The sequence below is a fragment of the Pan paniscus genome, chromosome 17 (genome assembly GCF_029289425.2).
Source record: "Pan paniscus chromosome 17, NHGRI_mPanPan1-v2.0_pri, whole genome shotgun sequence".
In the NCBI taxonomy this organism is placed as follows: domain Eukaryota; kingdom Metazoa; phylum Chordata; class Mammalia; order Primates; family Hominidae; genus Pan; species Pan paniscus.
In genome coordinates, this window is record NC_073266.2 from 68,534,291 (window position 1) to 68,678,469 (window position 144,179).

Sequence of the window (144,179 nt, forward strand, 5' to 3'; positions counted from 1 at the left end):
TGTAATCCCAGCACTGTGGGAGGCTGAGGCAGATGGATCACTTGAGGTCAGGAGTTTGAGACCAGCCTGGACAACATGGCAAAACCTCATCTCTACTAAAAATACAAAAAATTAGCTGGATGTGCTCACTTGAACCCAGGAGGCAGAGGCTGCAATAAGCCAAGATCGTGCCACTGTACTCCAGCCTGGGTGATAGAGCGAGACTCTGTCTCACAAAAAAAAAAAAAAAAAGAATATTTATGGAGCCTCTTCCACATGTATTTTCTCTCCCATCTCACCTCCTACTTCACTCCTCTCTTATCCTGCCCTAACTGTGTTGACCTTACTTCTGTCATGTGAATACACTGAGCTTACTTCTGCTTCAGGATCTTAACATCAGCTCTCTCCAGATTTTTGCATAGCTCTCTCCATCATTCAGGTCCCTACTCAAATGTCACCCTCTCAGAGAACCTCTCCTGATTGCCCTAAAATAGTACTCCACCTCCTCCCCCAATCTAATCATTCTCTATGGTCTTTTTTAAAATAAAATTGCAATTATCACTTTAATATTATATTGTTTGGCCACATGTTCATCATATGTATCACCCACTAGAATGTAAGTTTGTTTTTTTTTTCATTTCTAACTTTTAAGTTCCTGGGTACACGCGCAGCATGTGGAGGTTTGTTACATAGGTAAACATGTGCCATGGTGATTTGCTGCACAGATCATCCCGTTGCCCAGGTATTAAGCCCAGCATCCATTAGCTATTCTTCCTGATCCTCTCCCTCCTCTCATCCCATCTCATCTGACAGGCCCCAGTGCGTGTGGTTCCATGTATCCATGTGTTCTCATCATTTATCTCCCACTTATAAGTGAGAACATGCAGTATTTAATTTTCTGTTCCTGCATCTGTTTGCTAAGGATAATGGCCTCCAGTTCCATCCACGTCCCTGCAAAGGACATTATCTTGTTCATTCTTACGACAGCATAGAATTCCATGGTGTATATATACCACATTTGCTTTATCCAGTCTATTACTGATGGGCATTTAGGTTGATTCCATGTCTTTGCTATTGTGAATAATGCAGCAACAAACATATGCATGTATGTGTCTTTATAAAGAATGTATTTAATAAGTTCGGGCACAGTGGCTCACGCCTGTAATCCCAGCACTTTGGGAGGCCAAGGTGGGTGGATCATGAGGTCAGGAGATTGAGACCATCCTGGCCAACATGGTGAAACCCCGTCTCTACTAAAAATACAAAAATTAGCTGGGCGTTGTGGCACGTGCCTGTAATCCCAGCTACTTGGGAGGCTGAAGCAGGAGAATCGCTTGAACTAGGGAGTCAGAGGTTGCAGTGAGCTGAGATCGCGCCACTGCAGTCCACCCTTGTGACAGAGCAAGACTTTGTCTCAAAAAAAAAAAAAAAAAAAAAAGAATGTATTTAATAAGTTCTTTAAGGACCAGGAAATTTGTCTCACACTGTATCTCCATCTAGAGCAGTGCCTGGCAAAGAGTAGAAATTCAATAAATTTTTGTTGGATGAGAATTTTCATTTAAATCTTAGGAAAAGAAAAATTTGAACAAGTGTTATACCTACTTTTATAGCCGAAGCAACTAAAGGTGAGACAGGTTCAGTAACCTGCCAGGAGGGCACAGAGATAGAGCCAGGATTTGAATGCTTGTCCATTTGACTTCAAACCTCATCCATTGTCTTAGCCTCTATCTACCGTCTCATAATGAAGTGGAATGTATACACACAAGACTACAAAATCAAGTGCCAGTGGAGTGGCTTGAGGTTGTTTGGATGAGATCAACGGAGGAGATGGAGTCATCAGTAGGAGGGGAGTTGGCCTCATGCATGAGATTTGTAAAGATGGAGGCAGGAGACAGGGCAAACCTTGGGCCTGGGTCTGCGATTGTCCACCGTGGCTTTGTCCTTGGCTGAAGAAGCCAGTTCCCATCTTCTCCTGGGAGAGCAGTGAGGATGGAGGGCCAGCTGTAGGGTCAGGACTGTGTAAGCCGCATTCCTGGGCCTTTGTTTCAAACCTACCAACAAAGAACACTCTCTGGGGAGCTTTTGTGGACTGTGGTTAGGCCTGCAGTCAGGACCCGCATTCTAACTAACCAGTGTAGCCTCTGGCAAAGTGCAGAGCCACTTTGCAACTCCCTGGCAATGGAGATGATCTGTGTACTGGGGAAGGCAGCTGGGCCCAGAGGGGCTTTTGAACCACAGCATTTTTCTTAAAGATGGGGGATGTTATTGTTGAACCAGGTAGCAGGTGACCTGGGAACCAGCCTCCCTGAAAAGGAGGAGGGAGGGAAACACCTATGCCCAGGGTTATGTGGTGCTATTTCCTTCCTGATTAAAGATGTAGATGCCTTGGTACCCGAGTCCTGGAGGAGGCTCCCTCAACCTGAGAAAGCACTGTGCTGCAGCTCATCCTGGGAGCCGGCTCCCCTGGGTGGTACAGCACAGAGGGAAGGAAGGGGGCCGCAGTTCAAGGGCAGCAGCTGGGAGAAGCATGTCAGAAGTGCCAGGGAAGCAAAAGTCGGCTAGGGAAAGGAAAGGGGAGGAAGGAAAAGCAGAGAGGCAGCAGCAGCTCTGGGAGAAAGGGACAGCAGACATTAGAGGGGCGAGTGTTCTGGGAGCCTCAGAGCAGTGATGGATTTTCCATCTTTCCTTGGAGGAGGGGCTGGGTCTTGGAATCCCCTCCCTTCTCTGCCCCTTACACACAGTTTGTCCTGAGGAGCAGACATGAGGTCTGTGCTCACCCAAGCGCTCACAGTCTCCTTCTCTCTTCAATACCCATCTGATGGGCCTAATTCTTACCTCAAAAAGGTAACTCTTGATTATTCTTAAAAGTTTAAAAAAAATAGTAACTGTGATTCTGGTCTAAGCTAAAATTATTTTTCCTCAAGGTTGTCTCCCAAGAAAAATGCTTAAAGAGGCCGGGCACGGTGGCTCATGCCTGTAATCCCAGCACTTTGGGAGGCTGAGGTGGGCGGATCACCTGAGGTCAGGAGTTCAAGACCAGCCTGGCCAACACCACCGTGTTTCACCAACCCCATCTCTGCTAAAAAATACAAAAATTAGCCAGGTGTGGTGGTGAGCACCTGTAATCCCAAGTACCCAAGAGGCTGAGGGAGGAGAATTGCTTGAACTTGGGAGGCGGAGGTTGCAATGAGCCGAGACCATGTCATTGCACTCCAGCCTGAGTGACAGAGTGAGACTCCCTCTCAAAAAATAAATAAATAAATAAATAAATAAGAAAAATGCTTAAAGAATATGGAAATAATTTGGTGGTGTTTAGGTAGATTGTTTTCCTCCTCAGAGTTGAAAGTAACACAGATATTCATTAACTTTTGTCACTGAAATGACACCATAGCACTGTAGCCCAGGCTGGAGTGCAATGGTGCAATCTCAGCTCAGTGCAACCTCCACCTCCCTGGGTCGAGCGCTTCTCCTGCCTCCGCCTTCTGAGTAGCTGAGATTACAGGCACATACCACCATGCCTGGCTAATTTTTGTATTTTAGCAGAGACGAGGTTTTGCCATGTTGGCCAGGCCAGTCTCAAACTCTTGACCTCAAATGGTTTGCCTCGGCCTCCCAAAGTACTGGGATTACAGGCGTGAGCCACCGTGCGTGGCAGGTTTGTTTTGGATGAACTTGTCATTTCCAGCACTCCCTGCTTGTGATGTTCTCTCTTGTACCTGTGACACTGAGGAAAACCGTTAGATGCCAAGTTCACCTGAGGGACTAAAATCTGTCTAGATGTAAGTCTGATCTGGCGTCTACTGGGGGAAGGGAAAGACTGGATAAACCGTGTTTCAGTTCATATCCATTGCCATTCAATTCTGCATTCTAAGATATGGCAACCAGTAGGCTCACTCTACATGTTTATTCAACGGAAATGATGTCCGAAAATTTAACTTTCATCACAAAGCATTTTAGGTGGGTAGAATCATGACTGTGAACTGTCTCCTAAATAATTTAGTGTTCCATCATTCCCCTCCCCAGTACATTTTAGATTTAGGTCCTACACAGTTCTAGACCCTGGATTCTAGGGCTTTGCCTCTGGAACCAGCGGTATTGGCCTCACTTGAGAGCTTATTAGAAATGAAGAGTCTCCAGCCCACCCTCAAATCCAAGGAATCAGGATTTACTTTTTAACATGCTCCCCAAGTGATCTGTGTGCATGTTAAAGTAGGAGAAATGCTGCTCTGAAGCATCTGATCAGCAGGCCCTCCCAGGCCCTGGCTTCAGGGTAGAGCTATTTGGGTTGCAGATAGCACCATGCCACACTCTGTGGGCAGAGAGTTCAAATTCCAGCTCTGCTGTGAACCTCATCACAGGGACAAGTGACCTAAAATTAAAAAAAAAAAAAAAAATCAAACTCACAGAAAAGTCGCAAGAATAGTACAAAGGGCCGGGCATGGTGGCTCATGCCTGTAATCCCAACACTTTGGGAGGCCGAGATGGGTGGATCACGAGGTCAGGAGTTCAAGACCAGCCTGGCCAACATGATGAAACCCTGTCTCTACTCAAAATAAAAAAATTAGCTGGGCGTGGTGGCACACACCTGTAATCCCAGCTACTTGGGAGACTGAGGCAGGACAATGGCTTGAACCCGGGAGGCGGAGGTTGTGGTGAGCCGAGATCGTGCCACTGCACTCCAGCCTGGGTGATAGACCGAGACTCCATCTCAAAAAAAAAAAAAAAAAAAAAAAAGAATAGTACAAAGAACTTCTGTAAATACTTTACCTAGACTCACCAACTATTAACATTTTGCAGTGTATACTTTATCATTTTTTTCTCTCTACCTGTGTATGATGATTATTCCTGAATTCTTGGAGAGTTAATTGCATATACTGGCATGTCTTTACCCTCAATACTTCAGTGTGTAGCTCTGAAAACAAGGACATTTTCCTACATAACGACAACACCAGGGCTAGAACTAGATGGAGGCTAACAAGGCCTGAGCGTGAGTGGCCCTTCAAGAGGGCTTCCTTCAACTTTGTACCCTAGGAGCCTCTGTTGTCTCGCCCTAGTTCTGGCCTGCATGCTACAGTTATCAAAATCAGGAAACCTTACTATTATCTAATCTATAGTCTATTATATCTAATCTATAATCTATTATATACCTATAGTCTAATCTATAAGCTATTTTCCAATCATGTCTATTGTCCCAATAAGGTCCTTCGTAGCAAAAATTTTCCCCAGATTCAATTCAGGATCATGTATGACATTTACTTGTCCTGTGTATTTAGTCTCCTTTAATCTGGAACAGTTTTTCAGGCTTTGTCTTTTATGATATTGACATTTTTGAAAATTATAGACTAGTTATGTTACAGAATGTCCCTCAATATGGGGACAAGTAACTTTTTAATCTCTTAACGGTTCAGTTTCATCACTTGTAAATTGGGAATAGTCCCTCCTTCATGTTGAATCAAATAGATGAAGACACGTAATGGGCTTGACACATGGCAGGCGCAGGTGGATTAAACAAGAAGCTGCCACTGATCGGGCACTTGTCAGCGCCATGCCAAGTGCTTCAAGTGCATTGTCTCATTTCGTTTTTACTGCAGCTCTGTGAGATGGGCTGTATTTTTACCCCTACTTCACAGAAGAAGAATCTGAGACTTAGAATCATTTGTCCAAGGTCTCATAGCTAGTAAGGAGTGACATGGGGACTTGAATCAAGTCAGTGAGACTGCAAAGATTATTCGCTTAGTAACATGCTTGTGGTGCTTGCTAAAATCTAGCTTTTTAAACATAAAATTTTCCTACAGTTCACCATTTTAACCATTTCAAAGTGTACATTCAGTGTCTCTTAGTATATTTACAATGTTGTACAACTCTCAGCACTATCCGATTCCACAACATTTCCATCAACTCATGAAGAAACCCTATACCTCCCAATTCCCCTGACAACCACCGATCTGTTAATCTACCTCTGTTTCTGTGGCTTTGCATATACATAAAATGAAATACTACTAAGCAATAAAAAGGAACTAACTACTGATACACAGTAACATTCTGGATCTCAAAAACAACATACTGAGTGAAAGAACCCAAATACAAAAGACTGCACATGGAAATATTCCATTTATGTGAAATTCTAGAAAAAACGCCTTAGGAACAGACAGCATGGCAGTGGTTGCCTGGGGACAGGAACATATGGTTGGGAGGTGGCACTGACTGCAAAGGGGCATAAGGGAACTTTTTGGAGGGATAGAGGTGTTCTAATACTTGATTGGTAGTGGTGGTTACACATTGCATATATTTGCCCAAATGCATCAAATTGTCCACTGCGTCGAGTTTATAATATGTAAATTATACCTCAATAAGATTTTAAAAAAAGAAGAAAAAAACCCAAACATATCTGGTCCTGAATGGAGTTCAATTCATCAGCACAGCTACCTTCGTTGTCTGGCCCCAGATCCATCTTCCCAGCCTCATCTCTCGCTTTTCTGACACTTGCCATGGGCAAGCCCAGTGTTGGGCACTCAGAGAATGTGGGGGAAGGAGAACCTCTATCTTCAGGGAACTCACAGCCTAGTCTGGGAGCAGAAAGAAACGGCAGCCAACTCTGACACAGCAGGGCACCATTCCTAGAGGACCACTGAGTCCTAAAGGACAGGAACAAGAATATTCCAGACACAGCCTGGATTCCAGTCATTTTGAATCTCAAGTTTGAATCCAGTTTCAATCTAATATTTTGAATAGGTAATACATTTCTATGGCTGTATACTTTAAGCCAAAGAGATGACAGAGTTTATTTTATTGCTTTTAGGAATGTGGGAATCACTTGTAATATTTAGGTTAATTGATGTCAAGTAATTTTCAGGAGCAACTGGAATTATTTTAAAAATCACTGGATTAAACTGGGTGCAGTGGTGCATGTCTGTAGTCCCCAGCTACTCAGAAGGCTGAGGCAGGAGGATCACTTGAACGCAGGAGTCTGAGTCCAGCCAAGGCAACACAGAAAGACCCCATCTCTAAAAAACCAAACCAAACCAAACCCAAAACATTGGGTTGACACTAAAATATCATGATGCTAACTTGTGCCAGGAGGTCCTTTGCTTGAGGGAAGAGCACTCTGTCTCCATCCCTAGGATGAAAAGATTAAACTTCTATATTCTCCTCACCCTTAGAAAGCTCCTATTCATAGGAGGTAAAACCATTAAATAAAACAAAAGGAAAATAAACCTTTCAAGTCTTTGCCTGCGCCTATCAGAGATCTATGTGGAACTGGCAGTAGCTTGGCTCCCTTTGAGTGCTTTGGAACTATGGTCTTCAAGATTTCTTGCTTGCTTTTCTCCTAAAAGAAATGTGAAAAACTGTGTTTTTTTCTTCCTTCCTTCCTTCCTTTCCTTTTTCTTTCTTTCTCTCTCCTTCCTTCCGTCCTTTTTTTTAAAATAAGAGATAGGGTCTCATTCTGTCACTTAGGCTAGAGTGCAGTGGCATGATCACGGCCCACTGCAGCCTCAAACTCCTGGGCTCAAGCAATCCTCTCACCTCAGCCTCCTGAGTGGCTGGGATTACAGGCATGAGCCATCACGCCTGGCTAAAACTGTTTCTTCTTATACTTTTAAAGGTCATATCTAAAATGTTTCATCACAAGTTTAAATAATAGTAAGGTTTGTTATTTCTGGCGTAAGTATTGGCATTTTAAAATAAGATTGTTACATCATTCTTTAAACGTATCCAAGGAAATTTAAAGATCATAATGCATCTATCAACCATTTAAAAAATACATGAACAAGCTTTTCTTTAAAATAAATTTTACATCACTCTTTTTTTTTCTTATCTTGTATTTCCATTCCACTTACCCCTCAATATTTTAATATAATATTTTAAGCTGGAGAGTCTTTTATTGATCAACCTATCATATTTCCCTACAAAAAAAATTTTTTAAAAAAATTCTTGACTGAGTCTGATAAGCTTAAAAAGCTCATTTTGATTGTATAATTTTAATATCTAATTGATCTAAACAACATAAAATATTACATATTTTGGTATCTATTAAAATTAAAGGATATTTTTGCTGAATGAAATAGAATTGGGTCAAACCTAATCCTAGTTTTCACTTCTATGGATAGAAGCACAAACACCTTGTTCATTCATTCAACAAATATTTATTGAGCACCTCCTACGTGTCAATAGCTACTCTAGGCACTTGGGATACACTGGTAAACACTACAGATAAATCCTTGCCCTCATGGAGCTTACATTCTAGCGGGGGGTAATAGGCAATAAACAATAAACACAACACATAAGTAAATCATATAGTATGTCAGAAGTGCTATAGTAAAACAGAAAGCAGGGTAAAGGGGCGTTGGGTGTACTGTGAGAGTTAAGAATGGGCTGTGATTTTTAAAAGGTCAAGATAGGCTTCAATGAGGTAACTTTTGACCAAAGGAGGTGAGAGAGTTGGCAATGCAGATATCTGGGGGAAACATGTACAAGGCAGAGGGCACAGCCAGTGCAGAGGCCCTAACTTGGGAGCATGGCTGGCATCTTCTAGGGACAAGAAAAGAGGTCGGGAACGTTAGGACATATTGGAGAATGACTGATAGGAGATGAGATTAGAGAAGTAATGCTCAGGGTGGAGTGGTGATGCTGATCTTATAGAACCCTTTAGACTATTGTAAGGATGTAGATTTTTACTCTAAATGAAATGAGGATCATTTAATGCAGGGATTTAAGCAGAGTGAAGATGTCTGAATTTTTTTTTTTTTTTTTTTTTTGAGACGGAGTCTTGCTCTGTCACCCAGGCTGGAGTGCAGTGGCGCGATCTCCACTCACTGTAAGCTCCGCCTCCTGGGTTCACGCCATTTTCCTGCCTCAGCCTCCCGAGTAGCTGGGACTACAGGCGCCCGCCACCATGCCCGGCTAATTTTTTTTGTAATTTTTAGTAGAGACGGGGTTTCACCGGGTTAGCCAGGATGGTCTCAATCTCCTGACCTCGTGATCTGCCCGCCTTGGCCTCCCAAAGTGCTGGGATTATAGGCGTGAGCCACTGTGCCTGGCCCTGACTTCTATTTTAAAAGGATCTCTCTAGCTATTATGTTGGGAAGAGGCAAGCATGAGAACAGGGAGAGCTTTTAGAAGATGAATCCAAAGATGAGATGATGGTGGCTCAGACCAGGGAGCAGCAGTGGAGGTGGTTAGGGATGCTCTGTGGATTAGACATGGGTGTGAGAAAACGAGGGGAATCCAGAATTGCTGGACAGCACTAAGGATTTACTTGAGGTTCATGGTGATGAAATTAAAGTGAAACTGCTCAGGGTTTTTGGTCTGAACAACTTGAACAATAGAGTTATCAAATGAGATTGGAAAGCTAGTGGGTTCAACAGGTTTGAGGGAGAATATTGCTCAGTTTGTGACATGTTTGAGGATATCAGAATCTGGAGTTCAGGTAAGAGATCTGAGCTGGAGATATAAATTTAAGAGTTGTCATCATATATGATGATATTATATATCTTAGATGGTACTGAAAGTCAGGAGACTGGATGAGATCGCGGAAATGAGTATAGATTAAAAAGAGTTCAAGGGACCAGGTGCAGTGGCTCATGCCTGTAATCCCAGCCCTTTGGGAGGTTGACGCAGGCAGATCACTTGAGGTCAGGAGTTCAAGACCAGCCTGGCCAGCAAGGCGAAACCCTGTGTACGGAAAAATACAAAAACTAGCCGGGTGTGGTGGCGGGCGCCTGTAATCCCAGCTACCTGGGAGGCTGAGGCAGGGAGAATTGCTTGAATCTGGGAGGCAGAGGTTGCAGTGAGCCGAGATCATGCCACTGCACTCCAGCCTGGGTGACAGAGAGAGACTCTGTCTCAAAAAAATAAAGAGTTCAGGGAATAAGCCCCAGTTAAGGGGTCTGAGAGAAGAGATGGAACCCAGCAAAGAAGACAGGGAAGGAGGAACCACGAATGAAGGAGGAAAACCAAGAGGATGTGGTTAAAAAAAGAGAATCAAGTGATGAGCTGTGTCAGCTGTTACAGATAAGATGAGAACCGAGACTAGATCATTGGGTTTAGCCAATGTGAAGTTCCTTGTTGGCCTTCACAAGAGTGGTTTTGATACGGTAGTAAGGATGAAAGCATGAATGGAGTTTAAGAGAGGATGGGAAACCTAACACTCAGCTGATGACCTAAAATACGCCACACGTGTACCTCGCATGTAATGATTCTACTACATATGTATGGAGTCTTCACATACGTATCATGCTTGACATGTTTTTGAACTTTGTATAAATGGTATTGTATGGGATGTATTCTGCTGTTGCAGAATGGGAGAAGAACTGCAGACAAAGTATAGAAAACTCTTTTAGAAGTTTTGTTGTAAAGGGAGTAGAGAAATAGGTGATAGCTGACAGTAGAAATAGGTCAAAGAGAAGAATCTGTAGGATTGGAAAAATCATAGCTGCTTGTAAGCTTATCAGAATGACCCAGTAGAGAAATACTGATAATACAGAATAGGCAGATAATTGCTGGAGTGACAGTGAGGATCTTGATTAGGCAAGATAGGACTGGAATCTATGTCTTGGTGACAATGCTCCTTTAGCTAGGAGCACGGCAATTCAACCATGTGAGGGTGGGGAAGGCAAAGTAGAGGCTGGTATGTGGGTGTGGGTGATGCTGAGATTCTGTGGAATTTTTTCTCTCATTGCTTCAATTTTCTCAAACAAGGCTATTAATTGAGAATGATCGAGGGGAGGACGTGCAACTTAGAGGACAGAGAAGGTACAAAATCCAGAAGAATGGAGGCGGGAAGTAGAATTGCTGGACAGCATTAAGGGTCTGAGGTTCATGGTGATGAAATTAAAGTGAAAGTAGTCAGTGTGATTGTGTTCTTCTCTCGCCACATTCAGATGCATGGGTGCCAGCTTGAATCAGGGTTGTGGCTTTGCCAAGCAAGCACAACAAAGGGAAAAAAAGGCAAGGGGGCTGAGGGCATGTGTAAGAGTGATTGTGATTGGCTGGGGGTTGAGGCTGGGTGACAGCAGATATGAGGGTTCAAGAACTGTTGCAGTTAGAGTACTATAGGGAGTGATCTGGAAAACTGAGGTGGTGATCAGGGTGTGAGATGTTTGAAACTGAGATAATGAAGAAGTTGCAGAGTTTGATAAGGCTACGGTGATTATGACCATGGGAGGAAGTGGCTGAGTTAGGATATGTGCAACTTTGAAGTTAGAGAAGGTACAAAATCTAGAATGATCAAGGGGAGGATGTGTAAGTTAGAGGACAGAGAAGGTATAAAATCCAGAAGAGTGGATCAGGGAAGTATAAGAGAATTGCTGAACAGCACTAAGGGTCTACCTGAGGTTAATGGTGAACAGTGGGAGTCTCCAGCCAACAGCCAGGAAGGACTGAGGCTATCAGTCCTGAGGCCTGCAAGGAACTGAATGCTGCCAACAACCACATGAGCTTGGAAGCAGATCCGCTATCCCAGCCTCACTTTGTAGAGGACCCAGCTAAGCAACGCCTGGACTCCTGACCCAGAGAAACTGTAAGATCATAAAATTGAAGCAATGAAAGAAGATCCTTGAGAAGAAGAAAAGGAACTGAGAGGCCAGGGTACTGGGAAGATCTTATAACCACCTAGCACTAGGACAGAAGTGGCATTGGAGTGACTGTCAGGAGCAAATTGTGCAGAGATGAAGCGGGGTGAGGTCAGCGATAGAGGTATCGGACAGCAAGATTTAAAGCTGCCGGTTTAGAGGAGGAGGGGGATGACCTGGAAGCAATGTTGAGAAGCAAGAAGGAAACCTATCTCACCTCCAGGCACTAAGAAGCTGAAGGTTGAAAACACAGTTGCCGGAAGTAATTCTGTCCTGTGGGGTTCGGCATCATGCAAGTTCCCCCTGGGCTGTTCTCTGATGCAGGGCACTTGTTCCACACTCTGGGAACCCAGATTAACCAGTCTGCCCTGTCACATAGTTGAAGAAGTTGCATTTATCTTTCTGGCTCCCAATTCCTTTAAAATTACATTTGTTGCAGAACCTCCACAAGGCTAAATAAAATAAAATTACATTTGTGACCATCAGAGAACTGAAGAACTATTAACTGGCTGTCCTGGTTTTGCTGAGATCGGGCTGTTGACAGTTCCTGGTTGTCCCACAGCTACCCATGTCAGTTATCTCCACTAACATTTCCAAGAATCTTTGTAGGACAATTTCTCTCCCTGCAAGGTCTTTCAAGTAAGAACTCTTCTTTCCTTTAAGGCAATTAGCCCATTGCCAAAAGGTTTTACTGTCTTACAGGTGGAACTATCTGAGATCTAATTCCAAGGACTTTTCTACAGCTAAGTGAGATGCCTCACACCAGTATTAGGTGATTCTTCGTGAGGACAGAACAGAGCATTTTCATCTTGTGTTTAAAGCAATTTGTTGGCTTCGGCTCCTCACCACTTTCTACACCAGTCTCTCATTCACGTCCTTAGTAATGCCTATGCCAAAAAAAAAAGAAAAAAAAGAAAAAGCTGACGGTGAAACCTACAGGTTTAAGGGCTTAAATCTCAACCTTTGTGTTAGGAGTAACAGGAGTGTGCTGAGAGGGCAAGCAATAAAACAAGTCATACCAAAAGGCCACATTGGTCTCTCCTAAGCCCCAATCCCACTCCACTCCTGTGGCCAGTAGTCCAAACAGAAAATAACTGGAGAAGATGAGGAGGTCAAGGATCAGGGAACTAAACGTTATGTGAATTCACCAGCAAGATGTACAGAACGCTTGCGTTTACATTGTTTTTATGGAACTAGCAGAATAAAACTGATCTATTTTAAAAATGAAAAAAAAAAAAAAAAAGAAAGAAAACACAGTTGCCACTACTTGAGAGGTGGAAGGAGGAGCAGTGTCCCATGGCAAAGTTGGGTTTCCTTAAGTAAAAAGGTGAAGGGAACCTGAAGGGAAATTCTGAGAAGAGGTTGAGCTTACAGGGAATATCATTTGCATAAATAAATAGATGGTGTGGTAGACTCTAAAGAGGCCCCATATGATTCCCACCTCCTGGTGTTCAAGCTTTTGTGTGTTTCCTTCCCCTTCAGTGTAGGTGGCGCCTGTGATTTGCTTCTGGCCAGCAATGTATGGCAAAGGTGACAGAGTATGAGTGATACTGTGTATGTGATGATGTTACATAAGATTGAAACCAGTGTCTTGCTGAGACTCTTCCCGTTGCTGGCTTCGAAGAGGCAAGCTGCCATATTGTTAGCTTCCCTATGGAGAGCACCACATGGCAAGGAACAGAGGGGGTCTCCAGCCAACAGCCTGCAAGGGACTAAGGCCCTCAGTCCTGTAGCCTGCAAGGAACTGAATGGTGCCAACAACCACATGAACTTGGAAGCAGATCCTTTGTTCCAGCCTCACTTTGTAGAGGACCCAGCTAAGCCATGCCTGGAATCCTGACTCAGAGAATCTGTAAGATCATAAATGTTTGTTGTTTTAAGCTTCTATATTTGTGGTGAGATTGTTATACAGCAATAGGTAACTAATACAGACGGAACAGAAGAAGTTTAGTTATAACAATGTCTCAATTTCTTAAAAACTTCTTCTGAGGTATATTACCTAAGATTCACATATTGATCTGTTACCAAATCATGTTTTGTAATCTATCAGCTGACAGATCTTCCTTCAGTTTTGTTGACAGAAAAGATTTGAAAACTATCTGACTTGAAAAATAATTTAATATCCATTCACTAAGGTCATTTACTTTCTCAGCATAGATACCGATTTTTGAATTGTCCCTTTTGGATTGCTGGGGAGGTTCTGCATTGATCCCATGCACCTTAGTAGTGGGTGAGAATTTTGACTTTCTTTTGTAAGGTGGGAGGACAGTTTTGAAAGGGGATGCTGTGTCCTCAGCTCCTTTCTCAAGCTGGGCAATTTTAGAAAATAGAATATATAGCAATGGAAGATGTGGAAATGAATTCCCTTAAAACTGGTCTCCATAAACCCCAGGGGTAAGAGAACACCAGTTTGGAGCTTTAGGGGCTTTCTGGTAAAAGAGGGAACGGCCCAGGCGGTGATGTGGAGGATAGAATGAAGCACTGAGTATGAGTGGTGAAGGCGTACGGTGGGTGTAGAGATTTTCTGGGCGACGTGACCTAAGAAATGACTTTAGAACTGGCTAATCATTGGTTTTGGAGGGACTAAAAGTAGTTCCAAAGTAGTTCCTGGTTGGTGAAAATAAATCATTAATGCGTTTTAAATGAAAAAGAAATGCATGCGTCTTGTAAAAAATGTGAAATAAAAGAGGCATAAAGTCAAAAGCAGAGCCTATGCCTTCCCCCACTAAACAAACAGGTAACCTAGTTAACAGGTGTGTCGTAGGATTCGAAGTTCCCCTCCAGCTCCGAGAGTGCGCCTACATCTCTTCCAACAAAATCCACTCACACTTGCAACGCCTGGCAAGGCTCTTCAATATGTGATTCCTTGACTGTCCTGTGCGTCTCTCGAGTGTAAACACCTCTGGGGCTCGTGATTCGGGGCTGCCAGAAAGAGAAGGAAGGTGCCGCCAGCGTCTGTTTCTTCCCGAAGTGAACTCCTACAACCTAGCCACCTTCTCCCCAGAGCTGTCGACTGGCTGTTGAAGGCCAATTTTTGTGCCTACGCAGGTCCTCAACACAGAACAAAACAAAAAAACAACAAAGGCCGGGCTAATAGCTATTTATAAACACTTACTGGACGCCCACTCTACGCCGAGCTCTCCCGCGCTCCTTGGGTACTTTTTGGCAACCAGATGCCAATTTCCCCGGCGACCACTCCCTCAAACAGGCCTTCGCCTCCGCCCGCGCTGAGGCCCAGGCCCAGGCCCAGGCCCAGGTCCAGATTCAGAGCCGCCCGCCGGCTGGCGCTGCCCTGTAGGCGCCTGCGCAGAGCGACCCTCCCCGTCACTCGGGGCGGGAGGCGGGGGCAGCCGGGAGAAAGGAAAGCTGCGGGGGAAAAGGGCCAAACCCTGAAATTACCCGGATGTGGTCCCCGCGCGCGCATGCTCAGTGGCCTCTCGACAAGTTGGCAGCAACAACACGGCCCTGGTCGTCGTCGCCGCTGCGGTAACGGAGCGGTTTGGGTGGCGGAGCCTGCGTTCGCGCCCTGCCGCTCTCCTCGGGAGGCCCTTCCTGCTCTCCCCTAGGCTCCGCGGCCGCCCAGGGGGTGGGAGCGGGTGAGGGGAGCCAGGCGCCCAGCGAGAGAGGCCCCCCGCCGCAGGGCGGCCCGGGAGCTCGAGGCGGTCCGGCCCGCGCGGGCAGCGGCGCGGCGCTGAGGAGGGGCGGCCTGGCCGAGACGCCTCGGGGCGGGGGCCGAGGAGCTCTCCGGGCCGCCGGGGAAAGCTACGGGCCCGGTGCGTCCGCGGACCAGCAGCGGCGGGAGAGCGGACTCCCCTCGCCACCGCCAGAACCCAGGTAACAGCGCCATGTCCCCTCCCCTTCCCCCGGCCGGGCCCGCGCACCCCGCCCGCGGCTTCCCCGCCCCGGGGCGGGCTCCCGACGACGGCGGCGGCGGCGGCGGCGGCGGCGGCGGGGAGCGCGCGGAATCCTCTGGGAGGGCGACCGCGGCCGCCTTACGAGCCGGGCCGGGCGGGCCGGTTGAATGCCAGGCGGCGGTGCCTCGCGTCCCTCCGGCCCCCAGCTCCGCTTGCAGCTCGTGGGAGAATCAAGTTAAACTCGGACGGGACTCCTGCCGCGGCCGCCGCTCCTCTTTGTTGTTCTCAGTAGTTTCACGGTCGCCCCGGCTGAGCGCGTTGGGTCGGCTGGAATGTGTTGCCTTAGGGTCTAAGTGAAAGTTGTAAATTGTTTGTCTAAATTTATTTTCTCCAGCCAATTTCTGTTTTGTCTTTGTCCCCTACTTTCTCTTCCTAGTCTTGTCATGCCAGTTTACGCTTCTGGCTTTGATATGTTTACTTTTTGAGTACTGAGAGTGACAGTGGTATGCAGGACACATGCTTAGCACCTAACTGAACCCCTCCTTGCCCCCAATAAAACTTGCTTCCTAATAAAAGACACAGCTGATCTTACTGTTAGCACTGCATGTACTGACAGTGAAATTGGTGTAGGGTGGAGGGCGGTGGCTCCATCACTTGTCCCAAACTGCTGTTAGGATTTCTCAAACTAGATTTTCAAAGACACAAGTGTGTTTAGTTAACCTGAAAGGTTTATTTGCTGGTGCAGAGGCTTTAAAAAGCCCTGTTGAAGATTGATAGCTGTTTCCCTTCAAAAACCTAAGTACGTTTGTTTTTATTTAAAAAAACACATTTATTTCCAAATTAGTTTCTTAATGCATTTAGTTTTTGCACCGTAGTTTAAGGTGGAATTGCCAGTTATTTAGGAATAATAAACACAACAGGATAATAGCGGAATTACCCTGAATTGACTTTCTGCAAACATATAATCTTAGCTAATTTTTGTTAGTAACCTTTGACTTTTGCCAGAATTAGCATCCTTCTAGTCTTAATAGCAGCTTGGTTACTCGGGTGTTTTAAGAAGTGGGTTCACTCCTTTTTGCTGGCAAAAACCATTTAGTATAAAAAAAAAAAAGATGCGTAATTTCGTAATTAGATTTAGAACATGGCATTTGAATAATTTTTATGGTGGATTTCATAAATTACTTTTGCCATACCCTGCAGAGACTAGATAATATATATTTCAGTTGAAATCTAGGAAGTTCTAAAATGTAACTTTTTTCTAATGCTAAGGACTTTCTCTATATTGGAAAGTTCTGATATGATTAGTACATAATATTCCAAACTGTAAAATGATTAACATTTAAAAATACGGTTTTTAAAATTAGTGTTTCTTCTATAATGCTGTCATGATTTTGTTTACTTAAATGGGTTTGTTACAGAACAAATGTAATAGAGATGGACCAAGCATTTGTAATTTGGAGTAGCTTTAGGTCTAAAGACGATGGTGAATTATGTAGGTTTAAGTTGTTGGAATTAAAACTAAAAGCTTCTTTTGATAAAAGTCGTTATAACATTTTGTGACTCTATTAATAGAAGTGGCTTTTTCTTTGCTTTCCAGGTTTTTGGGCGAGTTTTAAAGAAGTATTGCATCTTCGTTTTTTTTTATTTTTGAAGTGGGAGTGTATGTTTCTGTTTAGGTCACTGCCTTCATTGTAAATCTTGAGTTTAGAAAAAACCACACTGCAAATCTGTTTTTCAGACTTAATGAAAATTTGTGCCGAGAAAGTCACTTTGAAATATTTTGGAATAAGTTTTACATGAATGATTGATCTTTTATGATAGCTTTGCTGTTTGAAGCAATTCTCCCTCTACTAGGAAGCAGCAAATCTTACTTTTAAAAACCTGTGCTTCACTTTCTTAAGCTACATTTTAGTCGAGCGATTGTGTGTGGATTCTTTTTCTGTATTCCCCTTCAGTTTTTCTTTCTCCCCGCAAATTAAGGAGCGAGAATTAACCTAATTTATGCTGCCCAGTCACACTCCAGCTCTCCCACTTGGAAGCAGTTTTTTTCTGATTGAGCCAGTGTTATAGTAACATCATTAGACACTATTCTAATTGAGGTGTGAGTTACTGAGGCCTCTGCTAGGGAGGTTAACCCTACAGAATCTGTAGGGTTCATTATATTTAAACTGCATATTTCGGCTTGTCTAAATTTTTGCCTATTTTGGTGAAAACATGTTGTTTTGTCGATGTTTAAACTTACTTCATTTTGTACCTCTCTAGTTCATGACTAACCATTTTTTTCATTTTTAATCCAGCGATTTTTTTTAGAGTGGTTCTTTAAGCATCTTGTATTAGCCATTTCAATGCTCATTATATATGTTTGGATTTCTCTTATTTTGTTGAACTAGAAGACTGTGTGGTTACGCCCCCAAATTTTTTTTGTCTTAAAGCCATGATGAATGGGGTGACTCTGAGGTGACCATTAATCGCGTATAAAAGTAACCTGACCAAAATGTTTTCATTGTTTTCTACAGTTAAAGGACTTACACCAGCATAACACAGCATTTTTTTTTTTTTTTTGAGATGGAGGCTCGCTCTGTTGTCCAGGCTGGAGTGCAGAGGCGCGATCTCCACTCACTGCAAACCCCGCCTTCCGGGTTCAAGCGATTCTCCTGCGTCAGCCTCCCGAGTAGCTGGGATTACAGGCATGTGCCACCACGCTTGGCTAATTTTTGTGTTTTTAGTAGAGACGAGGTTTCGCCATGTTGGCCAGACTGGTCTTGAACAACTGACCTCAGGTGATCCGCCCGCCTTGGCCTCCCAAAGTGCTGGGATTACAGGCGTGAGCCACTGCGCCTGTCCTATAACAGCATTTAATACAGTTTTGTAAAATTATCACATTTTGGGCTTTTTGTTCAACAGTTGATGAAGTCTCAATTGTTTTAAAATGAGAAATTCAAACAGTTCACAAATATATCTAGATATATTCATTTGAGCTACTTGTAGAATAATGCTGTTTGCATATGTCAAGCATATGCTTGATCATAAGTCAGATTTAGAATTTTTGGATTTTGTTTTCTCTTTCTAAAATGTGTAATTTTGGTAATGGGAAATTTGACTGAATTCCAGTTTCTCAGGAACAAGGTATTTTAGGTTGTGTCACCTTAACACTATTACCTGGTGTAATTGGCATCCGGGAACATTTGTTTTTAACTATGAGAGTGAATGAAAACTAGGGTAGTGCTTACATATGTAAAACTAAGATGGTAGGTAGTCGGATTCTTACAATTTATAAGGTTCTCATAATCTAAGCCTTGATGAGTTGCTACTGCAAATTATATTATAGATCAGATAAGTACCAAAGACCAGTTGTAAAGAGGGCTGTTAACATTTTAATCAGTTTAAAATTGGCGGTAACAGTAAAGACCGTTCAGCCCAAAGACTGTATTTCATTATTTGTATTTCAAATGAGAATTTTTTGCAGTTTGGAAAACTTGTAAATGTGTTGAATTCATCTTTTTATTGCTTTTTTACTCCCAATGTTTAGGGCAACGGTCTTTTCTTCTCTCCTGTCTCCCTCCCTCCCTCCCTTTCTCCCTTTTTCTTCTTTTTCTTTTTTTTTTTCTGTGACGGAGTTTCGTTCTTGTCACCCAGGCTAGAGTGCAATGGTACGATTTTGGCTCACTGCAACCTCCACTTGCTGCGTTCAAGCGATTCCCCTGCCTCAGCCTCCCGAGTAGCTGAGATTACAGGCGTGCGCTACCATGCCAAGCTAATTTTTTTGTATTATTAGTAGAGGATGGGGTTTCACCGTTTTGGGCAAGGCTAGTCTTGAACTCCTGACCTCAGGTGATCCACCCACCTCAGCCTCCCAAGGTGCTGGGATTATAGGCATGAGCCACCGCGCCTAGCCTTTTTTTCCTTTTTCTTTCCATCTTGCTCAGTGCCCCAGCCTGGAGTACAGTGCTGCAGTCATAGCTCACTGCAGCCTCTACCACCCAGGCTCAAGCAATCCCACCTCAGCTGCTGCGGTAGCTGGGATTACAGGCACACACCATCACACCTGTCTAATTTTTTGAAAAATTTTTGTAGAGACGGGGTCTCTCTCTGTTGCCCAGGCTGGTCTTGAACTCTTGGGTTCAAGTGATCGTCCCACCTCGACCTCCCAAAGTGCTGGGATTAAAGGCATGAGCCACCACGCCTGGCAAGTAGTTTTCAATCTTGGCTGTACTTTTAGATCCCTTGAGGAGCTTTACAAAATACTGATGCCTGAATTCTAGCCCCAGAAATTATGATTTGGTTGGTCTAGGGTGCAGCCAGGTTAGCCCTCTGCAGTGATTGAGCCGTTAGGGTCCTCTGACTTTTTCTTTTGAACTGTTTCACTTGTGTTAGCTTTACATTCTTTAACACAGTGTTACACACATGTACAGTGTAGCCATCTCACACATCTAACTTAACGGGTCTTTTGAAAGTATTGCCACTTTTGCTTTGCTTCTGTGTCTGTCTCTTTCTTTTCTCTCCCCCTTCCTGTCACCTATTCCTTTCTCCTCTGTTTCTTTCTTCACTTTCAGTTTATTTGAACTGTCTGGTAGTAAGTTTTAGGAAGCTGTATTTCTCATGATGAGAAGTTAGTATATCATCACTATTTTAAATAGGAAGTTGATTTTCTTTTAAAGTATATTCTCAAATGCTTACTTGTACTCCTTTTGGAGACTAATTACTTTAAGTCCCCAAGTTAGCATCTGAACTCCCTGTGGGCTTGGTCTGGTGGCTCACATCTATAATCTCAGCACTTCAGGAGGCTAAGGCAGGAGGATCACTTGAGCCCAGGATTTCAAGGCCAGCCTGGGCAACAAAGTGAGACCTCATCTCTAAAATAAATAAATAAATAAATATAACTCCCAATGCAAATTGTCTTCTTAGGGCGTTAATCTACTTGGTAAACCTTACATTTTCAAGCCCCCAGTTAACTAGTCACTTAACTGGTTTCTGAGAGGCAGGTTGCATTGGGCTTTTTCTGTCAGGGCTTAATTAATACACTGTGAGACATTTGCTTAGCTAGCCCAGCTAACTAGTACTTCTGTAGAGATCATCTAGGGCATGGCATGTTCAGCTCTCCATTTACATCACCTGAAGTAGTTCCCAAGTGCTGGGCTATGGAGTAGTTTCATCTCTGTCTCTGGAAGAGCTATTTAAAAAAATAAAAATATTTTTTCCCATCTGATTGCAACACACATGCTGCTTCAGAATGGGAATGGAGTGGAGGAGGCATGGGAATCTGTGTTATTTTTAAAAAGTGCCTCTTGATTCTAAAGGTTTTGTTTATTTTGGTATGCTTATCCTTACTGCTTTATTTATCTATTTTTTAGAGACAGGTTGCCCAGGATGGAGTGCAGTAACATCATCATAGCCCTCTGTAACCTTCAACTTCTGGGTTCAAGAGATCTTGCCTCAGCCTCCAGAGTAGCTAGGACTACAGGCATGCACCACCACGCCTGGCTGATTTTTTAAAACTGTTTTGTAGAGATGAGGGGGCGGGGGTCTTGCTTTGTTGCCCAGGCTAGCCAAATCTTATTTATGATTTAAAACTAGGAATGCTACCGAATATATATTTTTATAGTAAGGTATTATTTCTGTATGTTAATATGGATGAATGTATGCTATTCAGGTCTTTTCAAGTCAAAATGTATTTCTAAATATAAGATGAATTAAGGATATTTGTCAGTGATATTCACTAGTGAATTCTAGAGCATATGTTATCAGTAGATGGGCAGTCCTTGTAAAAATTGAATAATCTAGTGAAAGGATGACCGGAAATAATATTTAATGGGGTAAGCTAAGCCAGGAATCATTGTACATAAACACATTAGGTGTGTCTTACATCATAAATATGCCTACTAAAACTAGTTGATGGAAGAACGTGTATAGATGCTGAAATAATGAAGGGGCTGGCTAATTGTAAGGAAAAATGATACAACTTCTATATAATTAGTCTTTTTAATCAGTTGCATATACTCATGATACTTAATTTGTAAAGTAAAGATTGTAGACTAGATCAATGCTTTGTAAAACTAACAGTACCTCAGACTTCCAGAGTGCTTTTTAAAGGTACAGCCCCACCCTTGATTCTAGTTAGTGGAGCTGGCCTAACCTGCGGGGGATTTTGATACATCCCCCTTTGAAGGAATAAGCTAGATGACTTGAAACTCTGCTTCAGTTAAAAGTTTTATGAAATGAGGCCGGGTGCGGTGACTCACGCTTGTAATCTCAGCACTTTGGGAGTCCGAGGGGGTTGCGGATTACCTGAGGTCAGGAGTTTGAGACCAGCCTGACCAACATGGTGAAACCCCGTCTCTACTAAAAATACAAAAATTCATTGGGCATGGTGGCACATGCCTGTAATCCCAGCTACTCACACGCCTGTAATCCCAGCTTCTTGGGAGGCTGAGGCAAGAGAATTGCTTGAGCCTGGGAGACAGAGGTTGCAGTGAGCTGAGATTGTGCCACTGCACTCCAGCCTAGCTGACAGAGCAAGACTATCTCAAAAAAAAAGCAAAAATACATTTTATGAAATGTATTTTTCAGTTATCAGTTATTAAAATTCAGTTTGGTTTCCACCATCTTTTAAAACAGTGGTTCCCAAAGTATCGTCCACAGACTCCTGGAGATCCCTAGGATCCTTATATTTAAGGGGTTCACAAAATCAAAATTATTTTCATAATGAAACTGAGACGTTATTTGCCCTTTCACTGTGAGGACATTTGTATGGGTGGTGAAGGAGCAGTGGTGGGTAAACTGCTGGCACTTTAAAATGACTCTAGGCAGTTATACCAAACATATGAGTCCTCATTGTGTTCTTTATAGTCAAACACACATAAGCATTTGAAAAAATGCCGGTTTCACTTAATAATCCCCTTGCTGCAGCGGTAAAAAGGTTTAATTTTAAAAATCTCTACCCTGGAGTATGTCTTTTTAATATTCAGTGTGATTAAATGGGAAGTATGCATAAAGCATTTCTGCACATTGAAGTACAGTGTTCTTTTCTAGGAAAAGCACTTGTGTGATTGAGCTGCAAGCTGGACTAGCTGCTTTTTAGTGGGACACCATTTTTATTTTTATTTAACAGGATGACAGATAAGCTCAGATAGCTATTTAGATTTGAGTATTTGGCAGGTAATTCCTTGGAAATGAATAAAGTGAGCTGGCCACTTCGAGGAGAACATTTATAGCCAGTGCTAAAATCTGATGTTTCAAGTGAAAATCAGATTTTTGGGAAACTCCTGTCACTATGACTTGCCAGTTTCTTAATACTTAAAGACTTTGCTGATGAGATGGGTGGTGATATTAAGGAATGTGATTAAAAAAATATGTTGGGCTGGGCACGATGATGCACACCCATATTTCTAGCACTGTGGGAGGCGGAGGTGGGAGAATTGCTTTTGGCCAAGAGTTCGAGACCCTGTTTCTACAATAACATATAAAAATTAGGTGTAGTGGCATGTAGTTCTAGCTGCTCAGGAGGGTGAGGTGAGAAGATTGCTTCAGCCAGGGAGTTCAAGGCTGAATTAAGCTAGGATCGCACCACTGCACTCGGGCCTAGGCTACAGAGCAAGACTGGGGGTGGGGTGGTGGGGGGGCAGTATGAGGAAGTGTGTCAACACTGGGAAGATCTGTGTAACTCATTGAACCAATATTTTCCCAAATGACCAATTCATGTTACAAAATCGTGCATGGGTAGGCGATCCATTCAAAGTACAACATAGACAAATGGATTTCTATATACACCAGAGCCAAAAAGTTCACTGATACAGTGAATTCCACATTGCAACTAACCTTTCAGAATTGCCACTTGAGTTTTGGTGTTGAATAAAAGATGAATATCCATTGTTTTCTGAGAAGGCTGTTAAAATACTCCTCTATTCCAATTAGCTGTCCATGTGAGACACGTTTTCTTCATGTACTGTACAAAACAACATATTATAGCAGATTGAATGCAGAAGCAGATATGGGAATCCAGCTGTCTCCTATTAAGCTAGGCATTAAGAGAAATTTGTGAAGATGTAAAACAGTGTTACTCTGATTCCTGACTTTGTTTTAGAAAATTCTGTTTTTCATAAGATGTTTATATTAACGTAATGGGTTTATTATTTTAAATGAATTAATAAAGCAACTACCAAAAATTTTAGTAGTTTTATTTATTTATAATATGATAAATATCAATGTATATAGCCCGCATAAAAGCTATTTGGTGTCTTTAATAATGAAGAGTATAAATAAAGGTCCAACTTGGCCAACATGACGAAACCCTGTCTCTACTAAACATACAAAAATTAGCTGGGCATGGTGGTACATGTCTGTAATCCCAGCTACTTGGGAGGCTGAGGCACGAGAATCACTTGAACCTGGGAGGCGGAGGTTGCAGAGAGCTGAGAACATGCCTCTGCAGTCCAGCCTGGGCAACAGACTGAGACTCTGTCTCAGAAAAAGAATATGAATAAAGGGATCCTGAGATCAGAGAGTTTGACAGCTGCTGTTTTAAAGTAACTATTTCTATGTATTATCGACTAAATTACTGATTGATTGAATTGTTTTTATGGTTTGTACTATATTGCTGTTATTTCTAAGGATGTTAGTCATTCAGTTTCTGTTCAGTTATCAGGGAACATGTAAGAGTCAGACTTAAGTAAAAAGGGGAATTCATTGGCTTGGTCTGGAGATAGAGCTGACCTCAGATTGCTATATCCAGGGTTTCAAGCAGCATCACCAGGACTCTTGACTTTGCTTTCTTTCTGTTTCTCAGGTAGTTTACAGGCTAACTATCCCCAGCTTCGAGGAAGCATGAAGAGGGCCTTTCCCCCAACCTGTAGTTCCATTGGAAGTGCTAGAGCTATGTCACTCGCCTGCCTTGGGTTCTTTTTCATCAGAAACAACACTGTGGCCAGGGGGTGGCTCTGGTTAGTCTGGGAATTGTCCCACCTGGCCAGATGGGGAGATTCTCCTTGGAAAATCAGACTGCTGTTTTACAAATGGGGAAATACATGCTGGTACACAAAAACTGATGTCCACCTATAGTACTTTGTTATTTCTTCTTTTAACAGCCTTTAATTTATTAATCCAAAAAGGGTAATTTTTAAATAAGATCATTTAAACTGAAGGTGGCATACCAAAATGACATTTAAATTTAAGACACATAGGTAAACAAGAAGCATACATCTCGATTTGTCCTTTGTCATTCATCTTTAAAGTTAAAAAAAAACTTTTTGTTGCTTTTATTGCTGTATAAACGTGCTCTTGGAAGTTTGCCAACTGCCCTCAGTTTGAAGAACCTCAACTTGCCGTCTAGGATTTAGTCTTTAGCTTGTGCTGCAGACAGTTGCACTAACCATGAACACCTTTTTTTCCTGTTGGCCTAAGTTTAGAGTTTCTTCCTAGTAATACATTGATATATTACCAGGCCCAGCTTTTTTCTCCTCCCCTAGTTAAATTTAAGCACTTTTGCGCCGAGCATGGTGGCTCATACCTGTAATCCAGCACTTTGGGAGGCCAAGGCGGGCAGATCATGAGGTCAGGAGATCGAGACCATCCTGGCCAACGTGGTGAAACTTGTCTCTGCTAATAATACAAAAATTAGCTGGGCGTGGTGATGCGCCCCTGTAGTCCCAGCTACTGGGGAGGCTGAGGCAGGAGAATCGCTTGAACCCAGGAGGCAAAAGTGGCAGTGAGCCAAGATGGCACCACTGCACTCCAGCCTGGGCCACAGTGAAACTCTGTCTCAAAAAAAAAAATTTTTAAGCACTTTTCTCAAATATTCCCATAGTAAGTAGTTTATTGATCACTGATCAAAACACTTACAACTTCTAGAAAATACATGTTTGACACATATAATACAGTTAATTCAAAAGTAAACTAACATCTGAGAAAACATGTCAACACTCCTTACCTAAAATACATGAATTTACATGAGAACCTCTCTCTGGCCAGTATTCAGCCTGTTTAATTTTAGAGAGTATCTTAATTAGTTTGGTTATTTGGCTTTCTAGTCTATTTATTAGTATACCTATGGTCAACGTCAGATGACAGCTTAGAATTAATAGCAAGGCTAGAGGAAAAACACAACAGGCAGATAACAAGAATCAGCTGTCTCTTCTTGCTAACTCTTTACCTCTCATAACTCCTGACTGCATCTAATACCTGTATATGTTAGTGCCTTTCAGATAGGCCTAACTTCTCATCTCTTCAAACTCAAGATATGTAAAGCTGAATTTGTTACATATCTGCTTTTAAATTTTTTAATCATTGAGTTATCTAGAAATGGGTCGTCTTTTATTTGTCCCCCCTTTTTCACCCTTCATATTTCAGTTGGTTAAAGACTCCAGTCTTTTCTACCTAGAAATAGCTCACTGATTTCCCCCTCCCCTCCTTGGCCCATTGCCCATGCCCCAGTCTAGGATCTTACCGCTTTTCTGGTAATTGTTTCCTAACTGGTTTTCTATTTCCTTTTCCAAAGCTGTTCTCCAGGCTCTCACTGAAGTTTTCTAATACAAATCTAATGCTGTTTTTTCTCCTGTTTCTACCATGAACCTACTCTAGACAAAGCTCTTATCCGTCTCTGCTTTTCCCCATCATTTTCCTTCAGCCTGGCAAATTCTTATTCATATGTGGTAATCCATTAATACTATTCTACCAATATTCTGATGGCTGTCCCCTGGCACATGGTAGTATTGTGCTTCTTTGTCTCCCTCATCCCTACCTTGAAATTAGGCATGGCCCAGAGTTTCTTGCATTGGCACTGTTGACATTTTAGGCTGGATAATTTATTTTGCGTGTTGTCCTGTGCATTGCAGGGTATTTAGCAGCAACCATGGCCTTTAGCCACCAGATGCCCAGTAGTATCCAGTTGTGACCATATATTGCCTCCAGATGTTGCCAAGTGTCCCCTGAGGGACAAAGTTGCCTCTGGTTGAGAACTCCTGGCATGGCCTTATGACTTTGGCCAGTCAAACATGAGCAGAAGTGGTAGCCTTTAAAAGAAGATATATGAGCTGTCCTATCCCTTCTCCTGCCATTTAAGGACATATGTAGAAATGGAGCCTTTGTCAGTCTAATTTCTGAGCGATGACAGCAGTGCCCCCAGTTGATCTGTGATGAATGTGTATTATATCCTAAGCAGAAAATAAGCTTTTGTTTTAAGCTACTGATCTTTTGGGGGTTGGTTGTCACTGCAGCATAGACTAGCCAATCCTGACTGATACGTTGTGCCAAGACCTAGGTTACCTATGAACTTTCCATGCTCCCTCATTTATAGTCCCAAATCACTTTATACCTACTTCTTTTAGCATTTATTACTTATGTAATAATATATTTGGGTCTTCCAGATTAGTAGTTCTCAGTGGAGTAAGTACTGCTCTTTAAGGGATGTTGTAGAAATTTGTGGATGGGTTTGGTGGATTGGTGGCCAGGGATGCCATCCTGCAATGTGAGAGACAGCGAATAATTATCTTGCATCCCACAGGACTTTCAGATGCCCCAGAAATTCATGTAGGAGGAAAATATAATTAGCCCAGAACCTAACTCTATATTCACTTTGCCAGGAGTTAAATTTCTTTTAATTCATTTTTTTCTTCCCTCCCTCCCTCCCTGCCTCCCTCCCTCTCTCTTTCTCTCTGTTTTCTTTCTTTTTCCTTCCTCCCTCCCTGCCTCCCTCCCTTACTTCAGGCTCTGTCACCCAGGCTGGAGTGCAGTGGCGTGATCTTGGCTCACTGCAACCTCTGCCTCCCAGGCTCAAGCCGTCCTCCCACCTCAGCCTTCTGAGTAGCTGGGACTATAGGCATGTGCCACCATGCCCCACTATTTTTTTGTATTTTTTCTAGAGAGGAGGTCTCACTTTGTTGCCAGGTTGGTCCTGGCAACCGTCCTTTGTTGCCAGGCTGGTCCTGAGCTTAAATGATCCAACGATGTCGGCCTCTTAAAGTGCTGGGATTACAGGCATGAGCCACTGTACCCGGCCTTTGTTGTTCTGTTTTTTATTTTTGAGACCAAATCTTACTCTGTCACTTGGGCTGGAGTGCAGTGGCTCAGTCATAGCTCACCGTAGCCTTGGTCTCCTGGGCTCAAGCAGTCCTCCTTCCCCAGCCTCTTGTTAATTCATTTTCTTAGTTCAAGTTGTTTAAGAGTTCACCATTTGGGAAAATCCATGTTACTGACTGCAGTGCCATTGTGCTATTTGAGTTGCCAGTATAACACGTTTGTCTTGGAAGGTCTGAATTTGTAGCTGTCATATTTGTAATGATTCTGTATATAAGTGCTAGCATCTAACTTCTTTATTATACATTCTAACTTAGTTGGCATGCCTGAGTATTTATAGGTGGAAGTACACATTATATATTAAGCTTTTCCTCCTTTTTGTTATAGTTAGGGCATTGTTAAATTTTCAAAATATGTTTAAGTAGTTTAGAATTTTGTTTCAGTAAAGCTAAGGTAGTGATATAAATTATTTGTTGGAAAAAAAAAATGGGATGTTGGTCTGAGAGAGTCCAGACCCAATTTCTTACTATGGGCTTCCTGTTTTTGTATCTGTAGTGCTTTGTATATACAGTGTTTGTTGAATTGGTCAATTTATGTTTCCCAAATTTCTTTTATGTACATTGTTGCATCTAATTACCACAATAAATTTGTGAAGTTGTCAGGGCAGGTGTTTCCATTTTATAGATGAGAGAATTGAGAGAGATGTTAACGTTCAGTCATGCTGCTAGACCTTTAATTAGAATATATAATTTTATTTATATCGATATTATGCTCTTGCCTACCATACTTCCATAATCTAGAACCATTTAATGTAGGAATACATCTCATTATTCCTGCTAGTATTATTTTCTATATGCATAACTTTTAATTATGTTTCAGGCACTTGTGGTCATAGGAATACAATAAAGAGAGAGATGAGAAAGCTGTTTGTTTAAGAAAGCAAGGTCATTATCATTTGTATTCAAAGCAACTTGGTATTAAAACAAACTTTGAGATGCCGTTAAGGCCCCAGAATAGCATAAATTTTAGAAATGATGACATTTGATGGTGAGATTGTGGTGAAATAGTTACACTTAAACATTTTAATTGCATTGTAGATTCATACACATCTTTTGGAATATAATATCAGAAAATGACTTCAAAAGTGTCTGCACTCTTCTAATTTGTTGTAAGACAATTCCACAGAATAAAAAGCTATGGTCAGTCCAGAAACACTTGCCTGGTATATGTCAGGAACTGCGCATGGTGCTGGGAATTTCTAAAATGAGAGTGTTGTTGCTGTTTTCTTGAATTTCTAATTTGTGGCAACAATGTGAGACAGATATGTAATCAAATAACTAATGTGTTAAATTGTAATTTACACATGTAATTTACAATTAAATTGTAATCGTAATTGTTAAATTGTAATTTAACGTATCTTTCCTTTTCCCTCTTTCCCGATTCCTTTCCTTTCTACTGAGTCTCACTCTGTTGCCCAGGCTGGGGTGCAGTGGCACAATCATAACTCACAGCAGCCTTCAACTCCTGAGCTCAAGCAGTCCTCCTGCCTCAGCCTCCTGAGGAGCTGGGACTACAAGCCCACACTACCATGCCTGGCGAACCTCCTACATTTTTTTAGACAGATTTTAATAGAAAATGCAGAAAAATGCGTAATGCATTTTAGGAAAAATCTTCTTGTAAAACTATTATTATTTTTTTGAGATAGGGTCTCACTGTGTCACCCAGGCTGTAGTGCAGTGGCACAATCACAGCTCACCAAGGCCTTGACCTCCCAAGGCTCAGGTGATCTTCCAGTCTCAGCTCCCCGCATAGCTAGGACAACAGGCGTGTGCCACCACACCCGGTTAATTTTTTTATTTTGAGTAAAGGTCAGGTTTTGCCATGTTGCCCAGGCTGGTCTCAAACTCCTGGGCTCAAGCGATCCACCTGCGTCGGCCTCCCAAAGTGCTGGGATTACAGGTGTGAGCCACCGTGCCTGGCCACAATTAAGCATGTTAATATTTCAATAGTAGCTTTTTTACTGAACACTATGTATCAGACACGTTATGCAGAATTTTTCCTTTGAGCTTCTGTATACCCTCCTTTTAATCCAGATTCAGAGTAACTTCATTTTCAGACTACTATGAAAACTGGAATTCTAATTCAAATCTCTTGACTCCAAAATCTCCCATGCAGGTTATCTTTGGTTATTTGGAAAGTGTACCTTCAGCATGTGTATTAATGTGGGCAAGTGCTCTAAGACATATGAAAAACTGCTTCTCTGCATGGGGTTTATGAGTTGAGACAGACATTTATGTAAAAGAGATAACAACAGAGGGAGGAGCAAGTCTTCAATATCAGGTGATTGATGTACATTCTGAAGAGGCTCAAAACTACAACAGTGGCAGGGAGAATGGGAGGAGAGATAGAAAAGACTGAGGTAAAGAATCTTGTAACTGTAACGGAATGTAGGGATAGTGAAGGAAAGAGGCACGTCAGAGATCTTTTGCAAAGCTTCCCAAGGCTAGGTAATTGAGTGGAATTGATACTTTAACAAAGGTCTTCAGAAGAGGAAGAGATTTTGGTAGAATGATGAGTTTTATTAATCTTGTGGGAGGATACTTTAAGGATTCAAGTATGCAGTACAAGAAAATGAAAGCAAAATAAGTCTGGAATGCAACTTCAGTGAACAAATAAAATACAACCATGCACACAAAGTACAGGCTCCAGTCCTGCTTTATCTTCTTTATTCTTAAGCTAATGGCCTTTTCCTATTCTCTGTGGGGTCTTGGGATCAGATAAGTTAGTTTTCTACCTGTTGAATGGATTCTTTATTAATCTTAAGTTTTTGTTATTTTAATTTTTTTGAAAATAATTTACCCTGCTGCTTTTACAGGTAGAATCTTTTGAGGAATTTAGTGATCTCTTTAAAGAACAGCTGTATTGAGATATAATTTCCATACCATAAAATTCACTATTTGAAAGTGTACAATTCAGTGGTTTTTACTATAGTCAGAGTTGTGCAACCATCACCATTATCAATTTTTAGGACTTTTTCATTACAACAAAGAAACACCATACCCATTAGCAGTCATTCCTTATTCCCCTTCCTCCCAGGCCCTGGCAACCACTGATTTACCTTCTGTCTCTGTGGATTTGCCTATTCTGTATATTTCATATAAATGGGATTATATAATGTGTGACCTTTTGTCACTGACTTCTTTCACTTAGCATGTGTTTTCGAGGCTTATCCATGTTATAATTTGTTAGTACTTTATTCTTTTTTATGGTTGAATAATATTTCGTTGTATGGAATTTTATCTATGCATTCATCAGTTGATGGACATTTGAGTTGTATCCATTATGAACAACGCTGCTATGAACATTCATGTACAGGTTTGTGTGGACATGGGTTTTCATTTCCCTCAAGTAGAAGTGTGAAGAGTAGAATTGCTGGGTCATATTTACTCTGTTTAACATTTTGTATTAATACCAGACTGTTTTCCAAAGTACCTGTGCCATTTTGTAATCCCAGCAGCAAGGAGTGAGAGTCCAATTTCTCTGCTTCTTCAATACTTATTATTGTCTTTTTGATATATCCATCTCAGTAGGTATGAAGTAGCAGCTCATTGTGGTTTTGATTTTCATTTCCATAATGTCTAATGTCGAGCATCTTTCATGTGCTTATTGGCCATCGTCTTTGGAGAAGTGTCCTTTAGAATCCTTTTGTTCATTTCTAAATTGGGTTTTTTTTTTTTTTTTAATTGGTCTCTTAACAAAGGTGAGTGTTAACTGCTAGGTAGAATTTTATACCAGGCGATGGTAAATTTTTCATAAATATTAGTAATAGACTTTTAGGTTTAACTAGTGCTGATCCTCATAAGTAATCCTTTAAAAAAGTGCTGGTAAGATTTTCCTTTAGGGTGACTAGTAAAGTCAGTAAGACTTGATTGAGCATGCCACTATCATAATGAGAAGACCTAACTTTAATATTTTTGGAATGTCAAAAACAGTGACATTTTAATTAAGTAATTTTATTTTTAAAAATTATTTTTAATGGCTAATATTTTGTAAGAATTTTAAGTAATTTTCAACTGAGCATCAAATTTTAATTATGTGCATTGAATCTCTGACTTAACCAGAGCAATTTCATCTTTTCCCAAGTAGTCAGATCTACTTCGTAAAATGTGTTCTGATGTGTGTCTTTTTTTTTTTTCTTTTTTAGGTTATCCTGAATACATGTCTAACATTTTTCCTTGCAACGTTAGCTGTTGTTTTTCACTGTTTCCAAAGGATCAAAATTGCTTCAGAAATTGGAGACATATTTGATTTAAAAGGAAAAACTTGAACAAATGGACAATATGTCTATTACGAATACACCAACAAGTAATGATGCCTGTCTGAGCATTGTGCATAGTTTGATGTGCCATAGACAAGGTGGAGAGAGTGAAACATTTGCAAAAAGAGCAATTGAAAGTTTGGTAAAGAAGCTGAAGGAGAAAAAAGATGAATTGGATTCTTTAATAACAGCTATAACTACAAATGGAGCTCATCCTAGTAAATGTGTTACCATACAGAGAACATTGGATGGGAGGCTTCAGGTTAGTCCTATAAGAGTTTTTCTATACCCTCTATGGTGGCAGATTTAAAAACTTGCTACGTTTCCTTTCAAGCTACTACAGGGTAATTTAATTTGTGCTCCATCTCTTCAGATACTGTGCATCCTGTACAAATATGCATTATGGGAATTTGTGGAAGAATATGCAAAAGATAAAATTTTAAAGTTTTTTAATGTTCTACTCAGAAAAATGTTCAATGGAGAAAATTTGGAAAATAAAAATAAAAAGCAGAAAACCCACACTCGCAAGAACTACCTTTAGCACTTTGGTATTCATTTTTGTAGCCTGTTGTTTTCTTTTTTTTTTTTTTCCTAGACGGAGTCTTGCTCTGTCACCCAGGCTGGAGTACAGTGGCGCGATCTTGGCCCACTGCAACCTCCACCTCTTGGGTTCAAGCAATCCTCCTGCCTCAGCCTCCTAAGTAACTGGGACTACAGGCAAGTGCAACCATGCCTGGCTAATTTTTGTATTTTTAGTAGAGATGGGGTTTCACCATGTTGGTCAGGCTGGTCTTGAACCGCTGACCTCAGGTGATCCACCCGCCTCAGCCTTCCAAAATTCTGGGATTACAGGCGTGAGCCACTGTGCCCAGTCGTGTTGTTTTCTTTTTTGATATTGTATGTACATTTAAACAACCGGATTACACTTAGTCCTTTTATAATTTAGAAATCTGATATGTTTCACTGTTAGCAAATGTTTCATTGGTCACATTTTTCAGGTAGAACTTCATAATACAGCTCCCTTGCTTAAATAAGTCTTACAGAAATTTTGTCGTAGATTTTAAAGTTTTATTTCAAGACTTTACACATAGTTTCTGCAACACAGTCTTTTTGCGTATTTATTTTATTTTATTTTATTTTTTTGAGACATGGTCTTACTTTTGCCCAAGCTGGAGTGCAGTGGTGCAAAACATGGCTCACTGCAGCCTTGACCTACTGGGCTTATGCAGTTCTCCTGCCTTAGCCTCCTGAGTAGCTAGGACTACAGGCACATACCACCATGCCTGGGTAATTTTTTATTATTTGTGGAGACAAGGGTCTTGCCATGTTGTCCAGGCTGGTCTTGAACTCCTGGGCTCAAGCGATCCTCCTGCCTTGGCCTCCCAAAGTGATAGGATTACAGGTGTGAGCCACCATGCCCAGTCACTTTTTGCATTTTTAAAACCTGAGCACAGGCCTTGAAATTATACCAAGGTTTAAATTCTAGGTCTGATGTATGACATGGCCAAGTTAGTTATTGTGAATTTTAGTTTTCTTATTTATGAAATGGGGATTGTAATACTGAGTTGGTAGGATTGTGAGGATTAAATCAGAATATATAAAAGTGTCTTGCATAATGTGACACATGAATAAATGGTCGTTTATTTTTCTAGGTGGCTGGCCGGAAAGGATTTCCTCATGTGATCTATGCCCGTCTCTGGAGGTGGCCTGATCTTCACAAAAATGAACTAAAACATGTTAAATATTGTCAGTATGCGTTTGACTTAAAATGTGATAGTGTCTGTGTGAATCCATATCACTACGAACGAGTTGTATCACCTGGAATTGGTAAGTAGACTTTGCTTTCATCCTAAGAAACATAAAGGGAAAAGGATCTCGATAGTGTTTCAATTTTTGTAAGTTAAATTATAAATTTGGAAGATAGCCCACGACTTTAAATAAGGTTAAAGAATCAGACATTTTTAATATACGTATTTAAATTTGAACTTAGGAACAAACTTATATTTTGACTGCTAAAACTGAGGATTGTAGTTGATACTTTGCCCATTTAGAACATTGTTTTTGAGAAATAAGATGGAAAGCATTATAAATTTGAATACTTAGTTATGTATTGTTAGATAGCGTTTATGCTACTTCTGAATTGAAATGGTTCATGAACTTTTGTAATCTTTGGTTTAAATTTACATTCTCTGTTTTTAAATGGAAAATACTTTCATTGTAATGATTAATGTTTCATTTGTTTTCCCCTTTAAACAATTAAGATCTCTCAGGATTAACACTGCAGAGTAATGGTAGGTAATCTGTTTCTTATTACTTTCTCTTTGTTTTGTCTTATCCTCTCTGTTTTTTTGTTGACCTAGAATTAGTTTGTGTGAGCGGCAGTAACATTAACAAGAAAATAACTTACTGCTTTGGAAATGTAGATTTTGAGGTTAGGGGCATTTAAAACTGGATTTAAATTGGCTATTGCTCTTTGTATTTGAACTGCAATTTATGAACTAAAGTACTGTAAAAAATATGATAGAGGAATGCACCAAAAACAAATATAAAGAATATTTTTTGAGTTAAGACCTATTTTTGAAGAAAATCTCACAGAGCCAGTTTAAATGGATGTTAAATACCCAGAATATTTGGTAATTTGGAATCACATATAACATATCCTTTAAAAATACCAGTATTCTAATTTTCCTTCATTTCAGCCTAACATTTTTATGAATGATAATGTTGAGAATGGTTTAAAATTGCACTCTTTTGTATTTTTTCAGTCTTGTTACATTTTGAGTAAATAAATCAAGGCTACTTTAAAGCATATGCCCATCACAGCTTACCTAATTGTATTTTTAAAAAGAAAAAGTGTTTTAAGGTGAGAAAATGAAATGTGAATGGGGGTGTGTGTTTTTGTTTTTTATTGTAATATTTGAGAATGGAGTTTTATTAAATCTTTAGCTCTGTTACTTAGAACTTAATAAACTAAAATTTCTGTAAGAACTAATTAATTTGCAGAGAAACTCTTATAAAGAACCACTGTCAGCCAGGCACGGTGGTTCACACCTGTAATCCCAGTACTTTGGGAGGCTTAAGCGGGTGGATCACCTGAGGTCAGGAGTTTGACACCAGCCTGGCCAACATGGTGAAACCCTGTCTTTACTAAAAATATAAAAAATTAGCCAGGCATGGTGGCGGGTGCCTGTAATCCCAGCTACTCAGGAGGCTGAGGCAGGAGAATCGCTTGAACCCGGGAGGTGGAGGTTGCAGTGAGCTGAGATCACGCCATTGCACTCCAGCCTGGGCAACGAGCGAAACTGTCTCAAAAAAAAAAAAGTGGGGGGAGGCTGGGCACGGTGGCTCACTCCTGTAATCTCAGCACTTTGGGAGGCCGAGGAGGGCGGATCACGAGGTCAGGAGATCGAGACCATCCTGGCTAACACAATGAAACCCCGTCTCTACTAAAAATATACAAAATTAGCCGTACGTGGTGGTGGGTGCCTGTAGTCTCAGCTACTTGGGAAGCTGAGGCAGGAGAATGGTGTGAACCCGGGAGGCAGAGGTTGCAGTGAGCTGAGATAGTGGCACTGCACTCCAGCCTGGTTGACAAAGCGAGACTCTGTCTCAAAAAAAAAAAAAGGAACCACTGTCATCTTAGAAAGGTGTGCTCTTGTTCTGGAGGGCAATTAGTAGTAGTTTAGCACCTTTTTTGTTTGTAGAATTTTAGAGGTGGGTCAGAAATACTAGGTGACCTTAACCAAAATTTAGGAAGAGTATGCAATTCTACTTGTTTTTTTTTTTTCCACCTTTCTCCCATATCACTGGTAATGGAGGAAGACTCACTGCCTTGTGGTGCTTGTTAGTGATTAGTAGGTTTCTGACAAGTGTGGGTTTATTATTAGGAGCTGTTGTGGTGGTCTGGGAAGGGTTGCTTTAAGATTGGTGAAAACTCTGCTTCTTTGCTACGCAGACATTGATATTGTATCACTTCTTTTTTTTTTTGAAAGTAAACACGTTTCATGTCTTCACCATTTTCCATCCATGTTTTTGGAGAAAACGTTTGTCTCAGTGGGTATTAAAGGTTGGGAGACTGCAATGATAAGTGTGTCTGAATCTCTCTATGGGGCTGTTTGTGAGGGAGTTCAAATTCTGAGTGCTCATCACACACCTCCCCTATTCTAAAATTATTGATGCACTGTTATTGATGGGATTGTACGGGTTGATAGCCTTTCTATAGTGACTGTAGGGCTGTATTCAGCCTTGTAGATCCCCCTAGTGGTGGTTTTGTAAAGGCTGTCTTCAGTGCCTTATTTCCTCAGAAAACAACTGGTATTTCTCACAGCTCCTTCTAGATTTGGACAAAGGAATGATACAAGACCAGGTAACTAAAAGTTAAGAAAATGGGACAGTTCCTTCATTTTTGAGTTAAAGTCTTGTGGTAATCATTTCCAGCCTATCTTTTACCTTTCATGAAACTTTCTATGACCACGTTGACCTGTGTATTCATTTTAACAAATATTTAATAAGCATGTATTGCCTGGTACTGTGTTAGGTTCCAGGGATGCTTAGATAATAAGGTATGTTTTGTCTACTCAAGTGAGCTTATACTCTAGTGGAGGAGAGAAAAAGTAAATAAGAGAGTGATAATACCATGAGATAGGTGCTGTGTCCTGGTTGCTGGTGATGATAAAGAATACAGACCTAAGGTGGGCCCAGTGGTTTCAGCTTTTTTGTCACCTATAGAGAATATATTCTTTGGCCCTCTTAGAACATTTTTTTTTCCTTTTTTGAGACGGAGTTTCGCTCTTGTTGCCCAGGCTGGAGTACAATGATGCGATTTCGGCTCACTGCAACCTCCGCCTCCCGAGTTCAAGCGATTCTCCTGCCTCAGCCTCCTGAGTAGCTGGGATTACAGGTGCCCGCCACCATGCCCAGCATTTTTTTTTGTTTGTATTTTTAGTAGAGATGGGGTTTCACCATGTTGGCCAGCTGGTCTCGAACTCCTGACCTCAGGCGATCCACCCGTCTCAGCCTCCCAAAGTGCTGGGATTACAGGCATGAGCCACTGCACCCAGCCCTCTTAGAACATTTTATAATCACTATATATATGTATAACTACTCTAAAAATACGGTTAAATAATAATAGCTAACACTGGGTACTCATGTGTCAGGTCAGACTGAGCTAAATGATTTCTGAGTATTGTGTCATCATTCTCCTGATACTTCTACATGGGAGGTGGGATTATTTATACTTTAACAGATGAAGGGACTGCTACTTGGAGAGGTGAAGGAACTTGCCCAAGGATAGGCAACTAGGAGGAGCCGGAGTAATGTGTGCTTGCTATTAGATATTTAAACAATGGAAAAATATTACAAAAGACTGCAAACTCCATGACAGCAGGGATATTTGTTTTGTTTATGGATATATCCCAAGTACTAGAACAGTACCTGGAACAGAAGTGCTTAAGAAATATTTTTTCAGTGAATGAATTTGTTGAATGCTAGCCCATAAAGAGAAATATTTAACAGTTTGGTATCTGTTTTTCTGGACTTTAAAAAATATATACTATATGTTTTTTTAATTTTATTTTTTTGAATAGGCAATACATGGTCCATAAATCAAAATACTATAAAAAGGTATACAGTGAAAAGAAGTGCTCCCACCCCTGCCCCCATTCCCCCCTACCTCAGGTAATCACTTTTTTTAGTTTCTGGTGTTTCCTTCCAGGGTTTCTATATGCAAAAAATACATACCTCCTTTCTTACACAAAACGTATACTATGCATACTGTTCTGGACCTTGGTTTTTTACTTACAGTATATGATTTTTTAAACATGCATATGATCATAGTGTACAATAGTGCTTTGTAACTTGCTTTGATTCTCTTGGCAAAAATATATTGCAGACTTCTATCCTTGTTGATACCTTTAGTTTTACCTGAGAAACATTTATTATGGATTATCTGGGGTTGAAGAGATCTGTAGACCAGTAGAAGTTTCAAACTTACATTTGGGAAGTGTAGCCAGCATATTTAGGGCAAGAAAGATTTATGGGTCATAACTGTTTAAAAGCAGAATACAGTTGGTACATAAAGATGTTACGATTGCTGATTAAACTGAAGAGTCATCTGAAAAGCAAAAGCAGTGAGTACCAAGTTGACCAGTTGTATCCTCAAATCAGCTAGCAAAACCAGTAAGTCGGTAAAAAGATCCCAGTCATTATAACAACAAAAAAACCTAAAATGTCCAGGAATTAATTAGAGATGTCAGGATTTATATGAAGAAAATCATTGAACTTTGTTGAAGGGTGTAATATAAGGCTGAATAAGTGTAGACATACCAATTTTATGCCCCAATTTTTTTCTTTTTATTATTTTTATAATTTGGCCAATGTTAATGAGTGGTTGTGTTCAGCTTTTTTTATTGATACATAATTTGTTAAGCATCCTTTTGATTATCTTTTTGTTTCCATAAAATTTCTAAAGAGGAACTTTGGAATGGGATTTATAGGTCTTCAGAATATCATCTTCATGACTTTTGATGCATGAACATACTTCTTAAGAGGTTTTTAAGAGGTTGTACATAGAAACTTGCACAATGGATGATTATTACTGCCTTGAACTAGTCTCAATTTAATAAAAAGTACCCATGTAACTTAACTGATATTTACATGTAGTAGATTTTTTTCAAAGGTTGACATAGGGAAAGATAAGGGAAATGATATGCTGGTTCTTAATGAAAAAGGGAATGTCTTTTTGTGGTCTACTAATTGACTGCTTTAAGAAGAGAACCTACTGTTAGTTCAGTGGATTGTTAAGTTCTGGAGTAGTGTTAGTTTAGAAGCAATAAAGAATTGGTTGCTAAAGGTAAAAAGCAAACCTTAAAACAATAACCTGAAAACAAATGGGAAGGTTCTGGGCAGAGAATTAACATTGTTAATGCAGTTCAGTTTCAGTTTTCTTTTTTTCATACAGCAGAGCTAACTATTTCCTGGTTGGTTAATGGAAAGATGTTATGCTGTATCAGCTGGAATCTAGCTTTGCTTATGAAGGTGTAATCACATAGGTGAAAGATGTTGATTACTGAGTTTTCTCACACCATATATTAATCAAATACTCTTATTTGGGTTGGGTTTCTAGAGGGAAATTTCAGTTTGACTTTTCATTTAGAATTTTTCCGTTTGGTTCTAAATCTGTAGGGGACATTACATTCAGTACACTTCATTTTTAAAGAATATGTTGCTTAACCATAATTCTAGATCCTGGGATTGGATATCTGTCAGATCCCACTCATATCTCCACAGTGTGAAATTAACAAAAAGATATAGTTAAATACTCAGTCTCTATTTAGACCAAATAATTGTTTTTCTCAGCTGGACACATTTTCCAGCCATTCGGTTTTTGCCTGCCTTATGTATTTAGGTGATTATTCTTCTAGGTTTATCAAGAAACTGAGGAGTACCTTTTTAGGATTGTTGCTGGAGGCTGTTGAAACATAGACTAGCTTCAAATTTGAGAGTCAGATTGATTGATAAAATATATATCATGCTGTTACCGCTGAATAAATGACTTTTGCTGGTAAAGTAGTATGCTTTTAAAATAATATGAAAAAATTCTGAATTAAGGTTAGTAATTTACACTGTAATTGATTTTAGATGTTATTATATTACTTGCTAATAAGATTTTTTTTTCTGGGAATAGAAGCTTATAAAAATTTAAAATATGTTTAATTTTCTATATAGCTCCATCAAGTATGATGGTGAAGGATGAATATGTGCATGACTTTGAGGGACAGCCATCGTTGTCCACTGAAGGACATTCAATTCAAACCATCCAGCATCCACCAAGTAATCGTGCGTCGACAGAGACATACAGCACCCCAGCTCTGTTAGCCCCATCTGAGTCTAATGCTACCAGCACTGCCAACTTTCCCAACATTCCTGTGGCTTCCACAAGTGAGTTCTAGAATCAGATGTAGTCAGCAAGTTGAGTTTTCCTAATCATTGCTTATTTATGTGTAGTCACTTGGGGGGAAACTCCAAGTAAGTAAACATTAAAAGTAACTGTAGTATCTTTCATAGGTAAAGAGGTATTAAACAGGTATGCACAATCACTTGGAATTTAAGTAATGGCTTTGATTATAATATTGATTTAAATTAATGATCTGATTTATACTTTACTATTACATGTAGAAGTAAGTAGCCTCTTAAGCTCTCAGATATATTTTGGAGAAATATTTAAATAATTAACAAGTAGTTTTGATCCAAGATGTTTATGAAGGTCTGTGTTAATGGAATTGCAACCTTTCTTTTAATGCAGTGTTCTTATTTTGGTTTTTCTGGGACAATATTACCTTATAGTAGTTGTCTGATTTTCTCACTGTGCAAAGGGATCTTGACAAATTTGTTATATATTGCTCAAAATAGACATTAAGTAATTAAGTCAATTTTGATATAAGCTAACTTCTATATCTCTTTTTAAAATATATGTGTAATTAAAAAAAAAAATGTCTGTTTCAGAAAGATCCTTCTTTTCTGCCATGTCATAGGAGGCAGAAGGGGCTGCTAGGTTCAGGTTTTTGGGGGCATGATCATATGACCTGGTTCTGTTACTTATTTTCACAGTAACCAAAGGTTTGATAGTTTGCTGCTTGGCAAATGAAGTAGCTTTTTTTTCATTTTTTTTTTTCAATTAATCATTGAGCATTATCTTGGCATGTGTATGGTGTTAGTTGCATGCAGTTGCTAAAGGAATTTATGTAAACCCACATCAGAATAGATTTTTGACAGCTCTGGGTTAATACTGTGTTAGTTGCTACCGAAAGTACCATTATTCTATTTGCTTTACTATCAGATTAGATTCAACATAGAAATTTTGATCTTTGGAATAAATGGGGGACTGATTTCTGTAATTGTGAGTTTTCAAGTGAAGTATACCAGAATTTCCCCTTTAATTCATTACACCACTTCAAAGCAACATGTTTTTGGTTTGCTATCTAAGAGATGAAAGTCTCACTATAGGCAGCATATTCTAAATGGGTCATATAGGTTAAGCACTTGAGAACCCAGATCCTTAATCACTTGGTGCTTCTATTATCTGTCTACTTTTTATTTACCAAATTAGGAATATGGTTGACAAACAGTGGGTAGTGATAGAAAATAAAAGAAGGTACATTATAGCCACTTGAACGTAGATTAGTGCTAGAGCACAGCTACCTACTTCTGTTTATATTATCTGGAGATTGAATTTCTGTGCCTTTGTCAATGCTTACTAAAGTGACTTCATTTTGACTGTGTTGTTTCCTGAGGTTGAATCCTATTCAAAGATTAGAAAAAGTGATAGAAATGAAATGCAGCTAATTTTATCCTGGTATTTATTGGGTAGATTTTAATAATCGAATACTGTAAATACTGTAAGTTTTAGAACTTGTGTCAAAATGTTCCCTTATGTGGTGGCATGTGCCTGTAGTCCCAGCTGCTCCGGGGGCTGAGGCAGGAGAAATGGCGTGAACCCGGGAGGCGGAGCTTGCAGTGAGCAGAGAGCGAGTCACTGCACTCCAGCCTGGGCGACACAGCGAGACTCCATCTCCAAAAAAAAAAAAAAAAAAAAAGAGGGTTCCCTTAGGTCTCAAAAAGTATATTGATAAAAAAGAAAAGAAGTTGAACTAAAATAGAAGATTTGAAAGGCTATTTTACGTGAGCTGATTTAGTCGTATTGTTTAACTTTATTTTACATACTTAGAATTGTATAAGGGAAGTATTCAGTATGGATAACTACAGTGAGTCACTTTACAATTTATGTTCTTTTGACACCTGAATATTTTAAGAATTTCCTTTTAAATACCTGTAAATTAAAATAATTTATCCTGTGTAGTTAATGACAATTTTTGTAAGTTAGCTAAGAGTATTGCCTATAGAATTGTTAAAAATATGAACAAAACCATAATTAACCTTTAAAGATAACTTGCAGAATCTGGGGGATGAGTAGGAAGGGAGGTTGCTAAAATGTCATTTTTACAGATAAATAATTTGGGGAGTATTGAAATATTCTCTTTAGCTTTTGGTTTTGTAATTCTTAGCTTTAAGGAAATGTGATATGTAAAGAAAAGAAAAATATTCCTTTTCTTTGATACTTTGAGCAATGGTGACATGTTACTCTCTTCCATCTGATTATACTCCCATTTAGAAAAGAATGAGGTGATGCCAGTTATAAATAATTATAACTTTAGTGCTTTCCAAATAGGATTAACAGTCGAGTTAATTAATGCTCTTTAAGAAACCAAATTTCCACTTTAAAAAAAAAGCCTTAAAAATGTAGGACAGTAAGCAATATCATAGGATGGTTTTTGAATAGAATACAAGCCAAGAGAAGCTTGATTCTCTTGGTATATTACATATAGAGAGGGCAATTAATTTCTTGTACATCTGGGAATATGATGGTGTTCTTGAAAAGAAATGATTCTTGGTTTATAAAAGCTCTTGAAAAAATTTGAAAGTAGACTGGTAGTTTTTTTGTTTGTTTTTAACCAGTAAATGGTATATTGATTGGACAGCAGAGCTAGATCTTTTTAACTTCCTCATCTTCACTATCACATCCTATTTAAAATAATTTTCTGCTCTGCTTTTCTCTGTCAAACCCTAGCATTCTGCCATTACTAGTACCAGTGCTGATAGTGATTAATTTTCAGTTTTCAACATTTTCTTGAGCCTGGATTTTTGGGGTCCTAATCAGAAAGGTCCAGAGAGAGAGGTGGATGGAGTGGCCAGGATGAACTGACATACCTCTGAAGAAGTTAATATGATAGGCCAGACATACAGTGGTGTTTTGCTGGCATTTGAAATATGTTTGTGAAGAAATAAGCCACTACAATTAGTTAGACATTACCTAAAATGGAATAATTTTGAGCTTCCTCAAGTTAAAAGTTTGCCTTTATAGATGACTGTAGGTTTTTTACCTGATAGGCCATGGGTGAGTTACACTTTTTGCCCATCTTTATAGTTGTGCATTATCAGATAAAATTGGTCCTTCATTTAGTATATGAAATCATAAGATGACATCTATGAATACCATGTTAATGTCTTCTTGTTCCTCTAGGTCAGCCTGCCAGTATACTGGGGGGCAGCCATAGTGAAGGACTGTTGCAGATAGCATCAGGGCCTCAGCCAGGACAGCAGCAGAATGGATTTACTGGTCAGCCAGCTACTTACCATCATAGTATGTACATACTTTAAAAAATCTTTTAAATAGTTGAGAAAAAAGTAGGCAGCCTTTATAAAAGCAAATTAACCCATGTGGGCCTTAATTTTTAGACAGCACTACCACCTGGACTGGAAGTAGGACTGCACCATACACACCTAATTTGCCTCACCACCAAAACGGCCATCTTCAGCACCACCCGCCTATGCCGCCCCATCCCGGACATTACTGTAAGCTCTTGTTTTTGTTGTAAGGGCTATTTTTTTTTTTTTTGGTAGGGCTTTGTTTTCTATTTTTTAAAAATGTTTTTACATCTTTTATTCATCCTGTGATTTTGTTTCATTAAATAGTGCTTTTCAGTATTTTTTGTAAACAGTATTATTTTTCATAGTTATCCTACCTTTTTATTTTAGAGGAGTGATGTTTGCTAAATACATTTATTTCTCTGTTGCTAATGTTTCATTAACATCACATTGATTTCCATTCATTTGTTTATTTGCTTTGTATATGTTCTTAGATCTCATCTGTGTCTTGTATATCCACGCATAATGGATTGAAACCCTTTGAGTGCTAAGTTCTCAAGGTTTCCCTCAGCGTAGTATTCAGTGTACTTTGGATAATGTTGAATCTATAGATAACTCTGTGCTGGCATGATTGGGAGGAATACCCTACAGATAACATGTAGTTTCAGGTAGAATAGGAGCATTGTTCATATGGCTTAGTAAAATCGAGAGTATAACTCTTATATACATTAAATCCCTTTCTTCTCATTATAATATTAATAGTACCAAAGAAAACTTAGAAAATATAGAAAAGTATAAATAAGAAAAGCAAAATTACCCTGAATCCTGCTACTCAAAAACAGCCACTTCTAATATTTTGTTATTTTCCTTCCAGTCATATAAACAGGTATATGTAAATTGACAGGGGCTCCTACTCTATGTGTATTGCATATATCTTGCTTCTTTTCAGTTATGTTACTATTTTTTCCATTTCTTAAGAGAATGTAATTTTTAATGGCTGCCTAGGCCGTTATAGTGTTGAAGGGTGCTGGGTTTGGACCTTTAACAGGCTGTGTGACCATTGACAAGTTATTTCACCTCATTAAGCCTCAAGAGTAATAATAGTAGTATCTACCTCAAGGGGTGTTTGTAAGAAGTAAACGTAATAATTTATGTGAGGTGTTTAGCACAATGTTTTAACACATTACCAGTTTTCAATTATGTTAGCTATGATTCCATTAAATAAACATCCTTAATTAACATAAGCACTTGTTTTTAGAATAGACCTAACAGTTTATTATTATACATTGCATTATAAATTGTACTGTATTGGACGTTACATGAATAATTCATTTATGATCTGTATTAAATGTTGGATATAAAATTATGTGTAAATTGTGTAATAATAGCACTTGGCAGATAGCACTAAAATGTTATTAAATATCCACAAAAGTATTAATAGTTTAAGACTATTTGCTTATTGTAAACTTTTAAGTTCTTAGACATTGCATAAGCTTGTTTTAAACAGTTCCTAACCTATAATAGTTATATTTAAGTAAGATTTACTGAAAGTTTTAGCATTAGACAACTTTTAATAAATAAAAATGGAATTTTTGTTGTCTTTTCTTTAGGGCCTGTTCACAATGAGCTTGCATTCCAGCCTCCCATTTCCAATCATCCTGGTAAGTGTATTTCAAAATTGATTTCCTGTATTTAGATTGATTTAGTGGTGATTGAAACACACAAACACAGGCTTTAATGGAATTATGGGGTCACTTAACTTCTCAGATGAGTACAATACTCATCATGACATGAGTTAATCAACAGTTTGAGTAGTCAATATAGTCACACATAGACTGTCTATATTTTATTCAGTTTAACTGTCCCCAAAAGGAAAGAACTATCTTTTCAGCTAAAATGAGAATTACAGAAATGCTGGCTTCAGCATTGAATACATAAATATGCAGCAGAATAAAACTAGGTTTCAAAATAGAGCATCTGTAAAACTATAGCTTAAAAAGCCAGGAAAGAATCTTAAGTACATGCCGAAAAGAAAAATAATTCACTCTATTCAGGATCTCTGGTTAACTGGAATTTAGAAACTATTTGATTAAATTGTATGCAAAAGAGTAAATAGCTAAGTAGCTTTCTTCAGTTCAAAGTTTGTGTATAATTTTTGAAACTATAGAGGTAATAAAACAGAAAACACTTGAAAATAAAATACTGAAAGTCCCTTGTGACACAAACATAGATTTTGAATTTTTTTCTCATCCCTTCGTATCTGTTTTTCTTAGCATAAAAAGATGCAAATATATTACTTCAACTAATCACCTTAATTTTTTGGAAACTATAAACTCAATTTTCCTCCTAATTAAAAGAAAATTATGAAGAATTATATTTTTATTTTTACTTGTTTATTTTTGAGAGAGGGCCTGGCTCTGTTGCCCAAACTGGAGTGCAGTGGCATGATCTCAGCTTACTACAGCCTTAACCTCCTGGTCTCAAGCGATCCTCTCATCTCAGCTTCTAGAGTAGCTGGGACTATAGGCAGGGGCCACCATGCCTGGCTAATGTTTGTATTTTAGTAGATACAGGGTCTCACCATGTTGCCCAGGCTGGTCTTGAACTCCTGGGCTAAAGCAATCCTCCTGCTAATAATTTTATTTATTTATTTATTTTTTAATTTTTTTCCGAGATGGGATCTCGCTATGTTGTCCAGGCTGGTTTCGAACTCCTAGCCTCAAGTGATCCTCCTGCCTTAGCCTCCCAAAGTGCTGGGATTATAGACGTGAGCCACCACACCAAGCTTGAAAAATTAAAAAAAAATATTTTTAAATGATTTTATTTTTGATCTTTGTGGGTACATAGGAGATGTATATATTTATGGGGCACATGAGATGTTTTGATACAGGCATATAATGCATGATAATCACATCATGGAAGATGGGGTATACATCCCCTCAAGCATTTATCTTTTGTGTTACAGTCTATACTCTGTTAGTTATTTTAAAGTGTACAATTAAATTATTGGCTACAGTCACCCTGTTGTGCTGTAAAATATTAGACCTTATTCATTCTAACTACTTTTTGTACTATTAACCATCCTCACCTTCCCCCAATCCCCCACTACCTTTCCCAGCCTCTGGTAACCATCCTTCTACTCTCTGTCTCTATGGGTTCAATTGTTTTGATTTTTAGATCCCACAAATAAGAACATGTGATGTTTGTCTTTCTTTGCCTGGGTTCTTTCACTTAACATAATACCTCCAGTTCTATCCATGTTGTCTCAAGTGACTGAATCGCATTTTTTTTATGGCTGAATAGTACTCCACTGTGTATAAGTCAAGCATAAAGAATTTTAAGCATACCGGAATAATACAGGAAGTTCCCCCATTGTACTCATTCCTCAGTTTCAGCCATTATCAAGTAATGACCAATCTTGTTTCATTCATACTCACTCTCTTTCTTCATTCTATATTATTTTGAAGCAAATCCTATATTTTATATGTAAATATCTTAGTATATATTTCCAGTAATGGTTTTTAAAACATAAACACAGCGCCCATAATGATTAATTCAAAGGGTAACATACAATTCTTAAATAGGTCTACATAATTTTCTTTGTGTAAATGTTCTGTTATTGATTATGTTGGTTTAATTTTTTTTCTAGCTGTTTAAAAAAATAGAAGGGAACATCTTTGTGTTTATAACTTTTCTCATATTTTAGTTTAAGAAATTTGTAGAATTTCTAGATCAAAAGGCCATATTACAGTGACACCAGAGTGTGAGAACCAGGGTTACTGTGCTGGCTAGCAGTAGATGTCATAGTTAAATAAACTTTTTGCTGATTTAAGAGGCAAATACTTGTTCTGGTTAGGAAAAAGGTGATGTTAGTGGGGCAGAAGCATTCTTTTAACGATATATATTTATTATCTTCTGTAACGGATTTTCTGTGTTATATTGTGTGTTGTGATTTTAAACATTTTTGTAGGTCAAGGGGTCTAGCCTTTTCATAAACTTTCTTTTTTTGAGAAATGTAATATACAGAAAAGTATGTAACACAAGTAAGTATATAGTCTAACATCACTAAAACCAATACTCATGTAACCACTACACAGATTGAGAACTAAAACATTATGGCATCCCAGAAACCCTCCTACCCCATGAATTTTGTCTCTGTCAAAACCTTCTCTTTCCTTCTCCCCAGAGGTAGCTACTGTCCTGCTTTTTATGGATATCACTTTTTTTTTGCTCTTTTATTTATTTTTTAAATTTTTTTTAATTCATTTTGAGATGAACTCTTGTTCTGTCACCCAGGCTAGAGTGCAGTCACGCAACTCGGCTCACTGCAACCTCCACCTCCAGGTTCAAGCCATTCTCCTGCCTCCGCCTCCCGAGTAGCTGGGATTATAGGCACCCGCCACCATGCCTGGCTAATTTTTGTATTGTTAGTAGAGATAGGGTTTCACCATGTTATCCAGGCTGGTCTTGAACTCTTGGCCTCAAGTGATCTCTGCCCCATCGGCTCCCAAAATGCTGGGATTACAGGCATGAGCCACCATGCCTGCCCCTTTTAAAGTGATGAATACATCCCTAAACAGTCTAGTAATCTGGCTTTACTTGTTTTTTTTTTTTTTTTTTTTTTTTTTTTTTTTTGAGACGGAGTCTCGCTCTGTCACCCAGGCTGGACTGCAGTGGCGCAACTTGGCTCACTGCAACCTCTGCCTCCCGGGTTCACACCATTCTGCCTCAGCCTCCCAAGTAGCTGGGACTATAGGCGCCCGCCACCACGCCCGGCTAATTTTTGTATTTTTAGTAGAGACGGGGTTTCACTATGTTGGTCAGGCTGGTCTCGAACTCCTGACCTCTTGATCTGCCCGCCTCGGCCTCCGAAAGTGCTGGGATTACAGGCGTGATCTACCATGCGTGGCCCTCATTTTCTTTTTACCTAGCTTTATAAATACTTGTTTAAAACAATTTAACATTTGGACTGATTGTGTAAAGACCACTTTTAAGTGTTGTTACTGTTTTTTGTTGTGTTTTTTTTGGCCACCGAAACATTGGGTAATTGTTGTCTTAGACAATCTCTGTAGTTTTGGTTTAACCAGTGTACCTATCAGTTGTTTGCTGAAGCTTCTTGTCCGTAGCATAATGTGATACCTTCACATTACATTTTCTGTAGACAATATTTTTTTTTTTGTTTTTTAATTTTTGAGACGGGGTCTCACTCTGTGGCCTGGGCTGGAGTGCAGTGGCACTCTCATGGCTCACTGCAGCCCTGACCTCCCAGACTTAGGTGATTCTCCCATCTCAGCCTCCCGCGTAGCTGGGACTACAGATGGACACAACCACGCCCAGCCAATTTTTCTATTTTTCGTAGAGACGCGGTTTCACCATGTTGCCCAGGCTGGCCTTGACCTCCTGGGCTCAAGTGATCTGCCCATCTTGGCCTACCAAAGTGCTGGGATTATAGGCATGAGCCACCATGCCCAGCTGAAAATAATTTCATAAATACTTCAAAACTGGCTTTTTAAGAAGACACTCAGTGAAGACACTTAGTGTATCACTGGTTTTTATGTTCTAAGCATAATGAAATATATTTAAACAAATATTTATCTTTGTGACAAGTTCATTAGAGTGACATGGCAAAACATTTGAGTTTTTAAGTTTTTGAATTAATCCAATCTTCATGTGATCTGTTTTGATAACTCCTCATTGCATTGGAAAGTATTTTATTGCTTGGCAGCATTTTGAAAAGTAATTAGGGTACATAGCTTTTACAAGTTGTTTTCTTTTAAAAAAATTTTAAGCATCAATCATACTTCATTTTAGGTTATTTTTTTTTTTCCGTAAGATCTGGGTTTCTTTTTTGTCATTCTAAGTAACTTTGTTGAAAGTAAGATTGTTGAAAGTTTTATTGCTTCAAATTCTAGTTTAAAGTTCATAAACAGCTTATTGAGATACAGATAAATCTTTCTTTTAAATATGTCGAACCTATTTCCACCCTAGGGTCTTTGCTTTTGCTTCCTCTTTGAAATCTGTTCAGTCTTCACATAGATAAAAGGTTATTCAGGTCCCATCTTTTCAGATGGGATGTCCCCTACCATCCAGTCTGAAGTGTTCTTCCCAATCATCTGCTGTTCCATGCCCTGTTTTATTTTCTTCACAGTGTTCATTGTTATCTGAGTTATTTCATTTGTTTGCTTATTTGTCTGCCCCTGCACTTCTGTGAGAACAGGGACTGTAGCTGTTTTGTTTTCTACTGTGTATGCAGTGCCCAGAAAGATCCCTAGATACTCTGTAGATATCTGTTAAATGAGTTAAAACAGGAAAGCCAAATAATTTTTATGTATTTGGGCTTGATGTAATAATTGTTGTTTACAAATAAAAATTAGAAATACTTGATCAGTTGTCTTTGTAAACCAGAGTAGCACCTCTTTTTTTCCCAGTGATTTAAAATTATATATTATTGTTCAAATGAGTACACTAAATACATCTCCAAAGTTAAAATTGTGGTAGTTAACATGACCTGACTTCACTAAAAATACCTTTTGCTATGGCATAGGTGGGACAAATGACCTTCTACCCAAGAGACAGTTGAGAATCTGTGTGTACAACAACTGTGTGATTAAAGTATAATTAACCTTAACTCAAGGGTGGGATAGCTGACTTGCTTATGCACTTTCTCTCAGTTAGGGAATCTATAAAAATATGTCATGAGTCGATGTTATTCAAGGACAGTTCCCTGGAATACATCTTAGGGTCAGTGTGTTTTTAAAAAATAAAAGTTGAGACTACATAGAGAATATGTGTAGTCAAATGAAATATCATGGTAAAATAATTTATTTTAGATTCTGATTATTTCTGTTCTTTAAATTCTCAGTTGACCTGGTCCTTTGAGGTAAGAACCAAATTCCAGATTTTAAAAAATGACTTTTAGAACTTGAGGATAAGTGGTAATTGGAAATTAAAAAAAAAAAAAACAAATTAGTGTTTTAAGAACAGTGCTAAGTACTGAGCTAGAAAATAGAAGACATGGAAATTCCTACCTTTTAATGCATTATGTTATTTTAATCCAGTTGTTTTGGGTGCATTACATTTCCATCTCCCCTCCCTTCACCCTTTCTTTTAGGAAAAACTGTGTTGTGGAGTGCAAGTGAAAGCCTTATATCTTTCTCTCATGGGAGGATGTTCTTTCCCATTTATTTCCTATAGCTCCTGAGTATTGGTGTTCCATTGCTTACTTTGAAATGGATGTTCAGGTAGGAGAGACATTTAAGGTTCCTTCAAGCTGCCCTATTGTTACTGTTGATGGATACGTGGACCCTTCTGGAGGAGATCGCTTTTGTTTGGGTCAACTCTCCAATGTCCACAGGACAGAAGCCATTGAGAGAGCAAGGTATTGATTGAATAGTCAGATAGTTACTTTAAAAAATTGAGCATAGTACATTGTCTTTTATTCAAGGTTATGTTTTCCCATGTACATTATATGTGTTCTTAAATATAAATAAAGGAATAAAGGTCATGTTGAAAACTCAGAATTTGTAAGCACTCCATCTTAATTGTCGATGTTTTTGTTGTTTAACATATAATGATAAAAGATAGCCTTTTTTATGTTAGTAGGTTTCTATGTTTCGAATAGTAAGTATACCTTTTGGAATTCAGTTTGAAAATTTTATTTTCTGTGATCATACATTTCTACAAATTACTGAAAGGAAGTAATATTAAATGAGAACATGTTTCTGAAAGTTTTACTTATAATGTTAAAAAAATTGGTAATAAAAGGGAAATGGTTAAGTAAATTATGATAAATTTTTCCTTTTTTATACAGTCATTAAAATGTTTAAAAGTTTATATAATGAGGCTGGGTGCGGTGGCTCACACCTATAATCCCAGCACTTTGGGAGGCGGAGTCAGGCAGATCACTTGAGGTCAGGAGTTCGAGACCAGCCTGGCCAACATGGTGAAACCCTGTCTCTACCAAAAATTAGCCATATGTGGTGGTGTCCACCTGTAATCCCAGCTACTCAGGAGGCTGAGACAGGAGAATTGCTTGAACCCAGGAGGTGGAGGTTGCAGTGAGCTGAGATCGTGCCACTGCACCCCAGCCTGGGCGACAGAGCGAGACTCCGTTTCAAAAAAAAAAAAAAAGTTTATATAATGAAATGGAAATGCTTACAGTGAAATATTACAGGAACATTCCATTTTAGCTACTGTATGATCTCGGCTTTTAAGGATGTGTGTGCTAAAGAACATAATCTTGGCTCTATCACTTGCTGTCATGTGACTTTGGCAAATTACCTAACCTCTAAGCCAGTTCTGCCTAATAGAATTTTCTGTGATGAAGAAAATGATTTATATTTGCACTGTCCAGTTCGGTAGCCACTAGCCACATGTAGCTATTGAGCACTTAAATTATAGCTCACATGATTGACTAATCGGATTTCTAATTAGTTTTAATTTAATTTAAATAGTCACATGTGGCTAGTGGCTATCAATTTGGACAGTATGCCTTAGTTTCCTTATCTAAAAAAATGAGAATAATAGTACTTATTGAGTTGTAAGGGTTTAATGAGAATTCATACTACATGCTCCTGACACATAGTAAGTGTTGTAAATATGTGCATCATTATTAGATATGAACAGGAAAAGAAAAATGGAAATATACAAAAATGTTAATAGCTATCTTTTGGTTTTATGTGATCTTTATTTTTAATTTTTCAATATTAAGCATGCTATACAATCTGAACTAAAATTTAATTTAAAATACTTATCAAGATAAAATGTAATTTCTTTTTTCTTCCTAAGGTTGCACATAGGCAAAGGTGTGCAGTTGGAATGTAAAGGTGAAGGTGATGTTTGGGTCAGGTGCCTTAGTGACCACGCGGTCTTTGTACAGAGTTACTACTTAGACAGAGAAGCTGGGCGTGCACCTGGAGATGCTGTTCATAAGATCTACCCAAGTGCATATATAAAGGTTAGTTACAATTTTATTTGAATATTTTAGACTTAAAGCTCTATTTGTTGTCAAAAGAATTGAAATCTGGGTGGAAGGAATGGAAAAATGTTTTATATATTAAATAATAAGAAATTGTGTTTAAGTATAAAAAACACATTTTCTGAGGGCATTTATTGACATTATCAGTAATCTAGTTTTATGGTTGCCAATTTGTTACGTTTTGTTTTTTATTTTATTTATTTATTTATTTATTTTTGAGACAGAGTCTTGCTCTCGTCGCCCAGGCTGGAGTGCAGTGGCGTGATCTCGGCTCACTGCAACCTGCGCCTCCCGGGTTCAAGCAATTCTCGTGCCTCAGCATCCCAAGTAGCTGGGATTACAGGTACATGCTACTGTGCCTGGCAATTTTTTGTATTTTTAGTAGAGACGGGGTTTCACCATGTTGGCCAGGCTGGTCTCGAACTCCTGACCTTAAGTGATCCGCCCAACTTGGCCTCCCAAAGTGCTGGGATTACAGGTGTGAACCACTGTGCCAGGCCTGTTACATGTTTTAGAGTAATACAAAGGCTCTTGAAAATACGGAGTGAAGCCTCCAAAGTTGTATTCCTGTAACTTGAAATTTGTAAGAATCAGACTCTGGACTTTCATCTTAGCCAATCTTCAGGATTTTATGGAAGGGAATTCTAAAATTAATAGCTTTTCAAATTAAGAACCTGATAAGCCTGAAATATTTTTCACTAGTTATATATTCAACCTATTTGAATTTTACTTTATAATATAACCTGTTTTTGAAAGAGAAAGACAGTTGTAATTAGATAGCCTAAATATATTTTTAATTTTGTGTCATCCTCAACATTTTCATTGTCAGTGATTGTAAATTGGTGGAATTAACTGTATCTCTTAACTTATTACCAGGAAGTTGCTTAGGATAAAAATAATGTAGCCCCATAGCATCCATAAAAATGGAATTGCCTGATTACCTCACAACAGCAAACCCAGTTTCTCATTTCCAGTTATAGTTCAGTTAAAGAATGTTGGAATTTTTTTGTATGACACTTTTAAACATACCAAGTATAGCGAAAATAATAAACCACATGTACCTATCATCCAGCTGCAACAATTGTCAGCACTTTACCAATCTTTAATGTGTTTCTCCCCCAACTTTTTTTTTCCTGGAGTCGTTGAAAGCCAATTCCAAACAGCATAGTCACTCATAAAATATTTCTGTGTGAGTAACTCATAAAATACTCCTGTGTAACTCACAAATCTATGCAGACTTCTGAAAAACATAATCGCGGTGCTATTTATTACACTTAATAAATTAGCATCAATTCCCTGTTAAAATTTTCAACAATAGAGCATCAGTTATAGTTTTAGTCTGTTAGAACAATAGAATAAAACAATAAAGTATTATATTTATTGATAGGATATCCACGTGTATAGAAAAGTTAGTTATTAAACAATACATAAGGCCTGATTTAGTGGCTCATGCCTGTAATCTTAGCACTTTTGGAGGCCAAGGTTGGAGGATTGCTTGAGACCAGGAGTTCAAGACCAACGTAAGCCACAAAGTGATACCGCCCATCTCTACAAAAAAATTAAAAAATTAGCTGGGTGTGGTGGTACATGCCTGTAGTTTTAGCTACTTGGGAGGCTGAGATGGGAGCATTGCTTGAGCCCAGGAGTTCAAGGCTGCGGAGAGCCATGATCATGCCACTGTGCTCCAGACTAGGTGATAGAGTGAGACCCTTTCTCAAAAATAAATAAATAAATAGACAATACATAGACTATGATCCCATTTTTGTTAAATGATATCATGATATTTGTTATTTGTTTATATGTACCCATAAGTCTAGAGTGGTATGTATAACGGAATTGTCTCTATGAGGTGGAAATTGTTTGTATTTTGCAGTTTTTTTCCACAAGTAATTTCTGTATTGGTTATTTATGCTGTATTATTATTATTTTTGAGACAGAGTCTTGCTCTGTCACCCAGGCTAGAGTACAGTGGTGCCATCTTGGCTCACTGCAACCTCTGCTTCCAGGGTTTAAGTGATTCTCATGCCTTAGCCTCTCCGGTAGCTGGGATTACAGGTGTATGCCACCACGCCTGGCTAATTTTTGTATTTAGTAGAGACGGGGTTTCACCGTGTTGGCCAGGCTGGTCTGGAACTCATGACCTCAAGTGATCAGCCCAACTCAGCTCCCAAAGTGCAAGGATTGCAGGTGTTAGCCACTACGCCTGGCCTTTTGTTGTTATTTTTTAATGGCTTTGGATTTCCTTATATGTTTTGTAGTCCATTTTGTATTCGTGGGCCAAGTTTGTTTTGAGAGAATTCACTCATTTTATTATTTATTTTTTCTTCCTGTCATTGCTTCACCCTATGTGGCAATTTTGCCTTACCCTGGCATCTGGGATTCACATCTCAGAACCAAATCTTACAAATTTAGCAAGTAGGGGGACTTTGTCTCCTGAGGAAATTGAGTTCCATTCTGCAGGTATGCTTGGGGCCTAATTCCTGATTGCCTAGATTTCTCTGAAACTTTTCCCTGCCGTGGGCAAATATTTTATTCCTAGGTGTACTTCTGAATTGGCTGTATTTTACCAGCACTTGATTTATGGGCAGGTGCCCAGTTGTAGCCCCCAGAGAGTTTGGCTGTTGTCTCTCTCCATATTATTCCAAGAAGTCAAATTCCTGTCCCCTGCCCTTTGTTTATGGTCTTGGTATACCCCTAGTACTTCCTATCTTTAGTCTCTGCTCTCCACTGTGGGTTTTATTTATCATCAGTTTGGATGTATGGATTGTTTCCATATGAATTTCATGATCAGTTTGGAGAGGATGACTATTTTAAATAGTTTTTCTGTTATTTGTATGTGGTTGAAGCAGAGAGAGAAGGTGATTATGTATATACCCACTTAACCCATCTTGACTCAGAAGTCTCTTGTTTTATTTATGTAATTTAAAGTGACTGGATAGAGAACTATGGTGTTGAATATATACTGTGTGCCAGATAGTATTTATAAACTTAATCAGATATGGAGTAGTATTTAAAACAATTGAGCTTAAATAATGTGGAATCGTGCAAGTGTAATTTCTTGGATGTCAAATAGATACATTGTGACTTATTTATATTTTGGTACAGATGGCCTTTGAAAAGCCCCCAAGGTGTGAGACAAGTCATCACTTGATAAACCACTGTCTTGGACAGATCTTAATAGTGATCTCATACTTTTACCATGAAAAGTAGATAAATACCTTGTTGGACAAGATATTTGGAATTAAAAAAAATCCTCATTTGTTTATATTAACTAAGATTTTAAAATAATTATGTCTGTTTACCAAGTATATTACTGTTCTTTAGAAGAGTCTTACTAGTCAGAAAGAGACAGTTACAAGTACAACCCCATCCACAATTTCACTTTCCATGGCTTCAGGTATCCATGGTCAACCACAGTCCAAAAATATTAAATGAAAAATTCCAGAAACAATTCATAGGTTTTAAAATGTGCGCTGTTCTGATTAGATGATGAAATCTCACTCCATTCTGCTTGGGATGTAAAACCTTTTGCCAGCATATCCATGCTGTCTACGCTACCCACCCATTAGTCACTGAGTAGCGAGCTCAGTTTTCAGATTGACTGTCATGGTCTCACAGTGCTTGTCATCCGGTAACCTTTATTTAGTTCATAATGGTCCCAAAGTGCAAGGGTAATGATGCTGGGATATTGTTAACATTGTTCTGTTTTATTATTACCTGTTGTTGTTAATCTCTTACTATGCCTAATTTGTAAGTTGAACTTCATTATGAGGTATGTATGTATAGGAAAAAACATAGTATATGCACAGTACTATCTAAAGTTTCATGCATCCACTGGAAGTCTTGGAACATATCCCCCATAGATAAGGGAGGAATACTGTATACCTTAAAATTTAACCATTGGCATTTTCTGCATTCGTTTTTTTGGGTAGCAGTAACTAAGGGATTTGTAAGTTATCAGGTTTTCACAGGAGATGATATTATTGGGGTAAATTGTATGTAGATAGCATGCACCCCTGGAAGGAGTGCCCACACTTTGAGTACACAAATGTGTGCATGCACATACACACACACACATACACACACACACACATTCCCCTTTTTAATTAAAATGAGGAAAACACACTTGGAGAGCTGTAATTTCATTTTATAAGCCAAGAAGCTAGGACTAAATTGTGGTTTTTTTCACCCTTCTAAGTTGACTTTTTTTCCTGCTTCTCTCATGACATAGTAGTCATTTTTTACTTAACGAAAATCTGATGTAATGAAATGACATTTTACAAGCTTTAAATGAAGCAAATGTTTGAATTCTCTTTAAGTGGCCTTGTTCTTTTGCTTTCAAAAGTAAAATATGTTTTGTTTTGTTTTATTTAGCACTGGGCATTTCAAGTTTTTAATAGCTTTATTGAGATTTTGAGAGAGAATTCACATGACATACAAGTCACCCATTTAAATTGGACAATTCAATGATTGTTAGTATATTCACAACATTGTGCAGTCATTACTACTCAATTTTGGAGCATTTTCATGACTGTGGAAAAAAACTCCATATACCCTTTTAACTATCACCCCCAAATCTCCATTTCCATTAGCTCTAGACAACCACTATTCTACGCTCTTTGTAGATTTGCCTATTCAGGGCATTTTATATAGAAGAGAATTATGTAATATAGTCTTTTATGACTTGCTTCTTTTCACTAAGCATAATGTTTCAAGCTTCATCCATGTAGCACATACCAATTCTTCACTCCTTTTTATGGCTGAATAGTGCTCCACACACATTTTGTTCATCAGTTTATCCATTGATGGACTTGATTTCCACTTTTTGGCTATGTTATGAAGGATACTGCTATGAACATTTGTATATAAGTATTTGTGTGTTTTCATTTCTCTTGGGTACATACCTAAAAGTGGATTGTAAGATAACTCTATGTAAACTTTTTGAGAAACTGATAGACTGTTTTACAAAATGGCTGCACCACTTTATGTTCTCACTAGCAGGGTGTGAGGGTTCCAATTTCTCTACATTCTCATCAGTACTTGTTATCTGTCTTTTTTATTTTAGCCATTGTAGTAGGTGTGAAGTATAATCTTATTGTGGTAGTTTTGATTTGCAAACTTCCTGTGTTAATATTGAGTTGGGTTTGTTTTTGAACACATTTATTTTAGAGGAAGGGGCAGCAGATGCTTCTAAACCACTGGTGGACTAGGTCAGAGGGTATTATGAACCTCGTTTAAATTTATTCCCATTTACCACTCATTGTGATTCCCTAAGTCAGGTAGAACTTAGAATGTCCTTAGCACAATCTTGTTTATGTTCAGGTGCATTTTTCATTCTGGATTACTGTTTCCTAATGTTAATTTAAGATTATATAGTATTGCATTTAAGCCTTGTCAAAGGAAAATGGCAAAATTTGACTCCTGGTTGTAAAAGACAATATCCTAAAGATGTTGTCAGTGATCTTTATGAGACACACATCTTTGTTAAGTAACGGTTTTGTAATAAATTCAGAAAACATGGTTAAATAAATTAAAGCAGAAATTAGCTCAGGAGTGGTGGTCCGAAATATTTTTTGGATCTGAGCCAAAAAGAATATTTAAAGCCTTTGATTACTTTGAATTGCCTTTGTCAACAATTTAGTCAAATTATGAAAGGAAGACAGTAGCATTTCAATAATAGCTTTAATTTTTATCATCCAATGTAACAAATGGAATCTGTTATGGTATCCGTTATCAATGGATTAGTTACAGTGTGAAGTCAGGAGGCAATGTAGGTTTTAGTTATTAGTGAACCTAACTGAATAATTTTAGGTCTTCTGGTTTGAGTGCTATAATTACGTAAATAATCTGTGGAAGGGAGGTTTGCTGAGGTGCCCAATGAATCATTTTTACTGCATCTGCAGATGCAAGTCATAAAGTTTAATCCATGTGGGTAACCTGTAATATGTGCTGCTGATGTTAGCATAGATTCAGGCTGAAACAATCCTAATTGCGATGATTTACAACACATTGGAGAGAGCCTATGTGTGACATATTACTTGGTTATTTTTTTAAATGACTTGTGGGGGTGGGGGAGTGTTAATGTTAAAGGCATACTTGAATCTTGGAGATTATAATTAAGTTTTATTCCCTACTCCCAGATAACATTATATACATATATACACACACACACACACACACACACACACACACACACACCATACTTGGTTAGTGATGATTAAAAAAAAAGTGGTTGTGGAGACCTAAATGTAAAACACAAAACTATAAAACTTCTAGAAGATAATATAAGAGAAAAAGTGAGAACTTTTTTTTTGAGACGGAGTCTTGCTCTGTTACCCAGGCTGGAGTGCAGTGGCGCCATCTTGGCTCACTGCAACCTCCGCCTCCCGGGTTTAAGGGATTCTCCTGTCTCAGCCTCCCAAGTATCTGGGACTACAAGCTTGCACCATCATGCCTGGCTAATTTTTGCATTTTTAGTAGAGATGGGGTCTCACCATGTTGGCCAGGCTGGTCAGGAACTCCTGACCTCAAGTGATCCTCCTGCCTCGGCCTCCCAAAGTGCTGGGATTACAGGAGAGAGCCACTGTGCCTGGCCAAGAGAAAAAGCGAGAACTTTTAAGATACAACATCGAAGGCATGATCCATGAAGGAAAGAATTGATAGGCCTGACTTCATTGAAATGAAACACTTCTGCTCTGTGAAAGACAGGGTCAGAGAATGAGAAGACAAGCCACAGACTGGGTGAAAATATTTGCAAAAGACACATCTAGTAAAGGACTGTTATCCACAATTACAAAGAACTCTTAAAACTCAACAATAAAATAAACAATGCAACAATAAAATAAACAATGGGCAGAATAGACTGGGCATAGTGATTGACTCCTATAATCCCAGCACTTTGGGAGGTCAAGGTAGGAGGATTGCTTGAGCCCAGGAGTAGTTCAAGATCAGCCTGGGCAACAGCAAGACCTCATCTCTACCAAAAAAAAAAAAAAAAAAAAAAATTAGCCAGGCATGGTGGCATGTGCCTGTAGTCCCGGCTAGTTGGGAGGCTGATGTGGGAGGACCCTTGAGCCCAGGTGTTCAAGACTAGCTTGGGCAGCATAGCAAGACCCCATCTTAACAACAACAACAACAACAAAAAAGGCAAAAGACATGAACAAACACCTCACCAAAGAAGATACACATATGGCAAACAAGCATATGAAAAGGTGTTCAGCATCATAAATGTGTACAAACCCATAGAATGTACAACACCAAGAGTGAACCCTTACGTAAACTGGGTTTTGGGTGATAATGATGTGTCAGTGTAAATTCATTGATTGTAACAATTGTGCCACTGTAGTGGGGATGTTGATAGTGGCGGAAGGTTGGGTGTGGGGACAGGTACTCTGTACTTTCTGCTTAATTGTGCTGTGAACCTAAAACTGCTCTAAAAAAGTAAAGTTTATTAATTTACTTCTTTAAAAAAGTGGTTGTAGAGCTATTTACCTTTTCAAATGTTTGAGTCCCTGCTTTGTACTGGGTAATGCCTTCCAAATGTCATAGCCTAGAAGTTCTGAAACGAATGGACTGTGAGAAATTTGAGGAAGTAGTGGTTTCACTTCTGGGTGTTGTGGGCTTTCTGATTTCTAGAACCTGACTTTGTCATGCTTTCTTTTAAATTTAAATTTTTTTGTGGAGTTGGGGTCTTGGCTGGTCTTGAACTCCTGGGCTCAAGTGATCCTCCCACCTGGGCCTCCCAAAGTGCTGAGATTACAGGCATCTGCCACCATGCCCCTGTCATTGCTTTCTTTACTAAAGTATTTTAGGACCTAATAGTCCAGGAAATACATATATGTATATTGGACAAATTCATGTCTCTTCAAAGAATAGGGTAGTCTGAGTGTTGTCCTTCATTGGTGCTAATTGGGAAAAGTTTTTTGAGGAAATGGACACTGAGTAGAGAAATAGGAGTAAGTAGGAGTGCAATTTGTTATTTGGAGTGAGTATGTTATTGTCTGTTTTTGTGGTTCATGTAAATACCATGGTTGAAGATGATCAGAATTTTTTCAAGCATCTGAAAATTATGGTTTAAGTTCTAAAACTATTGTTTATCATCAACTAAAAAATTATGCATTCTCAGATTTCTCTTATTTTCAAGATTATTTATGCTTGCTTGTATTGGGCCCCTTATGTACGTAATGGGACTTTAAAAAATATTCATGTCCTTTTAGATAGGGAGTATAGCCACATGGTTCAGAAATTAAAGTGATTTAAAAACAGTGGACATTGAGCAGCCTTGCTTCAGAACCTGTCCTTGTTCTCCTTTCCTGCAAATTCTTTTTGTGTAATCTTCCAATGCTTTTTAAAAATGCAAATAAACAAATATTTTAGGAAGATTTTTTTTCCCCAGAAAAAAAGGTGATGTGATTTATTATCTGTAATTTGTTGCATATTAAAAGAACATTCCAGTACTTTCATAAATATAAGGGTAGATATGGCAACCCCTTCCTTACTATGCCAGTTCTTCACTTGGTTGATAAAAGTAAAATTATTTATTAACTCCTTAACTCATCCTGAAAGATAAATGACTACAGGGGAGGCTAAAAACAAAATAAGTAACTGTATACTATGCCAAGTTTGCAACAACCTCATGAAAGTATGTACACTTAGCATTCCCATTTTATAGATAAAAGAAACTCAGCCCATATAATTAGCAGGTATCGGTGATGGGATTTAAAACTGGGCCTTTTTTTCCCTTAAAAATTATGAACATTTACAAAGAAAGAAATGTAGAGAGAAACTAATGAAATCCCATATACCCATCACACGGATTAAGTAGTTACAATTTTATATTTGTTTGATCTAGTCTTTTTGTTGTTGTTGTTTCTTCTCAAGTATTTTAAAACAAGTCCTGGATATTATTTTGCTTCTATTTGCTTAAAGTACGCATCTCTGAAAAATGTTGATCTCTCTTATATAGCGACAGTGCCATTTTGTTAAACTCCTCCAAATAAGCAAAAATGATAAGACAAAAAGTTGGCCAGGCGACCAAAGCTATCAACTCCAGCCTAAGGAAAATTCAGCAATTTGATTATGAAAGGGGGAGGGGGACTTCTTAATTGTACATTTTACACAGATTTTCACAAGGACAGTAATAGCTGACCCACTTCGAACTAGATAAAAGATACAGAGGCGTGTGGCAGCCAAAGCCATCATGATGTTGACATGATCTTCTTGGTGAGCTCCAAGCCACCTTTCCTAACTAGTTTTAGACCAATCACAATGTACATAAAAGTTTACATGTTTTAATTAATTCTTTTCATGTGAGAGGTATAATGAAACTGAGTTTTAAATAAGTCAGGCATTGGTTTTTGATGTGTGGAATTTTTCTTTATGAACTCATAGTATGAAATGTTTTTTCTTAAAAGGTCTTTGATTTGCGTCAGTGTCATCGACAGATGCAACAGCAGGCGGCTACTGCACAAGCTGCAGCAGCTGCCCAGGCAGCAGCCGTGGCAGGAAACATCCCTGGCCCGGGATCAGTAGGTGGAATAGCTCCAGCTATCAGTAAGTATGCTTTTGATTCTTTTTTAAAGGTATAATAGTTGATATTTTTATCTTGATTTACTCAGTTGATTAGTTTCTTTGAGCAATAATAGAAATTAAAGTTTTTTTTACTGGGATGATGACATTTTTGAATTGGTAAAATCTGTTCTTCTGTAATAGTTGCTTTTTGCCTATGACCCTGTTTGCATTCTTTTTGTATCAAAAATGGAGTATGGGATGAAGGAGAAAGGGGATGATTATTATATTATACTGTTCCATCTCCTCCTTTTTTGTTGATGCTTATTATAATTCTGCCTCACCAGCCAGGGTGGGTTGTAATCACTGAAGTGCTTGGCTTTATTCTAGTAAGGAAAGCATATTTCAATTTCAGAATTGGACACTTTTCCAATTTTTTTTTTTAAAGTATGCTAAACATGGAGAGAAAACTAAGTGAGGGTGGTATTTTGATAACTTGTAGACTTTTTTTTAATTTTAGGGTAAAATTGAACTGTGTGCCAGGTTTCACACTGATGGGGAATTTTTTACTGCAGAGTTAAACTCCTGACTATAGACTTTTATGATGGAAACACGTGGCACCCATCTTCCACGTCTGAAGGCATAACTAGTGATTCATTCAACCCCTGTTCTTAACCTCTTCAGTGTGGTAAGCAAATCACACTGGCTAAGAAAACTGCAGTGGCCCTGCAGGTTTCTCTACAGTACATGCAAATTCCTCCCATTAGTTTCATTGTAATATTGATGAATGCAGATGGACTATATGACTGTATGTTCTGACTGGAAAATTAGATGCAGTCTCCATTGTGACTTATGTTCAGGAGTTTACAATTTAGAGGTAGATTAGGCATATTCATTGAGAGAATTTGATTTTTTATAATTTGGGGATCTAAACCATTAATTTGCTGGTTTCAGTGTTAAAAACATGCTTTTACTGAAGAATCCAGAACTATTATTAAGTTTCATATTCTCATCAGTTGCCACCACTGAGTAATAGTGTATTACTCTGTTACACTTTGAAATTGAGAGAGAGACTTCATCTCGGTCATCTAAGAGGTCTTAGTGGAACTAAGAATATTAACTGCTTCATTATTAGTTATGTCTTATTCTGAACTAGGCTGTTTAGACAGTAAGGTTTTTAGAAGCAACCTGTGGACACGCACTACCTCTTAAAAACAAGTTGTTTCTTATCCCTTCACCTCCACTTCTAAAGAAAAAAATAGGTGAGGTGTTGGTGGATTGTGGTAATTTACTTGATAATTGGTTGTAGCTAGAAGACACATGTAAAATGTAAAGTTCCTTAATCAAAAGTGTTCAGCTTGTTGATAAAGTTTAGATCTACTGTTACTTCTTGGCACTTTAGCAGAGAAGTTATATGCTGAGGAGAATGAAATACAGAAAGCTGGTCACTTGATTAATTTAGAATGTAGGGAGGATGGGAAGAGATCACCCTGTCCCTCTGATGTCTTCCAAATCTTTTCTGTTAGGTCTGTCAGCTGCTGCTGGAATTGGTGTTGATGACCTTCGTCGCTTATGCATACTCAGGATGAGTTTTGTGAAAGGCTGGGGACCGGATTACCCAAGACAGAGCATCAAAGAAACACCTTGCTGGATTGAAATTCACTTACACCGGGCCCTCCAGCTCCTAGACGAAGTACTTCATACCATGCCGATTGCAGACCCACAACCTTTAGACTGAGGTCTTTTACCGTTGGGGCCCTTAACCTTATCAGGATGGTGGACTACAAAATACAATCCTGTTTATAATCTGAAGATATATTTCACTTTTGTTCTGCTTTATCTTTTCATAAAGGGTTGAAAATGTGTTTGCTGCCTTGCTCCTAGCAGACAGAAACTGGATTAAAACAATTTTTTTTTTTTCCTCTTCAGAACTTTTCAGGCATGGCTCAGAGCTTGAAGATTAGGAGAAACACATTAATTCTTCACCTGTTATGTATGAAGGAATCATTCCAGTGCTAGAAAATTTAGCCCTTTAAAACGTCTTAGAGCCTTTTATCTGCAGAACATCGATATGTATATCATTCTACAGAATAAATCCAGTATTGCTGATTTTAAAGGCAGAGAAGTTCTCAAAGTTAATTCACCTATGTTATTTTGTGTACAAGTTGTTATTGTTGAACATACTTCAAAAATAATGTGCCATGTGGGTGAGTTAATTTTACCAAGAGTAACTTTACTCTGTGTTTAAAAAGTAAGTTAATAATGTATTGTAATCTTTCATCCAAAATATTTTTTGCAAGTTATATTAGTGAAGATGGTTTCAATTCAGATTGTCTTGCAACTTCAGTTTTATTTTTGCCAAGGCAAAAAACTCTTAATCTGTGTGTATATTGAGAATCCCTTAAAATTACCAGACAAAAAAATTTAAAATTACGTTTGTTATTCCTAGTGGATGACTGTTGATGAAGTATACTTTTCCCCTGTTAAACAGTAGTTGTATTCTTCTGTATTTCTAGGCACAAGGTTGGTTGCTAAGAAGCCTATAAGAGGAATTTCTTTTCCTTCATTCATAGGGAAAGGTTTTGTATTTTTTAAAACACTAAAAGCAGCGTCACTCTACCTAATGTCTCACTGTTCTGCAAAGGTGGCAATGCTTAAACTAAATAATGAATAAACTGAATATTTTGGAAACTGCTAAATTCTATGTTAAATACTGTGCAGAATAATGGAAACATTACAGTTCATAATAGGTAGTTTGGATATTTTTGTACTTGATTTGATGTGACTTTTTTTGGTATAATGTTTAAATCATGTATGTTATGATATTGTTTAAAATTCAGTTTTTGTATCTTGGGGCAAGACTGCAAACTTTTTTATATCTTTTGGTTATTCTAAGCCCTTTGCCATCAATGATCATATCAATTGGCAGTGACTTTGTATAGAGAATTTAAGTAGAAAAGTTGCAGATGTATTGACTGTACCACAGACACAATATGTATGCTTTTTACCTAGCTGGTAGCATAAATAAAACTGAATCTCAACATACAAAGTTGAATTCTAGGTTTGATTTTTAAGATTTTTTTTTTCTTTTGCACTTTTGAGTCCAATCTCAGTGATGAGGTACCTTCTACTAAATGACAGGCAACAGCCAGTTCTATTGGGCAGCTTTGTTTTTTTCCCTCACACTCTACCGGGACTTCCCCATGGACATTGTGTACCATAGAGTTGGTTTTTTTTTTTTTAATTTTTATTTTACTATAGCAGAAATAGACCTGATTGTCTACAAGATAAATAGTATGAAATAAAATCAAGGATTATCTTTCAGATGTGTTTACTTTTGCCTGGAGAACTTTTAGCTATAGAAACACTTGTGTGATGATAGTCCTCCTTATATCACCTGGAATGAACACAGCTTCTACTGCCTTGCTCAGAAGGTCTTTTAAACAGACCATCCTAGAAACCACTGAGTTTGCTTATTTCTGTGATTTAAACATAGATCTTGATCCAAGCCACATGACTTTTGTCTTTAAATAACTTATCTACCACCTCATTTGTACTCTAGATTACTTACAAATTCTTTCAGTAAACACCTAATTTTCTTCTGTAAAAGTTTGGTGATTTAAGTTTTATTGGCAGTTTTATAAAAAGACATCTTCTCTAGAAATTGCTAACTTTAGGTCCATTTTACTGTGAATGAGGAATAGGAGTGAGTTTTAGAATAACAGATTTTTAAAAATCCAGATGATTTGATTAAAACCTTAATCATACATTGGCATAATTCATTGCTTCTTTTTTTTGAGATGGAGTCTTGCTGTGTTGCCCAGGCAGGAGTGCAGTGGTATAATCTCAGCTCACTGCAACCTCTGCCTCCCGGGTTCAACTGATTCTCCTGCCTCAGCCTCCCTGGTAGCTGGGATTACAGGTGCCCGCCACCATGCCTGGCTAACTTTTGTAGTTTTAGTAGAGACGGGGTTTTGCCTGTTGGCCAGGCTGGTCTTGAACTCCTGACCTCAAGTGATCCACCCACCTTGGCCTCCCAAAGTGCTGGGATTACGGGCGTGAGCCACTGTCCCTGGCCTCATTGTTCCCTTTTCTACTTTAAGGAAAGTTTTCATGTTTAATCATCTGGGGAAAGTATGTGAAAAATATTTGTTAAGAAGTATCTCTTTGGAGCCAAGCCACCTGTCTTGGTTTCTTTCTACTAAGAGCCATAAAGTATAGAAATACTTCTAGTTGTTAAGTGCTTATATTTGTACCTAGATTTAGTCACACGCTTTTGAGAAAACATCTAGTATGTTATGATCAGCTATTCCTGAGAGCTTGGTTGTTAATCTATATTTCTATTTCTTAGTGGTAGTCATCTTTGATGAATAAGACTAAAGATTCTCACAGGTTTAAAATTTTATGTCTACTTTAAGGGTAAAATTATGAGGTTATGGTTCTGGGTGGGTTTTCTCTAGCTAATTCATATCTCAAAGACTCTCAAAATGTTGAATTTCAGTGCAAGCTGAATGAGAGATGAGCCATGTACACCCACCGTAAGACCTCATTCCATGTTTGTCCAGTGCCTTTCAGTGCATTATCAAAGGGAATCCTTCATGGTGTTGCCTTTATTTTCCAGGGAGTAGATCGTGGGATATAGTCTATCTCATTTTTAATAGTTTACCGCCCCTGGTATACAAAGATAATGACAATAAATCACTGCCATATAACCTTGCTTTTTCCAGAAACATGGCTGTTTTGTATTGCTGTAACCACTAAATAGGTTGCCTATCCCATTCCTCCTGTGAACAGTGCAGATTTACAGGTTGCATGGTCTGGCTTAAGGAGAGCCATACTTGAGACATGTGAGTAAACTGAACTCATATTAGCTGTGCTGCATTTCAGACTTAAAATCCATTTTTGTGGGGCAGGGTGTGGTGTGTAAAGGGGGGTGTTTGTAATACAAGTTGAAGGCAAAATAAAATGTCCTGTCTCCCAGATGATATACATCTTATTATTTTTAAAGTTTATTGCTAATTGTAGGAAGGTGAGTTGCAGGTATCTTTGACTATGGTCATCTGGGGAAGGAAAATTTTACATTTTACTATTAATGCTCCTTAAGTGTCTATGGAGGTTAAAGAATAAAATGGTAAATGTTTCTGTGCCTGGTTTGATGGTAACTGGTTAATAGTTACTCACTATTTTATGCAGAGTCACATTAGTTCACACCCTTTCTGAGAGCCTTTTGGGAGAAGCAGTTTTATTCTCTGAGTGGAACAGAGTTCTTTTTGTTGATAATTTCTAGTTTGCTCCCTTCGTTATTGCCAACTTTACTGGCATTTTATTTAATGATAGCAGATTGGGAAAATGGCAAATTTAGGTTACGGAGGTAAATGAGTATATGAAAGCAATTACCTCTAAAGCCAGTTAACAATTATTTTGTAGGTGGGGTACACTCAACTTAAAGTAATGCATTTTTTTTCCCGTAAAGGCAGAATCCATCTTGTTGCAGATAGCTATCTAAATAATCTCATATCCTCTTTTGCAAAGACTGTAGAGAATAGGCTATGACAATCTTGTTCAAGCCTTTCCATTTTTTTCCCTGATAACTAAGTAATTTCTTTGAACATACCAAGAAGTATGTAAAAAGTCCATGGCCTTATTCATCCACAAAGCGGCATCCTAGGCCCAGCCTTATCCCTAGCAGTTGTCCCAGTGCTGCTAGGTTGCTTATCTTGTTTATCTGGAATCACTGTGGAGTGAAATTTTCCACATCATCCAGAATTGCCTTATTTAAGAAGTAAAACGTTTTAATTTTTAGCCTTTTGTTGGTGGAGTTATTTAATATGTATATCAGAGGATATACTAGATGGTAACATTTCTTTCTGTGCTTGGCTATCTTTGTGGACTTCAGGGGCTTCTAAAACAGGCAGGACTGTGTTGCCTTTACTAAATGGTCTCAGACAGCTATGGTTTTGAATTTTTAGTTTTTTTTTTTTAACCCACTTCCCCTCCTGGTCTCTTCCCTCTCTGATAATTACCATTCATATGTGAGTGTTAGTGTGCCTCCTTTTAGCATTTTCTTCTTCTCTTTCTGATTCTTCATTTCTGACTGCCTAGGCAAGGAAACCAGATAACCAAACTTACTAGAACGTTCTTTAAAACACAAGTACAAACTCTGGGACAGGACCCAAGACACTTTCCTGTGAAGTGCTGAAAAAGACCTCATTGTATTGGCATTTGATATCAGTTTGATGTAGCTTAGAGTGCTTCCTGATTCTTGCTGAGTTTCAGGTAGTTGAGATAGAGAGAAATGAGTCATATTCATATTTTCCCCCTTAGAATAATATTTTGAAAGGTTTCATTGCTTCCACTTGAATGCTGCTCTTACAAAAACTGGGGTTACAAGGGTTACTAAATTAGCATCAGTAGCCAGAGGCAATACTGTTGTCTGGAGGACACCAGCAAACAACACACAACAAAGCAAAACAAACCTTGGGAAACTAAGGCCATTTGTTTTGTTTTGGTGTCCCCTTTGAAGCCCTGCCTTCTGGCCTTACTCCTGTACAGATATTTTTGACCTATAGGTGCCTTTATGAGAATTGAGGGTCTGACATCCTGCCCCAAGGAGTAGCTAAAGTAATTGCTAGTGTTTTCAGGGATTTTAACATCAGACTTGAATGAATGAATGAAACTTTTTGTCCTTTTTTTTTCTTTTTTTTTTTCTAATGTAGTAAGGACTAAGGAAAACCTTTGGTGAAGACAATCATTTCTCTCTGTTGATGTGGATACTTTTCACACCGTTTATTTAAATGCTTTCTCAATAGGTCCAGAGCCAGTGTTCTTGTTCAACCTGAAAGTAATGGCTCTGGGTTGGGCCAGACAGTTGCACTCTCTAGTTTGCCCTCTGCCACGAATTTGATGTGTGACCTTTGGGCAAGTCATTTATCTTCTCTGGGCCTTAGTTGCCTCATCTGTAAAATGAGGGAGTTGGAGTAGATTAATTATTCCAGCTCTGAAATTCTAAGTGACCTTGGCTACCTTGCAGCAGTTTTGGATTTCTTCCTTATCTTTGTTCTGCTGTTTGAGGGGGCTTTTTACTTATTTCCATTTTATTCAAAGGAGACTAGGCTTGATATTTTATTACTGTTCTTTTATGGACAAAAGGTTACATAGTATGCCCTTAAGACTTAATTTTAACCAAAGGCCTAGCACCACCTTAGGGGCTGCAATAAACACTTAACGCGCGCACACACACACACACACACACAGGTCAGAGTTTATTAAGGCTTTTGAGTCATGATATTCTAGCTTTTGAATTGCGTGCACACACACACACGCACACACACACTCTGGTCAGAGTTTAGGCTTTCGAGTCATGACATTATAGCTTTTGAGTTGCTGTGTGTGACACCACCCTCCTAAGTGGTGTGTGCTTGTAATTTTTTTTTCAGTGAAAATGGATTGAAAACCTGTTGTTAATGCTTAGTGATATTATGCTCAAAACAAGGAAATTCCCTTGAACCGTGTCAATTAAACTGGTTTATATGACTCAAGAAAACAATACCAGTAGATGATTATTAACTTTATTCTTGGCTCTTTTTAGGTCCATTTTGATTAAGTGACTTTTGGCTGGATCATTCAGAGCTCTCTTCTAGCCTACCCTTGGATGAGTACAATTAATGAACTTCATATTTTCAAGGACCTGGGAGCCTTCCTTGGGGCTGGGTTGAGGGTGGGGGGTTGGGGAGTCCTGGTAGAGGCCAGCTTTGTGGTAGCTGGAGAGGAAGGGATGAAACCAGCTGCTGTTGCAAAGGCTGCTTGTCATTGATAGAAGGACTCACGGGCTTGGATTGATTAAGACTAAACATGGAGTTGGCAAACTTTCTTCAAGTATTGAGTTCTGTTCAATGCATTGGACATGTGATTTAAGGGAAAAGTGTGAATGCTTATAGATGATGAAAACCTGGTGGGCTGCAGAGCCCAGTTTAGAAGAAGTGAGTTGGGGGTTGGGGACAGATTTGGTGGTGGTATTTCCCAACTGTTTCCTCCCCTAAATTCAGAGGAATGCAGCTATGCCAGAAGCCAGAGAAGAGCCACTCGTAGCTTCTGCTTTGGGGACAACTGGTCAGTTGAAAGTCCCAGGAGTTCCTTTGTGGCTTTCTGTATACTTTTGCCTGGTTAAAGTCTGTGGCTAAAAAATAGTCGAACCTTTCTTGAGAACTCTGTAACAAAGTATGTTTTTGATTAAAAGAGAAAGCCAACTAAATCATTATGTGCTCATTCTTTTTCTTAAGCTTGTGGATGTCTTGGATCTGGAAAGGGTTTCTGATCACTTAGAGAATTTTCAAACTTTAGGTCAACATTTTCCTTTATTGCCTTGTGGCCACTGAAATGGGAAATGTGACATTTAAAATATGACCCTGGAATAACAGTCCCCATTCTTTTCTCATTTTTAAAAGGAGAAGGTGAAGTGATGGTGATCAGAGAGATGGGAGCTAGGGAATTATAAGAACCAGGATGCTTAAAGGAGAGGTACAAATTGGAAATTGGAGACCCTTTCATTGCCCAGCTAAGGGATAAGGAAAGCTGTTTCTCTCCCATCTGCCTTCTCTGTGAAATAGGGGTCAATGGGAGGGGAGTGGTGGTCAGGTAAGTAGATTCCGTGGCAATGGCTTGTATATAACAAGACCACATCAACATTTTATTTCTAAGCTTGCTGACATGAGTTTCAGAGAGTTTATCGGGCTGAGAGATTTCTTCTCACCTGTTTGCTAACCTGAAATTTATAGTATTTTAGGCTAGAACTTGAAGAGGATAGTAGGTTAGCATTCAGTTGAGAAAAAGGAAAAACATTGTGGAGCCCTTCAGGTGAAAGGGCAGTTGTGTGTCTCTCTGCCTTCTGCTCTTGACCCTTAATTCTTTGTGCTTAATTCCATCTCCTCCCATGTCACAACTCTCTCACAAATGGCAGTCTCAAAGCTTAGGGCATCTCCATCACTTCTTCAAACCTTTCCCACCCCTGTTGTCTTACTGATAAATTGTAATGCCCTTTCTCCTCAGCCCTTTGTATTCTAAAAGAATAATTCCATTAGTTCTGGCCTACTTTTGGAGTGGCATCCACATCTATATTTTGATAGTTTTGTTAGGCCACCACTAGGTCTCAGACAGATGGACAAGAGGCGTTGAGGGAGAGCAGACAATCCATTGCCAGCAGACCTACCTTAATCGAATGGTAGTAAAGGAAGTTCCCTAAGCAGAAAAGAAAGAATGATAGAAGCAAAGTTGGAACATCAGGAAGGAAAAACCAAAAACCCCAAAAAAACATGGTAAGCAAAAATATGGGTAAGTAGGATTTCCTTCTCAACTTGAGTTTTATAAATTACATTTGATAGTTGAAACAAAAATTATAACACTGCCTGAGGTGGTTCAAAATGTATATAGAGGTACTATTTAAAACAATTATAAACAGGTAAGAGTAAAGGAACCTATAGGAATATAGGTTTTCTACATTTTACTCAAACTGGTAAAATGACAGTAGTAGACTGTGATGTTATGAATATATAATGAAATTCCTAGTGCAAGTACTGAAAAAAGTATACAAAGATGTATACACAAAATCATTACAGATAAATCAAAATGAAATTCTCAAAAATGTTGAGAATTCTCAAAAAGTAACTCAGGATAAGGCAGGAAAAAGAACAGAAAGAACAGAACAAAGGTAAATGGAAAATGGGAGATTTAGATGCTAACATATCAGTAATTTACATTAATATAAATGGTCTATACTAATTAAAAGAAATGCTGGCAGAATGGATCAAGAAAACATGACCCAACTGTATACTGTGTACAAGAAACTCATTTCACATAACAAAGGCAAGCTGAAAAAAGTATGGAAAGATACATATCAGCTAAACGTTAAAAGAAAACAGTAATGGTCTATACTAATATCAAAATAGATTTCAGAGCAAAGAAAATACCAAAGAGGAACATATAATGATGAAAGGGTTAGTCCATGAGGAAGACATAGGAATCCTAAATATGTATGCACCAAACAACAGAGCAGTAAAATATGTGAAGAAAAAAAATTGATAAATCCATAACTATATTTGAGTACTACAATATTTCTCTTTCAGCAATCAATAGAATTAAACATAAAATCAAGAATATAGAAGAACTCACTACTATCGGCCAATAAGATCTAATTTACATTTATAGGATAAGCCATCCAATAACAGCAACATTCATATACCTTTCAAATGCTAACAACATAAACCAAGATAGGTCATATCATGGGCCATAAAAACTCAAAAAGTGTAAAAGAAGTCAAAGTTTTCTCTGACCACAATATAATCAAACTAGGAATCATCAGAAGAAAGATAACAGGAAAATCTCCAAACACTTAAAACAATGTAAGTAATCTATGGGTCAAAGAAGTCTCAAGGAAAATTAAAACCATGAACTGAATGAAAATGAAAATAAAACACCAATGTTTGTGGAATATGGCAAAAGCAGTGCTGAAAGAGAACTTTATAGCACTAAATGCAAACCTTAGGAAAAAAAGGAAAAATCTCAATACTCTAAGCCCCAACTTCAAGCACCTGGAAAAAGGAGAGCGAGGCCGGGTGCGGTGGCTCACACCTGTAATCCCAGCACTTTGGGAGGCTGAGGCAGGCGGATCACCTGAAATCAGGAGTTTGAGACCAGCCTGGCCAACATGGTGAAACCCCATCTCTAGTAAAAATACAAAAATTAGCCAGGCGTGGTTGCACATGCCCGTAATCCCAGCTACTTGGGAGTCTGAGGCACAAGAATCGCTTGAACCTGGGAGGCGGAGGTCGCGGTGAGCTGAGATTGCACCATTGCACTCCATCCTGGGTGACAGAGTGAAACTGTCTCAAAGAAAAAAAAACAACAAAAAAAAAAACAAAATTAACTGAAAGCAGCCCAAAAGATGGAAATAAAGATAGGAACAGAAATCAATAAAATTGAAGCAAAAACATTAGAGAAAACCAATGAAATAGCTTATTTGGAGAAAATAAAATTGGAAACACCTTTAGTAAGACTCACAAAGAAGACATTTCCAATATGAGGAATGAAACAGGAGATCACTAGACTCTGCAGACATCAAAAGGATAATAAGAGGATGCTGCAAACAACTCTACACACATAAATTGACAAACTAGTTGAAACAGACCAGTTTCTTAAACCTACCACAACTCATCCAATATGAAATAGATCATTTGAAAAAAAAAAAAAAAAGATCATTTGAGTAAGTCTATAGCTATTAAGGAAATAAGATTCTTAATTTTGAAATCCCAAAAATATCAGGCCTAGATGGTTTTACTGGAGAATTCTTACCAAACAACACTGATTCTGTAGTCTTCCAGGAAACAGAAGAGAAGGAAACACTTCCCAAATCGTTCTATGATACTTGTATTTCCTTAATACAAACTCAAAGATAATACAAAAAAAGAAAATTACAGATCAATATCCCTTGTGAATATTCACACAAAAATCCCTAACAAAACATTAGCGAATGGAATTCAGCAACCTATTAAAAAAAAAAAAAAAGCATCATGAGCAAGTGGGGTTTATTCTAGGCATCCCAGACTTCATGTTTGAAAATCAATCTAACCCATCACATTGTCAGACTAAAGGAGGAAAATGTTGTCATATCAGTTGATGCAGGCAAAGCACGTGACAAAATCCAACAACCATTCATGATAAAAACTCAGAAAAATAGGAATAGGGGAGACTTCCTCAACTTAATAAAGAGCATCTAGCAAACACTGGCACCTAACATTTTATGCCTAATGGTGAAAAACTGAATGCTTTCTGCCTAAGATTGAGAACAAGTCAAAGATGTCTGATTTTACCACTCTTCAAAATAATGCTGAAAGTTCTAGCCAGTGTAATAAGGCATGAAAAGGAAATACAGATTGGAAAGGAAGAAACAAAATGGTTCCTAGTTGCAGATGATGTGATTATCAATGTAGAAAATTCCAAGGAATGTATTTTTAAACAACTAATAAATGAGTCCAGCAATGACACAAGATACAAGCTCTACGGACAAAAATTTTATTATTAGCAATGAATGTGTGAACACAAATTAGAAATACAATACCAATTACAACCACTTAAAAAAAGAAATAGGTGTCAGTCTAAAAAACATGTATAGGACTTACATGCTAAGAACTACACAATGCTGATAAAGATCTAAATAAATGGAGAAACATACCATCTTCATGGATTGAAACACAACATGGTAAAGATGTTGATTCTCCCTCAATTTTATTAAAATTGACAGGCTTAATGCAATTTCTACCAAAATCTCAACAAGATGTATTTGTGTACAAACAAGCTTATTCTAAAGTTTATGTGTAAAGAAAAACTAGAATAGTTAAAACAATGTTGAAAAAAAGAAAGTGGGAAGGATCAGTCTACCTGATTTTAAGATATTATAGCTACAGTAATCAAGACTGTGTGTTATTGGTAGAGGGATAGACACATAGACCAATGGAACAAAAGAGAACCCAGAAATTGATCCATACAAATACACACAGCTGATTTTTGACAAAGATGCAAAAGCGATTCAGTGGAGGAAAGCTAGCCTTTTTACCAAATGGTGGAGAAACTGGACACACGTAAAAATGAATGTTGACCCAAGTCTTATACCTTGTACAAAAATGAACTAAAAATGCACTACATACTTAAAATATCAAACTATAAAACTTTTAGAAAATAACCAAAATCTTTGGGATCTAGAATTAAGCAAGAAGTTCTTAGACCTGATACCAAAAGCTCAATTCAGAAATGGGAAAACTGATCAATTGGATTTCATCAAAATGGAAAACTTTTGCTCTGTGAATGACCCTAGTAAGAGTATAAAAAGACAAATTTTGGATGGGGAGAAAATATTTACAAGCCACATATCCAATTAAGGCCTCATGTCTAGAATGTATAAAGAATTCTCAAAACTCAACAATAAAAAAAATCCAATTAGAAAATGGACAAAAGACATTTCACCAAAAAGGATATACAAATGGCAAATAAGCACATGAAAAGATGTTCAACATTACTAGCTATTAGAAAAATGCAAATTAAAACCACAGTGACGTATCACTGCACATAAATCAGGAAGGCTAAAGTAAAAAATAGTGACAGCACCAACTGCTAGTGGGGATACAGAGAAAATGGACCACATATACACATTGCTAGTGGGCATGTAAAATGGTACATCCACCCTGAAAAACACTTTGGCAGTTCCTTTTAAAGAAACTAAACAAGTACGTACCATATAACCCACCAACTGTAATCCGGGGCATTTATCCCAGAGAAGTATGAAAACGTACCTGAATGTTTATAGCAGCTTTATTTATACCAACTAAAAACTAGAAACAGTACAGATGTCCTTCACAGGTGAATGGTTGAATAAACTGTAATACACACATGGAATACTACTCAGCAATAAAAAGGATCAAATTATTAATACATGCAGTAACCTTGATGAACATTTAGAGGATTACGTTGAGTGAAAAAAAGCCATTCCCAAAAGATGGATTATTCTATTTACAAAATGTTCTTGAAATGACAAAATTACAAAAATGGAGAACAGATCAGTAGTTGCCAAGGGAGGGCATGGGATGGGAGGTAAGTAGGTGTGAATCTAAAAGGGTAACAGATTCTTCCAGGGATGGAAATGTTGTCTATCTTGACTCTATTAATGTGGATACCCTGGTGTGATATTGTACTAGCATTTGGCAAGATGTTACTGTTGGAGGAAACTGTGTTAAAGGTACATGGGATTGCCCAGTGTCATTTCTTAGAACTGCATGTGAATCTATAATTATCTCAAAGTTTTAATTTTAAAAAGTCATTACTATGAGGCTTATGATGAAAGACAACAGTCTCTTACCTCTGCATTTTCCACTCCCATTCCTGTTTGTCAGCTGTTTTTTCTGGGTTTACCCACATCTTTCTAAATAGCATAGTCATATTGCCATATCTTTCTTTTATTATTAAATATAGACATCTACTGACTTCTTACTCTGGAAAATGTTGAGTTAGCTCTCTCATACCACTACTACCACCATTATTACCCATTCACCGAAGAAAGTAAATCACAACTTTTGATTAATTCGTTATTCACAGCTGGGCCACTCTGTCAATTTTCTTTCTTATACAACTTTTTTGCCTTTTTCTGGAAGTTAATTGCCTCATTATGTTCATTTGCTTGTTTTTCTGTGTAGCTCTTATTTGAGTCTCCAACTTTGCAACAGAATAATAAAATTCCTTCATTATGGTCAGTCACATCAGACAACCTTTCAGTTCCATTAATTAATTGAGTCTTCTGGAGGTGGCCCTCTGTCTTAGAGCTCCAGTTAGGACTAGCATTTCTCTAGGGCTGCCTCATAGTTGTCATCCATGGACATCTCTTCACCATCAGTGATAATATTCTTGAGGTTTCTTCTTAGGGACCAAAAAGGTGAAAGCGAGAGTTGGAGGATGTGACCTTAGTGAGTTGCCAGTGAAAGCATATAGAAATGGGCAAATCTAAAAACATCCCTGAAACAGAAATGTAACCGCAGGCATGGTAAGAGTAGGGGATTTAAATTAGGGAAGGCAGCCAAGCCTCTCCACAAGTATCTACTGATGGGCCCAGGAAGCAGGAGTTCAGCAGGGACAGAATCTGTCTCACTCGTCCTGGCGTCAGGGACGGCTGGTATCACCATCATCTGACTCAGGCTACAAGCAGGAAACAATTGACAGGCAGGAGGATCAGCCACGAGATCTCCAGTGCTAACAGTATCCTTTGCAAAATTCCTTAGAATTTTGCAAACAACCCCTTTGGCTACAGTTATTGGCATTTAAAACAATTTTAAACAATTAAAACAATACTGGGATGGGTGTGGTGGTGTCTTACACCTGGAATCCCAACACTTTGGGAGGCCAAGGTGTGTGGATTGCTTGGGACCAGGAGTTTGAGACCAGCCTGGCCAACATAGTGAAACCCCGTCTCTACAAAAAATACAAAAAAATTAGCTAGGTGTGGTGGTGTGCTCCTGTAATCCCAGCTACTTGAGAGGCTGAGGCAGGAGAATTGCTTGAACTCGAGAGGTGGAAGTTGCAGTGAGCTGAGATCACGCCACTGCACTCCAGCCTGGGCAACAGAGTGAGACTCCATCTCAAAATACATACATACATACATACTGTGTAATGCTTGATAAATAAAAAGGAACATAATATATAAGATATGCAGTGTAATGGTAAAATGAGCACCCACAAACCCACTCCCCACCTTCAGAACTAGAATGGTTGTGACAGTAACAACCTTTTACAAATATCCTGTGGGTTTGGGGACCTAGGGCTGCTGGGCCACTGGGGAAGCCTTTACTTGAAGAAAACCTGCAGAGCTGCCAGGGTCCACAGCAGCTGCCACAGTTGCTGCTTCAGGCAGAAATCAGGGGCAGTGCAGGTCATGGAAGCATAGGAAGAGGGCAGGGCTGGGGAAAACTGTGACTGCTGCTGTGCCCGTGGTGTCCTTATAGAACTCTGGGAAAGTCAATGTCGGCCATGAAGCAGCCTGTAGGGCTCTTCAGAGCCTCCTTTAACTCCTGTTTTGTATAGTGGCCTTGTTAGGTAAAGCACCTCTCTCTCCAACCCATGAGTTCTCAGAGAGCATGGAGTATACTTTACATTTCATGTTAAAGTAAAAAACTTGTTTTTTCTTTGAGACAGGGGCTCACTCTGTTGCCCAGGCTGGAGTGTAGTGAGCAATCACAGCTCACTGCAGCCTTGACTTCCCAGGCTTAAGTGATCCTATCTACCTCATCCTCCCAGGTAGATGGGATTACAGGTTTGTACCACCTTGCCCGGCTAATATTTTGTATTTTTTGTGGGGACAAGGTTTTGCCATGTTGCCCAGGCTAGGTTTTATTTGTTTTTGTTTTTTTTTTTTTGAGACAGTCTCACTTTGTCACCAAGGCTGGAGTGCAGTGTTGCAACCTCTGCCTCCCGGGTTCAAGTGGTTCTCCTACCTCAGCCTCCTGAGTAACTGGGATGACAGGTGTGCACCACCATGCCTGGCTAATTTTTTTTTTTTTAATACTTTTAAGTTCTGGGATACATGTGCAGAATGTGCACATGTATAGGTATACACGTGTCATGGTGGTTTGCTGCACCCATCAATCCGTCATCTACATTAGGTATTCCTCCTAATGCTATCCCTCCCCCAGGCCCCCACCCCCTGACAGGTCCCAGTGTGTGATGTTCCCCTCCCTGCATCCATGTGTTCTCATTGTTCAACTCCCACTTATGAGTGAGAACATGCAGTGTTAGTTTGCTGAGAATGATGGTTCCCAGCGTCATCCATGTCCCTGCAAAGGACATGAACTCATCCTTTTTTATGGCTGCATAGTATTCCATGGTATATATGTGCCACATTTTCTTTATCCAGTTTATCATTGATGGGCATTTGGGTTGGTTCCAAGTCTTTGCTATTGTGAACAGTGCCACAATAAACACATGTGTGCATGTGTCTTTATAGTAGAATGATTTATAATCCTTTGGGTATATACCCAGTAAAGGGATTGCAGGGTGAAATGGTATTTCTGGTTCTAGATCCTTGAGGAATTGCCACAGTGTCTGCCACAATGGTTGGAATAATTTACACTCCCACCAACAGTGTAAAAGCATTCCTATTTCTCCACATCCTCTCCAGCATCTGTTGTTTCCTGGCTTTTTAATGATCGCCATTCTAACTGGCATTAGATGGTATCTCATTGTGGTTTTGATTTGCATTTCTCTAATGACCAGTGATAATCAGCTTTTTTCATGTTTGTTGGCTGCATAAATGTCTTCTTTTGAGAAGTGTCTGTTCATATCCTTCACCCACTTTTTGATGTTTTTTTTTTTTTGTAAATTTGTTTAAGTTTCTTGTAGATTCTGGATATTAGCCCTTTGTCAGATGGATAGATTGCAAAAATTTTATCTGTAGGTTGCCTGTTCTCTCTGATGATAGTTTCTTTTGCTGTGCAGAAGCTCTTTGGTTTAATTAGATCCCATTTGTCTATTTTGGCTTTTGTCGCCATTGCTTTTGGTGTTTTAGACGTGAAGTCTTTGCCCATGCCTATGTCCTGAATGGTATTGCCTAGGTTTTCTTCTAGGGTTTTTATGGTTTTAGGTCTTACATTTAAGTCTTTAATCCATCTTGAATTAATTTTTGTATAAGGTGTAAGGAAGGGGTCCAGTTTCAGTTTTCTGCATATGGCTAGCCAGTTTTCCCACCACCATTTATTAAGTAGCGAATCCTTTCCCCATTGCTTCTTTCTGTCAAGTTTGTCAAAGATCAGATGGTTGTAGTTGTGTGGTGTTATTTCTGAGGCCTCTGTTCTGTTCCACTGGTCTATATATCTGTTTTGGTACCAGTACCATGCTATTTTGGTTATTGTAGCCTTGTAGTATAGTTTGAAGTCAGGTAGCGTGATGTCTCCAGATTTGTTCTTTTTGCTTACGATTATCTTGGCTCTGCATGCTCTTTTTTAGTTCCATATGAAATTTAAAGTAGTTTTTTCTAATTCTGTGAAGAAAGTCAATGGTAGCTTGATGGGGATAGCATTGAATCTATAAATTACTTTGGGCATTATGGCCATTTTCATGATATTGATTCTTCCTAACCGTGAGCATGGAATGTTTTTCCATTTGTTTGTGTCCTCTCTTATTTCCATGAGCAGTGGTTTGTAGTTCTCCTTGAAGAGGTCCTTCACATCCCTTGTAAGTTGGATTCCTAGGTATTTTATCCTCTTGGTAGCAATTGTGAATGGGAGTTGACTCATGATTTGGCTCTCTATTATTGGTGTATAGGAATGCTTGTGATTTTTGCACATTGATTTTGTATCCTGAGACTTTGCTGAGTGAGTTTGCTTATCAGCTTAAGGAGATTTTGAGCTGAGACAATGGGGTTTTCTAAATATACAATCATGTCATCTGTAAACAGACACAAATCTGACTTCCTCTCTTCCCGTTTTAATACCCTTTATTTCTTTCTCTTGCCTGATTGCCCTGGCCAGAACTTCCAATTCTATGTTGAATAGCAGTGGTGAGAGAGGGCATCCTTGTCTTGTGCCAGTTTTCAAAGGGAATGCTTCCAGTTTTTGCCCTCAGTATGATATTGGCTGTGGAGTTGTCATAAATACCTCTTATTATTTTGAGATACGTTCCATCAATACCTAGTATATTGAGAATTTTTAGCATGAAGGGGTGTTGAATTTTGTCAAAGGCCTTTTCTGCATTTATTGAGATAATCATATGGGTTTTGTCATTGGTTCTGTTTATGTGATGGATTACGTTTATTGATTTGTGTATGTTAAACCAGCCTGGCATCCCAGGGATGAAACCAATTTGATCATGGTGGGTAAGCTTTTCGATGTGCTGCTGGATTCTGTTTGCCAGTATTTTATTGAGGATTTTTGCATCCATGTTCATCAGGGATATTGGCCTGAAATTTTCTTTTTTTGTTGTGTCTCTGCCAGGTTTTGGTATCAGGATGATGCTGGCCTCATAAAATGAGGGAGGATTCCCTCTTTTTCTACTGTTTGGAATCGTTTCAGAAGGAATGGTACCAGCTCCTCTTTGTACCTCTGGTAGAATTCGGCTGTGAATCCATCTGGTCCTGTACTTTTTTTGGTTGGTAGGCTATTAATTACTGCCTCAATTTCAGAACTTGTTATTGGTTTATTCAGGGATTTGACTTCTTCCTGGTTAAGACTTGGGAGGATGTATGTGTCCAGGAATTTATCCATTTCTTCTTGATTTTCTAGTTTATTTGCATGGAGGTGTTTATAGTATTCTCTGATGGTAGTTTGTATTTCTGTGGGATCAGTGCTGATATCCCGTTTGTCATTTTTTATTGCATCTATTTGATTCTTTTCTTTTCTTCTTTATTAGTCTGGCTAGCAGTCTATCTATTTTGTTGATCTTTTCAAAAAACCAGCTCCTGGATTCATTGATTTTTTGAAGTTCGCCCAGATTGGAGTGGCATGATCTTGGCTCACTGCAACCTCCGCCTCCTGGGTTCAAGCGATTCTTCTGCCTCAGTCTCCCGAGTAGCTGGGACTAAAGGCACACACCACCACGCCCGGCTATTTTTTGTATTTTTAGTAGAGACAGAGTTTCACTATGTTGGCCAGGCTGGCCTTAACCTCCTGATCTCGTGATCCACCTGCCTCAGACTCCCAAAGTGCTGGGATTACAGGCGTGAGTCACCGCGCCCGGCCTGAAGGATTTTTTGTGTCTCTGTCTCCTTCAGTTCTGCTCTGATCTTAGTTATTTCTTGCCTTCTGCTAGCTTTTGAATTTGTTTACTCTTGCTTCTCTAGTTCTTTTAATTGCGATGTTAGGGTGTTGATTTTAGATCTTTCTTGCTTTCTTTTGTGGGCATTTAGTACTATAAATTTCCCTGTAAACATTGCTTTAGCTGTGTCCCAGAGATTCTGGTACGTTGTGTCTTTGTTCTCATTGGTTTCAAAGAACTTATTTATTTCTGCCTTAATTTTGTTATTTACCCAGTAGTCATTCAGGAGCAGGTTGTTCAGTTTCCATGTAGTTGTGTGGTTTTGAGTGAGTTTCTTAATCCTAAGTTCTAATTTGATTGCATTGTGGTCTGAGAGACTGTTTGTTATGATTTCCGTTCTTTTGCATTTGCTAAGGAAATGTTTTACTTCCAATTATGTGGTCAGTTTTAGAATAAGTGCGATGTGGTGCTGAGAAGAATGTATATTCTGTTGATTTGGGGTGGAGAGTTCTGTAGATGTCTCTTAGGTCCGCTTGGTCCAGAGCTGAGTTCAAGTCCCAAATATCCTTGTTAATTTTCTGTCTCAATTGATCTGTCTAATATTGACAGTGGGATGTTAAAGTCTCCCACTATTATTGTGTGGGAGTCTAAGTCTCTTTGTAGGTCTCTAAGAACTTGCTTTATGAATCTGGGTGCTCCTGTATTGGGTGCATATATATTTAGGATAGCTCTTCTTATTGCATTGATCTCTTTACCATTATGTAATGATGCCTGGCTAATTTTTGTATACTTTGGTAGAGACAGGGTTTCACCATGTTGGCCAGGCTGGTCTCAAACTCCTGACCTCAAGTGATCCACCCTCCTTGGCCTCCCAAAGTGCTGGGATTACAGGCATTAGCCACTGCACCCAGCTGGAGGCTGGTCTTGAGTTCCTGAGCACAAGCAATCCTCCCTCCTCCTGCCTTTCCCTTCCAAAGTGCTGGGATTATAGGCTAAAATTAAAAAAAAACTTTATCTTTACCTACTCACACAATTCTCCTGGCACCAAACCTTGTTCTTCAGGGTTTTTACCAAGGCTTCATTACAAAGGCATGATTGATGAAATCATTGACCATGGGTAATTAAGTAAATCTCCAGCCCTGGAGGTGGAGGGGGAAACTAAATCCAATCCTCTAATCATGTGGTTGGTTCCCCTGAAAATCAGCTCCCCCACCCTTAGGGGCTTCCCAAAAATCATTTCATTAATGTAAACTCAGCTGTGGTTGAAAATAACAAGACACTCTTCTCACTTTTATCACCCTGGAGCTATTTCAGGAACTGGAGACAAAACCAAATATAACAAAAGATGCTTCTTCCACTTTCAGCACTTAGAAAATTATAAGGGTTTTAGAAACTCCGACCAGGAGCTGGAAAGGAAGATCTAATATCTATTTCTAATTATTTAGAAATAAATATTCCACACATGAAATCTAGCACGTGCTTGCTTGTTGTACGTACTCCAAGAGAAGTGTTGATGGGTGGACTGGAAACTTTCTCTTCGAGGAGGTTGTGTCCCTCTCAGTGCTGTGCTGCTTTCATATCAGGCTGATCTCTAGGAAATAGACACATCTGAGAAGAACTTGCTCTGGGTAGGGGGCTGTGCTCCCTCGAATGATGAAATTAGTAGGTTCTCCAGATCACAGTAGCACTGCTCAGTGAGTGAGCCCTAGGAAGCTGCCTGGAGTGAACCCCAGCTCATCCCAGCACTGCTGAGGAAGCTCTGGCTCTGAAGAGCAATGGATGCTCTGGTATTGTTCTTCTGGACCCTCAGGGAAAGGGTGGTCCTTGGGCCTGCAGGTCTCACAGCCCTGTGGCCATGGGAAGGAGCCCGGCTCACTTCCTACTTGGATAATGGCTCATCCACACTAAGCCTTTCTCAAAATCCCTGGATCACCGCATGATCCCTCTTGCTTCCGGTTTGTTCTACCCAGTTTACTTGTGTAATTACTCTTTTTTGTTTCCTTTTGTTTCAGGGAGTCTGTGTTATGCTTCTTGTCTAGAATATGAATTCCTTAAGGACATGATTTATCTAGTAAGCAAAGAAACCAACTTTAGCTAATTTAAGCAGATAAGAAATTTATGTCAAGGATACAGCTTAGTAATCAGAATCTCCACTAGAGTAGGACACCCAGGCTTAGCGTCCACAGAGTCAGGAAGGAACTGCCCCACATCCCATTGCAGATTTGGTTTGGCGGAGTCCTCACTACTGTTGCTGGGCTTGGGCTTGAACTGAGACTCACAGTGAGCTTTTCCTGCACCGCCAACACTGGGGCCTGGATGCTATTGCTAGATCACTGTCCTTGCTGCCTCTGGAGCCTGGAGGCAACTGCCCTGCCAAAGGCCCAGATTCTTTACAGTCCCCACTTCTTTCTGTTGACTACAAAGCAAAGTGCGTCAGGTAAACGTGGGTGGAGGGCATAGATCATGTGTCCCTGTCTTGGCCTCAAGAGAGGCTGGGAAAGCAGAGATTTGGCATCTTTGGGTTCTGTAGCAGGAGCTGGGCTCTGCTTAGGAAGGTAGGGATTCCATAAGAGGGAACTTAGGCTACAGCAGGAATACTCTGTATTTTCTGTAGTGCCTGAACAATACTTAGCATAGGTAATAAGCAGGTTGTTTCCAATTTGTGACTGGGGCATGACTCAGCTAAAATCTTGCTGATTAAGGATCCACAAAATAACAGGTGTCCACGTATTCATCACTATTTCTAGTTTTCAACTTAATTTGTTCTTTTTTTTTTTTTTTTGAGACCGAGTTTTGCTCTTGTTGCCCAGGCTGGAGTGCAATGCCATGGTCTTGGCTCACTGCAACCTACACTCCCAGGTTCAAGTGATTCTCCTGTCTCAGCCTCCCGAGTAGCTGGGATTACAGGCATGCATCACCACACCCAGCATTTTTGTATTTTTAGTAGAGATGGGGTTTCACTATGTTGGCCAGGCTGGTCTTGAACTCCTGACCTCAGGTGATCCACCCACCTTGGCTTCCCAAAGTGCTGGGATTACGAGCGTAAGCCACCTCACCCAGCCAACTTAATTGGTTCTTACTGAACCAGCCTACCTGGACACAATTAAGAATGTCAGAAACCTAATATTTCAGTAAAATGTCTATCCCAATGAAATATATCAATCTATTTTATTCATTTCTTTGTAACTCATTTATTCAACCAATGTTATGGAGTTTCCCTACTCCATATGTCTTCTCACCTTTTTCCATTGCAACAGAACTCCAATCTTATTCTGGGTAGAAAAAGATCCAGTTAAAAGATGACATTTGCCAGCCTTTTTTGCAGCTAGGATACTAACTCAGGATTTTTTTCCTTACTTGGTTTTATAAAAGTTACTTGGCTCTCTGGATCTGTGTTGAGCAGTCTAGGGCTCTGGTGCCCACACAATGCCAATGGGAGGGCTGCCATAATCTCAGGACTAAAGACCCTTTCCTAGTCCTCAGGTTTTCATCACTGCTTCCCATTATGCTGCCATTTGAGATTTATAGATTTGTGGTCCAGGTCTTATTTGACTTCACTTCTATTTTTCATTGATACCCCCGTTTAAGGTAGTAGCATCCTGCACTGGATGAGAGGGGCTGGGTGTGAACTGGATCAGAGTTTGTAATGGTTTCCAGACAGTGGATGTGGGGGTTGGCAGCAGTGCTGGTGCAGTGCTGGTGCAGAGCTGGTGGCACTCGAATGTCCCAGGAGTTCAGGGAGCTTTATACAACTGCAGATTTCCTGGTATCCCAACAGACTTACTAAATCAGACTCTCTGGGGCCTAATAATATGTATTATTTGAAGTTCCTTGGGGGATTATGTTGCACAGCCTGGTTACAGAACCCTGAACTAGGTGATCTATTTATAAGATTTGTTCAAACTCCATATTTGGCTGATGTCATCTTCATTTTATTTATCCAAAACAAACTTACCTCACTGCAAATAATAAACAGAATCTTGGGTACACTCCTATTTTAGGATTTGGTGAATGTGGTTGATTTTATTGTTGTTTAAAAAAATCCACTACCCATCCATGGTGGGAATGATATGGGAGGGGGACAGGGAAGTGCTGGGTATAGAAGGGCAGGGTCCTTAGTGAGGGCTCCACCCTCGGGACTGTGCCCATGGACCTGAGTGAGAACAGCCACTCCTGTTTTTGTGCCCAAATGTTGCATTTTCCAAGACCACTCTGACCTGCCACACCCCCCTTCCTGTGCCCATATAAACCCAAGAGCTCAGCGGGCACACACACAAGTGGCTGAATGTCAAGACCAGCAGACCATTGATGGTAGAACAACACAGCAGAGAAAGAAAAGAGGAGGGATGTTTGGACACCAAGGGGAGTTTGGCTGAGGGCAGCTGGAGAAGAGTCCAGCTGCTGGGTGGCCCGACTCCAGGGGAAGACCACCTTCCCACTCCATCCTCCCTTCTGGCTCCCCATCCATCTTGCTGATAGCCCACTCCACCACCAATAAAACCTTGCACTCTTTCTTTGAGCCTGCACATGACCCGATTCTTTCAGGACGCTGGACAAGAGCTTGGGATGCAGAAGGCTGTCACACTGGACCTCTGCCCTTGTGATAAGGCAGAGGGTCTATTGAACTGACTAACACACAAGCCCTCTGCAGACCACAAAGCTGGAAGAGCTTGGTAACACTGGGTTTGCAGGCACCCACCCCTAGACACTACTGCAGGGCCGAGAGCCCAAAGCACTCACCCCAGCCTCTGCACCTGCCCATCTGCACACTCCCCCTAGGGGTTTGAGCTGCAGGGTGACCAAACAGGCGAGCCACACCCCTGTCACAAGTCCTGCAAGGGGAATCAGGGAACTCTCCTGTTTCAGGAAGATTATACTGTCTTTCCCCCAAGTTGATACCATGTGACCTGCTCTGACCTTTGAAATGCAGCAGAAGTAATATGTCACTCTCAAGAAGATAAAACAGAAGAAGGAAGAAGTGTCCTGAGGAACAAAGGCTGGTTAAAGCTCTTCGAGGTGGCAAATACCAAATCAAGGGTGTGGTAATCACACCCACTGCTGCAACTCCAACGGAAATAAAAGATGCCTTTGGCTGAATGTTTTGAGAGTCCTGTTGCCACCAGAGACTGACTGCGCCAGACCTAAAACAACAGTGGAGGCCCTTGTCTTCTGCTGAGCCCCTAAGAGGTCATATTTTCAAATGTTCTCTTCGGATTCAGCCAAAGAGAATGATAATGGAAAAAGAATGACCTCCTGGGGCAGAGCCAAGGGTCACAGAAAACTCTGGACTGCCGTCAACTCCTGGGAGCAGAGCTTCTTGACTTCTGATGCTGCATTGTATCAACTTAATCAAGGAAGACAATAAAGCACGTCAATTTAAAGTTTACCGTTCAATGAGTTTTGACAAATGGAAGCACCACCAACATGGAGATAAAGAACATTTCTATCACCCCAAAGTGTTCCCTCTTGTACATCAACTCCCTCGGCCCTGGGCCACCATTGCTTCCTGTCCATATACAGTGACCTTTTCTAGAAATGGAATCATACAGTCTGTACACTCTCGTGTTTGGTGCGTCTTTCTCAGCATAATGCTTTTGAGACTCATCCAAACTGTTGTATGTATTGGAAGTTCATATCATTTTGTGCTGTGTGCTATTCCATTGTATGAATGTATCATAATTTGTTCATTCACCTGTTAAGAGACACGTGAGTTGTTTTCAGTTTTTTGCTATTATGCATAAAGTTGGTATGCACATTTATGTGCAAGTCTTTAGATGACATTGGTTTTTATTTTTCTTGGGTAAACCCCATGAGTAATATTGATTGGTTGTAGAGTAAATGTATGTTTAACATTTTTCAAGCTCTTTTCCAAAGTGGTTTCATCATTTTACTTTTTTTTTTCTTTTTTGAGACAAAGTCTCACTCTGTCACCCAGGCTGGAGTGCAGTGGCACAGTCATAGCTCACTGCAGCCTTGAAATCTTGGGCTCAAGAAGTCCTCATGCCTCGGCCTCCTGAGTAGCTGGGACTACAGGCGCATACCACTATACCCAGCTAATTTGTTTTATTTTTTGTAGAGACAGAGTCTCACTATGTTGCCCAGGCTGGTATGGAACTCCTGGCCTCAAAAAATCCTCCCGCCTTGGCCTCCCAAAGTTCTGGGATTACAGGTATGAGCCACTGCATCCACTGCTTCATTTTACTTTTCCACCAGAGAAAAATGAAAGTTTTCATTACTCTACATTCTCACCGACACTCGATATTGTGAGTCTTTTTAACTTTACCCATGCGAATGAGTATGTAACAGGATCTCATTGTGGTTTTAGTTTGCATTTCCTTGATGACTAATGATATTGAGCATCTTTTCATGTGTTTTTTGGCCATTTGCATATCTTTTTTGGTGAAGTATTTGTTCAAATTTTGCCACTTAAAAATTAGATTGTTTGCCTTGTTAATGAATTGTAAGAGTTAAAAAAATTATTCTGGATAAAGACCTGTATCAAGGAGAAAGATATATTTTCTCCCAATCTGTAGTTTGTCTTTTCATGTTCTTAGTGACTTTCAAAGAGTTGTTTTAAAATTTTGATGAAGACAACTTTATGAATTTTAAAATTTATTTTTTGTCCTGTTTGTGTTCTAAGAAATCTGTCTACCTCAGGATCACAAAGATTTCCTTCTAGAAGTTTTATACTTTTGGCTTTCATGTTTAGGTCTATGATACATTTCAAGTTAATGTTTACGTGTGCTATGAAGTAAGTGTCAAAGTTCATTTTCTCCCATAAGTATATCCAGTTGTTCAAGCATCATTTATTGAAAAGTCTTTCTGTCTCCTCCATTAAATCACCTTAGCACCTTTGTGAAAAAGTAATTGCCCAAGTAACTTCACACTGGAGAAACCTGACAAACACTGCCTCAGCCAAGGCAGTCAAGGTTCACATCAACAGCTATGTTGTTACTCTGTGCCCTTGATATGATGTGATAAAAATGTGACTTTACCTCTTTGGTCTTTTTTCCAGTCTAATCATAAGAAAAATGTCAGACAAATTCCAAGTGAAGGGCATTTCATAAAATACCAGTACTCCTAAAAACTGCCAAGGTCATTCAGAATAAGGAAAGTCTGAGAAACTGTCACAGCCAAGAAGAACCTAAGGATACATGAGAATTAAGTGGAATGTGGTATTATGGATACAGACCTAATGTCCAGGAACAGAAGAAGGACATTAGGTAAAAATGAAGGAAATCTGAATAAATTATGGACCCTGGTTAATAGTAATGTATCAATATTGTTTCATTAATTATGCCAAATGTACCATTTCAGTGGAAGATGTTAATAATAGGGGAAACTGCATGCAAACTATATGGAATCTTTTTGAATTATCTTCACAAATTTTCTGTAAATCTAAAACTTTATAAAATAACAAGTTTAACAAAATCAAACAAAAAACCAATTGACCACATGTGTTTTGAAGCTCTGTTGTTGATTGTGGTTACATGTAGGATTTGTGCATCCTCTTAATGAGTTAGCAATTAAATAGTGAAATGTCTCTCTTTATCCTGATAATTTCTTCTTGCTTGTTTTTTTTTGAAACAAGGTCTCGCTTTGTCACATAGGCTGGAGTGCAGTGGCACGAACACAGCTCACTGCAACCTCAACCTCCCAGGCTCAAGTGATCCTCACACCTCAGCCTCCTAAGAAGCTGGGAACACAGGCACATGCTACCACACCCAACTAATTTTTCTATTTTTTGTAGAGATAGGGTTTCTTTGTGTTACTCAGGCTAGTATCAAACTCCTGAGCTCAAGCAATCGGCCTACCTTGGCCTCCCAAAGTGCTGGGATTACAAGTGTGAGCCACCACGCCTGGCCCCTGATCATATTCTTTGCTCTAATTGTATTTTGTCAGATGTTATTGTAACAACTCCATTTCTTTTGATTCATATGCATGGTATATCTTTTCCCCATCCTTCTACTTATAGTTGGGTCTTGTTTTTTTCATCCAGGATGACCAGCTTGCTTTAAAAAAATCTCTCTATGTGGAGTATTTAGACCATTTATAGTTCATATAACTATTGATATAGTTGGATTTAAAACTCACATCTTGCTATTTGTTTGCTATTTATTCTACATTTTCTTTGTTCTTTTCCCCTCTATTCCTGATTTCTTTTGGAGTGATGTACAATTTTGTATGATTCCATTTTATTTTCTCTACTGGCTTATTAGCACTACCTCTTTGTTGTATTTTCAGTGGCTTTTTTAAGGTTTACAATATATACTTTTAACATAGTCTACCTTTATATAGAGTTCTGTTTCTTTACTTATGATGTGTGAGCCTTATTTTCATTTCCCTTCTTCTATTCTTTGTGTTACTGCGGTTGTACATTTTATTTCTATATATGTTATAGACCCCACATTACATTGTTACTGTTTTTGTTTAAACAGGCAATTATCTTTTAAAATATTAAAAAGTGGCTAGGCGCAGTGGCTCACACTTGTAATCCCAGGACTTTGGGAGGCCGAGATTGGAGAACTGCTTGAGCCTAGGAGTTCAAAACCAGCCTGGGCAACAAAAAGAAGAAAAGACTGCTTCACTACGTATCTCAGGGATTGTCTTCCTGGCTGCCAACACTCATTCTGCAATTTGTTTTTTTTTTTTTTTAAACAGGGTCTTGATCTGTCACCCAGGCTGGAGTGCAGTGGCATGATGATAGCTCACTACAGCCTCAACCTCATGGATTCAAGCAATCCTCCTGCCTCAGCCTCCCAAGTAGCTGGGACTGTAGGTATGCACCACCATGCCCAGCTATTTATTTATTTATTTGTTTATTTATTTATTGAGACAGGATCTTGTTCTGTTGCTTTGGCTGGAGTGCAGTGGTGTGCACAATCTTGGCTCACTGCAACCTGCGCCTACTGGGCTCAGATGATCCTCCACCTCAGCCTCCCAAGTAGCTGGGACTGCAGGCGCATGCCACTGCACCCAGCTAACCTTTGTATTTTTTGTAGAGACAGGGTTTTGCCATGTTGCCCAGGTGGTCTCAAACTCCTGAGCTCAAGCTATCTGCCCGCCTTGGCCTCCCACAGTGCTGGGATCACAGTCGTGAGCCACTGTGCCTGGCCTAATTTTTTTTGTTTTGTTTTTTTGAGACGGAGTTTCTCTCTTGTTGCCCAGGCTGGAGTGCAGTGGCATGATCTCAGCTCACTGCAACCTCTGCCTCCCGGATTCAAGTGATTCTCCAGCCTCAGCCTCCTGAGTAGCTGGGATTACAAACGCCCACCACCACGCCCAGCTAATTTTTTGTATTTTTAGTCAAGAGGGAGTTTTGCCATGTTGGGCAGGCTGATCTTGAACTCCTGACCTCAGGTGACCTGCCCGCCTCGGCCTCCCAGAGTGCTGGGATTGCAGGCGTGAGCCACTGCGCCTGACCTAATTTTTTATTTTTTGTAGAGACAGGGTCTTATTATGTTGCCCAGGCTGGCCCTGAACTTCTAAGCTCAATTGATCCTCCCACTTTGGCATCCCAAAATGCTGGGATTGCAGGCATGAGCCACTGCACCTGGCCTACAATGTCTTTTTTTTTTTTTTTTTGAGATGGAGTCTCACTCTGTCACACAGGCTGGAGTGCAGTGGCTTGATCTTGGCTCACTGCAACCTCTGCCTCCCTGGTTCAAGCAATTCTCCTGCCTCAGCCTCCCAAGTAGCTGGGACTACAGGCGTATGCCACCACGCCTGGCTAATTTTTGTATTTTTAGTAGAGATAGGGTTTGCCATGTTGGCCAGGCTGGTCTCGAACTCCTGACCTCAGGTGATCCACCCTCCTTGGCCTCCTGAAGTGCTGGGATTACTACAGGCGTGAGCCACCGTGCCTGGCCTGGCCTAACATTTTTGATGCTGATACTTTCTTGATCTCATAGAAAGCTTTCAGAAACAGACAGGACTCCTTGTTCCTTCCTCAAATGGTCCTAAGGTGGTTTGTTAACTGAAATTTCAAGGGTTCACGTATGTTCAGGATATGCAGCTTGACTGGCACTGGGCCACCCTCAATTGTAAGGTGCCTTCTGAGCTGTTGAAAAGTAATTAGTGTGTGTCTCCGAATCAGTTGCTAAAATGTGGCCTATAAATATTGTCCTGCAATTCCTTTTCTCATCTACTGATATATGCACAAGATCTTTTCACGTTAGTCCATTTAGAGCTGCTACCTTGTTTTAAAACACTGTATGAAACCTACAGTATTCCCAGTATGGTTCTACCACAACTCCTCTAACCACTGTTCTATTAATAGGTCTCTAACTTGTTTCTAAATAGTACCAAATGGTACAATAAATATATCTCACATGCCTCTGAGTATATTTCTCTAGGACAGATATTGAGAAGGGGAGTTGTTGGATTGAAGGGTATGCCCATTTAAAAATTTTAATTGTCTCCCAGAAGCCCTTATCATTTTGCAGTGCCACCAAATGTGTATTCAAGTGTTTATATATTCCATTGCCCTTGCCCACGTTGGATATTATATATTTAGGAATTTGTGTCAATCACATTGGGTTAAGAGCGATGCTATAATGTCATTTTACTTTGCATTTTCCTGACTAGTATTAAGGTAAGATGATTTTAACATGCAGAGCAGATGAAAATACTCCTCCCCACCAACTTACTGGCTCACTGTTCCATGGGTCAGGAGTGCAGCCTTTTTTGTTTTGTTTTGTTTTAATAGAGATGAGGTCTCGCCATGTTGCCCAGGCTGGAGTGCAGTGGCTACTCACAGGTGCAGTCCCACTACTGATCAGCATGAGAATTTTTACTTGCTGTTTCGGACTTGGGCCAATTCACCCTCCTTGAGCAATCCTGTGGTCCTCACTCCCAGGAGGTCACCTTATTGATGCCAGACTTAGTCCAGACACCTGATGGGCATAGTGTACTACAGCCTAGAACTCCTGGGCTCAAGCAGTCCTCCTGCCTCAGCCTCCCAAGTAGTTGTGATCACAAGGGTGAACTTCCACATCCAGCAGGAGGCCAGTACATTGTAGCTGGGTCCTCCTTTCAGCATCTCATAAGGCTGAAACCAAGGTGCTGGCCAGGTGTGTCCTCATCTGGAGGCTTGATCCACTTCCAGACTTCCTCGGGCTGTTGGCAGAATTCACTTTCTTACAGTTGGAGGACTGAGGTCCTTTTGTCTTGCTGGCTGTTGGCTGGGAACTGTTCTCAAATCCTAGAGGCCACTCTCAGGGCTTGCCACGTGACTTCCTCCAGCTCAGCCACGGGACCCACCCACCGTCAAGTCCCTCTCATGCTTTGAAGCTCTCAGACTTCCCCTTCTATGACCCATGGAAGAAAACAGTCTGCTTTCAAAAGGCTCACGTGATTAGGTCAGGGCCACCCAGATCATCTCCCTGTTTTAAGATCAACTTTACCATCTGACATAACTGAATCACAGGAGTAAAATCCGTGATATTCACAGTCTCAGGGATCCTTCAGGTCAGGGTACAGGCACTCAGGGAACAGGAAGCTTTGGAAGCCATCTTAGAATTCTGCCCACCATACCACCAAAGAGGGTGCAAAAGAGAGACCTTTCACATCAGACAGGAAGTTGTATGTGGGCACTGCTTGTGCTAGGAACAGGGGTGTGTGTGTGCATGTGTGCATGCGTGTGTGTGCATGTGTGCGTGTGTGTGTGTGTGCATGCATGCATGCACGTGTGTGTGTGTGTGTGTAAAGGACCTCCAAAGAAGCCCAGGTAGAGTTTCCATGAGGAGCTCAAAGTCTGATAGATGATTAACAGTTGAAGGAAGCTTAGGGCACATGACTCATGACTCCAGGAAGTGTTCTCTTTTTCAATGAAACACTCCCAGCAGCCCCAGCGATTTCTTCTATGCGAGGTCTCCAGATGCTCTCCATTACTGCTGCGTAGGAGAAGGGAGAAGGGTGAGAGACACACCTTTACTTCAGATTAAAGCAGCACATGATTGGTGTTTGCACTGAAGGTCAACTTTCTGAGGAGGAAGCTGGAGGATCAGGGAAGGCTTCCTGAGGAGATGGCCTTTAAACCTGGCCTTGAAGACTGGGGAGAATTCCAACAGGATGAGCTGGATGTGGAAAGGGGCTTCCAGGAAAGACACAGCCAAGTGTGGAAGCCCGAGGAGCATTTCAGGAAGGGCAAGCAGCCAGTGTGTAGAGCTGAGAATGGAGGATCAGCAGCAGGAAAGGGTCGGGGCTGGACCGGGATGAAGGGTAAGGACTAGGCAGAGGAGCGTGGGCTTCAGTAACAATGCAAGGTCAGCTTGACTTATCTTGACATTAGAATATTCTTGTCACTTCCCAAGAGGGAAAGGCTGTATTCCAAGTTAATAGTCCATTTTAACACCTAACACGAAAGAGAGAGAGAGAGAAACACAAGCACTTAAGCCTGGAGTAAACACAGTCATTACAGTGACCACAAAAACATTACTGATGGACCAATAAAAAGTGAAAGGAGTCATGGGGGAAACCAGTACATCTCTGCAGTGTGTAAAGCAACCCAACCTCATAAACGCCGCTGACCTTTCCTGTGACAAACCAAGCCCTGAGAGCTTTGGTTTTAATTGACAGTGAGACCACAGGTACATTGCCCTTCACTGCTGTTACGGGTTGAATGGTGTCCCCCTAAAAGAGATGTTATTCTAACCCTTAGTACCTGTGAATGTCACGTTATTTGGAAACGGGGTCTTTGCAGAAGTAATCAAGTTAAGATGAGGTCATTAGGGTGGGCCTCAGTTCACTATGACTGGTGTCCTTAGAAAAAGAAAAGATACCGATTGACACCAGGGAGAGCACCATGGGAATATATTTTTTTTCTCTGTCGGCCAGGCTGGAGTGCAGTGGCGCGACCTCAGCTCACTGCAACCCTCACCTCCTGGGTTCAAGTGATTCTCGTGCCTCAGCCTTTCAAGCAGCTGGGATTATAGGTGCCTGCCACTATGCCTGGCTAATTTTTTGTATTTTCAGTAGAGACAGGTTTCACTATATTGGCCAGGCTGGTTTCAAACTCCTGGTCTCAAGTGATCCACTCCCCTTGGCCTCCCAAAGTACTAGGGATTATAGGCGTGAGCCATCCAGCCTGGGGTCATTCATTCTTCAAGTGTGCAGCGTGTGCCCACTGTGAACCAGGCTTTGTGCTGGGGGCTGCAGGTGGACTCTCTGCTGAGCAAAATGGTGGCTGACTTAATGCCCTGGCAGGCTGCTTTCTTTAAGGAGAAATTATTATAGTATTGGGCCAAGCCAGGCCACATTGCAGTGTCCTTAAGGGAACCCGCTGGGAATGCAGATCCTTAGCCTGCAGAGGCCAAGGCCGAGGGGCACATGCGGTGGGATCAGAGCAAGTCAGAGGAACACCCAGGGCGGAACTGGGGCAGGAGGACTTAGCTGTCACCTCTGGTGAGCTGGAAGTACCTGTCCTTGGTACACTGAAAACCAACCAAAGGACTACTCAGACAGGAGGGAGAGTAAAGTTGCGAAATATTCCACCGCGGGTGACCACACTACCACAATAATACATCTTCCTACAGGTTTACAGGAATCAGTAACTGAACGTTCGGGTGTCAGATTAAGAGATTATGGCATCTGTCCCTCCCGAGGTCAAATCTTAGCTCTGTTACTGCGTGTTGGAACTTCACAACGTTTTTAACTTTGAAAGACGCTGTATCTTTATCTGTAAAACACTGACGGAAATACCTAACTTCTTAGGTTTGGCGTGAGCATAAAGTGAGAAAAGTGTACGTAACGATCTTAACGATATGACTGGAGCCTGGAAAGGCATTCCTGAGACCTCGCTACCGAAAGTGAAAGGGACGCATAATGGAAAAGTGTTAAGTCTGGGAGATGTCCGTGGCCTTTGAAGTGGACACGCCGGTCATAAACTTGGCCTAGAGGGACTGTTCAGTGTCCTGTTTGGGGAATGGTGACCTCCTCCAAGGCTCACCACTGCGGCAGGTGTGGTCCTGGCTCTGCAGGTGAAGGGAGCTCCAGATTCTAGGTGTGGAGCGAGCCCTTTGCGAGGTGACAGCATGAGGTCCCCTCAATGCACTGGGGAGGCGGATTTTCCCAGCGAGAAGGGGCTAGCAGGAGCTGCATTTATTGTGAAGGCCCACAGGTAACGGGGCCATGCACCCCGGGGCGAGACTGGAGTTAAAGGTGGGCGGCAGTCCCTGGTATTCAAGGCCACCTAAGACCCCCTGGATGGTGGACCCTGGGAAAGAGCCGGCGTGCCCCCGCCCTGGCCAGGGTTTGCCCCTTGTGGGGCGGAGGGAGCCGGGGTGAGCAGTGCTGACGGCAGCCTGGGAACTGGGCCAGGGTCTGCAGGGCGGGCTGGGGGCTGGGAGCAGGGCATGAGGGAGGAGAGGGAAGAGGGCAGTGGGGTCAGAGGGCCCGGGCGCCTGCCCCATGCTGGGGATACCACTCAGCCGAGTTCCCACGGCCACCACTGGGTGTCGCCCTTGCCCCGCGAAGGGAGCAGGCGCGCGTTTCCCGAGGCGCCTCCGTCCTCCCAGCTCCTCCGGGCTTGTTAGACAATGTCCCGGGACCCAGGTGGGCGTAGTGGACCAAGCCCGGAGTCGTCAACCGCGTTCCCTGAGGGGCTGGCCCTGTGCAGAGCCCGAGGCCGGGTGGGCTCGGACCGCTGCCTTCAGAGAGCCCGCCAGGCCCAGCCTCGCCCGGACGCTCCCAGCACCTGGATTCTGCGGAGTCTGGATCTTCACTGTGAGGCTACCGGGCCCTCCAGGAGACGTCCTGTTGTGTCCGGAATTGGTGGGTTCTTGGTCTCACTGACTTCAAGAATGAAGCCGCGGACCCTCGTGGTGAGTGTTACAGTTCTTAAAGGCGGCATGTCCGGAGTTTGTTCCTTCTGATGTTCGGATGTGTTCGGAGTTTCTTCCTTCTGGTGGGTTCGTGGTCTCACTGGCTCAGGAATGAAGGTGCAGACCTTCGCAGTGAGTGTTACAGTTCTTAAGATGGTGCATCTGGAGTTGTTCGTTCCTCCCACTGGAGTTGTTTGTTCCTCCCAGTGGGTTCGTGGTCTTGCTGGCTCAGGAATGAAGGTGCAGACCTTTGCAGTGAGTGTTACAGCTCTTAAGGCGGCGCATCTGGAGTTGTTCGTTCCTGCCAGTGGGTTCGTGGTCTCGCTGGCTTCAGGAGTGAAGCTGCAGACCTTTGCGGTGAGTGTTACAGCTCATAAAGGCAGTGTGGACCCCAAGAGTGAGCAGTAGCAAGATTTATTGCAAAGAGCAAAAGAACAAAGCCTCCACAGTGTGGAAGGGGACCCAAGTGGGTTGCCACTGCTGGCTCAGGCAGCCTGCTTTTATTCTCTTATCTGGCCCCACCTACATCCTGCTGATTGGTCCATTTTAAAGAGAGCTGATTGGTTTGTTTTACAGAGAGCTGATTGGTCCGTTTTGACAGGGTGCTGATTGGTGCGTTTACAATCCCTGAGCTAGACACAAAAGTTCTCCGTGTCTCCACTAGATTAGCTAGATACAGAGTGTCGACTGGTGTATTTACAAACCCTGAGCTAGACACAGAGTGCTGATTGGTGCATTTACAAACCATGAGCTAGATACAGAGTGCCGATTGGTGCATTCACAATGCCTTAGCTAGACATAAAGGTTCTCCAAGTCCCCACCAGATTAACTGGATACAGAGTGCCAATTGGTGCATTCACAAACCCTGAGCTAGACACAGGGTGCTCACTGGTGTGTTTACAAACCTTGAGCTAGATACAGAGTGCTGATTGGTGTATTTAGAATCCCCTAGCTAGACATAAAGGTTCTCTAAGTCCCTACCAGACTCAGGAGCCCAGCTGGCTTCACCCAGTGGATCCCGCACCGGGGCCACAGGTGGAGCTGCCTGCCAGTCCTGCGCTGTACGCCTGCACTCCTCAGCCCTTGGGTGGTCAATGGGACCAGGCACCGTGGAGCAGGGGGCAGCATTCATCTGGGAGGCTCGGGCCACGCAGGAGCCCATGGCGGCGGGGCGGGGGAAGGCTCAGGTATGGCGGGCTGCAGGTCCTGAACCCTGCCCTGCAGGGAGGCAGCTAAGGCCTGGCGAGAAATCAAGCACAGCAGCTGCTGGCCCAGGTGCTAAGCCCCTCACTGCCCGGGGCCAGCAGGGCTGACCGGCTGCTCCAAGCGTGGGCCCCCCAAGCCCACGCCCACCCGGAACTTGCGCTGGCCTGCAAGCACTGTGCACAGCCCTGGTTCCCACCCACGCCTCTCCATCCACACCTCCCCGCAAGCTGAGGGAGCCGGCTCTGGCCTCGGCCAGCCCAGGAAGGGGCTCCCACAGTGCAGCAGTGGGTTGAAGGGCTCCTCAAGTGCCACCAGAGTGGGCGCCAGGCAGAGGAGGCGCCGAGAGTGAGCGAGGGCTGCGAGGGCTGCCAGCATGCTGTCACCTCTCAATCCCCCCTCTAAACAGGACACCCCAACTGCTGTTGGGAATTTGGCCGATGACCGCTCTAGCTACTTCCTGCTGGATAGGGGTGAAGAAGGGGCCCTGCAGTTGTAGTGTCCTCCAGAGGGGAACTCTCTAGGCCAGTGGAAGTGCCAGTGGGTTGGTAAAGGGGTCCTTGGTAGAAGTTGTTAGTTGAACTCATTTGGAGTTCCATTTGTAAGACCATCTGTAGCTTGACGGCCTCAATTCTAGAGGAAACAAATTTGACAAGAAGGTTAAAAATACAAGGCCTGAAGGCGAGTAACAGCAAGATGGCTGCCACGGGACCTAGAAAGGGGAGAAGCCATGTTGCCCAAAGGTTGGTATAAGAGTTTGAAAGGCGTCTGATTTCAGAAGCCTTTTCTTGTAAACGCCAGGCGGCAAATCGTACTATCCCTGACTGGTTAGTGTAAAAACAACACTCTTCCCCTAAGAAGGTGCAGAGTCCTCCTTTTTCAGCAGTGAGGAAGTCTAGGCCTCGGCGGTTTTGGAGAGTTACTGCTGCCAAAGAGTCTATTTGGGATTGTAAAGTAAGAATAGATTTTGTTATTTCTTGCAAACTGTCTGAGAAATCCTTTGAGAGTGTGTGGTAGTAGGATAATGAAGTAGATAAACCGGCTATTCCGGTTCCTGTAGCAGTAGCCATTCCTAACCCTATAAGTAGGGGTATTAGTTGTATGACTCTGCACTGACGGACTTGAGCTTTGAGGGGTACTGATAAGGTCTGATTTCCTGGGGCAATGTTAATGTTGGGACTTAGAAAGACTAAGATGCAGGTGCCTGTCCAGTTAGTGGGGAGGCAGATATAGGTCGATGTTCCACATAGAAAAATATGCCTTGGCTGGGTAGACAGAACTTTACCCTGGCTTTTAAAGGAATAGGGTACACTGTTTTTCTCTTTACTACTTCCATCTCTCTTTCTATCTCTTTGACTTCTTCTTTGTCTCTTTCTCTGACTTCCTGTCTCTTTCTCTCTTTCCTTCAACTCCTTCTCTTTGTCTCTATTTCTTCCTCTTTCTCTGACTTTCTTTTTCTCTCTTTCCTTCTTGCTGGTCTGCCAGCTGCTTATCTGCTGTTCTCCCCTCTTCTTCTCATTTTGATGGCTTTGGCAGTGTAAGAGTGCCACCTCCTTGTGTTTTTGCAGTGTGTGCAATAACTCTATAATTTCCTTGTGGTATTTAATGGGGGTCCCCCCAGAGCTTAGGAGCTCCCGTTTTTTCCATATTGCAGCATGGGCATGTAGGATTAAATAAGCATACTTGCTGTCTGTATACACATTTATTCTTTTTCCCTTTTCCAGTTCTAAGGCTCGGGTAAGTGCCACTAGTTCTGCTAACTGGGCACTGGTCCCTGGGGGAAGAGGCTTACTTTCAAGTATGGTTACATCACTATGGCGTAACCTGCCCTTCATATCCCATTCTCCACAAATGAACTTCCATTGGTATACAGGTTAAGGTCATGATTAGTTAAGGGGACTTCTAAGAGATCATCTCGGGTGGCATAAGTCTGGACTATAATTTGTTGGCAGTCAAGCTCGATTGGTTCCCCATCCTCTAGGAGAAAAGTGGCAGGGTTGAGGGCCACACAGGTGCCTATTTGAACCACCAGTCCCTCAAGGAGTAGTGCCTGGTATCTAAGTAGGCGGTTGTCTGATAGCCATAAACTTCCTTTGGCACCTAGTATGCCATTTACATCATGAGTAGTCCAGACAGTGAGATCCTTTCCTTGTATTATTTTGATAGCCTCTGACACTAAGATGGCCACTGCTACAACTACCCTTAAACAGTGAGGCCAGCCTTTTGCTACTACATCAATTTCCTTACATAAGTATGCCACTGGTTGTGGGGTTGTCCCACAAGTCTGAGTAAGGACTCCTAGAGCTATCCTGGCTCTCTCTGTGACGTATAATGAGAAGTTTTGTCCTGTGGGAAGTCTTAAAGCTGGAGCTTGTACTAGGGCCTGCTTTAAGGTTTTGAAGGCTGTTTCTGCCTCTGGTTACCATTCTACTAGATGAGTATTTGCCTTCTGGGTTTCCTTGATTAGAGTATAGAGGGACCTGGCTATCTCGCTGTATCTGGGGATCCATAGTTGGCAAAAGCCGGTAATTCCAAGGAACCCCCACAAATGTCTTAATGTCTTAGGGCAAGGATAAGCCAGTATAGGCTGTATTCATTCCTTGCTGAGGGCGCTGGTCCCTCTGGCTAAGATTAGGCATAGATATTTGACCTGCTGTAGGCAAAGCTGGGCCTTCGACCTAGACATCTTGTACCCTTGATTAGCTAGAAAGTTCAAGAGAGCTAGAGTAGACTGCTGGCACGAGGCTTCCGAACTGGTAGCCGAAAGTAAATCATCCATATATTGAAGGACCAGAGTGCCTGGACTTGAGAAGTGGCCTAGATCTTGGGCCAGTGCCTGACCAAACAGATGAGGGCTATCCGTAAACCCTTGGGGCAAGACCATCCACGTAAGTTGGGATATGTGGTCTGTGGGATCCTCAAAAGCAAAGAGGAACTGGGAGTCAGAGTGCAGGGGAATACAGAAGAAGGCATCCTTGAGGTCCAGAACCATGAACAATTCTGCTTCCTCTGGTATTTGAGAGAGCAGGGTATAGAGGTTTGGTACAACTGGATATAGAGGAATTACTGCCTCATTAATGATTCTAAGATCTTGCACTAGTCTCCACTGACCGTTTGGTTTTTGTACTCCTAGAATTGGGGTATTGCAGGGACTGCTGCATTTCCTTACTAAGCCTTGAGCTTTCAAATGTTTAACAATATTCTGTAATCCTTTATGAGCTTCAGGCCTTAAGGGATATTGCCTTTGATAAGGAAAAATGGTGGGATCTTTTAACCTGATTTGGACTGGGCGGGCAATTTTTGCCTTTCCAAATTGTCCTTCCAATGCCCAGACTTCAGGGTTGATTCCTTCCTCAAGTAGGGGACAACAAATGGGTAACTTGTTCCCCATATTCATGTAGATAATAGCTCCAGCCTTGGCTAATATATCCTTCCCTAATAGGGGTGTGGGACTTTCAGGCATAACAAGAAAGGCATGTGAAAAGAGCAAAGTCTCCCAATTACAACTGAGGAGGTAGGAGAAATACCTGGTTACAGGCTGTCCCAGGATTCCTCGGATGGTAACGGACCTTGAGGACAGTCGTCCAGGACAGGAGATTAACACTAAGAAGGCCATGCCAGTGTCCAGGAGGAAGTCAATTTCCCGGCCCTCAATAGTTAAACATACCCGGGGCTCAGTGAGGGTGATGACATGAGCTGGCGCTTGCCTCAGGCACCCTCAGTCCTGTTGTTGGATCATCTGGTTGGGGGCTTCTGACCCAGGGAAACTTCATCCTCTGGGGCAGTGATTGCCTTGGCATAGTGGACATGGATGAGGGGGCAGCTTGTTTCTCACTGGACAATCTTTTTAAAAGTGTCCTAGTAAACCACACTGATAACAAGCCCTACCAGGTGATTGGCCTGCTCCATTTTCTGTCCTCTCTGAACCACCAAGGTTTGATTGTCTGAGGGCCATGACTAAGGCTGCGGCCTTTCTCTGATCTCGCTTTTCCTTTTGGGCCTGTGCCTCTTGGTTCCTATTATAGAACACTGAGATTGCCAGGTTTAATAATGCCTCTAGATTTTGTTCAGGGCCCAGGGCTTGCTTTTGGAGCTTTCTTCTGATATCTGTGGCTGATTGGGTAATAAACTTATCTTTTAGAATCAATTGACCCTCGAGTGATTTGGGTGACAGGGGAGTATATTTTCTTAAGGCCTGCCTTAGCCGCTCAAGGAAGGCAGAAGGATTTTCTTCCTTTCCCTGAGTTATGGTGGACATCATTGAATAATTCATGGGCTTTTTTTTCTAATTCTCCTTAGTCCTTCTAGAACACTGGTCAACAGATGTTTACGACTCCAGTCCCCATGATCTGAGTCAAGGTCCCAGTGGGGATCCATACTGGGGATGGCTTGCTGACCGGTAGGGAATTTGTCCCTTTCTTCAGCTGTCATTCTATCATTTGCTTGACTAAGATACCAGGTATCTCCAAACTCTCAGGCTGCAGCTAAAGCTGCATTCTTTTCCTTTTTTTTTAAACAAAAAATTTTACTTTTCTTTTCTTTTTTTTTTTTTTTTTCTGGTTACTTACTTGTATTTTTTTTAAAATTTTTTTAGTATTGATCATTCTTGGGTGTTTCTCGGAGAGGGGGATTTGGCAGGGTCATAGGACAATAGTGGAGGGAAGGTCAGCAGATAAACATGTGAACAAAGGTCTCTGGTTTTCCTAGGCAGAGGGCCCTGCCACCTTCAGCAGTGTTTGTGTCCCTGGGTACTTGAGATTAGGGAGTGGTGATGACTCTTAACGTGTATGCTGCCTTCAAGCATCTGTTTAACAAAGCACATCTTGCACCACCCTTAATCCATTTAACCCTTAGTGGACACAGCACATGTTTCAGAGAGCACGGGGTTGGGGGTAAGGTTATAGATTAACAGCATCCCAAGGCAGAAGAATTTTTCTTAGTACAGAACAAAATGGAGTCTCCTATGTCTACTTCTTTCTGCACAGACACAGTAACAATCTGATCTCTCTCTTTTCCCCACATTTCCCCCTTTTCTATTTGACAAAACCACCATCGTCATCATGGCCCGTTCTCAATGAGCTGTTGGGTACACCTCCCAGATGGGGTGGCGGCTGGGCAGAGGGGCTCCTCACTCCCTAGACAGGGCAGCCAGGCAGAGGCGCCCCCCACCTCCCGGCCGGGGCGGCTGGCCGGGTGGGGGCCATCCCCCACCTCCCAGACGGGGCAGCTGGCTGGGTGGGGGCTGCCTCCCACCTCCCGGACGGGGCAGCTGCCAGGCGGAGACGCTCCTCACTTCCCAGATGGGGCAGCTGCCGGGCGGAGGGGCTCCTCACTTCCCAGACGGGGCGGCTGCCAGGTGGAGGGGCTCCTCACTTCTCAGATGGGGCGGCCAGTCAGAGACACTCCTCACCTCCCAGACGGGGTGGCGGCGGGGCAGAGACACTCCTCAGTTCCCAGATGGCATCATGGCCGGGCAGAGGTGCTCTTCACATCTCAGATGGGGCGGCGGGGCAGAGGCGCTCCCCACATCGCAGACGATGGGCGGCCGGGCAGAGATGCTCCTCACTTCCTAGATGGGATGACAGCCGGGAAGAGGCACTCCTCACTTCCCAGACTGGGCGGCTGGGCAGAGGGGCTCCTCACATCCCAGACAATGGGTGGCCAGGCAGAGACGCTCCTCACTTCCTAGACGGGGTGGCGGCCGGGCAGAGGCTGCAATCTCGGCACTTTGGGAGGCCAAGGCAGGCGGCTGGGAGGTGGAGGTTGTAGCGAGCCGAGATCACGCCACTGCACTCCAGCCTGGGCAACATTGAGCACTGAGTGAGTGAGACTCTGTCTGCGATCTCGGCACCTCGGGAGGCTGAGGCTGGCAGATCACTCGTGGTCAGGAGCTGGAGACCAGCCTGGCCAACACGGCAAAACCCCATCTCCACCAAAAAATACGAAAACCAGTCAGGCGTGGCAGCACGCGCCTGCAATCCCAGGCACTCGGCAGGCTGAGGCACGAGAATCAGGCAGGGAGGTTGCAGTGAGTCGAGATGGCAGCAGTACAGTCCAACCTCGGCTCTGCATCAGAGGGAGACCATGCAGAGAGGACAGGGAGAGGGAGAGGGAGAGAGAGAGGGAGAGGGAGAGGGAGAGGGAGAGCAGCCGCATTCTTTTCATTAAAGGCCAGGGTTTGATCTAACAGTAGCATGACATCTCTCCAAGCGAGGTCGAAGGTTTGCCCTAGACCCTATAGGACATCTATGTACCTATCAGGATCATCTGAAAACTTCCCCAGGTCTGCCTTGATCTGCTTTAAATCAGAGAGGGAGAAGGGGACATGTACCCGGGTTGGGCCAAATTCCCCTCTCCCTACAGTTTCAAGGGGACATAATGGATAGCCCGGAGGTTTTTGTGGTCCTTTGGAGATTTCTTTGCTTATTTCCTTCTGGGCGGGGGAGATTAGAGGAGGACTATCATTAATAGGAAGGGGAGCTATAGGGAGGCTAGGATGTGGGGGTAAGCTGAGAGGTCCTCCTGTGGGATGTAAATTGCAAGCTTTGCATAGTTGTGTATTCTCCCTCAATGAAAAGAAAGCTTGGATATAAGGTATTTTACTCCATTTGCCTTCCCTCTTACAGAAAAGGTCAAGCTGCAGGATAGTACTGTAATTTGTACTTCCCTCAGGTGGCCATTTTTCCCCATCAGAGAGAGAATATTGGGGCCAAGCCCTAGTGCAGAAAAAAAAATGAACCGCCTCTTTTTCAGGGTTTGTGGATCAAATTGGTCCCAATGGCTTAGGATGCATTTCAAGGGTGAGCCTGTTGATGCCTGAGTGTTTCCCATCTGAAAGACAAAACTGCCCACGGTTTTGGTTTGTTTTGTTTCTCCCCCTGCCCAAGAACCCGCAATGGTCCCTGGACCCTGCTGATTGGAGTAGTTGCGCTCACCGACGCAGCAGCAGAAACAGCCCCTGCCCAAGAACCCGCAACGGTCCCTGGACCCTGCTGGTCGGAATAGTTGCACTCACCAATGCAGCAGCAGAAACACTAGTTTTCCTCCCAGACCACATGGAGAACTGAGGAAGGTCAGATTTAGTGGCCCTTACTGATGCATTCTCGAAAACCTGCACCCTTGCCTGTCCTCCTAGACCACAAGGAGGACCAACCGAGAAAAATCGGATTTAGTGGCCCTTACCGATGCATTCTCGAAAATCTGTTAAGAGTCTTAAGCATTCTCCTATTAGTACTGGGAGCTTACCCCTGTCCTATAAAGATGTTATGCCCCAAAAATGAAGTGGAGGGCCATACCCTGAGGGAGGGAAGGGATCTCCAGGGTTGGAAGAGTGACACCTTTTGTCTTCACTTATATGAGTAGGAAGGATACAATTTCTGAGGCTCCCCATATCTTAGCTTAAGGAATAGCTTTTGTTAGGCCTGTTAGTCTGAGGAGGGATCCTAAAATTCCAGGTAGTCCCCACTATGATGGGGCTTTGGGCAAAAATTATGTCTTTCTGATTGGTGAGCCCGGGTGCCTAAAGAGGGTAACAGAGTCCTGGAGTTTATACTAGAAATCATTCTTATGGGAGAAACTAGAAAAGCACCAGAGACAGGCAGCAATTTTTAGAAGTGGGAATAACCTCGGAGAAGAGAGGCAAGAGGAAGTTTGTCTGGCAAGCATTAGGACCCAAGGGGCAAGGGTCAGGATAGATAGGACAGATGGGCGAATCTCGCTTGGGCAACATGCCTTTGAGAGTTCCGCTCATGGCCACAGGGTCAACCAATTTGTTGTTGGGACCCCGGAGCTGCATGGCTTTCCTCTCTGTCGACGCTCGGCTCAGCCCGGAAGTACAGGAAAAGCGGAAGCTGGTTCTAGGCAAACCAATGGTCCCAACTCCGAGAGTCGGGGGTTGTTAGCCCTTTCCCAGAAAGCCTCATACCTGTGTCTTTAGTCTGGCAGCCACGCTAGTTGCTTTTAACTGGCCAACAGGTGTCCAGTATTTAGCCCCCGCATTCTAAGGAAAAATAGGACAGAATAGCAAGCAAAAGGGGTCCGATGGTACTCACTGCTTGGTGATAGGCGATAGTCTTGCTGCTCAGCGATAGGCAATGGTCTCACCACTCGGCGATAGTCTCACCACTTGGCGATAGGCGATAGTCCCTTTGTGGTCGCCAAAATGTGTCTGGAATTGGTGGGTTCTTGGTCTCACTGACTTCAAGAATGAAGCCGCAGACCCTCACGGTGAGTGTTACAGTTCTTAAAGGCGGTGTGTCCGGAGTTCCTTCTGCTGTTCAGATGTGTTCGGAGTTTCTTCCTTCTGGTGGGTTCGTGGTCTTGCTGGCTCAGGAGTGAAGCTGCAGACCTTCGCAGTGAGTGTTACAGCTCTTAAGATGGTGCGTCTGGAGTTGTTCGTTCCTGCCGGTGGGTTCGTGGTCTCACTGGCTTCAGGAGTGAAGCTGAAGACCTTTGCAGTGAGTGTTACAGCTCATAAAGGCAGTGTGGACCCAAAGAGTGAGCAGTAGCAAGATTTATTGCAAAGAGCAGAAGAACAAAGCCTCCACAGTGTGGAAGGGGACCGGAGCGTGTTGCCACTGCTGGCTCAGGCAGCCTGCTTTTATTCTCTTATCTGGCCACACCCACATCCTGCTGATTGATGCATTTTACAGAGAGCCAATTGGTCTGTTTTACAGAGATGTGATTGGTCCTTTTTGACAGGGTGCTGATTGGTGCGTTTACAATCCCTGAGCTAGACACAAAAATTCTCCATGTCCCCACTAGATTAGCTAGATACAGAGTGTCGATTGGTGTATTTACAAACCCTGAGCTAGACACAGAGTGCTGATTGGTGCATTTACAAACCGTGAGCTAGATACAGAGTGCCGATTGGTGCATTCACAATCCCTTAGCTAGACATAAAGGTTCTCCAAGTCCCCACCAGATTAACTAGATACAGAGTGCCAATTGGTGCATTCACAAACCCTGAGCTAGACACAGGGTGCTGATTGGTGTGTTTACAAACCTTGAGCTAGATACAGAGTGCTGATTGGTGTATTTACAATCTCCTAGCTAGACATAAAGGTTCTCTAAGTCCCTACCAGACTCAGGAGCCCAGCTGGCTTCACCCAGTGGATCCTGCACTGGGCTGCAGGTGGAGCTGCCTGCCAGTCCTGCGCGGTATGCCCGCACTCCACAGTCAATGGGACCCGGCGCCTTGGAGCAGGGGGCGGCACTCGTAGGGGAGGCTTGGGCCACGCAGAAGCCCATGGTGGCAGGGCGGGGGAAGGCTCAGGTATGGCAGCCTGCAGGTCCCGAGCCCTGCCCGGTGGGGAGGCAGGTAAGGCCTGGCGAGAAATTGAGCACAGCAGCTGCTGGCCCAGGTGCTAAGCCCCTCACTGCCCAGGCCAGAAGGGCCCGCAGGCCGCTCGGAGTGCGGGGCCCGCTGAGCCCACGCCCACCCAGAACTCACGCTGGCCTGCAAGTGCCGCCTGCAGCCCTGGTTCCCGCCCGTGCCTTTCCGGCCACACCTCCCTGCAAGCTGAGGGAGCCAGCTCTGGCCTCAGCCAGCCCAGGAAGGGGTTCCCACAGTGGAGCGGCAGGCTGAAGGGCTCCTCAAGTGCCGCCAGAGTGGGTGCCCAGGCAGAGGAGGCGCCGAGTGTGAGCAAGGGCTGTGAGGGCTGCCAGCACGCTGTCACCTCTCACTGTGACCGCTGTCGATTTACGGCCTCAAGAGCCTCGGTCTTGCAGAGGGACCACGCCAGGACCTCACCCACCCAGAATCCGCAGGTGGGGGAGTCTGCCTCCCCAGGACAGAGGCCCCACCTGACCCTGCGGGCCTCAGGCCTCCTGGACCCCGTCCCCTTCAGGGGCCTAGGGGACAGCAGTCCCCGTTGCTCAGGGAGCACCTCCCAGAGAATCGCTGGGAAAGTTGTTCCTCAGTCCTCACCCCGCACCCAGGCTCAGCTCCCCAACAGCCCCTGTTACTGAAAGGCTGGGGGAGCCCCCAGCATCAGGAGCCAAAGGGGAAATTCTAGAGCCAGGCCCAGGAGAAACAAAAATAATTAAAGGCAACAACAGCTCACACCTAGCACTAACCTGTGCCAGGCACTATTCTAAGTACTTTACATGTCATTACTCATTTAATTCTCAGAGTCTTTGGGGGGATATTATCACTGTTTTACAACTGAGAAAAGTGAGGTACACGGATCTTAAGTCTCTCTGGGTTTCAGTTTCCTAAAAATTCAACGGTTTTGAAAGGGAAGTGCCCTAGAAGTCTGCATGTGAATGGGATCAAAGGACCTGTGACTCAGGAGGGAGGCTCTCCACCCCTCAACATGTTAAGGATACATCATTATGGAAACGGGAAGGAATTTCATGGTGAGAGTCAAAGTGCAGGGGGCTTGCCAGGAGAATGTATTTTTGGACATGCTGGGGGACAAGAACGTTAGAAAAATGGCATCTAATGAACTGGAGTGCAGTGGTGCGATCACAGCTTACTGTGTGTGATCACAGCCTCAACCTCCTGGTCTTGTGCAAGCCTCCCGCCTCGGCCTGCTGGTGGTCTTGATGGTGGGGAAGGAAAACTACATGCGATTGAGGGGAGGATGAAAAGAACACCCATCACAGGACTATTCACAAATGGGAGACAGATGCAACCCCGACACCTGGGTCTTCAAGTCGTTCTGCCCCAGCATCATTCCAGAGTCTAGCCCCGCCCTCCCGGTGCTGTCTTGTCCCAAGGCCCTGCTGCCTGGCCTTTGGGAACACTGTAAGGTGCCACTGCTCGCCCTTGCCGTGGTCCTCTGCCTGACCTGTTCCCCAGCATGAACCTCCCCTACCATATGCCCAGTTTGGAATTCCATGAGGGGGAATGTGGGAGGGAACTTAGAAGAAACTGTTTTAAATAACAAGCTAACACTCTTGAGGACAGTCTAAAAAGGCTTTCTTTAATGATTAAGCCTGGGAGAGTTAAGACTGAAGGAAGGACTGGAAGAAGGAAAATGAGGATTTGGATGAGACTACAGGTGAATTTCCCGCAGATGGAAGCGCTGGAGAGGGACGCCGAGCAGCTCTGCAGCGCCCATCGGCAGGATCACCAGGCAGGCTGGGCCTCCATCCATGGGTGCCTCTGGCTCCCTATCTGTGCAACCGGACGGCCATCACCCCTCACAGAGTTGTTATGAGGCTCCAAGGAATCCCTGTGTATGAATCTCAGCACAGTGCCCGACTTGTAGTAAGTGCTCTATTTTAGTATTATTTTTACTTTGAAACAAAAACTTGCAGAAAATTGGGGAAAAGAACAGGGGAGAGCCCATGGGAACATCCAGCCTGACTGCTTCCCTTTAAGGTGAGGAGACAGTGCAGAGAGCTACTCTCCCAACCGGCACCTGAGTGGACGCTCCCCCCAGGGCCTCCTGCCCGCAACAGCCCAGTCCTTTCTTTGCCGGTGAGGCACAGTCAGGACGGTCCCACAGCACTCCTGGGGGCTGAGTCTGACCACAGCGCAGCGCCTGGGTAGTCCACACAGACCGTCTGCACCCCAGTCAGGGTGCTAGGGATAGACAATCCAACTCAAAATAGTTTAAGCCTACTCCCCCGCCCAAAAAATGTACTTATTCATGTAGCTAAGGCATCTGGGATTGGTAGAAACTGAAATGACTCCATTAGGACACTGTCTCTTCTGTGTTCTTTCCTTCCCTTCATTCCTTTTCCTTCCTTTCCCTCCATCTCTCCCTCCCTCCCCTCTCTTTTCTTTCTTGACGGGGTCTCACTCTGTCACCCAGGCTAGAGTGCAGTGGCACAATCATGGCTCACTGCAGCCTTGAAGTCCTGGGCTCAAGCGATCCTCCTGAAATGGGAAAGGTTCTCCTGTCCCCCTCGCAGGGTGTGCGACATGTGGAGTGGCTCGGTTCTCCAGTGCCTCGCTGCTCAAATCTTTAGGGGAGCATACAGACGGGCAGGCTGTGGGGCTCCAACCCCACTGCAGTGTCTAGGGGTGAATGTTTACAGCTCCTGAAGTCCCAGTGGACGTGTGTTACAGGGTCTTTTAGTTTGCCCTCTACAGGCGGTTTGTGTTAAACAGCTCAATTAGACCCTCTACCTTGTCCCAAGGACAGAGGGTTTTCTGTATCCCGGGTTCTTGCCTTGGTGTACTGGAAGATTCAGATCACAGGTGAGCTTGGAGAATAAGTGCAAAGTTTTACTGAGTAGAAGTAGCTTTCAGCCAATGGGGGAGCCAGAAGGGAGATGGTTTTCCCCTGGAGTTTGGCTGCTCAGTGGCCCCAGCTCCCTTCCAACGGCCCCATCCAAACTCCGCATCATTCCGCTGATTCATGGCCGGTCTGCCTGCCTTCCTGCCGGGTGGTGGGCTCTCGGGTCTCAAAGACCAGCTGCTTGTCTTTTTCCTCCAATGTATTCCTCCCGACTTCCAGCCGCTTCTGTGTCTGCCCTCTAGGGGGTCATGGGTTTTTATAGGCCCAAGATGTGGGCGTGGCAGGCCAGGGTAGTCTTGGGGAATGCAACATTTGGGCAGAAAAATGCCTGTCCTCACCTAGGTCCGTGGGGGTGGAGCCCTAGCCAGGGACCATAACTCTCCTCTACCCAGCACTTCCTTTCCCCTTTTCCATATCATTTAAAGCGGCCACGCTCTTCCCTTTCCAGCATTTCAGTGTCACTCCCACCTCAGCCTCCTGAGTAGCTGGGACCACAGGCATGTACACCACACCCGGCTAAATTTATTTTATTTTTTTGTAGAGATGGGGATCTCACCATGTTGTCCAGGCTGGTCTTGAACTCCTGGGCTCAAGGGATCCTCCCACCTCAGCCTCCCAAAGTGCTGAGATCCTCTAGGTTTCTTTGGGTTCATTCTTAGCATTCTTTGGGTTCATTCTCTTCATGTGGGGTAAGGTGGCCACCAGCAACTACAGGCTCACATGGTCCTCGTGTTTTAAAATGCAGGTTTTCTGGCTGGGCACGGTGGCTCACGCCTGTAATCCCAGCACTTTGGGAGGCTGAGGCTGGTGGATCACAAGGTCAAGAGATGGAGACCATCCTGGCCAACATGGTGAAACCCCGTCACTACTGAAAATACAAAAATTAGCTGGGCATGGTGGCGCGTGCCTGTAGCCTGTAGTCCCAGCTACTCGGGAGGCTGAGGCAGGAAAATCACTTGAACCTGACAGGCAGGGCTTGCAGGGTTTGGTGGAGCGCCGCAGAGCTTGGAGTGTTGAGGTCGCGCCACTGCACTTCCAGCTTGGAGACAGAAGGAGACTCCATCTCAAAAATAAACAAATAAATAAATATAAATAAAAAAATAAAATAAAATGCAGGTTTTATTATTAGTATCAGGTATGGTGAAGCCAACAGGTCAGGAGACAGCTGCCGTTGAAGAGATTGTTACCTACAGTTCCCAAGAGGAGGGGTCACACTGCACCACACAGGGCCACCCGGGGAAGCAGGAGTTGGTCAGGAGGCAGAGGATGTAAGGGGAAAATGTGGGCAAGAGCCGTCATTGTGGTTTTCATGGGAAAGAAGGGGCAAGGTAGGTAAGCAGGTTTAGCAGGTGTAGGATTGGCCAGCTTGAATAATTTCAGCAGGTTCTGGGATGTAGGGGCTGCCCTAATTGTCTGATGTCTGTGAAATGGGAGAGTTCCCTGACCCCTCTTGAGGATGTGTGACAGTGGTGTGGCTTGTGTGTTTGGTCACAGTACGCTGAAACCCCTATGGGAGGGGGAGCACGCAGACAGGCAGGCTCAGGAGCATGTGTTACAGTGTGCTCTTTTAGCTTTGCCCTCCATAGATGGCTTAAGTGTTAACCAGTTCAGTGGACCCTCTGCTTTTCACAAGGGCAGAGGGCCAGTGTCACAGGTTTCTATATCCCAAGCTCTTGTCCATTGTCCTGGAAGAATCAGGTCACACATGAACTTGAAGGGTGGTGAATGCAGGGGTTTTATTGGATGGTGGAGGTGGCTCTCAGCAGGATGAATGGGGAGCTAGAAAGGGAATGGAGTGGGAAAATGATCTCCTGGATTTTGGTCATCCAGCAGCCAAACTCCTCTCTAACCGCCCCCAACTGAACTCCTCTTGGCGTTCAGACGCTCCTTTTCTCCTCTCTGTCACACCCTTCTGCCGTTCTTCTGTTCTTCTGTTCGTCTTCTCATCTCCTTTTGGAGCCTAGGATCTGGGGTTTATATGGGTACAGGATAGTGGGGTATGGCGGGCCACAAAGACAAATTTTTGGGTGTGAAAACAGGAATGCCTGTTTCCATTTAGGGCCACAGGTATCCAGGCTTCAGGGTGGGGCCTTTGCTGGGGGACTGCCCTCTTCTACCCAGTATTTCCCTGTCTCCTGTCTGTATCATCTGAGCCTGGGTGAGCAGGGCAGGTCAGTAGTGCCCCAAGTGTGAGAGCCCAATAAAGGAGGCTGCTGGGGAGTACAGGGTCTGGACTGGTTCATGTGCATGTGAAAGGCACACCAGCAGGAGAATCTTTTGCTATTTCTAGGAATTAGCTATCCCTGGGAGGGCAGTCTCTTCAAGGTCAGCAAGGCTCCAGATGTCAAAGTATCAAAAATATAGAAAACAGGAAGTCATACTTAACACACTTCACAATTAGCCACCTCAGTTAAGAATTTGACTCTCTTGGCTGGGGATAGTGGCTCACGCCTATAATCCCAGCACTTTGGGAGGCTGAGGGAGGAGGATTGCTTGAGGCCAGGAGTCCGAGATCAGCCTGGGCAACATAGCAAGGAGATCCCTTGTGTCTACAAAAAGTTTTTTAAAAAAATTAGCCTGATGTCTGCAATAGGCTACTTAGGCAAGCCCTCCATAAAAGTCAGAGGAGAGCTCAGTACAGAGCGAAGAGTGACATCAAATGAGGACTGTGGGAGCCAGATTTGAAGACCCAATAAAAATACTCAACTTTTTAAAAAAGATAGTGAAGTGGTCTTCATTGATTTTGATTTTCACCACCAAGCCAATCATGTGAAGGACAGAAGCTTTTGCCATGGGCCCCTCACATCAGGGAAAATGACCTTCACTGCTGTTAACAGTAATGTGTCCCTTTCATTTTCTGGGTCAAGCCTTCTCAGCGGTGGGTCCGGATGTGGGTAAACTAAGATAAAGGGGATGATATTCCACAAACTATGCACACAGAAAATTGTGGAGCCTATCAGACCCCAAGGTGTCTTGAAATGTTTGTAGAAACCCACTAAAATGCCCGCGTCTCTGGGTGTGGGCCTTTATTGCTGCTGTCTCACAGCCTGAGCTGTAGTACACAGAAATGGGGGTTCTCCCTTTATTTTCATTTTTTCCCCAATGGCAGCTTTTCTCCCATTGTTTTACCTTCCTACTTCCCAAACAATTCCTCTTATTTTGTCTTTTGCACCAGTTTCTGGAGACCCTTGTTATTTCAAAAAGAAGAGTCTCTTTCCTGGCAAACCTGTGAGTGATTCCACAAATGTACGGTATTACTTAGCTCTCTGAATTATGGCAGAAAAGGTCCTAGTAGGTTCCTATACAAAGCATTTGGAAGATGACCTTGTTGCCCAATGAAACTTGAAAATAGGGATTCTGGGGTGAGGATACAAAGACATTGTCTTGCATATCCATAAGCAGGTCTTGGAGCATTATTCCAAACTCTAGCTGTTTCAGTAGTTCTATGAGGATTGCAAATCATAGGTGTGTGTGGCATATCAGTCCATCTCCCTCATCTCCATTGGCAGTTTCTTCCCCACAAAATTTTGAATCAAAGCTTTTATATGACGTTTGCCAATTGCAGAACTTCTTTAGCTAAGGTTAATTTGATGCTATGATAAAATTGAGAGATGTCAAAAAGCCTCTTAGAAGTTTTAATCTTGAAAGACATTTCAGGATATCTCATTTTTTAGGTAGGGGTGACAGATGTATTTCTTTTTTTAACAAATAAAAGGCATTTAGGTCAAATTCAAATGAAAAAGTAGGCCTTTTGACATTCTGTACTTGCTGGTTCTGTCCCTGTGTCTGTAACAAATCTCATTTTTGTTACGAAGAACTGTATGAAAGAAGTAAATCTGCACCGATTCTGTATGATTAATTCCATCTGTGTTTGTCCTTTCTGACTGGAAAACTTACTTCCATACCTTGTTTGATATGGAGGACAAATAATTGGATTGTCTGATAAGTCTGCTAATAAACTATCCAGAAACAGCAGATGTAATAGTCCCCACTATACGAATCTTATGTTTTGTATAAACACTAACATTTTCCCCTTCTGTAGTGGTATGAAAAATCAAATATTGTTAGCATAGTAGATAAACTGTTATGAAATACCAGAAAGAAAAAAAAGTGTATCTTTTAACTGAGAACAAGCAATACCCAGATAAATGACTGTATCAGGATTTCATTTGCATGTTAGTCCACAGAGTTGCCCAGAACCCTACATTTATTCACAAGAGAAAATATTGATAATTATTGGTCATTCCTTGTAAGTGTAGCTGTTGATGTGTGTGTCTGATTATTGCTTTTTTAATTTCACGAAAATTGTGTAAAATTAAATATTTTTCCCTCAGGGGAGAAAAAAACATCAAACAAACAAAAAGAGAAACATCTAAATCATCCTTTCTTTTATTTTTTGGTTTTTAACCACTTTTAGGTTTTCCCCTTGCAGAAACCACAGAAATATTCCCTTAGAATAAAATAGTATATTTGTAAAAATTAGCCCAGCATGGTGGTGCATCCCTGTAGTCCTAGCTGTTTGGAAGGCTGAGGCAGGAGGATTGCTAAGCCCAGGAGTTTGAGGCTGCAATGAGTTACAGTCATGCCGCTGCACTCCAGCCTGGGTGATAGAGTGAGATCCTGTCTCAAAAAAAAAAAAAAAAAAGAAGTCCAGGGGAGGATCTGACTGGCTCATGTGTGTCATATGCTCAATATCAAATGCTGGCAAGGATGTGGAGAGGCTGGATCGCTCATCCGTTATTGGTGGGAATATAAAATGGTACTGACACTCAGGAAAACAGTTTGGCAGTTTCTTAAAAAATTAAGCAGACACTTCCCGTATGACTCAACAATGCCATTCCTGGGTATTTATCTCAGAGAAATGGAAGCTTACATCCACATAAAAACCTATACATAAATGTTCATAATAGTTTCATTTGTAATAGTCCCCAAAAAGCCAATCTCAAAACGTCACCTATTGTATGATTCCATTTATATAACATTCTTGAAATGAGAAAATTAAAGGGGGGAGAAGAGATTACGAATTGCTAGTTAGGGATGGTGGGGGTGGGTAGGGTAGCACGCGGGAGATCTTTGTGGGCTGGAATAGTTATCTTGATGGGTGGTGGGTACAGGAAGCTGCACACTGAAGAAATAGCACAGCACTATACACACATTGTATCAATGTCAATTTCCTGGGATGCTGTTGTACTGTACTTGTGTAAGAAGTAACCACTGGGCATAGAGGGGGTGAAGGTTACATGGAACCTCGCTATACTATTTTTGTAACTTGCAATCTATATTTATTTCAAACTAAAAAGTAAACAAATACTGGAGAACACTTAGCCGTGGGGGGAAATTATACCATTCTGTGGGGACTCAGGCAATGCTAGGTGAATGAACAAATCCCAGTTGCCCTTGGGGAAGGGTGGGACAGCTGCCTCTATTTCTGCCTGTGCACTGAGAGAAGAGGGTCTGTTCTGTTCTCCCATCAATCCCAGTTGCAGCCATAACTGTGCTGAGTGATAAGCTTCAGACTCATCCACCTGGGTCTCGCCCCTCACTCTGAGCTCAGGGTGGAAAGAGAGGCCCATAGTCCCACCTCCAGATGCATGCGTAATCCCTTGCGTAGGGGAGGAGTCTTAAAGGCACCATTGGCCTTTTGAAATGAGAAAGTTCACCCGGCAAGTGGCTCACGCCTATAGTCCTAGCTACTCAGGAGGCTGAGGCAAAGGATTGCTTAAGGCCAGGAGTTCGAGGCTGCAGTGAGCTATGATTGTGCCACTGCGTTCCAGCCTAGGCAACAGAGGGAGACCTGACTCGAAAAAAAAAAAAAAAAAAAAAAGTTGGTGGAATTTTATTCAGCCAGCCAAAATGAATCCAACATAATAACGTAGGAAATACTTTGGATGGTCAGTGAAACAATTAGGAGACAGTTTTATTTGCTCCATGTCTGTACCTATATATAAAATACGAATATCTGGATAAAAACAGGAACAGAATATGTCAAAATGAACACACCGTATCATGCTTTTATGACCGTAGGATTAAGGGTGAGTTTTCCTCTTTTGCTATTCAAACTCTTCATGAAGTTGCTGTGGTACTTTTTTTTTAGTTTTTAAATGTATAACTTGAGACGACATTCTTTGTAAACTGTCCCCATCTCCTGGTTCCCAACAACCACTTTTGTTAGTTTCTTGTATATCCTTCCACATTTTTCTTTCCTTTTTTTTTTGATACTGAGTCTCGCTCTGTCGCCCAGGCTGGAGTGCAGTGGCGTGATCTCGGCTCACTGCAAGCTCCGCCTCCTGGGTTCAAGCAATTCTCCTGCCTCAGCCTCCCAAGTAGCTGGGATTACAGGTGCCTGTCACCAAATCTGGCTAATTTTTGTATTTTTTGTAGAGACGGAGTTTCACCTTGTTGGCCAGGCTGGTCTCAAACTCCTGACTTCAGGCGATCCACCCACTTCGGCCTCCCAAAGTGCTGGGATTACAGGCATGAGCCGCCATGCCTGGCCATCCTTCCCATTTTCTTGATGCAAATATAAGCAACTCTGAACTATATATATATACACACACACACACACACATATACATACATATATATACACATACATATATACACACATATACATACATATATACATACATATATACACATATACATACATATATACACATATATACATACACATATACACATATATACATACACATATACACATATATGCATACATGTATATATATACATATATACATGTGTGTATATATACATATATACATGTGTATATATACATATATGTGTGTATATATACATATATGTGTGTATATATACATATATGTGTGTATATATACACATATACATGTGTGTATATATACACATATACATGTGTGTATATATACACATATACATGTGTGTATATATACACATATACGTGTGTATATATACACATATACATGTGTGTATATATACATATACATGTGTGTATATATACACATATACATGTGTGTATATATACACATATACGTGTGTATATATACACATATACATGTGTGTATATATACACATATACATGTGTGTATATATGCGTATATACATGTGTGTATATATGCGTATATACATGTGTGTATATATGCGTATATACATGTGTGTATATATGCGTATATACATGTGTGTATATATGCGTATATACATGTGTGTATATATGCGTATATATACATGTATATATATACATATATATATATATATTTTTTTTGAGACAAGGTCTCACTTTGTTACCCAGTCTGGAGTACAGTGGTGCTACCATGGCTCCATGCATCCTCAATCTCCCAGGCTCAAGTGATCGTTTTGCCTCAGCCTCCAGAGTAGCTGGGACTACAGGTATGTGCAACCACACTTGGCTAAGTTTTTTTTTAAAGTAGATACGGGGGGTCTCACTGTATTTCCCAGGCTGGTCTCAAACTCCTGGGCTCAAGCAATCCTCCCCTTTCAGCCACTCGAAGTGCTGGGAATACAGATATGAGCCACTGCACCCGGCCCCTGAACAATATTATTTCCCCTCATTCGAACATAAACTCAGCATACCAAAGGCAGTTTTTGCCCATCCCCCCCTTTTTATTACTTTTTCTTTCTGTATCGGTACATAATACTTTAAAAAAACAAACAAACAAAGGGAAAAATCCCAAACAAACAAGCAAATAGATGTGCGAATGCTGTGATTGCCAAACAACAGGCAAATGAGAATCCTGCAGGCAGAGGCTCACCTGGTCCAGCCACCTCCCTCACCCTAAATCTGTCTTCCCACTCACTTCCTAGTAAAACGAAGGACTCACCTCCCTTGCCACTTACCAAGCATTGCTCTGCAGTCCAGGCTAGTAGGCAAGTATCTGTTTCATGTTGGTTAATCAGTTTTGGGAACAGATCTCAATGGGTTTCTGTTAGCAGCTAGGGGCATCTCCTGCTCTGCTCTTGTCCCATTTCCTCCCAATAAAATAGACTAACTGTTCTTTTCCTGTTGCTTTAAAATTTGTAGTTGACATGTAATAATTGCACATGTTTATGAGGTACTGAGTGATACTTCCATACATGTCTAAAATGTGTAATGAACAAATGAGGGTAATTAGCACATCCATCACCTCAAACACCCATTATTTCTTTGTGTTGGAAACGTTCAAAATCCTCTTTTCTAGCTATTTGAAAACATAAATTATTGTTAATTCTAGTCATCCTGCAGTGCTATAGAACATTAGAACTTGCTCTTATGTCACTGCAACTTTGTATTCATTAACCAACCTCTCTCCACCCTCCCCTCCCCCTTACCCTTCCCACACTCTTGTAACCACATTTCTTGAAGTGGACTAATTTTTTAACAATATAGGCAGCCTTAGTTATAACTAAAGCCGAATTCCCTCCCCTGCAGAGGGAGCCTGCCCTGTCCAGCCTGCCCTGTACTGCCTGTCCATTTGCAAATAAGATAAAATCCTGAAGTCTCTTGGGGCAATTAAGAGCTTCCAAGGCCTTCAGTGGAAAGCTGAGAGACGCCCCTGGCTGTGGAGGCTGCCCAGTTCCAGTCTGGGTCCCACCCTTGCTTGGCACCCTGCCTTGCCTGTTCTGAAAGCTGGAAGCATCTGGGTGTGGCTGGCCCCAGACACCCTGGGAAACAGGACTGTACTCCAGGACCCCAAAGGTAGGGTGCCATCAGGGACAGAGGATGTCCCAGCAGCGGGAAAAGGAGCAGGTGAACATTTGTTAGAGGCCACTGCTCTCTCGAATGTCTCCTGTCATTGGTTTAGCTTAAACTGTATCCCTTTCTTTTCTGAGCCTGATTGTGGCTCCTGGGAACAGCCATGGTGTGGCTGACTGAACTGGATTCTGCCCCCCAGGCCGGGAAGACCCTGGTTACTTGGCCCTGAAATATTAGAAAGCTGGGAAGAAGCCCCAGATCTCAGGACACCCTCACCCTCGGTATCGTACTAGAGCCAGGTCCTTGTATTTGGTGGATGGCAACTTCTCAGTGCCTCAGTTTCCCCATGGGAGATGGGTACAAGAACCACCTTCCCTTTCATCATAGGATGCAACAAAAAAGTCAGATCAGGATGGCAAACTCAGGTGCCTCCAATGAGCAAATGGGGAAAGCAGCTGGGTTAAAAAGAGAATAGATTTCTTTTCTTTTTCTTTTTTTTTTTTTCTGAGGCGGAGTCTTGCTCTGTCGCCCAGGCTGGAGTGCAGTGGCACGATCTTGGCTCACTGCAACCTCTGCCTCCCGGGTTCAAGTGATTCTCCTGTCAGCCTCCAGAGTAGCTGAGATTACAGGTGCGCGCCGCCTGCCTGGCTAATTTTTTTCTATTTTTAGTAGAGATGGAGTTTCGCCATGTTGGCCAGGCTAGTCTTGAACTCCTAGATTTCTTTCCTTGAAACCTGAAGCTCTCTTGGCTTAGCTTAGATTTCCTAGCCTTTTGGTAGAGACATAGGTATGAAAAACACCACTTGCCTTCTCAACCCGGCTCTAAGGAAGACTAGACACCCAGTTGACTGTAGCTGCCAACTGCTTCAGGCCTCTGTGGGGACAGGGGTTGGGCAGAGTGGGGCCGTGGGGACGGAGGGGGCGATGCCACTTCCACGGGGCAGCAGCAGGCCATGGCCAGGCAGGAAAGCAAGCCTTTCGCCGCCAGGGCAAACTTTTCAAGACAAGTCAGAAACCTGTATTTATTTATTTTTTTTTACATTTCTCAATGTTTAAATGCTGGCAAATGATTCAAGAAAGTTTCAAACACTTTGGGCCAATCAAAACAGGTCTGAGGGCCAGATTTCAGCCTCAGGCTGCCAGTTCACTGACCTCAGACCCAGACCTCTTTGGAGCCACGTGCCGGCTGGCACTCGGCCTGCCGTTTCCACAGGCCGTGGGGAAGGTCCGCAGTCCAGCCCTCCCGCCCCGCAGCTGTCATTCTGTGAGAGACACTGAAAGATTTCATTTTGAAATATAAATGTACTAAGGATTTTCTGCAAGTTTGTCACCCACCTTTTCCACTGTTTTTCAGCAACAGCTTGACATAGCTTAAGTGCACATGGTTGACTGCAAGCTGAGCAGGTCATTCGTCTCTAGTCCTCAGTTCTATCATCTGTAATGTGAAGGGGTCCAACTAGACACTCATCCAGCTCAAACCTTCACTGGCTCCAAGACCAAGTTTGGGGGGTGGGGAAGGAGTTTTTCTAAAGGTAATAACTTCACTCATGGTTTTAGCTGAGTCTCTAAGAGTGCACTGCAGAGGTAATTTTAAATCTCTAGTAGTCACATTAAAAAAATTAAAAATTAGCTGGGTGTGCTGGTAGGTGCCTGTAGTCCCAGCTACTCAGGAGGCTGAGGTGGGAGGATTGCTTGAGGCTGGCAGGCAGAGGTGGCAGTGAGTTAGATCACGCCACTGTATGCCGGCCTGGGTGACAGAGACAGACCCTGTCTCAAAAATATATTAAAAATTTAAAAAAAATAAAAATTAAAAATAAATAGGTAAAGTTAATGTTAATAATGCATTTCATTTAATGCAACATATAAACATATCAGTTCAATATGTGATCAATATAAACATATTAATGGGATATCTTACATTACTTTTTCACCCCAAGTTTTGGAACTCCAGTCTGTGTCTTACACTCACAGCACATTTCAGGCACTCCATGGCCACCTGTGGCTAGTGGCTACCAAATCGGAAAGTGCAGTTCCAAGGCAAGAAGTGCCAGCAATTGCCACATTCCCAAGAGAGTTGCTAGATTACCTAAGCAGGAAGAGAATCCTGCATCTCCCCCAGTAGGTAAAGCAGTTCATATTCTCCCTGCCTTCCCCTCGGCCACATTTTTCTTTCCACTGAGAAAATGTCTTCATCGGCCCCATGTGGTGGCTCACACCTGTAATCCCAACACTTTGGGAAGCCAAGGTGGATCACTTGAGGTCAGGAATTTGAGACCCCATCTCTACTAGAAATACAAAAATTAGCCTGGCATGGTGGTGTACGCCTGTAGTCCTAGCTACTTGGGAGCTGAGGCATAAGAGTCACTTGAACCCGGGAGGCAGAGGTTGCAGTGAGCTGAGATCGTGCCACTGCACTCCAGCCTAGGTGATAAAGCGAGAGACTCTCTCTCAAAAAAAACAAAACAAAACAAAAAAAACTTCATAGTGAAAGACGACCACAGCATGCTCAGCTTACCTGGCACACACTGCTGTCCAGCCCAGCAATCAGATAGTACAGTAGTCCCCCTTATCCACGCACAGTTTCAGTTACCCGAGGTCAGCCTCGGTCCAAAAACACCAAATGGAAATTCTGCTAATAAACAATTCGTAAGTTTTAAATCGTGGCTGTTCTGAGTAGCATGATGAGCATGATGAAATACTGTGCTGTCCTGCTCTGTCCTGCCCGGGATGTGAATCATCCCTTTTCCAGCATGTCCATGCTGCCGACACTCCCCACCAAGTTAGTCACTTAGAGACGCCTCAGTTATCAGATCCACTGTCACAGAATCACAGTGTTTGTGTCCCAGTAACTCTTCTTTGCCTTAATAATGCTCCCAAAAGTGCAAGAGTAGTGATATTGGCATATTGTTATAAGTGTTCTATTTTATTATTGTTATTGTTAATCTCTTACTGTGGCTAATTTATAAATTAACATTCACCATAGGTATGTATGTGTAGGAAAAAACAAACCTTATAGGATAGTAGGGTAGTAACCCTACCCTATATAGGATGGTAGGGTTCCATACTACCTGTGGTTTCAAGCATCCACTAGGGGGCTTGGAACATATCCCCTGCAGGTAAGGAGGGACTCCAGTATCTGTTTCCACCATCAGCGATCAGACTCCCCTTTTAATCCCGGGCTCAGTTTACTCAGCTCATGCACTGTTGTCCAGTCCAGCAGTCAGCTCTGTGCCAGCTCTGAGTAGGCAAGACCCAGGGAGCACAGAGTAAGAGCCCGCTCTGGGACTCGTAGCTGACACTGCCTCTAGCCAGTCAGGGCCAGTGGGAACATCGCCCCTCTTCACTATCCCACCGCTCTTGACCCTGAAGTAGCCATAGGCAGCTGTGAGGGCAAGGAAGAGAAACTTGAGGTGGGGAACACAGGCAACACCCACCCAGGCCTCCTGCTGAAAGGCAGGCTCCCAGGCTGCAGCATAAGTTTTAGCTGAAAGTGAAGTTTGAGAGTCCTGGATCATTCTGCTGGTGTGGATTTACTCATTACTGAACTAAGGCAGTTTGTGTTTCTAAAATTAATCAGAGGGTTTGCTTTAAAACATTCCAGAGGCTGGGCGTGGTGGCTCACGCCTGTAATCCTGACACTTCGGGAGGCCGAGGTGGGCGGATCACGAGGTCAGGAGATCAAGACCATCCTGGCCAACATGGTAAAACCCTGCCTCTACTAAAATACCAAAAATTAGCCAGGCATGGTGGTGCGCGCCTGTAGTCCCAGCTACTCAGGAGGCTGAAGCAGGGGAATCGTTTGAACCCGGGAGGCAGAGGTTGCAGTGAGCCGAGATCACGCCACTGCACTCCAGCCTGGTGACAGAGCAAGACTCCATCTCAATTAAAAAAAAAAAAAATTCCAGAAAAAAAATGTGTTGGGGTGAGGTGGGAATTCATATAACAACAACATGGCTGTGATTGGTTACACGGCAATCCACCGTACCATTGTCTTCTTTCTGGCGATGTGTGAAAATTTCCACAATGAAAAATTTTAAACAGTGGCTACAGGACTTTTTAAAATTGGGAGTGAGCAGGAGAGGTATAGAACCTGCTGGAAATTCACGCATGTGTGGGATCAGAGCTATCTTCACAGAGCAGGTTTCAATGGGCAAACTATAGGGGGAAATGATAAAATAATCCAATTGTTTTCTGAGTACACCCTGTGAGATCCACTTGTCCAGCGTTCTGCTTATTTTTTCTGGGTGGTTGAATTTATGTGTTCCCATCCTCCATTCCTAGAGAATGCCCTCTGGCCAAGACTTCCCCAGTGCTCACCCCAGCAGGATCTAGGCAGTTCTGTGGCTCCCTGGCTTTTTTGGGCGATCTGACGACATGGCAGCTCCTTGCCACAGACACCAAGATAGATGTTCCCGGAGTGCAGAGCCCTGGGGGTGCGGAAGGACAGCCTCTGTGAAGATACTCAGCACAGCAGGGGCCATTAGTCACCAAGGATCATTTGACATTTTGAAATGAACTCCCGGGCTCTCCTAAGTAAGCTGGAACACTGAATTATGCCTAGGCTAGTGGCTGTGTCTGGGGCTGAGGGTCCCCGCCAGGAGGGGAGGCTGGGTGCAGCGCCTCAATGCCGGGAAGTGAGCAGCATAGCGCATGCGCAGGAACCTCGCTGGTCCGCCTGTGGTCCCTCAGCTGGGGTCACAGCTCATGGCAGCTTCAGCGGTGTGGGTGGGTGGCCTCGCTTACCATCGACCTTTGTGACAAGCCTTACTGGCTCTTATTCAGGAACTTGCCACCGAGTATCAGCCGAAACCTGAGTCCGCTGAGGCGTAGGCCAAAGGCCCCTCTAGCTGTCCTTTCTCAGGACCAGAGGATGCTCACGGAGAAAAGCCACCATTCAGTTGAGTCCATCTCTGGCACCAAAGCTCACAATGAGGCTACGCCGAGGAAACTGGCTTTTCATAGTTAGATTTGGTTTTCTTCCCTGAGCGTGACAGCCAATACTTTATGAAGACTCCCTGAATGCTGGGCATTGTTCAGTGCTTGGAATCATGTAATCCTCACAGCAACCCTGTGAGGAGGGGCTTTCCCCGTCCCTGTTGTATGGATGAGAAACGGAAGGCTTGCAGAGGCTACCATGAAGTGACTTGCCCAAGGGCACACAGCCGGTGAGTTGTGACTAGTACTCAACGCAGCCACAAAAGCCTGGCTCTCAACCACTGATCCTGCCTCCCTGGGAGCTTTAGGAAACTAGGCTTATTACAGGTTCCATTCAAGGCAGGGATGGGCGGGGTTCCCAGCTGAGGCCCTGGAGCAGTCCTGCAGCCTTACATTTCTTCAGAGCCAACTACGTGTGGGACATTCCAATCCAGGTGTGGTCAAGTGAGGCCCTGTCATGCAGGGGTTCCTGGGTGACTTAGGGGAAGAATGATTTTTTTTTTTTTGAGACAGGGTCTTGCTTGGTGGCCCAGGCTGGAGTGCAGTGGCTCAATCATGGCTCACTGCAGCCTCAACCTCCCGGGATCAAGCTCCCACGTCAGCCTCCAGAGTAGCTGGAACTACAGGCACGTGCCACCAGACCCAGCTAATTTTTGTGTTTTTTTGTAGAGAGGGGATTTCACCGTGTTGTCCAGGCTGGTCTGGGACTCCTGGGCTCAAGCCGTCTGCCCGCTTCGGCCTCCCAAAGTGCTGGGATTACAGGCGTGAGCCACTGCACCCGGCCCTGGAAGAATGATTTAAGAATCATTTGTGATGGCGGTCAAATGTTTATTTTGAAATGCCAGATAATAGTTTTCTAGGCAAAACCTTCCCTCTGCCCAGGTGGCGACACCCTTCATTTGCTTAGCAAACTCTTTTTCCAGTGGTTCTGCAAAGGCTACCCTGAAGAAAAGGAACTAGTAATGCCTAACACTTTCGAGTTTACAAAATGCTATTCCTTACCTGATTTTGCTTTGCTCCGTCCATAATTTGGCAATAGGCGATTCAGATCCATTACAGAGATGAGGAAGCAGAGGCTTCCGGAGGCAAATTGCTTGGCAGCTCAGCCAGGACTCAAAGCACAAACTCTAGTTTGGACTTCCCAGTAGGAAGAAATGGAAAGGGAAGAGAGATGCCAAACTGATGAGGTTTTAGTGAAACCACCCTGTGTTTCTTAGGATGTGAGTGGCTGTTTCTTGGGTAGATTTCTCTCAAGCACAGTTCCTCTGTTCTTTCTTGTCGTGCCCAGACCCCTGCCCTCCGCTCCTCCCAGGCCTTCTTGCTGATGAGTAAACAAGATACTTTCTGGTCATCCACCTTGGAAAATGAGGGCTGCATTATAGCCGGACTCCCCCTGAGTAAGCATAAGTCTGGGCTGGGCACGGTGGCTCACATCTGTAATCTCAGCACTTTGGGAGGCCGAGGCGGGTAATCACTTGAGATCAGGAGTTTGAGACCAGCCTGGCCAACATGGGTGAAACCCCATTTCTACGAAAAATACAAAAATTAGCCAGGTGTTGTGGCGCACACCGGTAATCCCAGTTATATGGAAGCTGAGGAAGGGGAATTGCTTGAACCTGGGAGGCGGAGGTTGCAGTGAGCCAAGATCACGCCACTGCACTCCAGCCTGGGCAACAGAGTGAGACTCCATCTCAAAAAAAAAAAAAAGAAAAAAGAAAGAAAGGTGGATCTGACTCTTCGAGGATCACACAGGTCTAAGAGGTAAATCCAGATTTTCTGTTATAATCCCAAGGTCGTTCTACTCTAGCCCTAAGACACACAGGTACCTCTCTCTTTCACTCCTACAGCCTGTGCTTTTTTTTTTTTTTTTTTTGAGACAGAGTCTTACTCTGTCACCCAGGCTGAAGTGCAATACCTCACAGGTTCAAGTGATTCTCATGCTTCAGCCTCCCAAGTGTCTGGGATTACAAGCACCTGCCACCACGCCCAACTAATTTTTGTATCTTTAGTAGAGACTGGGTTTCACCATGTTGGTCAGGCTGGTCTTGAACTCCTGACCTCAAGTGATCTGCCTGCTTTGGCTTCCTGAAGTGCTGGGTTTACAGGCATGAACTATTGCACCCGCCCTGTGCTGTCTTTTAAGATTCATTGGTGAGGCCGGGCGTGGTGGCATATGTCTGTAATCCCAGCACTTTGGGAGGCCGAGGTGGGCGGATCACGAGGTCAGGAGATCGAGACCATCCTGGCTAACACGGTGAAACCCCGTCTCTACTAAAAAATACAAAAAATTAGCCAGGCATGGTGGCATGTGCCTGTAGTCCCAGCTACTCGGGAGACTGAGGCAGGAGAATGGCATGAGCCCGGGAGATGGAGCTGCAGTGAGCTGAGATCGTGCCACTGCACTCCAGCCTGGGTGACAGAGCAAGACTCCGTCTCAAAAAAAAAAAAAAAAAAAAGATTCATTGGTGAACGAGTACATTCATTTGCTAGGAATTCTTGGATGTTTGTTTACAAATGCGTATCTCCTCAACCAGACTCTGAGCCCTTTTAATCAACTCAATACATTATGAAACAAACAAGAACAATGCAAGCAGACTAAAAAAAAAAAAAAAATGTGCATCTTGTCCCCGAGTAGGAACGCCCCATAAATCTCCTGATCTTCCAATATGCCCCTTCTCCCCTGCACAGCTAGCAAGGGTTCTGGGGTAGGGTTTCTGTTTCCAAAAGTGCCTAATAGGGACTTGCTTATCATTAGTTCTCCAAATCTGGGGAATGCTCATTTGTTTGCCTGTGCGAAAATGAATGTATAGTTTACCCAATACACACACAGACACACACACACACACATATATGTGTTAGTCAAGCACAGAGAACAAAATTTGGAGAACTGCCAGATCATGAAGAGTGTTTAATCCTGGGGTAGGGCCAAAATGTCATTATAGGCAATTTTCACCTTTTGTGAATGCTTACAGCTTATTCAAAAAATATTTTCAAAATAAAATATTGAGTATGTATAAAAGAATATCAATAAAATGTAAGTAAGGTATGAAGAGTTATGATACAATAGACACTCATATACTCACCACCTGGGCAAAGAAATAGAACACAGTACTATTTCCTCTGAAGTCCCCTGTTAGCCCTCTCCAGTGCCATCCCTGCCCCTTAGCCTTCAGAGATAACCATGTCCCTGAATTCTGTATTGATCAGTCTACTTTTCTTTTAGTTTTACCATATATGTTTGCAGCCTGGACAAGCTTGTTTCATTTTGCATTTTTGCATTTTTACATTTTCAATAAATGGAAATATACTCTAAGTACTTTTCTGCAACTTGGGATATTAATCCATATTGTTGCATATAGTTCATTCATTTTCAGTGAGTACAGTTTATTTGTTTTCAGTGCTATATAGTATTCCATTGTATGAATATATTATAATGTATTTAACTATTTTGTCATTGTTGGACAGCTGCATTGTTTACAGTTTTCTTTTTTTAATATTACAAGTGAGGCTATTATGAACATTTTTGTACAAGTCTCATAGTGTTACACATTGCCATTGAGAAAAATATCTGAGAGAGGAATTTCTGGTCATAGAGTATGTACATATTTAACTTTACTAGATGATGTCAGTCTTCCAAAGTGGTTGTATAAATTTATACTCCCACCACAGTCTTTGGAAGCTTCCATTGATCCTCTTCCTCATCAACACTCAGCAATTCTTGTTAGACTTCTTAATTTTAGCTGCTGGGTGGGTGAGTAATAGTGTCTCATTGTAGTTGTAATTTGCATTTTGCTGATTACCAATGAGGTTTAGCACATTTTCATGTTTATTGGACATTTGGAAATCTTTTCTGAAGTGCCTGTCGATTTAATTTTTTTTTTCTGTTTGTCCTCTGGTGCTAAAACTGAAAACATGTTCAATACTTTACTCTATTTTTCTACTGGGTTTTTGATGTCAGTTTTTGGTAATGCTTTCTACATCCTAGAGATGGGACCTTTAATATGTGCAGCAACGATTACCGCCAATTCCTCGGCTTGCCTTTTCATTCTCTTCGTGGTGTCTTTTGATGAACAGGAGTTCCTAAATGTAATGCAGTCAAACTTAGCAATCATTTCCTTTATGTTCAGTACTTTTTGTGTTCTGTTTGTTTCCCTACCCTGACAGCATGAAGATATTTTCCTATATTATTTTCTGGAAGCAATCTTGTTTTGCCTTTCATCTTTAGATCTACCATCTAGATTGATTTTTGTGTATGTTGTGTGGTAGGGTCACATTTCTTTTCCTTTTTCATGTGGATATCCACGGAGCTATTGAATAGAAATGAGTACCCTTTTCCCACTGTCCTGCAGTACTGCCTTTTCCATAAGTGTGCATGTGCCATAGATCCATCTCTATCCCATTGGTGTATGAGTCTGTTCTCACATTGCTATAAAAAACTTCCCGAGACTGAGTAGTTTACAAAGAAAAGAAGTTTAATTGACTCAGCTCCACAGGCTGTACAGGAAGCATGGTTGGGGAGGCCTCAGAAAAAATCATGGCAGAAGGTGAAGGGGAAGCAAGCACATCTTACCATAGTAGAGCAGGAAAGAGAGAGCAAAGGGGGATATGCCACACACTTTTCAACAACCAGATCTCGTGAGAACTCACTTACTATCACAAGAACAGCAAGGGGGAAATCTGCCCCCATGATCCAATCACCTCCCACCAGGTCCCTCCCCACATTGGGAATTACAATTTGATGTGAGATTTGGGTGGGAACACGGAGCCAAACCTATCAATTGGTCTGTCTATGTTTGTTATACAGTATAACAGTATAATGTCTTATTTTAGCTTTCTAATGAATCTTGCTTCCTGACAGAGGAGATCTTCTTCAAGATGATGTTAGCTACTCTTGACCTTTTGCAGTTCCTTATGAATTTTTTGTTTTGTTTTGTTTTTGTTTTTTGGGACAGAGTCTCGCTCTGTTGTCCAGGCTGGAGTGCAGTGGCGCGATCTCGGCTCACTGCAACCTCCACCTCCTGGGTTCAAGTGATTCTCCTGCCTCAGCTCCTGAGTAGCTGAGGCTACATACACGTGCCACCACACCTGGCTAATTTTTTGTATTTTTATTAGAGACGGGGTTTCACCATGTTAGCCAGTATGGTCTTGATCTCCTGACCTTGTGATCAGCCCACCTCAGCCTCCCAAAGTGCTGGGATTACAGGCGTGAGCCACTGCACCTGATCTCCTTTTGAATTGCAAAATCACCTTATCTGGGCCTGGTGTGATGGCTCACACCTGTAATCCCAGCAATTTGGGAGGCAGAGGTGGGTAGATCGCCTGAGGTCAGGAGTTTGAGACCAGCCTGGCCAACATGGTGAAACCCCATCTGTACTACAAATACAAAAATTAGCCAGGCATGGTGATAGGAGCCTGTAATCCCAGCTACTTGGGAGGCTGAGGCAGGAGAATCGCTTGAACCTTGGAGGTGGAGGTTGCAGTGGGCTGAGATCGCACCACTGCACTCCAGCCTGGGCTACAAGAGCGAGACGCCATTCCAAAAAAAAAAAAAAAAAAAAAAAATCACCTTGCCTGTTACCACAAAAAGGGAACTTTGATTGGGCTTGCACTGAATCTGTAGATTGGTTTTGGAAGAATTTATATCTTTACAATATTGAGTCTTCCAATTTCTGAGCATGATATCATTCTTTATTTAGTTAGATCTTTTTTTCAGTAATGTTTTTATAGTTTTAAACATAGGCATCTTGAACATCTTTTGTTAGAATTATTCCTAGGTATTTAATTTTTTTGATGCTATTTTAAAATTTAAGTTCCAAACTACTGCTGGACCCTAGAGATGCAACTGATTTTTATACTGATCTTGTATTTCAAAATCTTGCTATACTGGTCCTTTCTGCATTTATTGAGATAATATGATTTTTCACTTTCATTATGAAAGTGTGGTAGATTATAATGATTGATTTTCCAAAGCTGTCACTCTTGCAGTCTGCAAATAAGCTCCACTTAGCCATGATACATTATCCTTTTTATATTATATATCATTGGATTTGGTTTGCTAATTTTTTAAAGGATTTCAAAAATTGATATTAATGACACTGGACTTAACATTTTCCCTTTTTGTAATTTTGCTGTCAGGTTTGGTATCAAGGCTATGTTTTAAAAAAATAAGTTTCGTACAGTGGCTCATGCCTATAATCCCAGTACTTTGGGAGGCTGAGGCAGGAGGATCACCTGAGGTCAGGAGTTCGAGAACAGGCTGGCCAACTTGGCAAAACTCCATCTCTACTAAAAGTACAAAAATTAGCTGGGCGTGGTGGCGAATGCTGGTAATCCCAGCTACTCAGGAGGCTGAGGCACGAGAATCGCTTGAACCCGGGAGGCAGAGGTTGCAGTGAGCAGAGATCATGCTGCTCACTGCATTCCAGCCTGGGAGACAAGAGCGAGATTCCATCTCAATAAATAGATAAAAATAAAAAATAAGTTTGGAATTATTCCTCTTTTTCTATTCTCTGGAAAAGTTGTGTAACAGTAGTGAAAGGGTTTCCCTAAAAGTAAAAACTTACCACTGAAGCTGTCTGGAAGTGAAGTGTTCTTTGTGGGGAAGGATTTAGTAATAAATTTAATCTCCTTGATATATATGGACTATTTAGATTTTCTATTCTTGTGTCAGTTTTGATTAAGGGGTATTTTTGTTAAGAAGTTGTTCATTGTCAATTTTCCAGTGTAATGCCCAAAGTTGTCATAATATCCCCTTATCATCTTTTTTCTTTTCTTTCTTTCTTTTTCTTTTTTTTTCTGAGATGGAGTCTCACTCTGTTGCCAGGCTGGAGTGCAGTGGCATGATCTTGGCTCACTGCAACCTCCGCCTCCCAGGTTCAAGCGATTCTCCTGCCTAGCTGGGACTACAGGCACGAGCCACCACACTCAGCTAATTTTTGTATTTTTAGTAGAGACAGGGTTTCACCATGTTGGCCAGGATGGTCTCGATCTCTTGACCTTGTGATCCCCCTACCTCGGCCTCCCAAAGTGTCTTTTCTTTTTTCTGTGAGATAGTCTCTCTCTGTCACTCAGGCTGGAGTGCAGTGGCAGGATCTTGGCTCACTGCAATCTCTGCCTCCATGGTTCAAATGATTCTTGTGCCTCAGCCTCCCCAGTAGCTGGGATTACAGGTGTGCACCACCACATCTGGCCAATTTTTGTATTTTTAGTAGAAATGAGGTTTCACCATGTTGGCCAGGCTGGTCTGGAACTTCTGGCCTCAAGTGATCCGCCCACTTTGGCCTCCCAAAGTGCTGGGATTACAGTCATGAGCCACCACGCCCAGCTCCCTTATTATCTTTTGAATATGTGTGGTATCTGCAGTGATGGCTTCTATTTCATTCCTCATGTTGGTTGTTTGGATTTCACCCTTTCTAAATTACTCAGTAGCTTATTGATTGATTTCTTTCTTTCTTCTTCTTGTTTTTTTGAATAGAGTCTCATTCTGTCACCCAGACTGGAGTGCAGTGGCGTGATCCCAGCTCACTGCAACCTCTGCCTCCACCTCCTGGGTTCAAGTGATGCTCCTGCCTCAGCCTCCAGAGTAGCTGGAATTACAGGTGCGTGCCACCACACCCAGCTAATTTTGTATTTTTAGTAGAGATGGGGTTTCACCATGTTAGCCAGGCTGGACTCAAACTCCCAACCTCAGGTGATCCACCCCCTTCGGCCTCCCAAAGTACTGGGATTACAGGCGTGAGCCACTGTGCCTGGCCATTGATTGGTTTTTTTTGAACAAATAACCAATTTTCAGCATTGTTGAATTCTCTATTTTATTTGTTTTGTATTTTATTCGTTTTGTTTTTATCATTACTATTTCTTACCTTCTACTTTTTGGGGGGGTTAATTTGCCTTCTTTGAAAAAAAAGTTTTTTTTAGAAGAATGCTTAGATCGTCAACTTTTAGTATTTCTCCTTTTCAGTTGTGCAATTAAAGGTATATATGTCTCTCTAGGCATAGTGTTGGATGCATGCCACAGGTTTAGAGATTTATATTACATATTATTACTTGGTTCAGAAATATTTGGTTCTGGCCGGGCATGGTGGCTCACTCCTGTAATCTCAGCACTTTGGGAGGCCGAGACAGGAGGATCACCTGAGATCGGGAGTTCGAGATCAGCCTGATCAACATGGAGAAACCCTGTCTCTACTAAAAATACAAAATTATCTGGGCGTGGTGGCACATGCCTATAATCCCAGCTACTCGGGAGACTGAGGCAGGAGAATTGCTTGAACCTGGGAGTCAGAGCTTGCGATGAGCCGAGATCGTGCCATTGCACTCCAGCCTGGGCAACAAGAGAGAAACTCCACGTCAAAAAAAAAAAAAAAGAAAGAAAATAAATATTTGGTTCTAAGTTACTTTTTGATACTGTCTTTGATCTAAGTGTTACTTAGAAGTTTATGAATTTCCAAACATATGGAGATTTTATAGGATCTTTTAATTGATTAAAATTTCATTTCTACAGTGGTCAAAGAATATATTCTGTGACTTCATTTTTTTTGGCATTTGTTGCAAATTAATGGCCCCAAACCTGATATATGTTTGTAAATTGTCTGTGTCCTTAAAACAAATATGTGTTCTGTAGTTGTTGGGTTCAGTGTTCTATATATATGTCAGGTCAAATTTGTGAATCATGTTTTTACAATTTTGACTTTCAAAAAACTTTTTATTTTTAAATATAACACACCTTCAGAAAATCACATAAAACAACGTACTGCTTAATGAATTTTTATAAGGTGAATATTTTTGCAACCACCACTCATGTAAGAAGATAGAAGCTTGCAAGCAAGTGCCCTCTGCTAATCATAGCCATCATCTTACCCCACCCGAATATCTACTATTCTGACTTTTATGGTAATTATCTTCTTGTCTTCATGATTTTGTCATCCAAGTATAAATACCTAAACACTACAGTTTAATTTTGACTTTTTAAAAACTGTTTTTATATGTCTGTTAATTTGTAGTTTTCCTCTTCTTCTGTCTCTCTCATAATTTGTTTTAAAAAACCAGGTCATTGGTAGAGTTTCTCTTATTCTGGACTTTTCTTTTTTCATTTTTTTTTTTTTTTTTTTTTTTTTTTTTGAGACAGGCTCTGTCACTCAGGCTGGAATGCCGTGGTGCAATCTTGGCTCACTGCAGCCTCAACCTCCTGGGCTCAGGTGATCCCCCTTTGCCTCCTGAGTAGCTGGGACTACAGGCGCACCACCATACCCAGCTAATTTTTGTTTTATTTTAGAGACAGGCCTTCACCATGTTGCCCAGGCTGGTCTTGAAGTCCTGGGCTGAAGCAATCTGCCTGCCTCAGCCTCCAAGGGTGCTAGGATTATAGGTGTGAGCCACCACACCCGGCCATATTCTGAATTTTGCTGATTACATTTCCATGGCATAATTTAACATATTCCTCTATCCTCTGTATTTCTTGTAGATTAGTAATTGACGGCAGAGGACTAATCAGAATTATGTTGGTTTTGTTGTTGTTTTTTGACAAGTCTTCATGAATAGTTGCTTGGTTTTTGTTTTTTTCTATAAGGAGGCACCAAATGTCTGGAATTCCCTCTTTATGAGATTTAGAAGATATTGGTGTTCAATGTCTAGGTGCATCAATTCATTCAAGGTTGCAAAATAGTGATATTATAGTTCTATCATTCCTCCTTCATTCATTTGCTAGAATACTTCTAGAAAGAGAAAATTTACCTCATCTACTATTTAATTCCCAATTGTACAATTCAATAGAAAAGGCAAGATAAATGCTTAATTATTTCCCTTTCCCTACCAGTTTTCCAAATAGAGACTTGGTTTCTCAGCAATCCTCCAAGGGTAACCAATTTGAATTTTTGTGTGTGTGTGTTCTAATGAACCAATGGGTTTAAACACATTTGATGTGTTTCATCCATTGCAGTAATTACCCTTGATGTTCAAATTGTCCCATATTTGGGCAGTTGGAGTGCTAGTTGGCTCCTGTGTTTCTGAAAGCTTCTTTTCCATCTGGTAAAACGAGATGCTCCAGGCTCATCTTGTACAATTCTTGTCCCAGACATCTTTCCCTGAAGCAGTTGTTTCTTTTAGTGGAAAATGATATACTACTATCCAAATTTGGTTACTGAAAACAGTTGGAAAGATTATTTTGTGTGTGTATTCTTGCCCCATTCTACTTCGCCCTGCTCTTGCTCTTCCTCTTCTAGGGAGCATACAGTTAGTATCATACATGTACTTTTTCTTTTATATCCTTCATGCAGTCTCAAGTTTTACACACACACACATCAAAATGCCATTCCTTAGCAGTTTCCTAAGAAAAGGCTATAGAATTAATATCCTTTTTAATGTTCTGCATGTAATTCTTCTGCAATATTCATATTGAAAGTTAATTTGGGCCGGGTGTGGTGGCTCACACTTGTAATCCCAGCACTTTGGCAGGCTGAGGCAGGCGGATTACTTGAGGTCAGGAGTTCGAGACCAGCCTGGCTAACATGGTGAAACCCTGTCTCTACAAAAAATACAAAAAATTGGCCGGGCGCGGTGGCTAATGCTTGTAATCCCAGCTCTTTGGGAGGCCGAGGCGGGTGGATCACCTGAGGTCAGGAGTTTGAGACCAGCCTGTCCAACATGGCGAAACCCCGTCTCTACTAAAAATATAAAAAATTGGCTGGGCATGGTGGCGGGCGCCTGTAATCCCAGCTACTTGAAAGGCTGAGGCAGGAGAATTGCTTGAACCTGGGAGGCGGAGGTTGCAGTGAGCTGAGATTGCACCACTGCACTCCAGCCTGGGCGACAGAGAGAGACTCCGTCTCAAACAAACAAATAAGAAGTTAACTTGGCTAGATAAACAAAAAATCTTGGCCTTTATCTTCTTTCCTTGAGTATCTTAAATAGCTTACTCATTTTCTTCTGACATAAAATGTTGCTATCAAAATGTTTTTTGACAAGCACATTTTCTTTCTCCTGTAAGTTACTTGGTGTTTTTGCCTATGTATCCAAAAGATTTTTCTCCTTTTTTTTCTAAAGTCTAATATTTTACTAGAATATGTCTTGGTATTGGCTATTTGGGGTCAGTTTCTCCAGTTATGGTGTGTCCTTTAGATTCCTTTCAGACTTTTTGTTTGTTTTCCTCAAAGTTTTGGGAAAAAAATGCATTACGGTTTCCTAACTATAATTTTGGATTTGTCTATTTTTTCTTTTAGTTCTAGTTACTTTCTACATTTTTGAGTCAGTGCTGTTATATACATGCAAATATAGATTTGCTAGATCTTTCTGGTAAATTAAAGCTATCATTATTATAAAAGACCTCTTTACCTCTAGTAATGTTTCTTGCTTTTAAATCTATTTTTTCTGATATTAATATTGCTACCCCAACTTTCTTTAGGTTTTTGATTGCTGTATCTTTTTTCATACTTTAATTTTACCGTTCTGTGTTTCTTAAGCATGCTTCCTGCAAGCACCTTATAATTGGGTTTTGTTTTTTTTAATTAAGCCAGACAATTTTTATATTTTAATTAGAGCATTTAGCCCATTTATATTTAATGTAATTACTGATTCACTTGAGTGTAAATGTTATTATTTACTCTCTCTTTGCCCCAGTTAGTCTATGTTCTCTTTTCTTTGTTGTCTTTTAAAAAATTATTCAATTTTCTCATCTCTTAACTTGATAGTTACTTTTTTTTTTTTGAGATGGAGTTTCGGTCTTGTTGCCCAGGCTGGAGTGCAATGGCATGATCTTGGCTCACTGCCACCTCTGCCTCCCGGGTTCAAGCAATTCTCCTGCCTCAGCCTCCCAAGTAGCTGGGATTACAGGCATGCACCACCATACCTATCTAATTTTGTAATTTTAGAAGAGACGGGGTTTTTCCACGTTGGTCAGCCTGGTCTTTAACTCCTGACCTCAGGTGATCCACCTGCCTCGGCCTCCCAAAGTGCTGAGATTACAGGCATGTGCCACCGCACCCAGCCAGTAGTTACATATTTTTAAAAATAAGATCTTTGTTGGTCAAACAGATATTGCAACATACTTGAGTTATCAAATTCCAGAAGGAATTAGTACATTTACCTCTTCTCAGACAATATGAGTGCCTTAGAAATACATTAATTCCATTCACTCCACTTCTGATTTATATGCTATTGTTGTTGCACACCCACGCCCAGCAGCCTATGAAGCTTTCAAAAGCCATGCTCAGTCTTATCAGCTGTCTGTACAATCAGTAAATGCATCTAGGCCCCAGAAACCTGCCTTATCTGCTTGAGTTTCTGCTCTCCAGAGATCTTGGCTCAGTAATTTTTCACTCTCATCTGGGCTCTTTGATGCCTTCAATAATTTTCATATTAGTCCAGCTTTTCTAGTTGTTCTTGGTGGGACAATTGTTCTGGTTTACCTATTCTGACATTAGTGGAAGTAGAAGCTCAATACTACTAACTATACTTGATGAAGACCCATTGAGCAGGCATAGAGTATAGCTGCCAGCAAAGCAGTCTAAGTCTCATAGCTCCTCAGAATCTGCAGTGTCTGAGAGAGGTGACTCATGGCCCAGCATGTGATGTTGCATCTGGAGTCAGACGTGTGTTCTAGCCAGGCCTGGGAGCTCTATGTATTGCTTAGCTGTCTCAGTAATGGTGTCTCTTCATCCAAAAGGGCACCTGAGGCAGCCCATGCTGTGCTGAGATTTTGGATCTGTGCCCAGGACCCAGTGCCATGGAGGTCTACCTAGAAAATAGTCTCTGTTCCACCTTCACCATGATAGATACAGTGAGCTCTCAGTGTGGGTTCAATGCCCTGTAGTTCAAAGACAGGAGTCTGGGCCAAAGTTCGGTGTTACCTCATCCTTGCCAGGGGCTGAGGAAGGGTGAGAGATGGGCCACTCCTGGAGCTACTGCTTCATCTTCTCATGAAGGTGAATGAAGCTGCCACTGCAGGTAGGGGCTCAGTAAGGACAGAGCTCCAGCCCAGGACCTCCACACCTTGCACAATGCGATTTTATCGGTGTTATGGACTGAATTGTCTCCCCGCAAAATTCCTATATTGAAATCCTAACCCCCAATACCTCAGCATGTAACCGTATTTGCAAATCGGACCTTTATTTATTTATTTATTTTGAGACACAGTCTCACTGTGTCGCCCAGGCTAGCATGCAGTGGTGTGCTCTTGGCTCACTGCAACCTTCGCCTCCCATGTTCAATCGATTCTCCTGCCTCAGCCTCCCCAGTAGCTGGGATTATAGGCGCCTGCCACCACGGCTGGCTAATTTTTATATTTTTAGTAGAGACGGGTTTTTGCCATGTTGGCCAGGCTGGTCCCAAACCCCTGACCTCAGTTGATCAACCCATCTCTGCCTCCCAAAGTGCTGGTATTGCCTGGCCTGGAAATCAGACCTTTAAAGAGGTAATTAAGGTTAAGTGAGGTCATAAAGGTCTGGCCCCCCTCCTATGGTGGCACAGTGTCCTTACAATAAGAGGAGGAGGAGATGCCACGTATGCACGGTCACAGAGCAAAGCCCATGTGAAGGCACTGCAGAAGGTGAGCACTGCTGATGGCAGGCACTGGAGAAGGCAGGCACTGGAGAAGGCAGGCACTGCAGAAGGCGGGCACTGGAGAAGGTGGGCACTGCAGAAGGCAGGCACTGCAGAAGCTGGGCACTGCAGAAGCTGGGCACTGCAGAAGCTGGGCACTGCAGAAGGTGGGCACCATGTGAAGGCACTGCAGAAGGCGGCCAGCTGCGAGCTGAGGAGAGGAGCAGCAAGAGAAACCAGCCCTGCAACACCTCCATTTTGGACTTCCAGCCTCTAGAACTGTGAGAAAATGAATGTCTGTTGTTGACACTGCCCAGTGTGGTATTTTATTACGGCGGTCCTAGCACACAAGTACACTTGGGGTGGGGTCAGACACTCAGTTGACAGGAAGTTGATGGTGAAAGTTTCCGTCCTCCCTGGAAACACCCCACCCACATTGTCCTGAGGTGTCTGGCTTTCAGTAAGTGACTCTCCCCAGTGCTTCATTTGCTCCGTTTGTTTCTAAATGTGTCTGGGTCTGTTTCCAGCCTTATTTTGTCTTCCTTTACCAACCACCTCCTTCCAAATAAGAAGATTCTCGCAGGTCCAGTCTCAGAGGGCAGAAAACCCAGATCTCTGGAGTTTCTGTCCCGAGAGGACTTGGCACCTGACTTCCTGACTCAACTGCTGGAGGGACGCGGAGGACTGTTGATTGGACTTGCTCCTTCGTCGTGTCCCCACACCGCGGGTGGCAGGACTAGAGTCTTGCCGCATTATGGGCTTCTTTATTGGCTGGCATAAATTTGGCCACTTCTGGCTGTATACCTCTTGCACAGCTGTGCTTCTTGTTTTGCTCCTGTGGTCAGTGTGGTTTCTGAGATGTCTGAGGAACAACCTGAAGAAAGCTGTGGCCCTCCTGACCATGACAGCCCAGACCTAATCACTGGGACCCCCCAATCCACTGGCGAGGAAGAGCCAGTGAGCGCTTGAAGTGTCATACACTCCCCTGCCCCCAAGGCAGTGGAGCAGGTGAGGAGTCACTTTGTCACTCCCAGGGCGATGGCCTCACCTGTCTCCCGTGGCCTCCGGGGCTGTGTGGGCGTGTGTGGGTGGGTGTGTGCGCGCGTGTGTGTGTTGCTGGTAGTGAACATGCCCTCTGGTGGCCCCCGCAGACAGGCTTGCTGTTTCTTCCCTAGATGTTAGCCTCGCCTCTTTTTTTTTTTTTTTTTTTACCTCTTCCGCATCTGCTTAACCTCAGCTCCCAGTAAACACGCTAGGGACAACAGGCTTCCCTAGGGCCCCCTCTCTTTGCTAGTCCTAAGCCCTGAAAGACCTCGCTTTAATTCTTCCAGCATGAGCCTTTGTTGTAGATAATTCTAGCTATCTGATTCAAACATGAGAGTAATGGTTTTTACATCTGAGTCAGGTACAAACCTCTGTTACACAAAGGAAACCAGAAATCGTATGATTCCCTAGGGATGACTGAAATTATTTTGTTTATCATATTACTTAAATAAGTACGAACATAATTTTTTATTTTTATTTTTTGAGAAGGTGTCTTGCTTTGTCGCCCAGGCTGGAGTGCAGTGGCGCGATCTCGGCTCACCACAAACTGTGCCTCCTGGGTTCACGCCATTCTCCTGCCTCAGCCTCCCCAGTAGCTGGGATTACAGGCATGCACCCCAATGCCTGGCTAATTTTTTATATTTTTAGTAGAGACGGTGTTTCAACGTATTAGCCAGGATGGTCTCGATTTCCTGACCTCGTGATCCGCCCGCCTTGGCCTCCCAAAGTGCTGGGATTACAGGTGTGAGCCACCGCACCCCGCCATAAAATTATTTAACTTCTGTATATTTTAATGGCTCTTAAGTAATTCTAAAACCAAAATCAGTGTACAAAGAAAACACCAAAAGTCCCTGAAAAACCACCCGAACTTGTTAGCACATTAATGTGACTTGCTATGTTGTTTTTCTGAACTCAAACACCATGAATGCTGCACTCAGTGATACCCAGGCTGTGTGGTCTGATGATGGGGCTCTTCCAAATCTTGCCTCTATTGGAAAAATTGCAACATTTCACTATACAGAACACTATTGTGGCGTTTACAAATGAAATCCTCTGCTCCATCCTATAAAATTACTACTATTTGGCTCTGAGATCTCTAGACATACTTAGTTGTGGGAGTTGTGAGATGATCTGTCATCTGATGTCAGATGTGTTTACATTAATTTTTAAGACTTTAATTCAAATGAAAACTAAAAGTCTTGTAGAGAGGACCTACTGAATGTGTCTGGTATGAGTATCAGGGTGTTTGGAAACTCCAGATCTAAAATTCTTGGATTTGAGACCCTGGTATTTCACTTAAGAAGCTCTTTACCTGCCTCTCCCTAGGCCTGGGTTTGACTCCAGCCACTCCCAATGCCCTGTGGGGCTGAGGTCCCCCAGACAGGCGCTGGGGACCTGGCTTGTTTTTGTTTTGCTTCTCCTGGGCAAGGCAGGTGCACACTACATGCTCAGTGCGAACTGAAACACAAAGTGCTAGATGGCCGCTCAGCGGACGGTTCTCCCTGCTCCCCTGTGGCTCCTCAGCTCAGTCTGTGAAGGGTCCCCATGCCCCCAGGCCAGGGCTGGCTGAGGGGGGCTGGCCTGCTACCCAACTGATCCTGGTGGGGGGACCAGCTGCTCACCATGCCTCCACCAGAGGAAAAAATAGCAGTTCAGTCTTTGGAAAAAACTAGCGACTCACACGACCAGAATAGCAACTGAAGACGCTCTAAAAAACAGAAACACCTGCTTCAGAATTATGGCAGGAAATGAGATTTCAGAAGTGCCACAAGAAGCTGGTGTCACAGCTGCCCCTACCTCGTATTCCCCCAGCCTTCGCCCGCCAGCTGGGGCTGCCCACAGGGAAAGCCCCTTGGCCCACTGCCTGTGGTAGCCGCTGGACAGGGCCTGGCATGTGGGGTCAGGGCCCAGTGCCGCCTGCCTGGGGCTGTCTAGCAGCTGCCCCTGCCATGCTGGCTGCGGGCGAGACTCCACACTCCTGTGTCTGAGCCTCTTGAGTGGTAACAGAAACTCAGGGTGGACTAGTCATGGAGGAAAGGGGGATATGTGGTCTCCTGCGAGCCCCCTGGACTGAGCCTTCCTTAGGCAAACTGTGCAGCTGTTGGCTGAGCCTCTGGATTGATGAAATCTCTTGAGGGACTCCACAAGGCTTTCAACGGAAGTGGAGGGGTGATGTGTTCAGTCTGGAGCAGGGGTCTCCAAAGTGGAGTACATACATCCCAGAGGGCTTAAGGAAAGAAAAATAATAGTGCATCTACTTAGATTAACGTTTTGCTTCCAACATGAAAGAAAAAGCTGTGCAATGTTAGTAATTTTGAACGTTGAGGGACTCACGTGCCTTAGACGGCTGTGTGGGAGGAGTACTTTGTGGGAGGAAGAGCGGGGATTTCATCAAATTGCAACTTACATAGTGCCCACCAAAGGGAATTTAGATATTCTATTATCTATTTTTAAGTCAACTAAGGCTCCCAAAAAGGATAAGTGGCTTTAAAACAATGTTGAAAAGAAATCTCGGACTGAAGATAACACTAATATGAAATCATACCACGCAGCCCCCACATGGCAGAGCTGACCCTCCCTCCTCTGCCCCCAGCCACGTTATGAAATGAAAACAGCAGCACTTTCCTCAGACCTTGAAGAGTTGGCTGAAATTGCAATCATCCAGAAGACTATTTGAAATACGGCTTTACATCCATAATCATTCTGGTTGGATGTTGTCTGAAGTGCGTATTGTGCCAAGAGAGGGTAATAAGACATTTAAAATATTGTTAATTTCACCTTTATCTCATCCTTTTTACTCTTCTTTTTTGGATGTTAAAAAATAATAGCATGATAGTGCAATGTCACACGGAAGTATGCAGAAGTAATTTATAAAATTAAATAATCAGAATGTTTGGGTACATGAACAACTTTTTGTCCTGTGGTCAGGGCAGGCAATACAAAAACTCAGGGACCCCTGATCCAGCCCAGTGGATCTCAGGCCCACCCACAAAGTTTCTGATCCATTGGGCCTGGAATGGAACAGAGAATTTGCCTTTCTTTTTTTTTTTTTTTTCTTTCTTTCCAGTTAACCATTATTTCCTTCATTTTGTTTTCATTATAGCACGTTTGCTTATTTTACAGCAAGCAGAAAATAAGCTGGGTCTTGTTTTGATCCAAACATTGATGTTTTAAAAGCTGTACACAATATTTCCTAAAAAGAATACATAAAAGTACCTTTTTAGAAGCTTCTATAAGAAAGAAAATACGAAGTTTAACCCCACAATTTTCCTCTTTGCTACAAGTTCAAACTATTGCTACAGTTTTAAATAGACTTTTTGTTGTTTAACCAGACATCCAGGACAATCTTAAAAAATTACAGAAACATGCACGTAAATGATGCATAGCAGAACTTGGACATTAACTGCAAATGGTAAAGAAATGAAAGTTAGAAACACTATCAAATATACAAAGGTTCTAGAATCAATCCTTTATAAACACATTCCACAAACAATATTTAAAAGCCATGTTTTTGTTCTTTACAGGCAAAACCTAGATTACTAAAACCAAAATGGAAAAATGTAATCCTTTCAAAGGAATTGTTTCCCTAAGATAATTCGTACTTAAATATGTAAGCAAGCATGTCAGATTTTAAAAGATGCTAGCTTTTTATTCTGAAATGAGATTGGACATGTCAAGTCACTTTTGCCCCCAAAACAATCTTTCAGAGAAATGCTTTAAATTATAAATGATATATTGAATGAAGGGTATAATAAATGAAGGGTATTACTCCATTTTTAGTCAGGCATTACATTGATAACCAAAAACTCAGAGATGTGACTTGCTGAAAGTTGACTAATTCTTTTTCCAAAATTACTTTGAATTTCATGGAACAACAGAATCATCTAGAATGAAGTGCTGTCTTTCATCTTAGCTCACATTAAATAAACTGAGGCGTGAAGAGCAAGCCTCCCTCATAAAGAGGTAGGCAAATTTGTCTACAAACGCACACGCCATGTACTGCAAGCATCAAAATTTAGTACTTTTATTTTTTACTTTTTTGAGATGAAGTCTCACTCTGTCACCCAGGCTGGAGTGCAATGGCGCGATCTCGGCTCACTGCAACCTCCGCCTTCCGAGTTCAAGTGATTCTTCTGCCTCAGTCTCCCAAGTAGCTGGGATTACAGGCACGTGCCACCACGTCTGGCTAATTTTCGTATTTTTAGTACAGACGGGGTTTCACCATGTTGGCCACGCTGGTCTTGAACTCCTGACCTCAGGTGATCCGCCTTCCTTGGCCTCCCAAAGTGCTGGGATTACAGCTGTGAGCCACTGCACCCAGCCTAAAATTCAGTACTTTTACATATGCACATGCAAAACCTACTTTGAAACAATTTACTTGCTTCTAACAGCAGTATGAAAACAAAGAAATACTATGGTCACCAGTGCTCCTTAAATCTTAGAGTAATTGCATAGGGACATTCTGTTCCCCTTAAAATTATTTCTGCCATCACTGACCTGCTCAAATTTTAAGGTAAGTTTTTCTATGTCCAAATCTTCATAGAAACCAAAAGAACTAGTGAAGACTCCACGTTTCAGTCAAAACTCAATCTCCCTGAAAATACTGCATAATCCAGCTGGCATCATTCCCTAAAACAGTGGGGTTAACAAAAGAACTATTCCCCATTGCATAATAGACAAATGATTATCACAGGCTTAGACATCTTGTCAGGACAACCAGGCCCAGCCTGAACCTAAATGTGTCTGAGCAGTAGTGCTTTACTGTGGTTACAACTTCACTTTTGTATCATTCTATCTTATTAGCAAGCTACATTTCTAAGTTAACAGTTCTACCAAATATGAATATGAAAGTTTATTTTTAATAAGACAATGTGAGGCCGGGCACAGTGGCTCACACCTGCAATCCCAACACTTTGGAAAGCCATAGCAGGTGATTTGCTTGAGCCCAGGATTTTGAGACCAGCCTGGGCAACATGGCGAGACCCCATCTCTACAAAAAATTTTAAAATGAGCCAAGAATGGTGGCGTGCACCTGTAGTCAAACTACTTGAGATGTTGTGGTGGGAGGATCACTTGAGCCCAAGAATTAGAGGTTGCAATGACCTTTGACTGCATCACTGCACTCCAGCCTGGGTGACAAAGCAAGACAGCCTGTTTTTTTTTAAAAAAAAGAAAACGTTGCAAATTATGGTCAACCAACATCTTTTTGCCACAAACTTCAAACACAAAAAAAAGAATCTTTACAAAAATATACAGGGACACCACAAATTGGTGGTTACCTATAACATTAAACAAACTGGACTCTTCTTTTTTTTTTTTTTTTTTTGAGATGGAGTCTCACTCTGTCTCCCAGTCTGGAGTGCGGTGCTGCGATCTTGGCTCCCTGCAAGCTCCACCACCCGGATTCATGCCATTCTCCTGCCTCAGCCTCCCAAGTAGCTGGGACTACAGGCGCCCGCCACCACACCTGGCTAATTTTTGTATTTTGTTTAGTAGACACGGGGTTACAAACTGACTCTTAAAAGTGGCTTCTCCACAGCATATCATTTGAATTATTACCATTGCCTGGTACAGTGTTTTTAAAGTATTGTTACAACATTGTATTCCTGATTTTTTTTTTTTTTTTTGAGACAGGGTCTAACTTTGTCACCCAGGCTGGAGTGCAGTGGTGTGATCTTGGTTCACTGTAGCCTCGATCTCCTTGGCTCAAGCAATACTCCTGTTTCAGCCCCAGGTAGCTGGTACTACAGGCGCACACCACCATGCCCAGCTAATATTTTAATTTTTGGTAGAGATAGGGGTTTCATCATGTTGCCCAAGCTGGTCTCAAACTCCCGGGCTCAAGAGATCTGCCCACCTCAGCCTCCCAAAGTGCTAGGATTATAGGGTGAGCCACCATGCCTGGCCAATTCCTGATAATTTAAGTAAACCAAACTATAAATAAATGAATGATATGTGCCTAAAAACAACCATAGTTTATATTATCAGTGGCCATTGGATTTAGGAGCAGTGCAATACCTTGATGTAGATTTTGATCTAGAACTAGACTTCGATCTTGACTGACATTTGGATATAAGTAGTTCTTTTTTCTTTGATTCCTTTTCATATCTTGAGCCAGACTTATTTAATATGCTTTGGAATCTTATTTATTTATTTATTTATTTTTACTTACTTTTTGAGACAGGGTCTTGCTTTGTCACCCAGGCTGGAGTGTAGTGGCACAATCAAGGCTCACTGCAGCCTTGACCTCCCAGTCTCAAGCAATCCTCCCACCTCAGCCTCCCAAGTAGCTGGGACTACAGTCGTGCACCACCATGCCTGGCTAATTTTTTTTTTTTTTTTTTTGTGGAGATGGCGTTTTGCCATATTGCCCAGGCTGGTTTCAAACTCCTGAGCTCAAGTGATCCTCCAGCCTCAGCCTCTCAAACTGCTGGGATTAAAGGTGTGAGTCACTGCACCCAGCATGGAATCTGTTTTAGAGGTGCCTCTAGTTTTGGTGTGAGATGCAGACCTAGAATGTGATTTAGCCTTCACTTCTTCCTTGGGCTGCCTTGAGTGAGATATAGATCTTGAAAAAGATGGATTTTGGTGTTTGAATCCACCATTGTCGGAATGGCTTCTGCTACTCCGTGGTTTTCCAGTTGGTTGATTTCTAGGACTGTAAGATCTTCTATAATTGTAATCAAAAGACTGACTTCTGGATCTCCTTTCATAACTTTGGCTTCTAGAACTTCTGTATCTGTCATAACCATCATGGCGTGAAGAGCTGTACACATTCCTCTGTTCCTTGGATTTCATCTGATTTGGTGTCTTCTGATCCCCCTGTGTAAACTGTATTTCAACTTGATGTCCACAAATCTATTTCCTGTCCAAATTATGCAAAGCATCTTCAGCATCACAAACATCCTCAAATTGAACACAAGCAAATCCTCTTGGACGGCGGGTGTGGAAATCAAGTGGAACATAAACATTTCCTGTAGGACCATCATGACCAAATTTATCCTGTCTATCTGCAGACCTGGTGTCATTGGCCACGTTCCTGATGGACAGAGACATGTTTTGGAGGAGTGTGCAGGTAGTGGGACATGATGGTGGCAT

General features: G+C 41.9%; 1 protein-coding gene and 1 pseudogene across 3 annotated transcripts; one reads left to right on the top strand and one right to left on the bottom strand.

Moving 5' to 3' along the window:
• Nucleotides 1–14,970: 14,970 nt before the first annotated feature.
• SMAD4 (SMAD family member 4) lies at nucleotides 14,971–69,664 on the top strand. 3 transcript variants are annotated; one of them, XM_034943721.3, is made up of 12 exons: nucleotides 14,971–15,383; nucleotides 31,614–31,989; nucleotides 33,380–33,554; nucleotides 33,989–34,018; nucleotides 39,453–39,665; nucleotides 42,805–42,924; nucleotides 43,020–43,136; nucleotides 44,540–44,590; nucleotides 50,124–50,307; nucleotides 51,717–51,885; nucleotides 61,320–61,458; nucleotides 62,940–69,664. In XM_034943721.3, exons 2-12 carry the CDS (start codon nucleotides 31,741–31,743, stop codon nucleotides 63,149–63,151), a joined length of 1,659 nt encoding a protein of 552 aa, XP_034799612.1. In that variant the 5' UTR covers nucleotides 14,971–15,383; nucleotides 31,614–31,740; the 3' UTR covers nucleotides 63,152–69,664. The 3 variants fall into 3 exon arrangements, with proteins under 3 accessions (XP_034799612.1, XP_054958466.1, XP_034799613.1); XM_055102491.2 differs by lacking the exon at nucleotides 62,940–69,664 and adding an exon at nucleotides 61,989–62,101; XM_034943722.3 differs by lacking the exons at nucleotides 42,805–42,924; nucleotides 43,020–43,136 and having other exon boundaries at nucleotides 15,118–15,383.
• A 72,153-nt stretch (nucleotides 69,665–141,817) lies between these two features.
• Nucleotides 141,818–144,179, bottom strand: part of LOC100991791 (serine/arginine-rich splicing factor 10-like) — a 3,560-nt pseudogene continuing 1,198 nt past the window's right edge.

Excerpts from the sequence above, each read along its gene's own strand:
- SMAD4 (XM_034943721.3), top strand. The coding sequence starts at position 31,741 with ATGGACAATATGTCTATTACGAATACACCAACAAGTAATGATGCCTGT. Across the intron at positions 33,555-33,988 it reads AGTTGTATCACCTGGAATTG|ATCTCTCAGGATTAACACTG; the intron begins GTAAGTAGACTT and ends TAAACAATTAAG. Across the intron at positions 51,886-61,319 it reads ACCCAAGTGCATATATAAAG|GTCTTTGATTTGCGTCAGTG; the intron begins GTTAGTTACAAT and ends TTTTCTTAAAAG.